Source organism: Ornithorhynchus anatinus, chromosome 1 (assembly GCF_004115215.2).
Source record: "Ornithorhynchus anatinus isolate Pmale09 chromosome 1, mOrnAna1.pri.v4, whole genome shotgun sequence".
NCBI classification, from domain to species: domain Eukaryota; kingdom Metazoa; phylum Chordata; class Mammalia; order Monotremata; family Ornithorhynchidae; genus Ornithorhynchus; species Ornithorhynchus anatinus.
Genome location: NC_041728.1, coordinates 102,047,790 through 102,191,968, shown reverse-complemented (window position 1 = coordinate 102,191,968; position 144,179 = coordinate 102,047,790). Strand labels below are relative to the sequence as shown.

At 45.5% G+C, this 144,179-nt stretch overlaps 2 protein-coding genes across 5 annotated transcripts; one reads left to right on the top strand and one right to left on the bottom strand.

Moving 5' to 3' along the window:
* The first annotated feature begins 37,990 nt into the window (after positions 1–37,990).
* Positions 37,991–81,447, top strand: GYG1 (glycogenin 1). 3 transcript variants are annotated; one of them, XM_029068262.2, is made up of 8 exons: positions 37,991–38,130; positions 42,062–42,197; positions 45,569–45,743; positions 46,531–46,693; positions 59,385–59,511; positions 71,692–71,911; positions 80,189–80,239; positions 80,527–81,447. In XM_029068262.2, exons 1-8 carry the CDS (start codon positions 38,124–38,126, stop codon positions 80,707–80,709), a joined length of 1,062 nt encoding a protein of 353 aa, XP_028924095.1. In that variant the 5' UTR covers positions 37,991–38,123; the 3' UTR covers positions 80,710–81,447. The 3 variants fall into 3 exon arrangements, with proteins under 3 accessions (XP_028924095.1, XP_039768447.1, XP_039768449.1); XM_039912513.1 differs by lacking the exon at positions 37,991–38,130 and adding an exon at positions 39,221–39,349; XM_039912515.1 differs by lacking the exons at positions 37,991–38,130; positions 80,189–80,239 and adding an exon at positions 39,221–39,349.
* A 5,278-nt stretch (positions 81,448–86,725) lies between these two features.
* Positions 86,726–142,990, bottom strand: HLTF (helicase like transcription factor). Of its 2 annotated transcripts, none has more exons than XM_029060669.1 (25): positions 142,796–142,990; positions 127,583–127,790; positions 125,863–126,029; positions 121,644–121,777; positions 121,005–121,102; positions 117,531–117,605; positions 117,157–117,348; positions 114,978–115,073; positions 113,211–113,286; positions 112,639–112,732; positions 110,000–110,079; positions 109,871–109,915; positions 108,975–109,061; positions 105,457–105,554; positions 103,970–104,113; positions 102,951–103,089; positions 101,912–102,047; positions 101,618–101,797; positions 98,955–99,076; positions 98,207–98,385; positions 94,025–94,150; positions 93,632–93,744; positions 92,266–92,446; positions 91,078–91,158; positions 86,726–89,413 (listed from the first exon to the last, which is right to left on the bottom strand). In XM_029060669.1, the coding sequence occupies exons 1-25, from the start codon at positions 142,813–142,815 to the stop codon at positions 89,261–89,263; spliced, it is 3,024 nt and encodes a 1,007-aa protein (XP_028916502.1). In that variant the 5' UTR covers positions 142,816–142,990; the 3' UTR covers positions 86,726–89,260. The 2 variants fall into 2 exon arrangements, with proteins under 2 accessions (XP_028916502.1, XP_028916510.1); XM_029060677.2 differs by having other exon boundaries at positions 112,639–112,729.
* Positions 142,991–144,179: the final 1,189 nt, after the last annotated feature.

The window sequence follows — 144,179 nt, the reverse complement described above, 5'->3', positions numbered from 1 at the left end:
GGCCTGCGGGACAGGAAGGATGGTCGTGCCATCCACGGTGATGGAGAAGTCTGGGAGCGGACCGGGCTTAGGAGGGAAGATGAGGAGCTCAGTCTTGCTCATGTTGAGTTTTAGGTGGCGGGCCGACATCCAGGTGGAGACGTCCAGGAGGCAGGAGGAGATGCGAGCCCGAAGGGAGGGGGAGAGGACAGGGGCGGAGATGTAGATCTGCGTGTCATCTGCGTAGAGATGGTAGTCAAAGCCGTGAGAGCGGATGAGTTCACCGAGGGAGTGAGTGTAAATGGAGAACAGAAGAGGGCCAAGAACTGACCCTTGAGGAACTCCAACAGTTAAAGGATGGGAGGGGGAGGAGGCTCCAGCGTAGGAGACCGAGAATGATCGGCCAGAGAGGTAAGAGGAGAACCAGGAGAGGACAGAGTCCGTGAAGCCAAGGTGAGATAAGGTATGGAGGAGGAGGGGATGGTCGACAGTGTCAAAGGCAGCAGAGAGGTCAAGGAGGATCAGAATGGAGTAGGAGCCATTGGATTTGGCAAGAAGGAGGTCATGGGTGACCTTAGAGAGAGCAGTCTCGGTAGAGTGGAGGGGACGGAAGCCAGATTGGAGGGGGTCTAGGAGAGAATGGGGTTAAGGAATTCTAGGCATCGATTGTAGACGACTCGTTCTAAGATTTTGGAAAGGAAGGGTAGTAGGGAGATAGGACGATAACTGGAGGGGAAGTGGGGTCAAGAGCGGGTTTTTTTAGGATGGGGGAGACGTGGGCGTGTTTGAAGGCAGAGGGGAAGGAGCCCTTGGAGATTGAGTGGTTAAAAATAGAAGTTAAGGAAGGGAGGAGGGCAGGGGCGATGGTTTTAAGAAGGTGAGAGGGAATGGGGTCCGAGGCGCAGGTGGAGGGGGTGGCACTTGCGAGGAGGGAGGAGATCTCCTCTGAGGATACTGCAGGGAAGGATGGGAAAGTAGGGGAGGGGGTTGTTGGGGGGGAGGGGAGAGGCGGAGGGGTGACTTTGGGGAGCTCAGACCTGATCGTGTTGATTTTCGTGAGGAAATAGGTGGCCAGATCATTAGGGGTGAGAGATGGGGGAGGGGGAGGAACAGGGGGCCTAAGGAGAGAGTTAAAGGTCCGGAACAATCGGCGGGGGTGACGGGCATGGGTGTCGATGAGGGAGGAGAAGAAGCTTTGCCTGGCGGAGGAGAGGGCAGAGTTAAGGCAGGAAAGGATAAATTTGAAGTGTGTGAGGTCGGCTTGGTGCTTGGACTTTCGCCAGCAGCGCTCAGCAGCTCGAGCATAGGAGCGTAGGAGGCGGACGGAGGAGGTGATCCAGGGCTGTGGGTTAGTGGCGCAAGAGCGGCGGAGGGAAAGGGGGGCGAGAGAGTCGAGATGAGTAGAGAGGGTGGAGTTGAGAGCGGAGACCTGATCGTCGAGAGTGGGAAGAGAGGACAGGGCGGCAAGGTGAGGCGAGATGCTATTGGAAAGACGGATGGGATCGAGAGAGCGGAGGTCTCTGTGGGGCAGTAGCGAAGATCTGCAGGGGGAGGGAGTGTGAGAGATGAGGCAGGTGAGAAGGTTATGGTCCGAGAGAGGGATTTCAGAGTTGGTGAGTGAGGAGATAGTGCAGCGGTAGGAGATGACAAGATCGAGGGTGTGACCGAGTCGGTGAGTGGGCGCGGTATGGTGGAGGAGGAGGTCGGCAGAGTCGAGGAGGGATAGCAGGCGGGCGGCAGAGGAGTCGTCGGGTACATCCGTATGGATGTTGAAGTCTCCAAGGATCAGAGTGGGCAGAGAGAAGGAGAGAAGGAAGGTGAGAAAGGGGTCAAGGTGGTTACTGCCATTACCAATACTATGACTTCTACGGCCATTATGACAGTGGGAGCTGGAGGAAAAATATAAAGTCAATTAGTAGCAGCAGGAGAAAGGAAAGATGAAATAAATTAATGAGCATGAGAACAGGGTATTTGATTTGGTATATGACTAAGTGTTAAGAGTAGCTTTTGAGATGACATGACTAGGAAATGAGTAATCGTTCATTCATTCAATCATATTTATTGAGCGCTTACTGTGTACAGAGCACTGTACTAAAAGCTTGGGCCACTACAATACATTAATAAATTGAAACATTCCTTGCTCAGAATGAGTTTACAGTCTAGAGGTAGGAAGAGGTGGCAGATTTTCAGGAAGGCTTTGCAGAGGTGGGGTAGTTACGGACTGGCTGGTTGGAACTGGAAGAGAATGACTTTAATTGAACTTTTTAGTTAAAAAACCTTATTCTGCAGTGGAGTGAGAATACTCCATATGCTAATGAAGGACATTAAATTTAGGGGTAGGAATCGGGTTGAATAAGTTCAATATGTACCCTGGTTAGTTACATAAGGAGTTACTAAATTCAGTAGGTGAAACAAGGATGAGGATTTCTGTCTACTTTCTGTAATTCTACCAGTGAGACAACCTCATTCAGAGGTGACTTGGGAAGCCTGAAGAAGTTTCATTAGACTGTTTCCTAAGGAGATCCTTGAAGATCTGAAATAGAAGAATGGTGAGCCCCAGGTGGGTCAGGGACCGTCTCCTATCGGACTTGTATCTACTCCAGTGCTTAGAACAGTGCTGGGCACATAGTAAGTGTTTAACAAATGCCATTAAAAAAAGGAGACTTCAATTCTGCCATTAGAAACTCATTCTTATCTTGAATTCCATATGATCTTGAAGAAAGTTACAGATGTGTGCATATGTTTGTAAGTTTACAAGAGCTGATAAAAATACATCCTGAAGCCATCTGATTTTGTCATTTGTAAGGGCAAAGGATCAGGTCAGAAAAGACTGTTGACTCCTTGCTTGTTCCAAAGAAATGTACTTTTAGCTTCTCAAATCAGCAGCTCGGGAAATGGGCCATTTTAAAACCTCTTCCAAAAGCCAAATGCATTCCCAAGTAACCCTAAGAGAGCCTGAGAAGGGGTTCTATTTATGGAACTTTTTTATATTAACAAAACATTTCCATATATTCTTTCTCACCACCACCTCTCCAGATGGTCAAAAGACAGACATGGCCGACTGGGGATGATCAACTCAGGATTTCTGTCAGTGGATTCTCTCTGGGGGAAGAGACAAGGGGTCCCTAGGGCAGAGCAAAATGGGGAAGGGCGAGAGTTAGCTCAGGGGTCCTATCTTCCAGCAGGGAAGAGTTCGGAGAGAGCAAAGGGACTTTACTCACAGTTGTTCAAGCGAACTGCTCTTCTGTACAGTGTTCTGCACACAGTAAGTGTTTAATAAATGCTATTATTGCTACTCTTCCTCCCTCTGTGGTCATCCATTGCTGTAGCTCTCCAGAGCCCAGATCTGCACAGGAAGGGGATCCTTAGGACACAGGGCTTGGGGCTGCCAAGGTCTCATTGGGTGGGGAGAGAGGACAACAGTAGTCTGGACTGAGGGGGTTGTTCCACCCTCTAAACACCCCCACCCCAGATTGATGAGGTCTCAGGTGAGTCTGTTCCTGATTAAAGAAGACCTGTGAATCTGTTCCTAAATCAGATAAATTTCTGCCTTTAGAACAGCTGTCCGGTGGGAGGAAATAGAAACCATTTATTAAAAAAAGAAGAGTTTTTCCTTTCAGAAAAACAACCAAAGATGTTCCTAACCTAGGATCACAGATGATATTTAGTACAGTCTGTCCAAATGGAATTTCCAAATATATGCAAAGTGCTTAATGCAGGCCAACATATTTGCTCTTTTAACTGGACTATTAAACCATTAACATTTAATGAAACCATTTTAACTTCATCAATAAAGTGTTTCTCTATCCACTCCTTAAAAGTAAAACAACATAAATTTAAAAGAAACAATACTTTTAACCTCCCTAGAGTGATTCTTCTGTAACAGGGTAAATCCTGGATTGGTTGTCTGCAGATTTCAGTTAACACTTGATTCTTAGAACCAAGATTGTTTCTAATTTTCCCATGTATTTTACTCTATTAAAATTGTCCAACTTTCAGTATGTGATTAAAATGATTCCCCTTTATGCTTAGTTTCTCTGGATGTGATGTGTATTGTAATGTTTTTATTTTTTGTGTGTGTGGGACTGTGCTCACGACTCCGTAGGGTTGTACTCTCCCAAGCACTTAGTACAGAGCTCAGTGCATAGAATTGGTTGATTGATAAGCATTAATTCTTTCACATGTATGGTGATAGAATCTCATCAAAATTCTAGAAAATCAGATTTTATTTTTCTCTTCATTCAAAATCAGTGGGAGAAAAATTGAGTTGCTAATTGTTCTGTCACCTTCTTCGTAAAGATTCATTCATTCATTCATTCAATAGTATTTACTGAGCGCTTACTATGTGCAGAGCACTGTACTAGTGCTTGGAATGTACAAATCAGTAACAGATAGAGACAGTCTCTGCCCTTTGACAGGCTTACAGTCTAATTGGGGGAGACAGACAGACAAGAACAATGGCAATAAATAGAATCAGGAAGATACACTTCCATGAGGTGGTTGGGAATGAAGGAAAATGCATGACGTCTAATGTTATCAACATTGTATCAGGTTCTCTAGAAAGAGGATCTCTTTTTATTTCTCTGGCAGTCTCACTAGCACACACATCTATATTTTTGTGCTCATTTGTCCGCTCTCTCATGGTTGATGCGCCCTTGAAGTAGTAACTGGCTTTATTTTAAGTGCCAACTGTGTTTGAAGCCCTATGCTTAAACATGCCCCATGGCCCCAATTTAAGAAGTAAGTGGAGCCAGGGGAATGGCAGTAATGATCATAATAGTAATGATGGTATTTGTTAAATGCTTACTATGTTCCAAACACTGTTCTAAGCGCTGATGTAGACACAAGGTAATCAGGTTGTCCCAAGTGGGGCTTATAGATTTAATCCCCATTTTCTAGATGAGGTAACCGAGGCACAGAGAAGTTAAGTGACTTGCCCAAAGTCACACAGCTGATAAGTGGTGGAGTAGGGATTAGAACCCATGATCTCTTATTCCCAAGCCTGTGCTCTTGCCACTGAGCCACACAGCTTCTCTAAAATGAAGGTCTTTGTTAAGTGCTTACTATGTGCCAAGCACCGTTTTAAGCGCTTGGGTAGATACAAGGTAGTCAGGTTGTCCCCCCTGGTGCTCAGAGTCTTAATCCCATTTTCCAGATGAGGGAACAGAGGCACAGAGAAGTTAAGTGATTTGATGTAGACAAATAGACACATAAGAAAAGATGAAACAATGAAAACACAAAACCTAAAAAACAAGGACATGGGTAAATATCCCAAATAAAAACTAAAAGAGCAATAGGGCAGTACTATGGCTAGAGGAGCTGAATTTTAGGTTCCTTGTGGCTCAGAGTACAACAGCCACAATCACTGTCACAATCACAACCACAGCAACAGCCTTCCCAAAATTCTCCTCATGTGAAGGCAGCATGCTGCTGCTGCAAGTCCATTCTTTGCACCATCCCCTCAAACCACACTCTTCTACAAGGGAATGTTACGTTTGAGCCTTCGGGATTATCTCGAGGCTTTTTCTTGTAATGCTCTCTTCTCAGTACCCATTTGATACTAGGACCCCCAAAATTATGTTGCTATGTGTTAATGTTTTTAAAAGTTACTATATACATTAGTGCTTTCATATACATGCAAGGAGAGTGTTTTGAAAATTTGACTCTGAAACTTTTCCCTGAACCCATAGACCCTGATCTTATTACATTCCCTCAGTTCAAGATTGTAATTTTAAAATATTATTTATTGTAAAACTATGTTTATCATATTATAGATTTCTTTTATAAATGTACCTAATACAGTACCCTTCCTGTCTTTCAGCAAAACAGTTCCCGATGTCATAGGAGATGGATGTCAATTATTCCATCTCAACACAGCTCGGTCGCTTTTAACTTTGACTCAATTTTTATCAAGAGCTTCCTTCAGCTCTTTACTTCCCTCCCTCATTATTTTAACGGTTCTGAATAGCCCATGTGACTGTATCGCTCCCAAGGCCAGCAGATTTCTGGGCTACCCTGAGCCAATAAAACACGCCAATATGTTGGTGACTTGGATGTAATGTAGGTGACTTGGATGTAACGTAGGGTGCAAATTATACTGGGACCTTATATTATCCATACAAAAGGTTTAAAAGGTTTTCATTTTTCATTTTCTTTTTTTTGAAAAACTACTGCCCCTCACCCGAAATGTCCTCGGATCAGGATCCTATAGGACGGTTAGGAGAGCTACCGATAAATCAATCACTCAATCAATTTTTGAACACTTACTGTGTGTAGAGCACTGAAATAAGTGCTTGGCCGATACCACTTCCTGAACCCAGTAAATGCAACATCTCAAAAATCCCTGGGTATGAGTATGATCTCCTGAAAGCTTGCTTAACAATCCAATGTTTGAATCCATTTTTTTTTTCACATGAAAGAGACCCATGGAGCAGCTGCAGGGATTTAAATACTTTTGAGAAATTCCAACATCTGAGGTAACTCCTGGGTCAATGTCGTTGAGATGCTCGACAAGGCAGTTGTACATGTACCACAGTTGGAAGTCACATTTTTAGAGACTTCAAAGCCAAAGGCAGTTAATTATCCAGCTTCTGGGAGAATCTTGGAATCCCTGTGACAGACAGCCTCGGGAGGAAAGAATGCATGGGTATTTCAACAGTTGAACATCAACTTCAGATGATGTGGTTGTCCTACATAGATCAATTGGGAAGAGTGTTCAGTCCCGGCTTGATTCAATTCAAATTTGCCTAAAAGTTTTTACCCAGATGGTTTCTCTTCATAAGCTCATTTCACAGCTCTCTTCACTCCTCCAGTCTCCCTTATCCAGCAGCCAAACTTTTAGAACAATTATTGGAGGTCTTACCCTTATCAATCAATCATATTTATGGAGCACTCACTCTGTACAGAGCACTGTACTAAGTGCTTGGGAGATTACAGTAAAACAGAATTGGTAGACATCTTCCCTGTCCACAATGAGCTTACAGTCTAGAGGGGAAGATGGGCATTAATATAAATAAATAAATTATGGCTATATACATAAATGTTGAGGGGCTGAGGGAGGGTGAATACTAAAGTACCCAAAAGGTAAATATCCAAATACATAGATGATACCTAATGTAGAGGGAGTTGGGAAAAAGAGGGCTTAATCAAAGAAGGCTTCTTGGAGGAGATGTGACTTAAAAAGGCTTTGAAGGTGGGGAGAGTTGTGGTCTGGTATATTTGGGTGGGAAGGGAATTCCATGCCAGAGGGAAGATGTGGAAAAATGTTTGGCAGTGAGATATCAAGGCACGGTGATGTTTCTATGTGAGCACTGATAGCTGCGTATTTCTCTTTGTCCTTGTCCATTTAGAGGGCTGTCTATTCTGGGAGTGTATCTATCAATCAATCAATCAATACTAATTCTTGAGCACTTATTATATGCAGAGCACTGTACTAAGTGTGTGGGAGAGTACAACAGAATTAATGGACATGTTCCCCTTCACCTCCCCTCAGCTAAGCCCCCTTTCTCTCTGCTCCTCCCCCTCTCCCTTCTCCTCCCCTCAGTACTGTGCTCATTTGTATATATTTTTATTACCCTATTTATTTTGTTAATGAGGTGTACATACCCTTGATTCTATTTATCGTGATTATGTTGTCTTGTTTTTGTCCGTCTGTCACCCCCGAATAAACTGTGAGCTTGTCATTGGGCAGGGATTGTCTCTATCTGTTGCCAAATTGTACATTCCAAGCGCTTAGTACAGTGCTCTGCACATAGTAAGCGCTCAATAAATACTATTGAATGAATGAATGAATGAATGAATGAATGAATGAATGAATGTTCCCTGCCCTTAATGAGTCCCTGGAAGCCTTGCATCTGAGGACTTTCCCCTGCATGCCGAATTGAGCCTTGAGTGACCTAGTGGAAAGAGTATGGATCTGGGAGGCAGAGGACCTGAGTTCTCATCCCAGCAGGGCCGCTTGTCTGCTGTTGGACCTTGAGCAAGTCACTTAACTTTCTGTGCCTCAATTTCCTCAACTGGAAAATGGGGTTACATCCTACTCCCTTCTACTTGAACTGTGAGTCTTATGTGAGACAGGGACTGAGCCCGCCCTGATAAACTTGTATCTACCCCAGCACTTAGAACAGTGTTTGACACTTAGTAAGCACTTAACAAATCCCATAAAAAAGGTTTTGCAAATAAAGGTTTCCAGATTCCTCCATTACTCATTCTATCAGCACACTTAAACAATAACAATAATAATAATATTAAGGGTATTTGTTTAGCACTTACTATGTGCCAAGCACTGTTCTAAGTGCTAAGGTAGATACAAAGTAATCAGGTTGTCCCATGTAGGGCTCACAGTCTTAATCTCCATTTTACAGATGAGGGAACTGAAGCACAGAGAAGTTAAGTGACTTGTCCAAGGTCACACAGCAGACAAGTGGCAGAGGAGGGATCCTCAGCATGGCTTAGTGGAAAGAGCAAGGGCTTGAGAGTCAGAGGTTGTGGGTTCTAATCCAGCTGTGTGATCTTGGGCAAGTCACTTCACTTCTCTGTGCCTTAGTTACTTCATCTGTTAAATGGGGATGAAAACTGTGAGCCTTATGTAGGACAACCTGATTACCTTGAGAAGCAGCGTGGCTCACTGGAAAGAGCACGGGCTTTGGAGTCAGAGGTCATGGGTTCAAACCCCGGCTCTGCCACTTGCCAGCTGTGTGACTTTGGGCAAGTTACTTAACTTCTCGGTGCCTCAGTTCCCTCATCTGTAAAATGGGGATTAAGACTGTGAGCCCCATGTGGGACAATCTGATTTCCCTGTGTCTACCCCAGTGCTTAGAACAGTGCTTGGCACATAGTAAGTGCTTAACAAATACCAACATTATTATTATTATTATTACCCCAGTGCTTAAAACAGTGTTTGGCACATAGTAAGTGCTTAACAAATACCAACATTATTAATATTATTGTTATCCTCACTCTTTAAAATATGTAAATACTAATCAGAAGGTCTACATTTCTTGATGACTTTTAGCTCAACTTCCTAACCGAACAGGATGGATGCACAGTTCTAATTTGTGGTGAGCCCACAACAAGCGGCCTTATTAGTGACTGTTCGTGATACCGTGAACAAGAAGAAGGAAGAGACTCGCAAAGGCACTGATGGGCTCTACCTGGGACAGGTGATTGCTGACCTTTGGGGGCGGAGCATGGAGGGAGATGTGGCCTTCTCTCCCTGTTCTACCTGGTAACAGGTCTAGACCAATCAATGACTGTCAAACAGAGCCCCAGCTGCGATGCCTAAGGCAGATTAAAAGCGGTCATTTTTTTTTTTTGAATCACAATGGAGCATGCAGTGGGCAGCAGGAGAACTGCACTTGGAAGCAGAAAGAAGATGCATTGGCAGAATGGGCTCCTTTGACCACAGACAGGTATTGAACCCTGAGTGGAGTGAGTGAGTGAGTGTGTATTTCCCTCCCTAGCACACTGGTAAAATTAAGTAAACTTTCCACAGTAACCTTGGTGATCAAAGGTGTGGTTTGGCCTTACTATACATCACCGAGGCTCCCCTGGTTGAGGAAGGTCCTGGTTGGTAGGAACCGGGGGCTTGTGACACAAGTAACTACAACCCAGGAGGGGCTGTGTCTGGTCTAGGGTAGCCATTGAGCACCTGGGTTCTAATTCTCTGCCCCTCTGCCATTTGCCTGTTGCGTGATCTTGGGCAAATCACTTAACTTCTATGAGTGCTATGTGGGACAGGAACTGTGACGAGTCTGATTACTTTGTATCTACTCAAGCATTTAATAGAGGGCTTGGTATAAGCTAAGCACTTTTTTTTGGTGGTATTTAAGTGCTTACTATGGACAAAGCACTGTTCTAAGTGCTAGGGGGATACAAGGTGATCAGGTTGTCCCATGTAGGGGTCACAGTTTTAATCCCCATTTTACAGATGAGGTAACTGAGGCACAGAGAAGTCAAGTGACTTGCCCAAAGTCATACAGTTGACAAGAGGCAGAGCTGGGATTAGAACCCATGATCTCTGACTCCCAAGCCTGGGCTCTTTCCACTGAGCCATGCTGCTTCTCTAACAATTAGTAGTAGTAGTACCTTCATGGTTCAAGACATTTCACTTCTCTGTGCCTCAGTTACCTCATCTATAAAATGGGCATTGAGTGAGTACCATGTGGGACAAGGACTGTGTCCAACTTGATTAGCTTGTATCTACCCTAGGGCTTAGAATAGTGCTTGACCCATATTTAGCACTTTAAAAGTACCATCATTATTAGTATTATTATCAGTAGTATGGTTGCCTCTGGGCACTCAGTATTTTTAGGTAAATGAACAGAGAGCTACCTGAACCTAGGGCATTTTCCATTATGACCTTGTCCTCCCTGTCCTTTTATCCAGAGCCTTTGTGCTTCCCCTCTAAAGTCTCTTTAAACACAGATACCACTTCCGAGACACAGAACTCAGTAGTAGGAGCTGAAATGGAAGGAAGTTGTGGACTGAAAATAAAACTGCTAGACATCGAGGCATCCGGTGCCATAAAGATGGATGGATGCCTATTCATCCATTCCAGGCTGCTGGTGAGTCTAGGTGACTTGTTCTAAAAAGAAGGATACTGAATGCCTGGTTGAGAGAGAAGAGAACTCACAGTTAAATGATAGGCCCTTTGGAGAGGGGCAATCTCCTCTAGACTGTAGTAATAATAATAACAGTGGTATGTGTTAGGCATTTACTATGTGTGTACTAGCACTTACTAATAAGTACGCTACACTGATCGCTGGGGTGGATACAAGCAAATCAAGCTGGAAACAGTCCCTGTTCCATGTGGGGCTCACAGTCTCAATCCCTACTTTACAGAGGAGATAACAAACACAGAGAGGTGAAGTGACTTGCCCGAGGCCACACAGCAGACAAGTAGTAGAGCCGGGATTAGAACCCATGACCTTCTGACTCCCAGGCCTGTGCTTTATCCACTATGCCATGCTGCTTCTGCTTGTGGACAGAGAACATGTCTATTAACTCTGTTACGCTGTACTCTCCCAAACACTTAGAGTGTTCTGCATATAATAAGGTCTCAATAAATACGATTGATCGATTGATGGAATCGCTTTAATCTCTGAGGAAAGGAGTCCCCAGAGAGCAAGTGGGAGAAGAAAAATGTTAATAAAAATGATTGATAATGTGGTGAATTTATTTGATTTTCTGTCAATCCCCAACGTTTTAAAATTATCCACATTTAAATATTCACTGTTCTTTTTGACTGTTAAAAATGAGAAGTAAACTTTTTAAGAACCTCAAGCAAAAATCCCCAGGCTTTTCTATGACCTTTTTCTGACTTAGGCTTTCCATCCCTCACTGGCATCAGTCGCGCATTGCTTCCGGTCATGGCTAGTATTCAAGATGATTTCTGACTTGATACCAGATGGCCAAATTTGCACTTCATCTAATGGTGAAGCTCAAATGCCACCACCCTCTTCCTATTCCTCAGACTCAATTAAACAGATATACTTTAAAGCTTCAATTTCTCCAAAATGGACAAAAGATGCCAAGGTTACATAGTGTGTTGCTTGAGTTATGTCAGAGAAAAAATTCCTGGGAATTTTTCAGTTCTTGTGAAACACGTCATTTTGTTGCCAGTCCAGAACTCACTGTCAGCTCTCAGTTTATAAATTTTGAAATTATGCTGAGTGGAGCAGGATTGTAGCATTCGGCTGGATCCCTTTAAAAGTAGAAGAAAAATCTGAATTGAAAACCCTCAATTTCCTTTATGTTCCAGCTTTAATAGTTGGGAACCCTGACTGAAGAAGGATGGGACAAAGACAGATTTTCTTCTACTTCCTAGACTGACCCAAATTGCTTTCTCCAACTATTTCTTCCCAGGTCCAAGAAACATGGGAACCACTTCCAACCAGGGTCCTGTACCTAGGGTTGGTGCCTAGCACCTCTGGCTTGGGTCCACTGCTCTCTGGGAAATTTTCCCTACCCAACTCACCATTTCTAAAACACATCCCTCCTTTCTTTCTGTCCTCACTCTTATTATAATAATAATAATACTAAAATCATATTTATTCAGTGCTTACCATGTGCAGAGCATTGTACTAAGCATTTGGGAGAGTACAATATAACAGTTGGTAGGCACATTCCCTGCCTACAATGAATTTACAATCTAGAGAAATGATGATAATGATAATATTTAAGTACTTACTAAGGACTAGGGTAAAGAGAAGACAACGGGGTTGGACACAGTCCCTGTCCCTTGTGGGGCTCACAGTCTAAGTAGAAGGGAGAAGAGGAATTGAATCCCTGGTGGAAAGAGCATGGGGAAAGGAGCCAGAGGTTGTAGGTTCTAATCCCAGCTCTACTACTTGTCAGCTGTGTGACTTTGGGCCAGTCACTTAATTTATTTGTGCCTCAGTTACCTCATCTGTAAAATGGACTGTAAGACTGTAAGCCCCACGTGGGACAACCTGAATACCTTGTATCTACCCCAGTGCTCAGAACAGTGTTTGGTATTTAGTAAGCACTTTACAAATACCATTATTATTGTTATTATATGAGGAATCTGAGCTACAGAGAAGCTAAGTGACTTATCCAAGGCCACACTCACAGAGCCAGTATTAGAACCCATTTCTCTGACTCCTAGCCCTGTGCTCTTTCTCCCACACCATGTTGCTTCCCTATGGCCAATGCAAGGTGGATTTATTAATAATAATGATAATCATTATGGTAGAGTTAAGTCCTTACTGTAGGCCAAGAACTGAGGTAGACACGAGATAAGTTCAAACATATTCCCTGTTCCATAGTCCAAGTAGGAGGGAGAACAGGTATTTCATCCCCATTTTACAGATGAGAAAACAGACCCAGAGAAGTTGTGACTTGTCCAATCTTATGCAGAAAATAATTGGCAGAGCTGGGAATAGAACCCAGGTCCTTTGATCCCATGCCTGTACCATTATCGCTAGGTCATGCTGTTCTACTGGAGAGTATTGAGCCTAGGCATCATGAGTCTACCATTGATTGAATCCTGTTTTCAAGCCCCAGAGCTGTCCCTTACCTGCTGTGTGATCTTAGACATGTCACTTAACCTCTCTGGGCTTCCATTCCTCATTGGCAAAATGGGGATAATACTAGTTTATCATATTAATAATAATAATGGTATTTTTAAGCTCTCTACTCTGTGCCAAGCATTGTACTAAGTGCTGGGGAAGATACAAGATAACCAGATCCCACACGGAGCTCAACCCTTTCAAGGTCGCATCTGGAGAGTTTTCCTTACTCTACCAGTCTTAACAATGGAGGAAGAGTCAAGCAGAGGAATATCCATTCCATTCCTAGCTTGGGCAGTGGATAGCAAGTGGAAGGCAATCTGCTACAAGTCAAAATTCACCTCTGCTGGGCAACAGAGTCACGGGACCGAGTTGAGGGCGAAGACTCAAGGTTACTGCGCCGAAGGAGGTGATGATAAACCTCTTGCATAGTTTTACCAAGAAAACTCTAAGAACACACTACCAGAACGATTGCAGTTGGAGTTGGGGCGCTCTGGAAAAGATGTGTCCATAAAGTTGCTATGGGTCAGAGACGACTCGACGGCATAAGACAAGTCAAGACATGGAACTCAGTGTTAGTAGGAGGGAAAACAGGTCTTGAAACCCTATTTTGCACGCAAGGGAACTGAGACACAGAGAAGCTAACTGATTTGTCCAAAGTCACACAGCAGGTACATATCACCTCCCCTGTTCTCTCTCCCTCCCTCCAGGCTCACATCTCCTCCTGCCTTCAGGACATCTCTACTTGGATGTCCTCCCACCACCTAAAACTAAACATGTCCAAGACAAAACTCCTTAACTTCCCTCCCAAACCCTGTCCTCTCCTGAGCTTTCCCATCACTGTGGACAACACAACCATCCTTCCCTTCTTACATCCTTAGTGTCATCCTTCACTCTGCTCTTTCATTCACCCCATATATCAATTCCAACACCATATCCTGCTGGTCTCACCTTCACGACATCGCCAAGATCTGCCCTTTCCTCTTCATTCAAACCTCTACCCCATTAGTACAATCACTCATCCTATCCCGACTGGATTACTGCATCAGCCTCCTTTCTGACCTCCCAACCTCCTGCCTCTCCCCACTTCCATCCATACTTTGCTCTGCTGCCCAGATAATCTTTCTACAGAAGCATTCAGGGCACGTCAATCCCCTCCTTAAAAATCTCCAGTGGTTGCCTATCAACCTTGTTATTAAACAAAAATTCACCACTATTGATTTCAAAGCTCTTCATCACCTTGTCCCTTCTTACCTCACCTCTCTCCTCTCCTACATCCCAGCCCGCACACTTCACTCCTCTGGTGCTAACCTACTCATGTGCCTCGATCTCACCTGTCCCACTGTCGACCCCAGGCCCCCGTCCTACCTCTGGCCTGGAACGCCCTCCCTCCTCAAATCTGCCAAATCCTCTTCCCCTCCTTCAAAGCCCTACTGATGGATCACCTCCTCCAAGTGGCCTTCCCAGGCTAAGCCCCCCTTTTCCTCAGCTCCTCCCACTTCTGTGTCACCTCAACTCATTCCCTTTGCTCTTCCCTCCTCCCTGCCCAACAGCATTTACATGTGTGTATAAATATCCATAACTCTATAATATATAAATATATATTAATAATATATATGTGTATATGTATCCATAATTCTATTTATATTGATGCCTGTTTGCTTGTTTTGATGTGTATATATCTATAATCCTATTTATACTGATGCCTGTTTGTTTTGATGTCTGTCTCCCCCTTCTAGTAGAAGTAGGCACTAGTACAGTGCTCTGCCCACAGGAAGTGCTCAATAAATACTATTGAATGAATGAATGACAGAGCAGGAATTAGTTCCCACGTCCTCTGACATCCAGGCCCAGGCTCTTTCCACTAGATACTGATTTCAGGGATGGTGTAAGAAGGGAAAAAATGATATAAATTGATTTGACAGCACTTTGAAAAATGAAGTGTAAGTTCAGCGTAGTGTTCATTGATCACAGCCTTCACTCTGAGCTGAAAACCTCACTAGCAATGGGGATCATTTAAACAAAAAGATAGGAGGTACACACAGAGGCACACAAACCCACAAAAACTCTCTAGATAGGGAGCAATTGGGGTGAACTTAAGCCTGATCCCTGCCGTTCCCCTCCCACTCCATCTTCTTCTGCTCCAGGCACCCGAGACTTAAACTGGCCCTGTCCTAGTCCTTTCTATTTTGGTAACCCCAGTTAGCTTAGCAAATATTTTCAGCATGGTGTGAGGGTTAGTGCCCCAAGATGTGATGTCTCTTAATGTCTATCTCCCCCTCTAGACTGTAAGCTTGTTGTGGACAGGGAATGTGCCTGTTAATTGTTGTACTCTCCCAAGCGCTTACTACAGTGCTTTGCATGCAGTAAGTGCTCAATAAATACAATTGACTAACTGAATGACTGTCTATAGCAGATCCTAATCTTGGAGGCACCTGAGAGCCTTCATTGCTTTGCATATCCTAGTGACCTTCGCCTTTTTAATTATTGTGATTTTTCTTAAGTGTTTACTATGTGCTAGGCACTGTACTAAGCACTAGTATAGATTCAAGACACAGTCCTTGTCCCACATGGGGCTTACAGACTTACTCTGTTTTAAAGATGAGGTAACTGAGGCACAGAGAATTGACTTCCCTAAAGTCACACAGCAGACAAACAGCAGGGCTTGGATTAGAACCCAGGTCCTCTGACTCCTAAGACCATGCTCTTTCCACTAGGCCATGCTGCTTCTCAACCTTAACCTCTGAGGGAGAGACTTCCCAGTGTGCGCACAATCCTATCTTCATTCATTTTGAAGAAAAGGGGACCCAGAGTCTGAGCATGTGGAGCTGGGTCACCTAGAGACCTGGCTAGGGACCAGAACAGTCAGCTGCTCACGTGCCAGGGGCTCCAATTAATCAATGGGATTTATTGAGCACTTATTCTATGCAGAGCACTGTACTAAGCACTTGGGAGAGTTCAGTACAACAAAATTAGAAGGTACATTCCCTGTCCATAATGTTTACAATCTAGAGGGGGAGACAGGCATTAATATAAGTAATTTATATTATAAATTCATTCAATCGTATTGAGCGCTTACTAGGTACAGAGCACTGTATAAATTATAATTAGAGCTTCCAAAGGCTAGGCTAAGTTCCTCCCTCTCTCCTATTTCTTTGTCTCTGAGGGCCTTGTTTCTTAGTGATCAGAGGCAGAACATAATTTTTCCATTTTTACCCTTAATGAAGCTCTCTGTTTACTTCCATCAGCAGCAGCGCTTTTGTATATTTATATGCCATTGAACATTCCATTATTACTTCCACTATTTGTAAATATTTATATATCTGTCTCCCTGTTAGTATGTAAAGCTCTTTGAGGTTAGGGAATGTGTCTAGTGATTCCCGTTGTATTTTTGTAAGTGCTTACTACAGTGAATCACCCCCCAGTGGGAGCTCAGAAAATATGCTTATGACTACTAATACCCCCCTCTCAGGTTCACAACTGGCTAGTTTCCAGTCCTCTACCAGTCTCGGCTATGGGAGAGAGAGTCAAGCAGAGGCCTGTCCATTCCATTCCTAGCTTGGGCAGTGGCTAGCGAGTGGCAGGCAATCTGCTACAAGTCAAAACTCACCTGTGCCGGGCAGCAGCGGCATGGGAGAGAGTCAAGGGTGGAAACTCCAATTTACTGTGTGGATGGAGGCAATGGTAAACCACCTCCGTATTTTTACCAAGAAAATTCTCTGGATCCACCACCAGAACGATTGCAGAAGGAGGTGGGGCGTTCTGGGAGAGATGTGTCCACGGAGTCTCTATGGGTCAGAGATAACTCAAGGATATGAGACAAGACAAGACTATTAAACTTTTACTCAAGTATTCATTCAATCGTACTTACTGAGCACTTATTATGTGCAGAGCACTGTACTAAGTGCTTGGAAAGTACAATTCGGCAACAGAGATAATCCCTACCCAACAACGGGCTCACAGTCTAGAAGGGGGAGACAGACAACAAAACAAAATAAGTAGCAAGGCATCAATAGCATCAAAATAGATAAATAGAATTTTAGATATATACACATCATTAATAAAATAAATAGAATAATAAATATGTACAAATATACACAAGTCTTCAAAAATCTCCAGTGGTTGCCTATCAACCTTTATATGAAGCAAAAAGTTCTCACTATTGGATTCAAAGCTCTCCATTACCTTGGCCCATCCTACCTCACCTCCCTTCTCTCCTTCTCCATCCCAGCCCGCACAAAGCAGCGTGGCTCATTGGAAAGAGCCCGGGCTTGGGAGTCAGAGGTCATGGGTTCGAATTCCGGCTCTTCCACTTGTCAGCTGTGTGACTATGGGCAAGTCACTTAACTTCTCTGTGCCTCAGTTACCTCATCTGAAAAATGGGGATTAACTGTGAGCCTCAAATGGGACAACCTGATTACCCTGTATCTACCCCAGCTCTTAGAACAGTGCTGTGCACATAGTAAGCACTTAAATACCAACATTATTATTATCATTAACTTCCTCACTGTGCTTCATTCTTGCCTGTCCCACCATTGACCCCTGGTCCACCTCCTACCTCTGGCCTGGAATGCCCTCCCTCCTCACATCTGCCAAACTAGCTCTTTCCCCCCTTCAAAGTCTTACTGAGAGCTCACCTCCTCCAGGAGACCTTCCCAGACTGAGCCTCCCTGTTCCTCTGATCCTCTTCCCCTCCCCATTGCCCCAACTCCCTCCCTCTGCTCTATCCTACTTTGCCTGTCTGTTGACATATGTATCATCTTCACAGAGTGTTAAGCTTGATTCCAGGCATTAGAAGACTAGAGAATCTATTTAGGCTAGACAATTGGTCAATCAATCAATTAATGGTATTTACTGAATACTTACTGTGTGCTCAGCAACATAAGCAATTGAGAGTACAATACCAGTGAGTAGGGAGAGACCATCCCAGCCCACGAGAAACTTATAAACTAATCATCCTTGTCACTGTAGTATTTAAGCGCTTATTATGTGCCAGGCACTGTACTAGGTGCTGGGATGAATACAAGCACTATTCTTAATCCCCATTTTACAGTTGAGATAACTGAGGCATAGAGAAGTGTAGTGACTTTTCCACGGTCACACGGCAGACAAGTGGCAGGGCCAGGATTAGAACCCATGACCTTCTGATTCCCAAGCCCGGGCACAATCCACTAGGCCATGCTGCTTCTAGAGACCAGACTAGTCTAGAGACTAGTGCTTGGGAATGTATAATCACAGATACAGAGTTATCCGAGGCCTCAACTGTCAAGCAGAAAGAATCAGAGCATTTTTTCAAGGAAAAATAAAGCATTCAAGTAAGTGCCCCCTCCCCCCTTGGCTGTGACTGAGGGTGGACCGGAACTTGACCTGGAAGCAGCCCTAATGGCTCTATTGTTTAGGGTTCAACTGGTACAAATGGGGAAGACTTTAGCTTTCAAATGGAGGTCGATTCTATTTTAATTGTCCTCTACTTAAACACTGAATGACCTACTGATGAAGTCTACTAAATGAAAACTGATTTACTCCCATTGTAAGTACAGAATTGATAACCAAGTTCAGAATTTTAAACTTCACACCACTGAAAAGTTGGAGGTGAGAAGTTTAAATATTGGATCATCTGGGAGGGACTTGGGGTAATAATTATGACGTTTATGAATTACTGTGTGCTAAGAAGTGGGTTTGGGCACAGCCTGTTCCATACAGGGCTCTCGACCTAAGAAAGAGGGAGACCAAGTATTTTATGCCCAGTTTAAAGATGAGGAAATCAATCAGTCCATGTTATTTATTGAGCATGTGTGTAAAGCACTGTTCTAAATGCTAGAAGAGTACAATATAACAGATTTGGTAGACAGGTTTCTTGCCCACAGTGAGATTACAGTATAGAGGGGGAGACAGACATTTATATTTAAATCAATACATTATGGAAATACCATCATTATTATATGTACATAACTGTGGGGCTGAGAGTGGATGAATAAAGGGTTCAAATCCAAATGCAAGAGTGACAGAAGGGAAAGGGAGTAAGGGAAATGAGGGCTTAGTTGGGAAAGCCTTCTTGGAGAAGATGAAGCAGTGTGGGTCAGTGGAAAGAGCACGAACTTGGGAGACAGAGATTATGGGTTCTAATCCTGGCTCTGCCACTTGTCAGCTGTGTGACTTTGGGAAAGTCACTTAACTTCTCTGTGCCTCAGCTACCTCATCTGTAAACTGGGGATTAAGATTGTGAGCCCCACATGGGACAACCTGATCACCTTGTATCCCTCCCAGTGCTTGGAACGGTGCTTCGCATACAGTAAGCATTTAACAAATGTCATCATCATTATTATTATTATTTTGTGCTTTTATTTAAGCTTGAAGGTGGGCAGAGTGATCATCTATAGATATGACAAGGAGGGAGTTCCAGGCCAGAGGCAGGAGTCCCACAGCTGCCAAGTGGCAGAGCTGGGATTCGAGCCAGTGACCTCTGACTCCCAAGCCCGAGCTCTTTCCACAGAGCCACACTGCTTCTCCGATGATCCGGAGATGATCCAGAAAGATAAAAAGATGAAGCGGGCAGCGGACTGAAGTCCGGACTGGAGTGGGGAGAGATGGGAGACGGGGAGATCAACGAGGAGGCTGATGGTGGGAGGGGAGAAGGGCTTGGATTAATGAGATAGCCGTTTGGAGAGGATTTTAGCGATGTGGCGAAGGTCATACCGATGGGATTTAGCGACAGATTGAATAGGTGGGTTGAGTGAGAGAGAGGAGTTAAGGAGCTCACCTCCTCCAAGAGGCCTTCCCAAACCGAGCTTCCCCTTTTCCCTCTGCTCCCTCTCTGCCCCCCCACTTCCCCTCAGCTAAGACCCATTTCCCCCACTTTCCCTCTGCTCCTCCCCCTCTCCCTTCCCCTCAGCACTGTGCTCGTCTGCTCATTTGTATATATTCTTATTACCCTATTTATTTTGTTAATGAGATGTACATCCCCTTGATTCTATTTATTGCTATTGTTTTTGTCTGTCTGTCTCCCCCGATTAGACTGTAAACCCGTCAATGGGCAGGGATTGTCTCTATCGGTTTCTGAATTGTACATTCCAGTGCTTAGTACAGTTCTCTGCACATATTAAATGCTCAGTAAATGCTATTGAATGAATTATGGGCAAGACGTTGGTGTCCTGGTACACGAAATCAAGGTACAGTGAGCAAGTTGGCTTTAAAGGAGCAAAAGATGCCCTCTAAATTGTAGTGAATCAGTGATGTAAGATAGGAGGGGACAAGCTGACTGAGTGCTTTAAAGCCAACGGTAACAAGTTTCTGTTTGATGTGGAGGTGGTTGGGCCACCCCTGGAAGGTTTTGAAGAGGGAGAAACTATTGCATCAGCATCCTATCTGATCTTCCAACCTCCTGTCTCTCCCTGCTTCACTCTGCTGCCTGGATTATCTTTCTACAGAAACATTCTGGGCATGTTAACCACCCCTCCCTCAAAAATCTCCAGGGGTTGCCTATCAACCTCTGTATCAAGCAAAAGCTCCTCACTATTGGCTTCAAAGCTCTCCATCACCCTGCCCCCTCCTACCTCACCTCCCTTCTCTCCTGCATACCAGGCCGCACACTCCACTCCTCTGGTACTAACTACACTGTGCCTCCTTCTCGCCTGTCCTGCCGTCAACTCCTGGCCCACATCATACCTCTGGCCTGGAATGCCCTCCCTCCTCAAATCCTCCAATCACTCTTCCCCCCTTCAAAGCCCTACTGAAAGCTCACCCCCTCCAGGAGGTCTTCCCAGACTGAGCCCCCCTTTTCCTCTGCTCCCCCTCCCCTCTCCTTCCCTCTGACTCACTCCCTTTGCTCTACCCCCCTCCCTACCCCACAGCACTTGGTAGATATGTATATATTTATAATTGTAATTCTATTTATTTTTATTAATTATGTGTATCTATAATTCTATTTATAATGATGCTACTGATACCTGGTTACTTGTTCTGATGTCTGTCTCCCCCCTTCTAGACTGTGAGCCCATTGTGGGCAGCGATTGTATTTGTCGCTGAATTGTAGTTCCCAAGTGCTTAGTCTAATGCTCTGAGCTCAGTAAGTGCTCAATAAATATGACTGAATGAATGGACTGAACAGTTTTGTGGAAAAATGATTCGGGCAGCAGAGTGGACTGGAATGGGGAGACAGAAGGCAGGAAGGTCAGCAAGGAGGCTGATGATGCAGTAATCAGGGTGTGATAGGATAAATGCTTGAAATAATATGATAGCATTTTGGATGGAGGGGAAAGGGTGAATTTTAGCGATATTGCGAAGGTTGAACCAATGGGATTTGGTGACAGATTGAATATGTGGGAATATGATTGAATATGCAGAATATGACGAAACTGAAATGCAAAGAGGTTAAGTGATTTTGCTCAAATCAGACAGCAGGACAGTGATGTGGCAGAGCTGGGAGTCTCCTGACTAGGAATCCCATGCTCTTTCCTTAGAACTTCAAAATTCAATAATAATGATGATTTGTGTTAAATGCTTATTATGTGCCAAGGACTGTAGTAGATGCAAGATAATTGTTAGACACCTCTGTCCCAGATGGTCTAAAGTAGGAGAGAAGTTAATTGACAGACCCAAGGTCACACAGCAGGCTAGTGGCAGAGTTGCAATTAGAACCTAGGTCTTCTGACTTTGGACTCCCAGATCCATGCTTCTACTTTTCCCAAAAAACCCAGGAAAAGGGCTGCCAAAATAAGATCCACTGAGAAAAATGTGACCTATAATATAAACATTTAATATATTTTAATAATTAACAATTTAATACATTCTATTTTTAAGACAATATATGGAAATAGTTTGACAAGTTAAAAATATTAAAATTCTTGAAACTGTAACATGATGTTAACTTAGTACACATTTCTTTCCTCCTTTGATTTCAAAGATCAAATATAAATCTTCTAAGAACCTTGGCAACTTTGCCTTTATGGTATGAGAAACTCTTTTAATTCCAGTCATTAGTTGGCTATATTATTGAAATGTGTTAAATGGCTTCAAGGAAATGTAAACTTGTGGATTCAGGGTATCTTGATTTGGAGGAAGCAAGAATTTAAATAATGTTTCAAAAAGGTTTAACACCTTAATATATCCACCTAATCAAGCTACTTAGGAACCGTCTGGAAATCAGTTCTGTAATTGGAATGAGAATAAATCACTTTTCATTTAGTTAATGGATTAAGCAAGTCATTCAGCTTTTGAGCAATGGACATTTTTTTTTAAAGCCAATAAACATTTGTAAGCTAAATTCTTTTTTTACCAGTCACCCTGAACAATGGAAGCCTTAACGATGTCCTCAGGACAATTATTACAGTTAAAGGCAAGGACTTAAGAGGCTGAGCCTCAATTTCTCATTCTGGAGGAGGGAAGGCCCTCTTCCCCTCTAGACTGTGAACTCATTATAGGCAAGGAATTCCCACAACTCTCTTATAGTGTACTCTTCCAAGTGCCTAGTACAGCACTCTGCCCATAGAAAGTGCTTAATAAATGGGATTGGTAGATTTATTCATTGATTCCCAAATGCCTCCCTGCCTTCCCCTATCCCTTCTCAGAGAAGCAGCATGGTCTAGTGGAAAGAGCACGGACTTGGGAGTCAGAGGACCTGAATTTTAATACTGACTCTGCCACTTGTCTGGTGTGTGACTTTGGACAAGTCACTTCACTTCTCCATGCCTCAGTGCCCTCATCTGCAAAATGGGGGTTAAATACCTGTGCTCTCTCCAATTTAGAATGGGAGCCTCATGTGGGACCTGATAATCTTATATCTACCCCAGCATTTACCATACAGTGTCTGGCACATAGTGAGTGCTTAACAAATATTATTATAATTATTATTATCTCATCCCACTAAAGGCCAGCAGCCACCCTGTTTCTACGGGTTATCCCTAGAGGAGGAGGAGAGAAGTTTCAAAGCTGATTGGGGTGTCCTTCACACCTTCCCCCACCCCCAAATCAGCCTCACCCCTCAGTGTTTGTCTCACTATGGGGAGGAGACTGCACATGTGTGGGAGGAAGGGATTGTCGATCTTTATTGGTGTATTGTACTTTCCCAAGTGCTTAGTATAGTGTTCTGCCCACAGTAAGTGCTTAATAAATATGGGTGAATGAATGAATGAGAATTGCATCCCAGCCCTTTAACACTTTAGCCTTTTGGGGGTCCGCTGGGGTGAGTGGGAAGTTGGCAGTCTTGCTGGGGTCAGGGTGTAAAATCCAGGGACCTCAGGACCCTGCCATAGATTGGATGGGGAGATCGGGGGTTGAGATGGGGGGCCCCAGGATAGTTCCCTGAAACAGAAGGCCTGCAGCTGTACTGGGCTCCCCCAAAACAGGAAAAAGAGCTCAGAGCACTCATGGAATCCTCCCTCTGCCTGCTCATCACCCCTGCAACACCAAAAGGGGGGGGGAGAGAGAGCGAGATGGGACTGGAGTTGGGTGGGCAGGCTGGCATCTAGGAGTGTGGGAGAGAGGTCCTGGGGTGGGAAGGGGGTGGAGGGGACAGAAAGGGGATGGAAAAGGGTTCTCATGTGGGACCTAGCCTAGCCCCACCTCCCAGTCTCTCTCTATGTCCCCAGTTCGCTAACATCTCCCCACCTCCCTACAGGAGCCCCACGGCTCACCCCGTGCAAACAGGGTTGGGGATTCCTTTTTTCCTCTTTTCCTTTTCTTCAACAACCTTCTGTGTCACCCTGACTTGTTCCCTTTATCCCCCCTCCCAGGCCCAGACACTTCTGTATAAATCTGTCATTTATATTAATGTCTGACTCCCCCTCTAGGCTTTGTTGTGGGCAGGGAAAGGATCTGTTGTATTGTTGTATTGTACTCTCCCAAAAGCTTAGTACAGTGTTCTGCACACAGTAAGCTCAATAAATACGATTGACTCCTGCCTGGCAGCCGACTTGCCTCTATGCAGAGACCCCTAAAATAAAGCCTCCTCCTGAAGAGCAGGCACTGGGAGATCTCACTGGCTTTTTCCTGCTTCCCCGGCTGGAAGCGGATCCCCTGGGAAATGTCTGACCAACATCCTGACTTGAAATTCACCTGACCTCCCCAACAGAGCACTCTCTGACCCTCCCCCCTCTCAACATCACCCCCCAAACCCAGCCCCGTCCCTCCACAGGTGGTCTTAGTCATACTCTGGGGAATGAAAGCCATGGAACCTGGGACACCCTCTTGGTAGAGAGAGAGGCAGGGAGGAGGTTGCTCCAGGACTCAGGCTTCCAGCTGCAAGGGAACTGTGGGGGACCGAGTGGTCTTGGGGGGACCTGGGGCAGAGAGGGGACCGGCACACGAACCCCTTTTGGGAGAGAATTTATCTGGCCCACAGATTCTCCCTCTAGCCTGGAACACTCTCCATCCTCCCCATCTGATAGACCACTCTCAGAGCCCTTTTAAAAGCACGTCTCTTCCAAGAGGCCTTCCCAACTAAGCCCACATTTCTCCTACTCCCTCTCTCTTCTGTGTCACCCTTGCAATCAATCAATCATATTTATTGAGTGCTTTCTGTGTGCAAGGAACTGTAATAAGTGCTTGGGAGAGGACAATATGACAGAATTGGTAGCCATCTTCCCTGCTCACAACGAGGTTACAGTCTACAAAGGGAGCAGACATTAATTTAAATAAAAAATTTTATGGATATGAACATAAGTGCTATAGGACTGAGGGAGGGGTGACTAAAGGGTGCAAATTAAGTGCCAGAGTGATGCAAAAAGGAGTAGAAGAGAAAATGAGGGCTTAGTCTGGGAAGGCCTCTTGGAAGAGCGTGGAAGAGATAAGATTTCAGAGGGGGGAGCATGACCAGTTACTCTTGGATTGTACCTTTTTAGCTGGTGATATTCATCCTCAGCTCCATAGCACTTATGTACAAATCTGTATTTTAATTAATGTCTGTCTCCCTCTCTGGACTGTAAGCTCTTTGTGGGGAGGGAACATGTCTACCAATTCCGTTGTACTCTCCCAACTGCTCAGTTCAGTGTTGTGCACACAGTAAGCACTCAATAATATCACTGACTGAGTGACTGACTGGAAGGGGGAAGAAAGGGAGAAACAGCATGGCCTAGTGAAAAGATCACGGGCTTGGGAGTCAGAGGATCTAGTTTCTAATCCGGATTCTGCCATTTACCTTCTGTGTGACCCTGGGCAAGTAGCTTAACTTCTGTGCCTCTGTTACCTCATATGTAAAATGAGAATTAAATCCTCCTCCCTCTAACTTTGACTCTGAGCCCCATGTGGGACAGGGACTGTGCCAATGTGATTAACTTGTTTCTACTTGATTCTACTTGTTTCTAGAACAGTGCTTGACACATAGTGAGCACTTAAATATTATTAGAAAAAGGGGAGAAAAAAAGAAGGGAATGGTGCTGGGAAGTGGGTCCACATTGTGCTGTCTTAAGATGCTCACAACCTGCCTTCTCCTCCAGCCTGCCCCCCCTATAGTTTCGGATCAGGGAATAATCCCTCTTTAATCTCAGCACTTAATACAGTTCTCTACACACAGTAAAAGCTTAATAAATACTATTACTGTTATTTTAAACTCTTCTGGAGGTTGTTCCACGTGTGACAGTTAGCCCCACATGATGAGGGTAAGCTTGTTATGGGCTGGAAATGTGTCCACTAACTCAGTCATAGTGTACTCTCCCAAGTGCTTAGTACAGAAATGAGAAGCAGCATGGCACAATGGAAAGAGCTTGGGCTTGGGAGTCAGAGGTCATGGGTTCTAATCCCGGCTATCCTGCTTGTCAGCTTTGTGGCCTTGGGCAAGTCACTTCACTTAGAGAAGCAGCATGGCTCAGTGAAAAGAGCGCAGGCTTGGGAGTCAGAGGTCACGGGTTCTAATTCCGTCTCTGCCGCTGGTCAGCTGTGTGACCTTGGGCAAGTCACTTAACTTCTCTGTGCCTCAGTTACCTCATCTGTCAAATGGGGATGAAAACTGCGAGCCCCACATGGGACAACCTGATTACCTTGTATCCCCCAGTGCTTAGAACAGTGCTTTGCAAATAGCGTTTAACAAATACCACAATTTTTTTTTTAATTCTCTGTGCCTCAGTTACCTCACCTGTAAAATGGGAGATGAAGACTGTGAGCCCTAGCCCTACGTGGGATAACCTGATTACCTTGTATCTACCCTAGTGCTTAGAACAGTGCTTGGCACATAGTAAGCGCTTAACAAATAACGTTATTATTATTACAGACCTTTGTGCACCAGTAAGTATTCAAAAATATCATTAATTGATTTGAGGAAGTTGATCAGATTGCTGTGTTACCACATCTGAATGGAGAAGCAGCATGGCTCAGTGGAAAAAGCACGAGTTTGGGAATCAAGGCCTTGGGTTCTAATCCCAGCTCTGCCACTTGTCAGCTGTGTGACTTTGGCAAGTCACTTAACTTCTCTGTGCCTCAGTTACCTCATCTGGAAAATGGGGATTGAGACTGTGAGCCCCACCTGGGACAACCTGATTACCTTGTATCTCCCCCAGCGCTTAGAACAGTGCTTGGCACATAGTAAGCGCTTAGCAAATGCCATCATCATCAACTATGTCCTTGCAAGCCTGTCATGTGGAGTATTAAGCCATCTTACTGTGTTCAGTCATCTTTTAAAACAACAAAACCTACAATTCCTTTGCGGTGTAAACATCTCCCCACAATTTTTACACTGCGAACACTATCTTTGCATAAGACCACTGACAGTGAAATTGGTTAGAACCAAAAGTGAAACTGGTCAATCATTCCTTGATAATCAATCAATCATTTTTATTGAGCTGTTACTATGTGTACAGCACTGTATTAAGCTCCTGGAAGAGCACAATAGACAATCATCCAGTGCCACGTGAGTGTAACATAGCCTTCCCTGACTAAGCCCTCAATTCCTTTTCTCCCACTCCCTTCTGCAGCTCTCTGATTTGCTCCCTTTATTTTCCATCCCCCTATCCTCAAACCCACATCACTTACATGTCTGTAATGTATTTATTGATATTAATGTCTGCCTCTCTGGACTATAAGCTTGTTATGGGAAGGTAATATGTCTATTGTACTGTACTCTCATACAGTACAGTATGTGCTCAGTAAATATGACTGGTGGATGGATTAATTTATTGATTGTGATGGTTAACAGAGCTCCCTTGTCCTCTATGTGACAGCGGATTCTCACTTTTACCACTTTGTAGAGCAGATGCCCAAGAGTTTCCCCAAGGTCCTACTGCCCTCCTATATACAACCAATCAATCAGTCAATGGCATTTATTCATTCAGTCGTATTTGAGTGCTTACTGTGTGCAGAGCACTGTACTGAGCATTTGGGAGAGTATGATATAACAAAATAATAGACACATTCCCTGCCTATAATGAGCTTACAGTCCAGAGAGGGAGACAGCCATTAATAACAATAAATAAATTACAGTTATGTACCTAACTGCTATGAGGCTGGAAATGGGGTTGGGGGGTGGGGGGGAATAAAGGGAGCACGTCAGGATGACGCAGAATGGAATTGGGGAAGAGGGAAGGAGGGCTTAGTCAGGGAAGGCCTCTTGGAGGAGATGTGCCTTCAATAAGCCTTTGAAGGGTCGGAGAGTAATTGTAAGCACTTACTGTGTGCAGGGCACTATACTAAGCACTCACGAGAGTACTATATACAGAGTTGGAAGCCACATTCCCTGCCTACAAAATAGGGACTTTTTTTGTGGGGAGGTGTCCAATCCTGCTGTCTTGAGATTGCCCTCAAAGTGTGTTACAACCACCCTATGACTCTCAGTTTAGGAACCATAACAATAATAATAATCAGTGACATTATTAATTGTATTTACTTAGCACTTACTATGTGCCAGCCACTGGGATAGATGCAGGATAATCAGGTCGGGCACAGTCCTTGTCACTGGCCAATCCCACTCCCTAAGAACTGGTGGCTGAGGGCAGAGGAATACAAAATTGCCATTTCGAGTTCTGCGGCTTCCACACACAGATTCTACAGACCCTTCTGGTTATAAACAGGTAGCCACTGTTTGTTTAGTGAAGGATATTAACAGTGACAGCATTTGTATAACAGATCTGAAACCAAACCCAGGAATAAACTGCCTAGCCCTGATCTGGAATTTATTCCTAATTTAACCCAGCGGTAACCACTCCATTGATACCCACTGCTTTACTTTTCTTTACAGATCTGGGGCCGCACGGTTCTCAGGTCTTCCCTGGCAGTTTATCTTGCTGGTCCTCAACTTTTCTGGGGAAGCTCAGATTCCCAGGTCCACTCCCTGCAGACCCTACAGGGAAGCTGCCCTCCAGGTCCATCCTACCCCTCACCAGCCCAGACTTTAGGGTGGCTCATGGCTCATGGATTCTATTCCTTGGCTAGTTCCACCTCCTCCTAGTGTAGAAGCAATGTGGCCTAGTGCAAAGAGAATGGGCCCCGGAGTCAGAAGGACCTGGGTTCATTCATTCAATAGTATTGAGTGCTTACTATGTGCAGAGCACTGTACTAAGCACTGGAATGTACAATTCGGCAACAGATAAAGACAATCCCTGCCCAATGATGGACTCACAGTCTAAATGGGGGAGACAGACAGCAAAGCAAAACAGAACAAAAAAAAAAAAACAAGACAACATCATCGAGATAAATAGAAAAATATGGAACGCTTCACGAATTCTAACCCTGGCTCTACCCCTGTCTGCTGTGTGACCTTGGGCAACTTCTCTGTACCTCAGATTCCTCATCACTATGGGCAGGGGATGTCCCTGTTTATTGTTATATTGTACTGTCCCAAGCACTTAGTACAGTGCTTTCCACACAGTAAGTGCTCAACAAATACAATTGAACTAATGAATGACTGAATGTAAAGTGGGGATTCAATACCTGTCCTCCCTCCTACTTTAGACTGTCAGCCCAAATTGGACCTGATTATCTTGTATCTACCTCAATGCTTACTACAGTGCTTGGCACATAGTAAGTGCTTAAACCACCATTATTAAAGTGCTTATTCCACCATTGTTATTATCATTATTATTCTTGTCCCAAAGATCCCTTGCAATTGCTTATGCTACAGCTGATATTCCAGGTGGATGATCAACAGCCATTGTCAATGATATTTCTTGCACGTTTACTGTGCGATGAGCGCTTGGTAGACACATTTCTTGTCCTCAATGAGCATTCCCTTTTTGGAAGGGGTATTAGAGTGAGCAATTCCTCGCTGCAGAAACTTTTTTTTATGGTATTTGACTAGCCCTTCCTATGTCTCAAGTACTTTTCGATTCAATTCAATGGGGAGACAGACATCAATACAGATAAACAGACATTGATAAAAGTAAATAAAATTACAGATATATACATAAGTGCTGTGAGGGTGAGAGAGGGGAGAAGACCAAAGGGAGCAAGTCAGGATGAGGCAGAAGGGAGTGGGAGATAAAAGTGGGGCTTAATCTGGGAAGTCCACATGGAGATGTGCCTTCAATTAGGCTTTGAAGGTGGGGAGAGTAACTGTCTGGTGGATTTGAGGAGGGAGTGCATTCCAGGCCAGAGGTAGGATGTGGGCCAAGGGTCGATGGCAGGACAAGGGAGATCGAGGCACACTGAGAAGGTTAGCACTAGAGGAGCAAAGTATGCGGTCTGGGTTGTAAAAGGAGAGAAGCAAGGTGAGGCAGAGCTTTAAAGTCAATAGTGAGGAGTTTCTGTTTGATACAGAGGTGGATAAGCAACCACTGGAGATTTTTGAGGAAGGGGATGACATGTCCTGAACATTTCTGTAGAAGGATGATCTGGGCAGCAGAGTGAAGAATGGCCTAGAGAGGGGAGAGACAGGAGGTTGGGAGGTCAACAAGGAGGCCGATGCAGTAATCCAGGTGGGATAGGATGAGTGATTGTATTACCAACGGATACAAGTAGGTTAATCTGTTCCTATCCCATATGGGGCTCACAATCTATGTAAGAGGGAGAACAGGTACTGAATCTCCATTTTGCAGTTGAGGAAACTGAAGTACAGAGAAGTTAAGTGACTAAGGTCGCACAACAGGCAAGTGGCAGAGCCAGGATTAGAACCTAGATCCTCTGACTCCCAGGCCTGTGCTTTATCCAGTAAGCCTCATTGCGCCCCCTCATCTTTGTGCAAAGGGAGGCTGGCTTGAACTGTCACAGCCTCCCCTCTGCTCTCCGAATAACCCCAGCCCACTATCGCAAACACGCACACCTGACCTCTGAACCTCCTATCTCTCATCTCTTCAGTCAGTCTGTCAATTGTATTTACTGAATGCTTACTGTGTGCCGAGCACTGTAATGAGCACTTGGGAGAATACAATATAAAAGTCACATTCCCTGCCCACAATGAGCTTACAGTCTAGAGGGGGGAGACAGACATTAATATATATAAAAAAATAGAGATATGTACATAAGTGCTATGGGGCTGGGAGAAGGGAAGTACAGAGGGAGCAAGTCAGGGGGGTGCAGAGTGAGAGAAAAGGAAAGAGGGTGCTTAGCAAAGACCTCCCAGAGGAGATGTGCCGGTTTTGAAGTAGGGGAGAGTAACTGTCAGATTTGAGGAGAGAGGACATTCCAGGCTAGAGGCAGGATGTGGGTTAGGGGGTCAGTGGCGATAGAGGAGACACTGAAGCATAGTGAGAAAGTTAGTAGAAGAGCAAAGTGTGAGGGCTAGGTTGTAGTAGGTGAACAGTGAGGTGCGGTAGGAGGGGGCAAGTTGATGGACTGCTTTAAAGCCAATCGTGAGAAGTTTTTGTTTGATGAGGAGGTGGATGGGCAATCACTGAAGTTTTCTTTGAGGAGTGAGGTGACAGATCCTGAACATTTTTGTAGAAAATGATCCGGGCAGCAGAATGAAGAACGGACTGGATAGGGCGAGGCAGGAGGCTGGGCGGTCAGCAAGGAGGCAGATGCAGTAATCCAGGTGGGACAGGATCAGTGATTATATTAACGTGGTAGCAGTTTGGATGGAGAGGAAAGGTTGGATTTTAGGGATGTTGTGAAGGTGGGAATGAGAGTATTTAGTGATGGATTGAATATGTGGATTGAATGAGAGAGAAAAGTCAAGGAAAATGCTAAGGTTATGGGCTTGTGAGACGGGAAGGGTGGTAGTGCCTTCTACAGTTATGGGAAATTCAGGGGGAGGACAGGGTTTGGGTGGGAAGATAAGGAGTTCAGTTTTGAACACGTTAAGCTTGAGGCGATGGAAGGACATCCAAGTAGAGATGACTTGAAGGCAAGAGGAAATGCGAGACTGCAGGGGTGGAAAGAGATCAAGGCGGGGGAGTAGAGTTGGGCATCATCTGCATAGAGGTGGTAGTTGAAATCATGGGAGCGAATGAGTTCTCCAAGGGAGTGGGTATAGATGGAGAATAGAAGGGGCCCCCCGAAGTGAACCTTGAGAGACCCCCACAGTTAGGGGGTGGGAGGCAGAGAAGGAGCCCCTGAAGGAGACTGAAAATGAATGGCTAGAGAGATGAGAACCAGGAGAGGACAGAGTCAGTGAAGCTAAGGTTGGATAACGTGTTGAGGAGAAGGGGATGGTGCACAGAGATTGAGGAGGATTTAGGATGGAGTAGAGGCCATTGAATTTGGCTAGAAGGAGATCATTGGTGACCTTTGAGAGGGCGGTTTCTGTGGAGTGAAAGGGATGGAAACCAGATTGGAGGGAATCAAGGAGAGAATTGGAGGAGAGAAATTTGCGACAGAGTGTAGATCAGTCACTCAAGGAGTTTGGAGAGGAATGGTAGGAGGCAGATGGGATGATAACAAAAGAGAGCTGTAGGGTCAAGTGAGGGTTTTTTTAGGATAGGGGAGACATGGACATGTTTGAAAGGAGTGGGGAAGAAGCCACTGGAGAGATAGCAGCTGAAGACAGATGTTAGGGATGGAAGAAGTGAGGGGGCAGAAGTTTTGATAAAGTGTGAAGGAATGGGGTTGGATGTGCAGGTGGGCCAAGGTCCGGGGGGGCGCTTTTGAGAGGAGTAAGGAGATCTCTAGAGATACTGCTGGGAAGAATGGGAGAGTTGAAGAGGGGGCCGGATGGGGGAGAGACTGGGGAGGGGCAGGGGCAATTTTAGGAAGCTTAAGCCTGATAGTGCCGCCCTTCTTAAAGTAGATGGCCAGGTCAATGTGGGCAAGAGATGGGGGAGAAGGGAGGCAGGGGTCTGAGAAGGGAATTAAATGTCTGAAGCAACTGGTGAGGGCATTAGGCATGGGTGTCGGTAAGAGTGGAGAAATAATTTTGCGAGCAGAGGAGAGGGCAGAGTTGAAGCATGTGAAGATAATCTTGAAGTGGACGAAGTCATCCTGATAATTAGATTTCTGCAGCAGCAATTTGTGGCTTGAGCACAAGAGCGAAGGAAGCAGACTGTGCAGGCCATCCAGGTCTGTTGATTAGTGGTACAAGATCAACGAAAGGATAGGGTAGTGTGTCAGTAGAGAGGAAGGTGTTGAGACTGACTATTTGATCATCAAGGAAGGGTAGTTTCAGTATGGAGGCTAAGTGGGGCATGATGAGTTGAGAAAATCGGATAGGGTCTAGAGATCAGAGGTCTCTGGGGGGAGTATAGAGCAGATTTATGGGGAGGAGATGTGTGGGAGAGGAGGTAAGTGAGGAGGTTGTAGTCAGAGGGATTTCAGCGTGGGTGAGGGTAGAGATTGTGCTGTGGTTAGAGATGATGAAGTCGAGTGTGTGTCCAAGTTGGAGGGAGAGAGGATGGGTGGAGCAGGAGGTCAGCAGAGTTGAGGAGTGATCACTTCTGCATCACCTTCAAGGCACTCAATCAGCCCTCCCTCTCCTATCTTACCTTACTGATCTCCTACTACAACCCAGCCCACACACTTCATTCCTTTAATGTCAACCTGTAAACTCATTGTGGGCAGAGAATGTGTCTGTATATTGTTACACCGTACTCTCCCAAGCTCTTAGTACAGCACTCTACACAGAGTAAGCGCTCAATAAATACAATTGAATGAATCTCATTTATCTTGCCACCGATCCCTTGTCCACATCCTCCTTAGCCTTTAACCCTACAGCGTTTATGTACATTTCCCTACACTCTGCTATTTCCTCTACTTGTACTTTAGGTTAATGTCTATCTCCAAAATTTATATTAATGTCTGTCCGTCCCCCCCACCCCCCGTCTAAACCATAAGTTCCTTTTGGGCAGGGAATGGGCCTACCAAATCTAGTGTGCATGGCTCAATGGAAAGAGCACGGGCTTGGGAGTCACAGTTCATGGATTCTAATCGTGGCTCTGCCGTTTGTCAGCTGTGTGACTTTGGGCAAGTCACTTAACTTCTCTGTGCCTGTTACCTCAACTGTAAAATGGGGATTAGGTCTGTGAGCTCCACGAAGGACAACCTGATCACCTTGTAAACTCCTCAGTGCTTAGAACAGTGCTTGGCACATAGTAAGCACTTAACAAATGCCATTATTATCATTATTTCAAGCGCTCAGTTACAGTGCTCTGCACATGTTGTGGGTTCAATAAGTGCCCAGCCCACTTACTTTGCTCCTCTAATGCCAGGCTACTGACTGTACCTCGATCTCATGTCTTTGCACTGACCCCTTGCCTCTGTCTTCCCTCTCGCCTGGAACTCCCTCACCCTTCATATCTGATAGACCTCCGCTCTCCCCACTTTCAAAGCTTTATTAAAATCACATCTCCTCCCACAGGCCTTCCCCGATTAAACCCTCATTTCTCCCACTACCTCTCACTTTTGCATCACCTATGTACTTGATATTCAGCCTGCCCAGACCCACAGCACTTATGTACATATCCACCATTTATTTATTTATATTAATGTCCTCAGGAGCGTAAGTTTGTGATAGGTAGGAACTGTGACTTGCAATTCTATTGTATTTGTCATATTTATCAAACCCTCCCAAGTTCTTAGTACAGGGCTCTGCTCATAGAAGCAGCGTGGCTCACTGGAAAGAGCACGGGCTTTGGAGTCAGAGGTCATGGGTTCTAACCCCAGCTCTGCCACTGGCCAGCTGTGTGACTTTGGGCAAGTCACTTAACTTCTCGGTGCCTCAGTTCCCTCATCTGTAAAATGGGGATTAAGACTGTGAGCCCCACGTGGGACAACCTGATTCCCCTGTGTCTACCCCAGCGCTTAGAACAGTGCTCGGCACATAGTAAGCACTTAACAAATACCAACATTATTATTAGAATATGTTCAATAAATGCCATTGGTTGAGTGAGAGGTCGGCAGAAGCCCTACTTGAATCCCCAGGATCTTCTTTGTTCAATTATGGAGCTATAGTGCCCCAGGCAGTGTGAGGGATGGTTGGCAGAAGCGGGGGAAGCCTGCACATGTTGTAAGGGGAACGACCTGTACTAGTTACAAATTATCTTTTTTTTTAACATTTGAAACTATTAAATGCCCATTTTGTTTCTTAACATGTAGTTTAAACCCAACAATGATGATGATGATGTTGGTATTTGTTAAGCGCTTATTATGGGCAGAGCACTGTTCTAAGCGCTGGGGGAGATACAGAGCAATCAGGTTGTCCCACGTGAGGCTCACAGTCTAAATCCCCATTTTACAGATGAGGGAACTGAGGCACAGAGAAATGAAGTGGCTTGCCCACTGTCACACAGCTGACAAGTGGCAGAGCCGGGATTCGAACCTGTGACCTCTGATTCCCAAGCCCATGCTCGTTCCACTGAGCCACGCTGATGATGAGACATTATTACACTGATATAAATTCACAGGCAGGGCTGAAGGGAAAACAGATTCTGAGGGTTTTGAGGGGTAAAAGGTTTGGGAGCTGTGTGTTATTTGGGAGGATGGAGCAGACTGGGTGGGCGGGGGGGGGCTCCCAGAGCACTGAATGAGGAACTTGCTTTGCACTCTGTATCATTGTTAATCGTCATGGTAATTGTTTTATTTTTAAAAATCTCATCCTAATTAACACGAACCTCTCCAAAAGGAGGGAAAAGGATCAGTAATGTGATGCAAATAAACCAACACACACAAAAACTTCAAATGATGTTATGGGCCGGAGTTCTGAGGCTCAGGAATTGCAGACTACTTAACCTGATTTCGGGTTGAGTAATGGCTTGTTATGGTCAGTCTATAGATGAATTTCCTGTAAACTTATTTCTGGGGGAGAGTCAGACTACTGAAATTAGTAGGAGTATTTACCACATGACCACTAGATGCAGTGCACTACTAAGATGTTGGGAAGTACAAACCAAGTGACGCATTACCAGCTCACAGGGAATTTACATTTTAATTGGGTTTAGAAGGAACCCAATTCAGCAAGGAAGCTGGAAGCAGTGTGGAAAGAACATGGGCCTGGGAGTCAAAGGACCTGGGTTCTAATCCTACTTCTGCCACTTGCCTGCTATGCAACCTTGGGCGAATCATTGAACTTCTCTGAACCTCACTTTCAACATCTGTAAAATGGGGATTCCAGACCTATTTTCCCTCCTATTTAGATTGTGAACCTCATAAGGGACAGGAACCATGTCTGATTATATCTTGTATCTACCCCAGTACTTAGTGCAGTGATAGACACATAGTAAGCACTTAACAAATACCATAATAATTTTAATTATCAAATGCAGGATATTTGTTGGGGGGAAATGAAGAAGGAGGGATAGGGATTTGAATTAAATACATTGTGAGTTGGAGGAAGTCCAACTAGACTCTAAGGAGCTGTAAGTCTCTCTAGGCTGTAAGCTCGTTGTGGGCAGGGATGTGTCTGTTTATTGTTATATTGCTCTCACCCAAGAGCTTACATGGGGTAGTGGATAGAGCACGGGCCTGGCAATCAGAAGGTCAGGGGTTCTAATCCCGGCTCTGCCATCTGTCTGCTGTGTGACCTTGGGCAAGTCACTTCACTTCTCTGTGCCTCAGTTACCTCATTTGTAAAATGGGGTTTGAGACTGTGAGCCTCATGTGGGACAGGGACTGTGTCCAACTCAAATTGCTGGCATCCACCCCAGCACTTAGTACAGTGCTCTGCACACAGTAAGTGCTCAGTAAATATAATTGAATGAGTGAAGGAAGGAAGGAAAGGGCAGAGGAGGCTAAATGTGTTTAAAGCCCAAGATGCGTCCACTTTGTCCCGTGGCTCAGTGGAAAGAGCACGGACTTTGGAGTCAGGGCTCATGAGTTCGAATCCCAGCTCTGCCACTTGTCGGCTGTGTGACTGTGGGCAAGTCACTTAACTTCTCTGTGCCTCAGTTCCCTCATCTGTAAAATGGGGATTAAGACTGTGAGCCCCACGTGGGACAACCTGATTCCCCTATGTCTACCCCAGCGCTTAGAACAGTGCTCGGCACATAGTAAGCACTTAACAAATACCAACATTATTATTATTATTGTCCAGGATTCTGAGGTCAAGAATTTTGTGAGGAATCAATCAATATCGATCATATCGTGGGCTTGCTGTGTGCAGAGCACTGTACTAATGCTTGGGAGTGTACAATAAGAGCACTGTACTAAGCACTTGGGAGTGTTCAATATAGCAGAGTCAGTAGACATGTTTCCTGTCCAAGATGAGCTTGCACTGTAAGGTCACTGTACTTTCCAAGCGCTTAGTACAGTGCTCTGCACACAGTAAGTGCTCAATAAATATGATTGAATAAATGAATTATAGGCAGGGAACGTGACCGCTACTTCTGTTGCATATTATTCCTCAAGTGTTTAGTACAGTGCTCTGCACATAGTAATTACGCAGTAAATCATCAATCAGTTGTATTTACTGAGTGCTTACTACGTGCAAAGCACTGTGACTACAATAGAATTGATTGCGTGCCATTGTAAATCCAGGAGTGTTGGAATGTGGGGGTGGGGCTGGCAGTATTGTTACACACAACACACACACACACACACACGTGTTTAGAGGAAGGTCCGGGCCAGAGCTGCAGGCCCAAGCCGAGGAAGAGCTGAGGGAAAGCTGGGGGTGTTCTTGGGTCCTCAGTGGCCTGGCCATCGCCAAGTGGAAGGAAGCAGGGGCTAATGATCTAAAGGAAATTTCTGTCCAGGGCAGCTTGGGCCACCCGTGGAGGAGGAGGAGAAGGGAGAACGAAGAAGAAAACCAAGAGAGAAAGAAGGAGAGGAGGAGGAGGAAGATACGGAGGAAGAGGAGAAGGAAAAGGAGAATGAAGGAGGAGAAGAGAAAGGAGAAGGAAAGAAGGGAGGGAGAAGGAAAGAAGCACGAAGGAGAAGGAAGGAGAAGAAGAAAGAGAAGGAAGGAGGACAAGAAAGAAAGAAGGAAAGGAGAAGAAAAAGGAGGAAGGGAGAAGGAAGAAGGAAAGGAGAAGAAAAAGGAGGAAGGGAGAAGGAAGAAGGAAAGGAGAAGAAAAAGGAGGAAGGGAGAAGGAAGAAGGAAAGGAGAAGAAAAAGGAGGAAGGGAGAAGGAAGAAGGAAAGGAGAAGAAAAAGAAGGAAGGAAGGAGGAGAGGAAGAAAGAAAAGGAAAGGAAAAAGAAGGAAAGAAGAAAGGAAGATGAAGGAAGAATAGGAGAAGGGAGAAGGAAGGAAGGGATAAGGAGAAAGAAGCATGAAGGAGGAAGGAGAAGAAGAAAGAAGAAAAAGAAGGAAGGGAGAAGGAAATGAGAAGAAAAAGAAGGAAGAAGGTGGAGGAGGAGAGGAAGAACAAGAAGAAAGAAAAGGAAAAATAAGGAAGAAGAAGAAAGGAAGATGAAGGAAGAATAGGAGAGGAGAAGGAGGAAGGAGAAGAGAAGAACAGGAAGGAGGAGGAGGAGGAGAAGAAGAACAATAAGGAGAGGGAGAAGAGAAGGAAGGAGGAGAAGAACAAGAAGGAGGTGGAAGGAAGGAGAAGGTAGAGGAAGGGAGGAGAAGAAGAGAAGGAGAAGGAAGGGAGGAGGAGAAGAGGAGGAAGGAAGGAGAAGGAGGGGAAGAAGAGGATGAGGGCGGGAGGGGGGGTAAGGGCGGCCCCCTGGGCGCGGGGGTGTGGGGTGTGGGGGCGGAGCAGGTCCGGGGGCGGTGCGGGGTTTGGGTTTGTGGTTTGGGGGCGGGCCCGGCGGGGCACATGACGGCGGGGCGGCTATAAGAGGACGCGGCGGCAGCGCGATCGCTCTCCCTCCCACGGCGGCTCGGCCCGGCCCTGCCCTGCCTTGCCCCCGCACTGCGGACCCCGCACCCCCGGACCCCCGCACACCATGACAGGTAGGTGGCCCGGCCCGGCCCGGCCCGCAGGGAGCCCGAGCTGGCCGGGGGTGCACGCACACAGACAGACAGAGACAGAGAGTTGTGCACAGGCCCCCTCCCCGGGCCTGCCTGCCTCCCTCCCTCCCTCCCTCTCTCTCCTTCCTCCCCTCCTGTCCCCGGGGCCCCGGCTCGGCCCTATTTTTAGTCGTGAGGGCCGGGCAGGAGTCCTGGCCGCCGGAGGGGAGCCCTGTCGCCCCGGCCCCCTCCCGCCCGGCCGTGGTGGGCAGCCAGGCTGCGGCCGGGGGGCGGCGGGGCCCACTAATCTCCCAGCCGGGCCCAGGGGCCCCCCAGGCCCCCGCGGACAGATCGCTAAGCTTGCCGTGGAAACAAACCCCTCCCACCACATCTTCCCTTCCCTTCCCTCGCCTTTCCCTCATCTGCCCCCATCTCCCCTTTCCCCCATCTCCACCATTCCCTTCATCCCTCCCATCCCCCCTTCCCCCATTTCCCCCATCCCCCCCTTCCCCCATTTCCCCCATCCCCCCTTCCCCCATCTCCCCCATTTCCCCCTTCCCCCATCTCCCCCATTTCCCCCTTCCCCCATCTCCCCCATTTCCCCCTTCCCCCATCTCCCCCTTCCTCCTTTCCCCCATCCCCCCTTTCTCCCCTTCCCCCATCTCCCCCATTTCCCCCTTCCTCCCCTTCCCCCCATCTCCCCCTTCCCCCCATCTCCCCCTTCCCCCCATCTCCCCCTTCCCCCCCATCTCCCCCTTCCCCCCCATCTCTCCCTTCCCCCCCATCTCCCCCTTCCCCCCCATCTCCCCCTTCCCCCCCATCTCCCCCTTCCCCCCATCGTCCCTCCTCCCCTCATCGTCCCTCCTCCCCTCATCGTCCCTCCTCCCCCCATCGTTCCTCCTCCCCCCATCGTCCCTCCTCCCCCCCATCGTCCCTCCTCCCCCCATCGTCCCTCTTCCCCCCCATCTTCCATCGTCCCCTTCGCCCCCATCTTCCATCGTCCCCTTCGCCCCCCCTCCACGATCCTCTTCCCCTTCCCCCATCCAAACCACTCGCCGGAGTCGCCCCCACCCCCCCTTGTCCTCCCTTTTTTCCAACGTTCCCTGATCCTCCCTGACCTTGATGGGCATCTTATCGCCCGACTACCCCCGGCTTCCAGAGGATTCCCTTGGACGGAGGAGCCTTGGGAAAACGCTCTCCCCATCCCCCCAGGTTGCATATGGTGAGGGATAGGGACTGATCTGGTCCTTCTCAGGAGATCCCTTGGGGTGGGCAAGTTTATCTGTGGGGGGTGGGGAGGGAGTGCTGGCCCGCGCTGAGGATATTCGAGGGTGAGGGGGAACAGGGTGTGCTTATCGGCTGGCATGATGGTAGGGGCCCCACTCCCTGCTACTAGCGGTCAGTCATGGGTTAGGGGTTCAGTCTCACCTCTCTGGTCAGCCTCTCCCCTGCCCTCCCTTCCCCCCCTTGCCATCAAGACTGGAGACGCTTGCCACAGCCCCATGAGACATGGTCCCGGATCCTATTTATGCAGCAACCACAGTGATTGCAGTCTCCTGATATCTACCTAAGCCGTTGCTTCTCTCCCTGCACCCACCCTCCAAAAAAAACCCCCCAGAAGATCAGGTAACTGTGCAATAGTGACCACTCTAAACTTATAGACAACAGCGTGGCTCAGTGGAAAGGGCCTGGGCTTCGGAATCAGAGGTCATGAGTTCGACTTCCGGCTCTGCCACTTGTCGGCTGTGTGACTGTGGGCAAGTCACTTCACTTTTCTGTGCTTCAGTTACCTCATCTGTAAAATGGGGATTAAGACTGTGAGCCCCACGTGGAACAACCTGATTACCCTGTATCTACCCCAGAGCTTAGAACAGTGCTCTGCACATAGTAAGCGCTTAACAAATACCAACATTATCATCAGAGGGTTTGGAATTGGGCCTAGAGGGGATGGACCGAAAGGGATTGTCGGGATGAGCGTGTCTTGTTTCCGATATTCTGGTGCACTCCAACCCAACTCAGGCAAACCTGTGCTGAAAGCTTCAGGTCTGGATAAAGGACTTGGGGCTGTGATCTCTCCAGTGCTTGGCACATAGTAAGCGCTTTACAAATACCATCATTATTATTATTATTGTTATTTCTCCAACTGTGTGGATTTGGGTAGATTGCTTATTGTTGTTTTGACTTTTCTTCTGGTTTCAGCCACTTTGTTGTTATTTTGTTACAGTTTATTATTATTGTTAAGCACAGGGGAGGATACAAGGTAATCAGGTCCGATACGGTCCCGCATGGGACTCACAGTGTAAGTAGGAGGGAAAATGGGCACTGAATTCCCATTTTACATATGAGGAAACCAAGACAGGGAGAAATTAAGTGACTCGCTCCAGGTTACACAGCAGGCAACTGGCAGAGGCGGAATTAGAACCCAACTCCTCTGACTCCCGGGCTCGTGCTCTTTCCACTAGGCCGTGCTGTTCTTCAGCATGAGAGAAATAGAATTTGCCACCTGACATCTTAATGAAATAACCAAGAATTCCTCTTGCAGGGTCAGCCTGTTTCATTTGGAAAATTAATAACCTGTGAGATAACAGAAGCTTAGTCAGTTGTTAACCTTCCCATCCAAATAGGGCCCTCTCCAGCCCATTCTTCCTTCCTCCTTCCTCATGATGTTTCCCTGCCACAGAACCCCCTCCCTCTCCAAATCCGACAGGCCCTTGCCCTCCTGGAAGCCCACCTCCTCCCTTCAAAATGCCTTCCCCAGTCAATCTCCCTGATCCCCGAGACGCATGAATCCATTATCCATCTCTAGCGCCTATGGACTTATCCTCAGGTTTTATGAAATTATGTGTATTGAAGTATGCTTGCCTTTATTTATTTTGATTACTTTGCATGAAAATACTTTTATTTATGCCTTCCCCATTAGTCTGGAAAAGCTCCATGTGGACAGGGTGTATATCATTTGCTTGTTTTAAAGTTTCCAAAGTGCTTATTTCATTACATCCGGTGGTTGCTCAGTGAATGCTATCACTACTACAGGGTGACTGGAAGGTTAGAACAAGGTGAGAGATTTGATTCCTCCTCTTCTCCCAAACCATCCTGAGGGCCCCTGGGCCCTTTCAACCAAGCGCTGTGTCACTATAGTGAAACAAGGGGTGCTGCAGGTCCATTTCTGCATTTGGTCCTTTGATCTTTCATGTAAAAATAATAGTGGCATTTATTAAGTAATAATAATGTTGGTATTTGTTAAGCGCTTACAATGTGCAGAGCACTGTTCTAAGTGCTGGGGTACATGCAGGGTAATCAGATTGGCCCACATGAGGCTCACAGTCTTTATCCCCATTTTACAGATGAAGTAACTGAGGCACAGAGAAGTTAAGTGACTTGCCCACAGTCACACAGCTGACAAGTGGCAGAGCCAGGATTCAAACCCATGATCTCTGACTCCAAAGCCCGTGCTCTTTCCACTGAGCCACGCTATATGCCAAGCACTTGACTAGCGTTGAGGTAGTTACAAAATAATCCCTCACACAGTCCCTGTACCTCATGGAGCTCACAGTCCAAGTAGAAGGAAGAATGGGTATTTAATTCTCATTTTGCAGATAAGGAAACTGAGTCACAGGTAAGTTAAGCGACTTGCCTAAGCATAGCAGGCAAGCGGCAGAGCCAGGATTAGAACCCAGGTCCTTTGATTCCCAAGCCTGTCCTCTTTCCACTAGGCCACACTGCTTCCCTTCCTCATTTCTGGAAAGAGGTGCTTTCATAAAAAACAGGGTAATATTAAAAATGAACAGAGTTACTTTCATCAGTCTTTAGCTATTCCCACTTCTCACAACAGGCATTTAAATGAAAGTGAATTATTGTGGGGTTTTTTTGGGGGTTTTTTGGGTAAATTTTTGGCCAAGATAAGGTAATCACCATAGTTTTCCTTTCCATTAAGACCATTCATTCGTGACGCTCACCACAAATGACACGTACGTGAAAGGGGCACTTGTGCTGGGCTCTTCACTGCAGCACCATAGAACAACAAAGAAGTTAACTGTGCTCATAACTCCTCAGGTCTCGGACTCAATGAGGTAAGGAATTTATTTGCCATTCCGGTACATTTGGGCCAAATATTTTTGCTTCATTTTGGCTTCAGTTTGAATTTTGGCCAGGCTCCTATCCCGCCGCACAAAGCTGTGGGTGGTACCCGTCGGTGTTGAGAAGGGCGAAGTTTACCAGAGAAAGGTTTTCGTGGCTGAGATTTTCTTAGTGAATAAAGTTGGTGAATTCCATTTTCGAGTGAGGGTGCGTCCAATTTGAAAGGCGCTCTTAATGTTTTTTGTTTCGTTTCCTTGGGCTTCAGCATTTGGCTCCTTCTTGGTGTAAGGTATCATTCTTGCATTCTAACTGGGAGAGGGGTCAGGGAGAGAGCCCTGTTGACAGGAGTATTTGTTCCTCCTGAAATGCTAAGCATAGCACCCGCTAATAAAACTTAACCGTTGTGAACACTTCTTTTAAAACAACCCCCTGTAGCTTCTCTTGCTGACCTAAATTTAACTTAAGTGGGACCTCTTTACCCAAGGCTTCAAAACTCTCTACTGGGTTTCTCCATCTTTAATGGGTATTGCCTCTTTTCACATAACACGGGCCTGGTAGTCGAAGGTCATGGATTCTAATCTTGTCTCTGCCAGTTGTCTCCTGTGTGACCCTGGGCAAGTCACTTCAGTTTTCTGTGCCTCACTTACCTCATCTGTAAAATGAGGATTGAGACTGTGAGTCCTGCTTGGGACAACCTGATTACGTTGTATCTACCCTTTGTGGGACAGAGACTGTGTCCAACCCAAATTGCTTGTATCCACCCCAGCGATTATAACAGTGCCTGGTGTATAGTAAGCACTTAACAAATACCATTATAATAATAATTCTGGCATTTAAGTGTGTACTGGGTGCCAAGCACTGTACCAAGCACTCAGGTGGATACAAGCAAATAGGGTTGGACACAGTCCCTGTCTCACATGGGGCTTACAGTCTCAATAAGAAACTGAACCAGTGAGGAGTCGAACCTGTAGTCTTCTAGTATGTAGTCGGACATGCTATCCATTGCATTCTTCACTCAATTGGTGGTATTTATTGAGCACTTACTGTGTGCAGAGCACTGTATTAAGCACTCGGGAAAGTAGAATATAGCAGAGTTGGGCCTCCCAAGTGCTTCTTCTAATTGTGCTTTTGTTTTGGATTCTCCCCTCTCTCACCACCTTACTCATGCTGTGTGACTTTGAGCAAGTCACTGAACTTCCCTGTGCCTCAGTTACCTCATCTGGAAAATGGGGATTAAGACTGTGAGCCCCATGTGGGACATCCTGATTACCTTGTATCTCCCCCCAGTGCTTAGAACAGTGCTTGGCACATAATAAGCGCTTAACAAATGCCATCATCAAATATGCCACCACCCCTAAACAAGCCTTCCCTGGTTAATTCTCATTATTGCAAATCCTATCAATCCAGCCACTACAGTTGCACAACTGTGTGTGTGTGTGTATTCAGCTATTTCATATGCTTCTACCAGTTACAGCCTTCTTCTGTTCCCTTTTTTTGTAAAGAATTTCTGTCTGCCTGTTTCCCCATTAAATTAACTACTCTGAGGGCAGGGTCCATTTACCTTGCATTTGCAGTGCTCTGCACACAGAAGGGCTTAATAAATAGCAATGATTTGACTAGTTTTCTTTTTTTTTGATGGTGTTAAAGCGCTTAATATAGTCCAGGTCCTGTACTAAGTGCTGGAGTAGGTACAAGCTAATCAAGTTGGCCACAGTCCATGCCCCACATGGGGTTCACAATCTTAACCCCCATTTTACAGATGAGGTAATTGAGGCACAGAAAGTGAAGTGACTTACCCAAGGTCCCGCAGCAGACAAGTGACAGAATGGGATTAGAAACCAGGCCCTTCTGACTCCCAAGCCTGTGCTTTCTCCACTAGATAACACTTCTTCAGAACTGTTTAATACCACTAGCCTGCACTTATTGTGATATTAAGGAAAAAAATTGAGGCATACAGGTAATCCTCTGTGCTGTTTTGCATATTTTTTGCCTTCATATTCCTTTCTTTAGACTGACATCCTCTGGGTGCAGCTCTTCAAGAGCATCTAGAATCTCCCCCATCTTGTCAGCTCCATGCCCAAGGCTAATTAAGGGAGTTTCCAGGGAGGCTGCTTTTTTTTTTATGGTATTTAAGTGCTTACTATATGCAAAGCACTGTTCTAAGCACTGGGGGGATACAAGGTGATCGGGTTGTCCCATGTGGGGTCACAGTCTTCATCCCCATTTTTACAGATGAGGTAACTGAGGCACAGAGAAGTTAAGTGACTTGCCCAAAGTCACAAAGCTGACAAACGGTGGAGCCGGAATTAGAACCTATGACCTCTGACTCCCAAGCCTGGGCTCTCTTCCACTGAGCCACGCTGCTGCTTTTGACATGGGGACCGGTAGTGAATGGCTATAGAAGCCAGTAGAGAAGCCCTTTTGGCTGTTTTTATTTATGTGGGGAATTGGGCAACTTTAACTTTAAGGGTTGACTTTAAAGTTGCTTTAGTGTGGGTGTTTGAATATGGTTTCCAGAACTTTGCTTTCTCCTTTCCTCAAGAACTTCCTTTTATATTCAGCTCTGAGGACTGATTTGTACAGGTTCAAGTTTTGGGGGTGAAGACCCACAACCCTGTCCTATAGAGCAAAAGAAATCAAAACTGGGCTTCTTGACTGATTAGTCCAGAAAATTTTCTCCAACTGGAATCACTCAATCATATTCATGCTTACTGTGTGCAGAGCAGTAGAGAGTATAATAGAGCAGAGTTGGGAGACACGGTCTGCCCACAACGAGCTTACAGTTTTAGAGGGGGAGACAGACATATAAATAAATTATGGATATTTATATAAATGCTGAAGGAGGCATTGATTAAGAGTGCAAGGGTAACATAGGGGGTGGGAGAAGCGGAAATGAGAGTTTAGTCGGGGAATTGGAATCCACTGATTTCTTGGTCACGTATGTGTGACCATATGTGGCGGGGTTGGGGGAAGAAATGGCTGCATGCTTTTATATTCCCCTCTCGTAAATGGGTGGAAAAAAGACAATTAAAGGCCAACCTGCCATCTTGGCTCCGGATTACCCATGTGCATTTTAGTAGCATCTGCTAAAATAATCCTTCCCCACAACTCTACATCAAGGAAATGAAATGATAGTTTGACTCATTGGGAAACCAAGAATGATCCCACTTGGTAAATACAAATTGTTAAGAGCAGTAACCGTTCTCTTGCTAGCTGCCCCGAGCTTTGCGAGGCCCCATGGGAAAATGTGTTCTAAACATTCATTCGAACCCCGAGAAAGAATTACCCTGAGTTACAGGGACGAGGTCAAGTGGTCTGTCTTGCTAAAGTGTCGAGCCTCAGTAACTGGACTCTGTTTCAACAGGAAAGTTTTAGAAAAGATCTATGATGAAGTCATTTTGGTAGATGTCTTGGACAGTGGGGATTCAGCCCATCTAGCCTTAATGAAAAGACCCGAGCTGGGCGTCACGTTAACAAAACTCCACTGCTGGTCCCTAACTCAGTATTCAAAATGTGTCTTCATGGATGCAGATACTCTGGTGAGTAGTGGGTGTGATGAGGGTGCGCAATATATCCACAGAAAGATGCTTGTTCTCCGGCTTGCTTGGGGAATGGGAGGTGCCGGGGAGTCAAACACCGGCTCATTAAGAGTCGGGACTGTGCCAGAGAACCGCTCCCAACAGAGGGCTTTGCACGGTCACACAGAGGGCCAGCAAGAGCTGAGGATTCAGAAATAAAGCCTCTACAGAGACTTGGTACGCAGACCAACTGGATTCAGCTCTCCCTGGGTGGGGCCCAGGCCCTAGAAACTTTCCCCACTCCACACCTTCGTGCCAAAAAGTGTCCAGATCAGATTAGCTAAGGCCCCCTCAGGGCTGCCCATGAAAGCCCTGCTCTGAGGCCCCTGGCTCCAGCAGGCCCCTGGAGAACTGCATTCATCTTGACTTTCCCCACCTCCTCCCTGCCCCGGAGAAGAGAGGACGGGACATCGTGGCCTGTACGGAGGTACGCCTCCCTGGAACTTTGTGGTCTCTCGAGCCCCAGATAACACAGCTTTCTCTGGCCTAATAACTGGGCCCTGTTACTCCTCAAACAGAGGAATGCTGCTAAGACCGACTGAAAACACATTACTCCTTCTTAAAATAGAAGGGGCAAAGAAGCCGGACAGAGGGGCCTCTCTGAGCTGTCACTTTTGGAGGTGCAAGCCCACCACAGACTCCACGGGGACGGTGGGGCGGGGAGGTGATTAAAAAAGATACATCAAGACGCGGCGCAGTGAAAACCTCGAGGACAGAGGAGTAATTTTTGGCCTTTCCGTCTAACCAGGTTTTGGCAAACATTGATGAAATTTTTGAGAGAGAAGAGTTGTCTGCTGCCCCAGATCCGGGCTGGCCTGACTGTTTCAATTCAGGAGTCTTTGTTTACCGGCCTTCCATTGAGACCTATAACCAGCTGCTGCAGCATGCTTCGGAGAAAGGCAGCTTTGATGGTATGTATCGGTTTCTGGTAAACTGTGGGAATAGTCGAGAAGCACTGGATGGAGTAGTGGATGGAGCACTGGCCTGGGAGTCAGAAGGACCTAAGTTCTATTCTGTGACCTTGGGCAAGACATTTCATGTCTTTCTGCCTGTTTCCTCATCTGTAAAATGGGGATGAAAACCGTGAGCGCCCATGTGGGACGTGGACTGTGTCCAACTTAATTAGCTTGTATCTACCTCAGGGCTTACTACAGTGCCTGGTATATAGTAGGTACTTAACAAATATACACTATAAACCCATCAATGGGCGGGATTGTCTCTATCTGTTGCCGAATTGTACATTCCAAGCGCTTAGTACAGTGGTCTGCACATAGTAAGCACTCAATAAATACTTTTGAATGAAATATCATAAAATAGTCCTTATAATTAAGTTGTTAATTATAACTTAATTGTTAATTGTTAATTATAACTTAATTAGAAGCAGTGTGGCTTAGTGGAAAGAGCATGGGTTTGGAAGTCAGAGGTCATGGGTTCTAATCCCAACTCCACCACTTGTCAGCTGTGTGACTCTGGTCAAGTCACTTAACTTCTCTGTGTGTCAGTTCTCATCTGTAAAATGGGGATTAAGACTGTGAGCCCTACGTGGGACAACCTGATTACCTTGTATCTACCCCAGTGCTTAGAACAGTGCTTGGCACATAGTAAGCGCTTAACAAACACCGTCATTATTAATTAAGTCCTTTAGAAACCTCCAGCAGATGTTGCTGCTTTGTGACGTGACCAAGTGGAAAGAGCACGGGCTTGGGAGTCAGAGGTCATGGGTTCTAATCCTGGCTCTACAACTTATCAGCTGTGACTTTGGGCAGATCACTTAACTTCTCTGTGCCTCAATTCCCTCATCTGGAAAATGGAGATTAAGACTGTGAGCCCCACGTGGGACAACCTGATTACCTTGTATCTACCCAGTGCTTAGAACAGTGCTTGGCACATAGTAAGCGCTTAACAAATACCAAAATTATTATATGCATGTGTTGTTTCAAATCCTCTTCATTTTGAACTCAGGTGGCATCCAAGGGGCAGGAGCTCCTGTAGGGCACTAGACTGGGGCCCGTGGGTAGTAGGGGATAGAAAAGACAAAGAAGTGGTAACAGTAGTAATTAGAGTGTTTATTAAGCACTTAATGTGTGTGCAGAGCACTGTTCTAAGTTTGAGGGGGTGGGGAAGGTGCAGGTGAAAATTAAACACAGTCCCTGTTTCTCAAGGGGCTCCCAGTCTATTTGCAACAGACATCTTAGGAAAGGTGAAAGAACAAAAAAATGGACAGCAATAAAGACAAGAAAAGGAATAGGATATTGTAGCTTTGAGTGCAGAATCTCTGGCATGTCTCCACCCACCCTACTGGAAGGAGTAGCGTGGTCTAGTGGATAGAGCACGGACCTGGTACTCAGAAGGACCTGCGTTCTAATCTCGGCTCCACCATTTGTCTGCTGTGGGACCTAGGGCAAGTCACCTCACTTCTGTGCCTGTTACACCGTCTGTAAAATAGGGATTAAGACTGTGAGCCCCGTGTGGGACATGGACTTTTCCAACTTGATTACCTTGTGTCTACCCAGTGCTTAGTACCGTGCCTGGCTCGTAGTAAGCACTTAACAAGTACCAGTAATAAAAGCACAAACGAAAGATTTCTCTGTACGGCAGTTTTCTCATCTGTAGAATAGGGATTCAGTATCTCATCTCCCTCCTACTTAGATGGTGAGCCTGAGATAGAAAGGGGACTGTGTCCATCCTGATTATATGAATCTGCACCAGCACTTAGAACAGTGCTAGACACATAAAAAGTGCTTAACAAATACTATTATTGCAAGTGTTGGGATGGGCAAGCTAGGGCCAGTATTAGGCCAAAGAGGAAATCTGGGTAAAATATGTCTGACTAGGGGGTGGGAAAGGGGAGAGGTGTTTAAGAAGCTGAACTACTTGTTGATATAGGAATTCCACTCTAGGGACCCTCTTACCTATGGAGGTACCAAATAGGAATTTTCCCTGATTGGTGGCTGTGAATGATGAGAAGCAGAATGGCTCAGTGGAAAGAGCACGGGCTTGGGAGTCAGAAGTCGTGAGTTCTAATCCTGGCTTTGCCACTTATCAGCTTTGTGACTTTGGGCAAGTCACTTAACTTCTCTGTGCCTCAGTTACCTCCTCTGTAAAATGGGGATTAAACATGAGCCTCATGGGGCTCAAATTTGTAAGCGCTCAAATTTGTCTGCTGCGTGAATTTGGTAAGTCACTTAAATTCTCTGTGCCTCAGTTACCTCATCTGTAAAATGGGGATTAAGACCGTGAGCCTCACGAGGGACAACCTAATTACCTTGTATCAACCCAGGGCTTAGAACAGTGCTTGGCACATACCAAACAAATACCAAGTTATTATTATTATTATCATAGCCCTGTCCACCCTAAGAAGATTTTGTTTGTGGGTGGTTTAGAGCCACAGGGTGCCATTGTTAATCCCTGGAAGGAGAGGGACCAGGCTGAATTTCCTCCTGTGTATTTTTTCCTAATCAGTCATATTTAGTGAGTGCTTACTGTGTGCAGAGTATTTACTGTAGTAGAGAAGCAGCATGGCTCAGTGGAAAGAGCCAGGGCTTGGAAGTCAAAGGTCATGGGTTTGAATCCTGGCTCTGCCACTTGTCAGCTGTGTGACTATGGGCAAGTCACTTCACTTCTCTGTGCCTCAGTTACCTCCTCTGTAAAATGGGGATTAAGCATGAGCCTCATGGGACAACCTGATTACTCTCTATCTACCCCAGTGCTTAGAATAGTGCTCTACATATAGTAAGCGCTTAACAAATACCAACATCATTATTACTATTATTATTATTACAGTACTCAACACATAGAAAGCATTTAATATTATTACTACTACCCTACTGACAGCTTTATTCCAGCTGTGGGACACCATAAGGACAGTTGTCATTGCCCCTAAATTCAAAAGGCTGCACCTAAAAGCTACTCATGGCTAGTAAAAACCCTTTTTATTTTTATTTTTTTTATCTCCAAGAGGAACTTGGTTAACGCTGTTGCAGAGGCACATTCTTTGAAACAAAAGAATGGTCAGTCAGCACGTTTTCACCAAGCATTTGGGATAGACCACTGTTAAGGGAATTCCAGAACTCTTCCAGTAGCACATGGTTATCTGGACTAAATGTGATGCAGTGTCAGAAGAGCAATTGTGCACATGTGCACAGGCTTGGTTGCGGCATGAATACTATAATGCTAGTTTTTCTTGTCATGGGGTCAGTCAAGAAGGTAACCTCAAGTTCTAGAAGAGCAGAATGCCCAGTGTAAAGTTCATTAAAATGTCAGAGGAAGGGAATTTTAAAACAGCAACTGTCAGAAAACACAACCCTCCTCAGTTTTCCCCCCTCCCCTTCGTTAAAACAGCAACTGTCAGAAAACACAACCCTCTTCAGTTTTCCCCCCTCCCCTTCGTTACGGCTTGTGAAAGAGTTCAAATCAAGGGCTTGCCTGGAGGAGAAGCCCTGCCTAGGGATTTGTAGAGAAAGGCCATCCTGAACTTCTAAATTTGGTCATCGTTCAGAATGAACACTTCAGTTCCATTCAGGCTTTGGAATTTTTTTTTTCCTTTATCAAAGTTTCATGGACAAGGATTATCAAGAGAATTTTTAAATAACTTTGTTTCTCTTCAGTGTGTGCTCTCTCTACTCCTAGTGCACAGTTAGAAGCAATCCCTTAAAAAGCAAGTGACTCATGCATACCAACCAGTGGCATCTGAAAAATTGTGTTTGGTTGGTTGCTTTAAAGCAACGTTGACTGGGACATTAGTAAGCATTTATTGTATATGGAACCCTCTTCTTTTTTTTTTTCCCCCCAAACTTGGTTTAGAACTTCCTTGGTTTAGAACTGCCAGTTTTCCTTTCCAAATAAAAGAGATGATTTTCTGATCATATAAACTTGAGTTTAACTGCTTCCAGTTCAGTTTGAGTACAGTACTTCTACTCTTCTTCAAACATCAAACTTCAAAGAAGTCAAGTTATATCCTTCAGATAACAGCGTGTCTTCTGATCACTTCTCAACAGTATTTGGTGTCACAGAAGTGAACAATGCAAAATTAGTAGATAGGCCAGCTTTATCCAAAAAAAAAAAAAAACCCCTAACTGATCTTATGGTGTCTGAATTAGCTTGCTGAATGAATTCCAGATATTTTTGTTGGTAGGAATTCTAGAAAATATTCCCACTTGCCTTTTTTCAAAACTAGTGAAATTTCCCCCTAACAATGCTAAGGATGGGATTCATTCAGCAATCACTGGGTGAGAAGCAGCATAGTCTAGTGGAAGGATCACAGGGCTGGGAGTCAAAGGACCTGTTTTCTAATCTTGGCACTGCTACTAGTCTGCTGAGACTTTGGGCAAGTCACTTAACTTCTCTGGGCCTCAGTTTCCTCATATGCAAAATGGGGACTGAATACCTACTCTCCCTCCTACTTTAAACTGTGAACCTCATGTGGGACCTGAATATCTCGTATCTACCCAGTACTTGGTACAGTGTTTGGTATACAGTAAGCACTTAAGAAATATTATAATTTTAATTATTATTACTATTATTATTTTAGGATGGATAGAAGCCCATCATCTTTTGCCTGGTAAAGCTTTTTTTCTGAAACAAATTAATTCATTCAATAGCATTTATTGAGCGCTTACTGTGTGCAGAGCACTGTACTAAGCGCTTGGAATGTACAAATCGGTAGTAGAGACAGTCCCTGAAATTAATCTTAGCTGTTCTCCCTATTCCAACCAATACCTTTCAAATCCATATTTACTAAGTAAAAAATGTTGGGTTTAACTGTCAAACCACTAAATGGTGTCCATATTCAAACACCTGTACATATGTAAAAAGACAGTGAGGCATTAGTTGTCCCTTGGCGTCAATCACTGCAGGTTTGCTACTCCTTAAACTGTCTGCTCAACCTCAAAATAAAACTATAAAAAGGACACATCTGGAAGAGCCTCTCTGATCAGCCACTAGGTCTTAGCAACTGTTTAGTATCACTATCTGATGGAATAAAGATTATTTTAAAGTGAACTATTTTCCTCCAAATATCTAGTAAGATAATATTGCTTGCTAATGTTCTTTTTACTTCCATGTAAACCAGTCAAGGTTTTCCTATTTCATATGCAGTGCCAAGAACTTGTGAAACAAGTTGGGTGTAATACTGACTCATTTCCCATTTGTGTAACCGTTTTTAGTCAATGATACAACTCTGACATTGCAGTAGAGAGGTTTGGTAAAAGTTTTTAATTTTCAAGCTAACCTTTGGACAGGTTTTAAGTATGCTTTTGATTCATTTAGGCCACAGCTGTAGGGTTTTTTTGTTTTTTATTTTCAATAAAGTGCAGTCATTAAACCAAGTATTGTAAAGACAAGCAGGTGTTATGGATGCTGAATTAGCATAGGTGGACTTGTACGTATTGAACCCATCACTTAAATCCTGGACATCTTTTTTTCCACTCACTTCTTCAAAAAAGTGAGCTATAAATACCTTACCTATTCCTGAAATTCCCACTTTGCCTGTAAGCTTGTTGTGGGCCGGAACTGCATCAACCACCTCTGTTATATTGTATTCTCCTGCATACTTAGTACAGTACTTTGAAGACAGTAAGCATTCAAAAAGTACAGTTGACTTATTTGACCTCTCCCCATCATTCAGGACATAATCAGTAGCTATATGGATATTTTCCTGTCACTCCAACACCATTTGTGTGTCAAAGCAGCATCTTCTTTCCAAGCTCAGACTTAGAGGCTGCAGCATCAACATGCAAACTATCTGCATCTATCTCTGCATCTCTCTCTTTTCTTTCTCTCTCTCACTCACTCTCTCTTTCTCTTTCCCCCCGCCCCAAAAGCCTCTGTTCAGTTTCATCCATTCCTCAAGCAAATGGAGTTAGACTGGTACTTGCTGACACTCCACAGGAATCAATGGTTAATAAAATCGGCCTGTGGCCACTTCTTTGCTACCAGATATGCTGTATGCTCCCACCTGTTTGCTTCGCTAGAGTAATGAAACTAACCTGCAGAGTGGTTTAGACAAAGTAGAAGGGTTCTCACTGTAAAATACAATCTAAACAAATAAAAATGGCGTAAGGGTGTGGCTTTTCTACCTTGCCCAGTGAACAGTTTAGCCACAGGCTACAAGTATCTCTCTTCCAGTATCTGTATTCACAATCAACATCAACTTGTCACCTTCTCAATTGCACATTTCCTTAGGCTGTGACCAATAGGTCTTCCAAGTCACTCTCTAGTGTGTAACTTCCTGACCGCATGAATGTTTCTTGGTGGCTGAGATGTCTGACCTTGTACAGCACTGGGCTCTGGGCAAAGTGTTGCTCCATTATCCATTCAACCTAAATAGGCAGACCCAATCACTCTGGCAAAAGCAAATTATTTTTTCCCATAGCCCTAAATCTAGCATCTAATCACACGAGCCCCATCTATGCTGTAGTTAGCCAATGTTACCTGAGGAGAAATTATTTAAACAGTCTTAATAGTCACATTTCATTCAAAGGCACAGAGCCATATAATTTTGAGCCCTCAGATTTAAATCTATTATTTATCTCTTTTTTTAAGGCTAATTTTATCAATAGTTACCTCCATTTGCTATTTAAGCATGTGATCAGGGGTCAGGGCTGGAGGGGAGAAGAAGGGTGATGTGAGCCAAATTTAGGCGAGCAGGCATCAGGCGTGAAGATCGCCCGGAATGAGAGTCTGGTGGCAGAGTTAGAGAAATGATTTTAGGGGCTTTATAGATTCCATTCCCTCGGATGGAAACACATCTCTTCTCATAACAAGTCTCTTCCGCCTAGAGCCATCTAAGCTCTTTGAAAACAGCTTAGTGCAGTGCTCTGCACACAGTAAGCACTTAGTAAATACGATTGAATGAATGAAAGTCAATCTTTTGTATTTCCTTAAAACCTTACTAAATGTTCTCATGAGTGGGAAACAAGGGTAGGGGTGCAGGGACAGAAAAGGGGCAAGGGATGTTTTATTCTTATTTTCCTAAAGCTTGAGCTTCTTTCATTAAGCTGACTAAGCACCCTATGCCCATGGTAACAAGACAGTGATGGCATTAGGCATGAACGTTATAGTTCATTCCACAGTGTCCAATCTCAGACTCTAGTGAATTGTCCCGCCCCATCCTTCATCAACTCCTGGTGTATATAGTTTCATTACCCTATTTATTTTATTAATGAAATGCACATCACCTTAATTCTATTTATTTGCTGTTGTTTTAATGAGATGTTCATCCCCTTGATTCTGTTTATTTCTATTTATTGCTATTGTTCTTGTCTGTCCGTCTCCCCTGATTAAACTGTAACCCCGTCAAAGGGCAGGGACTGTCTCCATCTGTTACCGATCTGTACATTCCAAGCGCTTAGTACCGTGCTCTGCACATAGTAAGCGCTCAATAAATACTATTGAATGAATGAATGAATAAAGCCTGCCAGGCGCTGGTGGTACAATATTCAAATCAGCCCCCACCTCAGGCTGAGGGCCATTCTTGCTGCACAATCTAGTACATTCATAAAAATGTAGCCAATGAAATGTTCAGTGTTGGATGAGCCTCACTGTCTGCTCTTTCTCTGGGTTTCTAATCCTTTATTAGCAGGGAGCCAGTCTTCCATTGGCGCCAGTGATTCCAAGTCCTCTGCCTGCCGCCCAGATAGAGGCCGATCCAAGCAGTCTACTGCCTGGAAGGAATACCAGAGAGAAGCCAACTTTCCTGTTCTAAATCTTTAAACCAAATGATTCTACACTTGCACCCAATTTGGGTTGATTTTGGGTTTTGAACCCATCAGAGTCTCCGTTTTGAAGTCCTTTCACCAGGTACAGGTGTCTTGCTACCATGGGTATAGGGTGCTCAGTCAGCTTAATCAAAGAAGCTCAAGCTTTAGGAAAACAAGAATGAAAGTTCCCTGGGGACCCCCTGCCCCTTTTCCCTCCCTGCACCCCTACCCTTGTTCCAACTCATGAGAGCATTTAGTAAGGCTTTAAGGAAATACAAAAGATTGGTTTTCATTCATTCAATCCTATTAATTGAGCGCTTACTGTGTGCAGAGCACTGCACTAAGCTGTTTTCAAAGAGCTTAGATGGCTCGAGGCGGAAGAAGCTTGTTAACTCTAGGCGAAAGAGGTTTGTTATGAGAAGAGATGTGTTTCCGCCCGAGGTATTGGAATCTTCTGGCCCTGACGGCCAACGTTCCACAAGATGAGGAGGGGAGAAACCCTTTGTCTGAAAGCAGAGATGACTGGGTTGTAACCAGATTCTAGCCGGCCAGACTGCAGCAGCTCTTCCCCCGCAGGGTGGGAAGCTCCTTAGACGCTTCTGGGTTTGGGAGAGGCAAAGTTGGAATGGCTGTTGGTGATTTCAATGTCATGGTCTCTCCTCAAGTTGGCTCTAGACAAAGCCTCTGAAGTTTAACTCAACCCTTTGCTAAACTTCACCAATGCCACTGAATTGCCCAGTGGGCCATTTTAAATTAGTCATTTCTGCTACCACACAGTAGTTATGTTTCTAAACTACTTTTATGGGAAAAAGGGCGGATCATAACCTTTGATTCACTGGCTTAGTGGGTAGATGGTTTGAAGATAACCCAGTCTATTATTTGGGCTGAACTGGGCCTTGGAGTTTGCAGTTGTATATATATGTACATTTCTGTTGTTCTATTTATTTTATTAGTGTGTGTAGATCTATAATTCTATTTATATCGATGTTACTGATGCCTGTCTACTTGTTTTGTTGTCTGTCACTCCCCTTCCCTTGTGAGCCTGTTGTTGGGTAGGGATTGTCTCTTTTGCCAAATTGTACTTTCCAATCGCTTAGTACAGTGCTCTGCGCACAGTAAGCGCTCAATAAATATGATTGAATTGAAGGCAGACACTAGCGATGCCACCGGAAATTGAAAAAAGCACACAGACAGCTGACACTAAATTAAATATTTACATGATGCACAGGCAAAGGAGCAAGTGAAGCTGATAGGTTAGGAGACACAGTGTCAGGAAAAACTCTCTGCGGAGCAAGATTTTGTAAGTAATATTTCTACCTCTCCAGTCTAGCTCTTCTTACCTTCACAACACTCAACCAAACACTTTCATAAGCTGTAAAGTCTAATTTTCTTTCAGAAATCAGTAGAATTAGCAGCCGTCACGCTTAGCACATAGGTACAATGAAAAGAATGCAGAGTTACATGAGAAGAGGGTAAGGCATCTGTGAGTCAACGCGATAATCCATCTCTGTTGAGAAGTAGTCTGGTCCTTCAATTTGTCAGAGGAGAAATAGGTCAGTTGAGTCATCATTCAAAGTGGAAAGTTACCCAGGGAGTAATTTGCGTGTCATTTCTGTCTGACATTTGCTGAATCGGGACAGTCCTGGCAAATACTGCAGGGTAGCCACAGTTGCCAGTCAACTGGCTCTACAATAGAAGATTGGGGGAAATGGCAACGGAGTGGGGGCTGGGGGAGGTTGCAGCACACCTGCGGTTTAGAGGAAAGTCCAACTAGGAGATGTTTAAATTCAGAGTCGCGAGTTCCCGTCCCTCCTCTCTTCTGCTCTTCCTCTTTGCAAAAGACACAGTCCTAATCTTTGGTGAGATTGGGGCAGGCAGTTATGCTACTAATTGGGAGAGCATTATGGTGTTAGTAATTCAAAGGACCTCATTTACCTCACCCCCTAAATAAAATGGAACTCTTTCTGTGAACATCTGAATAATAATAATAATGATGGTGGTATTTAGTAATAATAATAATAATGATATTTGTTAAGCGCTTACCATTTGCCAAGCACTGCTCTAAGCACTGGGGTAGATAAAAGGTAAATTAAGTTGGACCCAGTCCCTGTCCCTCATGGGGCTCACAGTCTTCATCCCCATTTTACAGATGAGGGAAATGAGGCACAGTGAAGTGACTTGCCCAAGGTCACGCAGCAGAAAAGTGGCAGAGCCGGGATCAGAACCCACGTCCTCTGATTCCCAAGCCCGTGCTTGTGCCACTAGGTCATGCTGCTTCTCTCAGCATTTAAGTACTTACTATGTGTCAGACACTGTTCTAAGCGCTGGGGTAGGTACAACCTAATCAATTTGAACACAGTCCAGAACAGTGAAGTAAATGTGCTATTCTGAGGTTACTGATGCATATGTAGATGGTCTTTTTATTTTTAAATATTTCATGGACTAATTAAACATTGTGGGCAGGAAACACATCAGCCAACTCTGTTGCACTGTATTCTCCCAAGCATTTAGTACAATGCTCTGCACGTAGTAAGCGCTCAGTAAATAACACTGAATGAATGAGTGAAGGGTTATTATAGCCCGTTCAACTTCTGGTGAAGAAAATGTTTTCCTTCCTGGAAGTGGCTGAGTAAACTTCGCCCATTGAGCATCATTTCTGTTAGAAAGGGAATGGGAAGTCTAGTTAATGCCTCCTTTGGAGAGGAGTGACCCTGTGCCCAGAGCAGCTCTGACCTCGGGGTCAGCGGCGCCTCTTGCCGGGATCCTGGTTTACCACATCCTCTGCTGTAGCCGGTTTGGGTAGGGGGATGAGCAAGAGATTACACAGGGAGGAGATGCTGCTGTTTGTTTCTGGGGGTGGAGGACTGTGGGGTTGGGGGGGGGAGGGGGGAGGGATGTGGTGAGGTATAGTGACGTGACCGGTTCTTCTCAGTTTAGGTAAACCAAAGGGAAAATCTACCTCTGTATCCCCAACTTGACTAGGCTCCTTTTGGGTAGAGATCGTGTCTATCACCTTTATTCTAAGTTTGTTTTGGGCAGGGGACATATCTACCAATTTTGTATTTTAGTCTCCCAAGCACTTAGTACACGGTAAGCAGCTTGGCTCAGTGGAAAGAGCCCGGGCTTGGGAGTCAGAGGTCATGGGTTCTAATTCCGGCTCTACCACTTGTCAGCTGTGTGACTTTGGGCAAGTCGCTTTACTTTTACCTTGGGCCTCAGTTCCCTCATCTGTAAAATGGGGATGAAGACTGTGAGCCCCATGAGGGACAACCTGATCACCTTGTATCCCCCCCAGCGCTTAGAACAGTGCTTAGCACATAGTAAGAGCTTAACAAATACCAACAAAAAAAAAGTAAGCTCTGTACACAGTGTCAATAAAGTAGAAGAAGCACCATGGTGAAGCATAAGCAGCAACAACATGGCCTAGTGAAAAGAGCACAGGCTTGGGAGTCAGAGGATCTGGGTTCTAATCCTGGATCTGCCACTTTCCTGCTATGTGACCTTGGGCAAATGACTTAACTGCTCTGTGCCTCAGTTCCCTCATCTGCAAAAATGGGGATTCGATCAATCATATTTATTGAGTGCTTACTATGTGTAGAGCACCGTACTAAGTTCTTGGGAGAGCATGTTGTAACAGATGTGAGAGACATGTTCCCTGCCCACACCAATACCTGTTTTCCATTTGACTTAGGCTGGGAGTCCCATCTGGACCCTGATTATCTGATTATGGAGAAAGTGTAGCTTAGTGGAAGGAGCACAGACCTTGGAGTCAGAGGAACCTGGTTTCTAATCCTGGTTCCTCCATGTGTCTGCTGTTTGACCTTGGGCAAGTCACTTCACTTCTATGCCTCAGTTGCTTCATCTGTAAAATGGGGATTAAGAGTATGAGCCCCATGTAGGACAAGTCCTATGTCCAAACTGATTACTTTGTATCTACCCCTTCACCTCCCCTCAGCTAAGCCCCCTTCCCCCAGCCTTTCCCTTCCTTCAGCACTGTGCTCATCTGCTCATTTGTATATATTTTTATTACCCTATTTATTTTGTTAATGAGATGTACATCCCCTTGATTCTATTTATTGCTATTGTTTTTGTCTGTCTGTATCCCCCGATTAGACTGTAAGCCCCTCAATGGGCAGGGATTGTCTCTATCTGTTGCCAAATTGTTCATTCCAAGCACTTAGTACAGTGCTCTGCACGTAGTAAGCACTCAATAAATACTACTGAATGAATGAATGAATACCCCAGTGTTTAGAACAGCTCTTGGCACAAAGTAAGTGTTGAAAAAATATCACGATTATAATTATAAACCATTGTGTAATTATTGTATTGTACAGTGCTTTGCCCACAGTAAGTGCTCAATAAGTACCACTGCTTGATCCTCACCTGTGGCAGAACAGAGACTAACTACCAGATTCCTCTGACAAGTGGACATTTACCCAGGTCTGCACTTTGGATCCTTCCCAGGATCACTCTCCCAAGCACTTAATACAATGCTTTGCACACAGTAAGTGCTAAATAAATACGATTGACTGACAGACTAACTGACTAGTCATTAGTGATGGAGCTCAGACTTAATGCAAGCATGGCTGGTTCCATCCAGCTGAGCAGCCTGAAGATGCCTAGAAGTCTCCATGGGCCACTGGCTGAGTAAACCAGGCAACTGTAGTGCGGTACCCGAGGCCTAGGGAAGAATGGAGGCCCACAGCCACCAGGGTTGCCTTTTCAGGTGAGGCACCCACAATCTGGTTGTCTCTGTTTCCCTAATTTGTGGTTTCCCCACCACCACCACCTCTGGTGTGAGAAATTGCTGTTGGTGTTTAAGGTAAAAGTGGAAAGACAAAGTATTGAGGGAGCTACCTGTCAGTGGTGATTGATTTTATTCCATTTCAAACTTGTCTTTCAGGTGGGGACCAGGGCTTATTAAACACTTTTTTCAGCAACTGGGCAACAACAGATATCAACAAGCACCTGCCATTTATTTACAACTTAAGCAGCATTTCTATATATTCTTACCTCCCGGCATTTAAAGCGTAAGTAACAGAGAAGTGTGTATGTTTGTCTGTGTGGATTTTGGGCATGTCTGGCTGTTTACTGAATTCCAAATCCATTCCTTTGTGGTATGTTGTGGGGGGACCTGAGAATGTTCCCCTTTCTGTCCTCAAGGGCCGGTCAGATTCTTTCCAAATATGCAAGAGGCTTAGCACTAATTTACACATCTGTAACTTATTTATATTAGTGTCTGTCTCCCCCTCTAGACTGTAAGCTCATTGTGGGCAGGGAATGTGTCTTTTATATTCTTCTTGAAGGCACATCTCCTCCAAGAGGCTTTCCCAAACTATTTATTTTATCTATTTATTCATTTATTTATATTGGTGCCTGTTTATTTGTATCGATATCTGTCTTCCCTCCTCTAGACTGTGAGCTCCTTGTGGGCAGGGATTGTCTCTCTTTATTGCTGTATGGTACTTTCCCAAACGCTTAGAACAGTGCTGTGCACACAGTAAGTGCTTAGTAAATGCAATTGAATGATTGAATGTTATATTATACTGCTCCAAGTGCTTAGTACAGTGCTCTGCATGCAGTAGGCACTCAATAAGCACTCAATAAATACGAATGACTGACTGACTCAAGAAGCGGCTTGGTTATTGGCCCGTGGACTCTGTATCAAGCCAAGTTGGTCCTCTGGGTGTCTAACAAGAGCTGCCATGTACGGGCCAACCAAGGGAGCAGGCCGGCTGGCGGGAGAGTGTCAGGTCTGGAGTTGTGCAGTTTCCCCGGTTGACACCGGAGATGAACTATCGCTCAAAGGGCAAGGCCCTTCCCTCACCTCCCTGGGCCAAGTTGGACTCACAGAGAGCAGAGTGGTGGATAGACTGGTTTTTACCCCCTGATACAGCAGTGGATAGACTGGTTTTTTGTGTTTTTTTTCCCCGATAAGTATGCTAACTTCCCTTGGGTGGAACAGCCTAAAGAACTTGTCCTTACATTCGGGTGGGGGAGGGGAGAGCTGGCTGTGCCTTTGCGTTTAGGCCCCAGGCCAGGGTGTCTCACTCTGTAGAGGAACTACCCTGCCGCTTTGAGTATTCAGTTGGGCCTCCTGTCCTGTGATTGAACCCTTTCCTGGAGGTCCCTGTGCCTGCCTGAGCCGGGTCTGAGGAAAAACCAGGGAAGGGACCTCCGGGGTCAGAGGGCTGAAGAACTTGGCATGCCGGGGCACTGGCCTGTGCCCACCTCCCTTCCTGTTAGGCAGAAATATACTTGTTTTTGCCTTAGCTCCTGTGGCTCAGGAGAAAGATACCCCAGCATTTCCCAGCCAAAATAATAGTAATAATATTTAATAATAATAATGATGGCATTTGTTAAGTGCTTATCATGTCCAAAGCACTGTTCTAAGCACTGGGGGGGATACAAGGTGATCAGGTTGTCTCACGTGGGGCTCACAGCCTTGATCCCCATTTTACAGATGAGGTAACTGAGGCACAGAGAAGTAAAGTGACTTGCCCAAAGTCACATAGGTGACAAGTGGTGGATCCAGGATTAGAACCCATGACCACTCACTCCAAGCCTGGGCTCTTTCCACTGAGCCACACTGCTTCTCTTGATAGCCATAAGTAGCTATCAATCAGTTGATTGTATTTATTGAATGCTTACTGCATGCCAAACATCGTAATAATAACAGTGGTATTTGTTAACAGTGCCATGCACTGTTCTAAGCACTGGAGTAGATACAAGGTAATCAGGTTGCCCCTCGTGGGGCTCACAGTCTTAATCCCCATTTTACAGGTGAGGGAACAGGCACAGAAAAGTTAAGTGATTTGCCCAAAGTCACACAGCTGACAGTCATACAGCCATACTAAGTGCTTGGAAGCATACAATACAGTGAAGTTGGTAACACAATACTTGTCCGGGAGGACCTCAAAGTCTAGAGGGGGTCACACACATTAATAAAAGTAAATAAATCACGGCTATGTACATGAGTGCTGGGGGAGCTAAGGGTGAGTGAACATAGCACTTAACAAATACCACAATTATTATTATTATTATCAGGTGATCATGAGTCACAGTGAGTAGGTAGGTTAGCTCAAAAGGAGGGAAGATTGTGAGCTGGCTCTAGTGGGAGAAGAGAGTGGATAAGCAAGAGGGATAGAGTTGAGAGACTGCCATAAATAATTATAATGTTGGTATTTAAGCGCTTACTATGTGCCAAGCACTGTTCTAAGCACTGGGGTAGATACAAGGTAATCAGGTTGTCCCTCATGGGGCTCATAGTCGTCATCCCCATTTTACAGACAAGGTAACTGAGGCACAGAGAAATTAAGTGACTTGCCCAAGGTCACACGGCTGACAAGCGATGGAGCTAGGATTAGAACCCTTGACCTCTGACTCCCAAGCCTGTGCTCTTTCCACTAAGCGACGCTTCTTCTAGCAGGTCAGAAGTGGCTAATCTTCACCCCCACAGGCTAACCACAGGACCAGGTTGCCAGCTCAGTGCCCTGCAGCTCCATCCTGGGAGGACATTCAGTAGTATTTATTGAGTGCTTACTATGTGCAGAGCACTGTACTAAGCGCTTGGAATGTACAAATCGGCAACAGATAGAGACAGTCCCTGCCCTTTGACAGGCTTAGAGTCTAATCGGGGGAGACGGACTGACAAGAACAATGGCAATAAATAGAGTCGAGGGAAAGACCATCTCATTAAAACAATAGCAAATAAATAGAATCAAGGTGATGTACATCTCATTAAACAAAATAAATAGGGTGATGAAGATATATACAGTTGAGCAGACGAGTACAGTGCTAAGGGGATGGGACGGGAGAGGGGGAAGAGCAGAGGGAAAGGGGGGAGAAGAGGGTTTAGCTGCGGAGAGGTGAAAGGGGGGTAGAGGGAGCAGAGGGACAAGGGGACCTCAGTCTGGGAAGCCCTCTTGGAGGAGGTGAGCTTTATTATTGGCGGATATTGGCGGAATGCCCTCTAGACTGTAAGCACTTTAATAATTATGGTATTTGTTAAGTGCTTACTATGTGCCAAGCACTGTTCTAAGCGCTGGAGCAAGCTCTTTGTGGGCAGGGAACATGTCTACTAACTCTTCCGAGCACTTAGTCCTGAGAACTGTAACCGCCCAATAAATAAATGAGAAGCAGCATGGCCTAGTGGATAGAGCACGGGCCTGGGAGTTCTGAAGGACCTGAGTTCTAATCCTGGGTCTGCCATATGTGACAATGGGCAAATCACGTAACTTCTCTGTGCCTCGGTTTGGTCATCTGTAAAATGGGGATTAAGACTGGGAGTCCCATGTGGTGATCTGTGTCCAACCTGATTATCTTGTCTCTGCCCCAGGGCCTAGCTGGCACATAGTAAGTGCTTAACAGAGAAACATAAAAAATAAAAAATACGATTGATTGATGTGTACAGGTCTCCAGCTGGGAGAGCAACACTGCCAGGGGAAACAGGGAATGCCAGGATCCCACTGTCCCCTGTTCTACCATGGAGATGCTGAAACAGTGGGGAAAATGTCCCAGAAACCCCTTTCAGGCTGAGCTGCAGCCTGGATATCACAGAGAAGGGTCAGTCAAAAACCCCAGTTAGGACCATTCATTCAATCGTATTTATTGAGCACTTACTGTGTGCAAAGTACTGTACTAAGCACTTGGGAGAGTACAATACAATAGACACATTTCCTGCCCACAATGAGCTCCCAGAATATGTTCAATATCTGTAATTAACCACGTCCCTGTAATGTGAGTCAGATGCAACATGAACATGAACTACTAATTGCAGCAGCATAACTAAAATGTGTACCAGAAATCCTAGGTCATCTCTTACCTCAACATTTCTCTAGCCTGAAAGCTAAAGATTTCTTTAGAAGCTAAATTTGCTTACCTTTCCCGGTAGAAGCCTTTCAGTATTGATTCCATGGGTTCTGGAATCTGGGGCTTTAGTATCTGTTCTTATGAAAACAAGTTGGAGAATCTAAATGTTAGAGTTCAGAATGTCTCAGCCCAGATTTATCTCATCTGAACCACATCAGATAAGGAGAGCTCGTTATTTTGCGTGTGTGAAAGCTAATAGGCCTTTTTAATTTGGAGCGTGTCCGAGGCCACAGAGATGCTAGGGAGGGAGAGAAGAGCTGGTGCCACTTAGGGGTGGGACAGTGAGGAGCTGGTCTACTACCCTCTCCCGAGCCCAGGGTTGGGGAGTAGGAAGGGGAGCCTGCACTAGGTGCCAGGAATCAAATTGGATACCACACCTCGCTCTGTCCCAGGATGCTGGGTCATCTTTGGCCACAGTAAAATGAACATTTTTATTATTGTGTATTGTTATTATTATCATGGTATTCGTTAAGCGCATACTATGTGCCAGGCACCAGGCCCTGTTCTAAGCTCTGGGGTGGATACGAGCAAATCAGGTTAGACATAGTTCCTGTTCAACATGGGGCTCACAGTCTCAATCCCCATTTTACAGATGAGGTAACAGGCCCAGAGAAGTGAAATCACACAGCAGACAAGTGGCAGAGCTAGGATTAGAACCCATGATTTTCTGACTCCCAAGCCCATGTTCTATCTACTACACAATGCTGTGTACAAACACAGAACTCTCTCTCTCTTTCTGAGATTCTCAGAAGAAAATGGGAAGCTTTTTTAATATACCAGAAGAATCCCATTTCATTCAACATGAGTTGTGGACTACATTATTTTAATCAAACACCTGTTTTTCTACCTGACCAACTTAGAATACCTTTGGGCTGCTATGTTGTGAAGCTGAAACGTCACACGTCTGCACTTTTGTCTCTTTCCTCTGTTGTCACTCTGGCCCCCCTTTGTTATAGTTATAAAATCAATAGTACTTATTGAGCACCTGTGCACACAGAGCCCAGTACCAAGCACTTGGGAGAGTACAGTGATGTTAGTAGGCATGATCTCCGCCTTCAAAGATGTTTACAGACTAGTAAGAGAATGAATTTTAAATACCTGTGAATTTTAGGGGCTTTTAATCCATTCTTGAGGTGGGGGAAGAGGTGGGTGTTTGTGTGTGATTGTGTGTTTACTAGAACCTGTCTTAATTTATCTTTGTATTGCTAAGGTGCCTTGAAAATAACGAATTTAACATTGTAAATTTGTCAAAAACTGTTATAAACATGACTGACTTCGGGGAAACCTCCTAATCTGTGTGGAGTTATCATAACTTGTTCTCTCCAAACATTGGTTTGTTTGTTTTTTAAATCACGGGACTAGGAAGTGATCTTCTCCAGATCTTAACTTCCAAGCCCTTCTTGGCAAGAAGAGGGGAACAGATAATGCCAGTATCAACTGACATTGTTTTGTGAGAAGCAGCATGGCCTAGTGGAAAGAGCATAGGCCTGGGAGTCAGAAGGATCTGGGTTCTAATCCTGACTCCACCACTTGATTACCGTGTGACCTTGGGCAAATCACTTAATCTCTCTGTGGCCCAGTTACTTCATTTTTAAAATGGGAATTAAGATCGTGAGCCCCATGTGGGACATGAACTGTCTAAGCTGATGAACAGCACTTAGTAGCATGCCTAACACGTAGTAAGCACTTAAAAATACTAAAAACGAAACAAAAAACAAAAAAACACAAAGGCAGTGTCCACATGTGTGTTGGAAGTTTTAAATATGGATGGAACATCAGCATATCTTCTTGACAGGCTTTCTCCCTGCAAGGCTCCTTCATTAAGATGGATGGAGGACTCTTAGCTGCCAGGACTCCTGGTCAATAGCTGGCAAATATTTCATATTCAGGCTCATCATAAGGCAGGGTGAGCACCCAATCTTACAGGATATAAAAGAAAAAAGCCTGCCTGAACTTCAATCTAATGTTTTCAAGCTTTTGGACTGAATTGCAACAAAAAGTACTGATTAAAAAAATCCCTTTCTGCGTTAGCTGACCGAGTCAGATTATTTTAGAACCATTGAGTCATGTGTGGGTTCCATACTATATTTTCATTCTGACATTAGATTTGGCTGCAACAGACCCAGCCAGAGCAGAGCGTCAGCAAGCGTGGTCTAGTCAAAAAAGCACAGGCCTGGGAGTCGGGGGAATCCGAGTTCTAATCTTGGTTCCACTTTTTGCCTGCTGGGTGATCTTATCATTATAATGATGATAATTCATGCAATCATCTGTAAAATGGGGATTCAGTACCTGTTTTCAGACAGTGAGCCCCATGTGGGACAAGGACTGTGTCTGACCTGATTATTTACTCTAGTGCTTAGTACTTGGCATAGTAAGATCTTAACAAATACCACAGTTGCTATTAAGTCCAGACTGAAAAGAGCCCTCCACAAGCCCAAGACAGTAGCTGAGCCCAATCCGGCCAGTACCAGACCAACCCCATTTTGGCCCTAGCCCAAAGAATTGGCATATATCCAATGCCCCAGGTTAGTTGAGAACTGCAGTCCCAGCAGTCTAGGAGGGATCACACTCAACTCTAGTTGTCCTGTGAATTATCTTGAACTTGAAGAGAGGGTGGCCTAGCTAGGTATGTTTCTGTATTATAGGGAAGACCATGTCCCTAGGATGCAAGGTGACTAGATAAAGCACAGTGAGAGAGCCCGGGAGAAACACAGGCTCTATTACCCCAATCCATCCCAGAACCATCTCCAGTCTTCAGGGAGTACCGGACCTCCTGAATGAGCACTGAACCTGATAAAGTGAGGAAGAGGGTCCACTTTCTGAGAGGCTTTACCTAAGTCCCGCTGGGGCATACAAGCAGGCCCAAGCCCGGCAGCACCCACTCCTCTAGTGCCCAAGCCCTTGTGTGTGTGTCTCTCTCTCTCTTTCCCTGATTGCCCTCCCACCCCCCACCATCTGCACCCACAGCAGCAAGTGAGGCAATGTCGATAAATGATGGAGAGAAGTCAAAGGAGTTAGCAGGGAAAAGTCCCAATTGGCAATGGGGAAAACAGCAGTGACTTCCCCAAACTCTGTATATTTAAAGCAGCGGGGTCTGATGACATCCAGCTGAGGGTATTTAAGGAATTGGCAGGTGTAACTGTAGAGCAGTGGTTATTAGTCTTGAGAACATGAGGGCAGGAGAAGTCCCCAAGGATTGAATCAGGATGAGTGTTCTCATCTCTGAAAGACCCTGAAAAAAGCAGCTCAGTTAGCAGTACATCATTGCCTGGGAATGATGGAACAGCGGAGTAATACCACCTGGGAGGGTAGAGAAATAGAGAAATATAAAGCAGCAACAGCATGACTCTGGGGAGAGCGGGTGGTGCCAGACCGGGGGAACTCCCTTCCAGGAAAGAGAGAGTCACAGCCGGGTGGGTGGGGAGAAGCGACAGGTGTCATTGACCCAGAGCATGGGGAGGATTTGATCCAGCCCCACATGGCGTCCTCGTGGACAAGCTGAGAGAGTCCAGCGGTGTCTGAACTGCTGCCGGGTAGGAGCACGACTGGTCTGAGGTTCACCGCTCCAAGAGAGTCGTCAGGGACCGGTGCGGCCTCGATGGTGAGGTGGGAGGATGTGTCGAGGCGGGGACCTCTCAGGAATCCGTCTCGGGACACCGGTGACCAGTTTGGACATTTCCGCGGACACTGTAGCAGGCCCTGTCTTGCCCAAAATACCTAAAGTGGGGGTGGCAGCAGTGGTGACCAGGGATGTCCATACCCAGCCCCAACTCAACTGGGCTGGATTGTGTCAGTCTGACCCAGTCTTCAGGCTTGAGAGCTGGGGCCTGGCCTTTACTGAAATCTCTTTGGTGGTGGAGTTTCCACGCAACAACCCCATCTGCCCCAAAGTCTTTAAGTGCTAGTCTTTTCCCACTCCTGTCCAGGGATTGACCTCTGGGAGAGCCTTTGCTGGGGAATTTCCACCTCTGGACCCCACTTCCCATCTTTGAGCCCTGGAGTGGGGTGGGGCAGGGCAGGACCCATTTTTGCACCCCAGGGAAGGTGCTGGGTGGTTGTGGGTGCCATCACCCCATCTCTGGGCTAGGGAAAAGAGAAGGGTGCACTCAGCTCACAGTCACACTCTCTTTAGTGGGAAGCAAAGCTGTCTGAGCCAGGTGTCAGGTCATTCATTTATTCACTTGTGTTTATTGAGCACTTACTGTGTGCAGAGCACTGTACTAAACTCTTGGGAGAGTACAATACAACAATAAACAGACATCCCTTGCCCACAACGAGTTTACAGTCTAGAGAGGGAGCTTAGAGTGTAGAGGGTGTCTACCTTGAGTGACCCAGCGGGCCAAGTATAGTCTGAGCCCACAATTGGACTGCTTCCGGCTATTCATTCATCTGCCAGGAGGCAGGGGAGTGGACTCGACGTCCTCCTGCGGCCCCGCCTCGCCCTAGGATTCCACCCTCCATGTTCCCAGCAGTTTTTTTGCTCTAATCAGTTCTGTATTCTCACCAAGATACTCACCCCTAAAGGCTGTTAGCTGATGGAGGAAATTTTAACTGATCTCTAAGTGACGTCAAGTTACCAGAGATTAGTGGAGCAGCTAACATAAGCATATTGCTGCTGGCTCCCATTCAAGCTCTGTCTTGTGATCTGGACATCTCATTTGAGATTCTGTCAGGTTCAAATTAGAATGGTTATTTTAAGAAACGTAGCAAGCCGGTGCAAATCCCCCATTGCTTGGTCAGAATGGAAACGAGTCAGTAATGCAAACGCCATTGTGATGAAGGCCCACTCCTTTCCCTCACCCGCGCCCCCTCCCCCCCCACACTTCTAATTGGGCTTCTCAGATCTTGTGGTGTGAGTCATTCGCTTTCCCTGTTAACCTTGCTTCCCAGTTGAGGTCAGTTGGACTCTCTTGCCTCCTGCTGCCAACATTTCCTCTTCCTTTCTAGTCACTAGCTGTTCCAGAAAGGGACCTCCTTCTGCCAAAACTGGGTCCCTTCCTTCCTTCGTGTGGTTTCCTGGCTTTTCATTGACGGTGGCCCAGGGCCGGAGCTCACCAACTCTCCTATATTCTACCAACTCTGCCAAGTCTACCAACTCTGTTATATTGTACTCTCTCAAGCACTTAGGACAGGACTCTGTAAACAGTTAAGTGCTCAGGCTTAGTGGAAGAAGACAGGCATGGGAGTCAGAGGACGGGGGTTCTAATCCTGGCTCCACCACTTATCTGCTGTGTGACCTTGGGCAAGACACTTAGCTTCTCTGTGCATTGATTAACTTGTCTGTAAAATGGGGATCAAGACTGTGAGCCCCTTGCAGGACAACCTGATTACCTTGTATCTACCCCAGCATTTAGAACAGTGTTTGGCACAGAGTAAGCGCTCAACACATACCATAATTATTATTGTTACCCCAGTACTTGAAACAGTGCTCGGCACATAGTAAGCGCTTAACAAATACCATAATTGTTGTTATTAATACATATGATTTATTGACTGATTAAACAAAAGGTTGGGGTGGGGATGGAGACCAAGTCATACCTCAGGTCCCGACACCATTCTGTAACTAAAGGATGGATTTTACTTAACATTCATTCATTGAGAGCACTGTACTTACGTCTTCAGACAAGGCAGATCACTGAAAGAGGGCTGAGAATCAAGATGCAGAATAACTGTCGGTCATGCTGATTTGGATTAATAAAAAGAAATACCCCCCAAGATCTGAATTAGAAACATTGTTGACTTCCGTTCCTACTTTGAAATTGGAACAAGGTAATACATGTTAGGTAGGGGAGACATGTAACAGCCTCCTCCCTGATCTCTCTTTAGCATCTCTTCTCTCCAGTTTACACTGACCATTTTTGTAGAACATCGCTCTGCATATGTCTCTCATCTCCTCAAAAACTTCACTTCCAGTGGTTGTCCGTTTGCCCCTGCATGAAGTAGAAACTCCTGGCCATTAGTTGTAAGGTACTCAGTGATTTCTTTCCCTCCTACTTATCTTGTTACTATATTCTCCCACACATCTCTCTTTTCCAAGCTTCCACTCTTCATTTCTCTGAAACCAACCTACTCTGCCTCTTTTTCATTGTTCTTACCATATCTCCTGCCTGGAACATTCCCCCTTCCCCTGACTTTCCATCCCAAAGATCACAGCTCGCATCATCAAGACCTTCTGAAGTCACATCTGTTCCAGAAGGCCTTCCATGAGTTATGTCCCCCCTGATCTCCCCACTTTATACCCCCAAACTCCCACATCAGGACTTCCCTGCCATTTCAGCACTTCAAATACTTGCAACCCATGTAGCACATATGTATCTGTAAACTGATACTTTCTTCTGATTATAATTTAGTGTCTGTCTCCTCTGCTGTCTGCCAAATTCTTGAGGTCAAGGATTACCTTTACACATTCTATTGAACACTCCCAATAACTTAATGTAATGCACTGCAACAGGCAGCACTCAAAAATAATGATTGATTGATTGATTGAAATAAACTCAGGTCACAATCAAAGGTCCATCACCCATCCATGTCACATACTAACATTACAACCTCGTTCTCCTCAGTAACTTGAAGTTAGTTTCCTGGGAGATGAGAAAGACGAGATGGCAATGCCTGCATCTTTACAGTGCATTTCCTTATGAACCCATTTCCATTCTTTCGTAAGGATCCTACGTGTAAACACAAATGGTAAAAAAAAAGTCAGAGGAAGTGAAGTAAACGTGTATCAGAGGGGCAACATCATTTACAGTAAGCATAGGTAATGAGTAGTTTTTTTTTAAAAGGCAGAATGCTCCTCAGTAGGTAAAAGTGCCTTTAAAGGCATTTGAGTTTAAGGTGAGAATTTTTGTAGATATTTATTATTCTATTTATTTTATTAACAATGTGTTTATATCTATAATTCTATTTATATTGATGCTATTAATGCCTATTTTCTTGCTTTGCTTTGTTTTGTTGTCTGACTCCCCCCTTCTAGACTGAGAGCTGGTTGTTGGGTAGAAATTGTCTCTATCTGTTGCTGAATTGTACTTTCCAAGCGCTTAGTAAAGTGCTCTGCACCCATTAAGCGCTCAGTAAATACGACTGAATGAATGAATGAATTTACAAATACCAGCACACACAGTGACCACTTCTCCAAATTTGCCCCAGTGCTTCCTCCTCTCCATTCCGGTGTTAAACATAGTAAGGCATGACATGGCGAAGAACATCGAAAGAGGAAAAAAAAGTCAGTGTTGGTATTGTGAGCTGTATTTTCAGGAGAAGTAGCGTGGTCTAGTGGAAGAAGCTTGGGCCTGGGAGGCAGAGGACCTGTGTCGCTTAAGTGCTCTATGCTTCCGTTTTCTCATCTGTAAAATGTAAATTAAACACCTCTTCGCCCTCCTACTTAGACTTTTAGCCACGTGCGTCTGAGCTGATGATTTTGTATCTATCCCAGATCTTAGTAGAGTGCTTGGCACATAGTAAGCACTTAGCAAGTGCCACTGTTACTATTATTATTATCCTTATTAAAATATCGCTATTATTATTACTGTGTACATGCGCTACTAAGAATCTTACATGGCTATGGCCTGGTCTCTCTCAAGGTCCGTGCTGCTGTACTTGATGAGCCAGGAAATGATACTAGAATTTTCTGCCTAGAGCCCAAGTCATTTTGATCTTGGTTCAACTTCTGCTTTTGATTAGGAAGCACTCTGATGTGCTGATTGCCTCGCTTTCCTTGTCAGTCTATCAGCCGGGATCTTTTGAGCATCACCTGGGACCCCTGCTGCTCAAAGTTGACATCAGCTGCCTGGGTAGCGAAATAGCACCAGCTATAAGGTTTGGACTTGTGGAAACACATGCTGTTCCCACTGATATGTACATTGTGGTTCTATTCCACTCCACCACCCGAGAGCGAGCTGCTGGATTGTCTCTCTCTGTTGACGAATTGTACTTTGCAAGCACTTTGTACTTTCCAAGCGCTCTGCCCACAGTAAGCGCTCAATAAATACGATTGAATGAATGAATGAATGAATGAACTGAGAGACAGAAGGCAGCGTGACCTAGTGGAAAAGAGCAAGGGCCTGAAAGTCAGAGGATTTGGTTTCTAATCTCGGCTCTGCCGCTTGTCTGCTGTGTGACCTTGGGCAAGTCATTTTTACTTCTCTATGCCTAAGTTTCCTCATCTCAAAAATGGGGATTAAGTCTGTGAGCCCTGTATGGGACGGGGACTGAGTCTAACCTAATTATCCAGTGTCTACCCCAGCACTTACTGCAGAGCTTGGCACACAATAAGTGCTTAACGAATACCGTTAAAGAAAAAGTCTCCCTCGGGCACTTACAGCTTGTGTGTTGTTCGACAGGTTTGGGGCAAACGCTAAAGTTGTGCATTTCCTGGGCCGGATCAAGCCGTGGAATTACACATATGACCCCAAGACGAAAAGCGTAAAAGACGAAATGCAGGACCCCACGATGATTCACCCCGAGTTCCTCAACTTGTGGTGGGACATTTTCACCACGCACATTCTGCCCTTGCTCCAGCAGTACGGGGTGGTCAAGGACAGCGTCACAGGCCTGAAGGCGGTAGGTGCCGTTTCTCCATTCAGGTAACGCGATGTTCTGTCTGGGTTGAGGGAAGCGTGAAGCCAAAATGGAAAAGAAACCAAGTGGGCCTGCTTGACCCCCACCCGCCCTAGAGCTGGGAGGGCAGAAATCGGAGTTGGATCCAAGAACATTGTGATTTGGGGAATATATAGGCCAGTAGCAGAAAGAAAGAAATAGGAGGGCTGTGTTCCAGGACAGAGAAAGACTCTGGACCCTTTGGTGTCCTATTAAAGATATTGAGGGGGCACTCTTTGCACACGCTTGTATAAACAATTCAGACTAATACAAGTAATAGTAGCTTCTGAAGTATAAAGTCGGCAGGGGGTGGTCTCTATGAAAACAAGTATTTGGAAGGATAGTATTTAGCTCAAATGACTGCAGTTCGCCTTAATTTGGTTACTGTAAGTCATTGTTATTGTAAATTGTAAATCAGTCCCTAGAAATCTGGACTTTGAGGTAAGTCAGACATGCTCACTACATCTTACTTCCTCGCTTTATTCTGCCAAAAGGCCACTGGTAGGTTTTACTTTAAAGAAGGTAACTTTTGATCTCCACTACGGCTAACAAAGTATCAGTTAACAAGCTCGGCAGGAGATTACCCAGAGGCAGCATTTAGAAAGGAGAAGCTAGAGTTCTTCTGTGGGTAGCTGCCCCGCGGTCAGATTGAAAGAGAAAAGAAAGGGAGGGCTGAAACTTAATATAAAAAACAAAAAAACAACTACCATCTTTCACTAATTCACCCAGGAACCCCCGACCCCTTTGACCCAAATTGGCAACTGCACAATACCCGGCTGTAAGGTTGTATTTCAAACCTTAGTCGTAGAGAGAAAGGAATCAACTTTCTCTACAGCCTGTGGGTTGGAGGTAGGAGCCTAGCAGAGTTCCGCAGAAGCTGCTCTTGGGCAAAGGGCACCAGATGAAACCTGTCCGAGGAATGCTGCCAGGCTATTGATGAGGACTTTTCAAGTTGTATCGGACTTTGGCTGCAAAACAATAGGAGAAATTTGTCACAGCTCAATTCTACACGTGCCGGAGGTCAGCGGGAGATCGATCGATCAATCGGTGGTGTCTATCAAGTGCTTCCTGTGTGCAGAGATCGCTGTACGAAGCACTTGGGAGAACACAGTACGATCCCTGCCCACAGTGAGCTTGCAGTCTAGAGGATTCAGCAGTTCTGTAAAAAGCTGCAGGGTTTTTCCTTGAGCAGAGACCCCACCGAGGCCATTAGGAATTTGGAGAGGTAGGGTGAGGGGAACTGGTTTCCAGTAGCAGTAAGATTGAAAAGGAGTGGGCAGGGATCGTGTGTGTCCGCCAACTCTGTTTTACCGTACTCTCCCAAGCGCTTAGTGCAGGTGGTTGGCATACAGTCATCACTCAGTAAATATCATTGATTAGTTGATTGAGTCGGGATTTGGGAACAAGAGTCAGAGCCACAGTGGGATCGCAGAGAGGTGGTAACTTTGGATTTAGGTGGAACAGAAATGAAAGATCAGTCGAGGGCGAGGTACGGTTGAAAAATCGGCTTGGGAGGATGAAGAGAGCCAATTGAGGACTAGCCGCCGAAGACAGTGGAACGTTTGGGTAGGGAGGGGCCGTGAAGAGACTCGAAGCGATTGTGAGGAGTTTTTGTTTCAGGCAGAGGGAGAGGGGGCTCCAGGGAAGGGTTTTGAGAAGAGGGGAGAGCTGTGGACTGAGGGTTGGCTTCAAGGTCGCGATGTGTGCAGTGGTGAATGGCATTGTAGCCAAGATTGGAGTGGGAGCGCTTGGAGGCAGGGAGGCCAGTGATGAGACTGAGTCAATCGTCTAGCTGTGGTATTATCGGAGCTTGTACCAAGGTGGGGGTTGTTTGGGTCGGGTGGAGGAAGGGGCAAATACAGGATATGAGTAGGAATAAAGGCAGGACTTGGCCATCGGATAACTGTAAGCTCGTTTTTGGCAGGAAACGCTTGTCTACCAACTCTGTTATATTGTGCTCTCCCAAGCACTTAGTACAGAGTAAGCACATAGTAAGCGCTCAGTAAATACCATTGATTGATTGACTGATTGAACGACAGCAAGAAGCAGCGTGCCCTAATGGAATGATCATGAGCTTGGGAGTCAAGAGAATTGGGTTTCTAATCCTGGCTCCCCCACTTGTCTGCTGTGTGACCTTGGGCAAGTCACGCGACTTCTCTATGCTGCAGTTACCACATCTGTAAAGCGAGGGTTGAGACTGGGAGACATGGACCTAATTAGCTGGTCTCTACCACAGCGCTTTGCACAGTGCCTGTCATGTGGAAAGCGCTTAACATATTAGGGGAAGCAACGTGGCTCAATGGAAAGAGCCCAGGCTTGGGAGTCAGAGGACATGGGTTCGAATCCCAGCTTTGCCACTTGTCAGCTGTGTGACTGTGGGCAAATCACTTAACTTCTCTGTGCCTCAGTTACCTCATCTGTAAAAGGGGGATTAACTGTGAGCCTCACGTGGGACAAGCTGATTACCCTGTATCTACCCCAGCGCTTAGAACAGTGCTCTGCACATCGTAAGTGCTTAAATACCAACATTATTATTATTATATACCATTGAAAAAAAACACTGAGGCCGATGCTGAAGTGATGGGCTTCGGGGAGGGAGGTGATGGTGGTGGTAGAGGCAGCCATGAGACAGGAAGGTTAAGTGGATGGAAACTCCTGTCCCTCCCCAGAGGCTAATAGTTTGAGCATTGGTTCATAACCTCTCTGAAAATCATATTCTTCTTTGAAAAACTGGCCCCCTTGGGCACATTACTTCAGTGAGTTATTTTTATTTATTGAGCGCTTACTGTGTGCAGAGAGCCCTTGGGGGGTTTACAATATCACAATAAAACAGACACATTCCCTGCCCACAATGAGTTTACCGTCTAGAGGGGAAGACAGACAGACATGAGTAGTCTAATCATGGCGGGGATTTGAAGGGTCATCAGAAGGAGCAGTTGCAGAATAATCTTAGAGAGGGAGTCTTTTGAACCATCTGGCACTCTTTCCTCTTCAATCAATCAGTCAGTCAGTCAGAGTACTGAGTACTTACTGTGTACAGAGAACGGTACTAAGTGCTTGGGAGAGTACCACAGAATCAGCCTGGCTTAGTGGAAAGAGCCTGGGCTTGGGAGTCAGAGGTCCTGGGTTCTAACCCCGGCTCCGCCACTTGTCAGCTGTGTGACCTTGGGCAAGTCACTTAACTTTTCTGGGCCTCAGTTACCTCATCTGTAAAATGGGGATGAAGACTGGGAGCCCCACGTGGGACAACCTGATTCCTTTGTACCTACCCCAGCGCTTAGAACAATGTTTGGCACATAGTAAGCGCTTAACAAATACCAGCATTATTATTAATCAGTAGACATGATCCCTGCCCACAAGAAGCTTACAGTCTTGTGGGTAAGGCAGACATTAAAATAAGCAAGATAATAATAATAATAATAATAATAATGGTATTTGTTAAGCGCTTACTATATGATAAGCGCTGTTATAAGTGCAGGATGGGGAAGCATCAGAGTATACGTGTCCATGTCCATAATTGACATTTATATTAATGCCTGCCTCCCCTTCTAGACTGTACGTTTACTGTGAGCAGGGAACGTATCTACCAACTCTGTTATATTGTTATCGTGTGCTCCTCCAACTGCTTAATACGGTACTCTGCACCCAGTAAGCGCTCAGTAGATACATTTGATTGGTTAATCGATCAGTAGAGTACATATTCATTAGTGCCGAGGAGCTGGGGGTGGGGTGAGCAAAATGCTTAGGAGGTGTAGACCCAAGTGGAGGGAGAATGGCTAATAATAATAATAATAATGATAGTATTTAAGTGCTTACTATGTGCAAAGCATTGTTTTAAGCACCGGGGAGATATAATGTAATCAGATTGTCCCACGTGGGGCTCACAGTTTTAATCCCCACTTTACAGATGAGGTAACTGAGGCACAGAGAAGTTAAGTGACTTACCCAAAGTGGCGGAACCAGGATTAGAACCCACGACCTCTGACTCCCAAGACCGTGCTCTTTCCACTAAGCCACGCTGCTTAGGAAAGCTCGTAGCCCTACTGTGATCTTCTTAGGTCTTTAAAATGGGAGAGTATTGATCTATCAGACCACCGAGCTCTCCACGAAATACAGTCGCTATAGGATTGAAGCCCCGCCACCGGGTGCTGTACAGACAGACAGGAGCCTCGTCCTCACCGTGGAAGCCCGGACCTTCGTCCGGAGCTAAGCCCGGCTGGGATCTACACTGGTGCAACTGCGGGGTGTCCCTTGGCATGACGAGGGGACCCCAAGATGCCAGGACGCCAAGATGGCAGCAGTGTAGCTGCGGTCACAAGAAAGGGGCCACTCGCCTGCCATTCTTCTTCTCCTCTGGGGCCAGACTGAAAAGAAAGTGGCTTGCATTCTAGCAAGAGGGATCTAGGATGAGTGGTAATAAGAACAGTCTGAAAATCAGGGTGATAGAGCTTTAGACCAGGTGCTTGGGGGAAAATAGGGGTATCTCCCTTCCTTTTAACAGTAAGGATTGCCAGCACAGGGGCAGAGGTGAAGACTCTGAAAGGGACCAACCAGAGCATCCACCCCTCCATTTATTCAATTATGTTTATTGAGTGCTTACTATGTGCAGAGCACTGTACTAAGGGCTTGGAATGTCCAATTCGGCAACAGAGCGACAATCCCTGCCCAACAATGGGCTCACAGTCCAAAAGGGGGAGACAGACAATAAAATAGATAAAACAAGTAGTCTGGTGTCAATACCATCAAGATAAATAGAATCATATAGACACATCATTAACAAAATAAATAGTCATAAATAATAGATATAAATATGCACAAGTGCTGTGGGGAGGGGAAAGGGGAAGAGTAGAGGGAGGGAATGGGGGAATGGAGAGGGGAGGAGGAGCAGAGGGAAAAGGAGGGCTCAGTCTGGGAAGGCCTCCTGTGTGTGCTCTCAGTAGGGCTTTAAAGAGGGGAAGAGAGTTGGTTTGGAGGATGTGAGGGAGGAGGGCATTCCAGGTCAGCGGAAGGACGTGGACTGGGAGTCGACGGCGGGAGAGGTGAGTACGAGGCCCAGTGAGGAGGTGAGTGGCAGAGGAGCGGAGTGTGCGGGCTGGGCTGCAGAAGGAGAGAAGGGAGGTGAGGTAGGAGGGGGCAAGGTGATGGAGAACTTTGAAGCCAAGAGTGAGGAGTTTCTGTTTCATGCAAAGGTTGATAGGCAACCACACTGGAGGTTTTTGAGGAGAGGAGTGATAGGCCCAGAGTGTTTCTGTGAAAAAAAATAATCTGGGCAGCGGAATAAAGAATAGTCTGGAGCAGGGAGAGACAGGAGGATGGGAGATCAGAAAGGCTGATGCAGTAATCCAGTCAGGATATGATGAAAGCTTGTACCAGCAAGATAGCAGTCTGAATGGAGAGGAAAGGGTGGATCTTGGCGATATTGTGAAGGTGAGATCTGCAGGTGTTGGTGACGGATTGGATGTGTGGGGTGAATGAGAGAGCAGAGTCAAGGATGGCACCAAGGTTGTGGGCCTGTGAGACGGAAAGGATGGTCGTGTCGTCCACAGTGATGGGGAAGTCAGGGAGAGGACAGGGTTTGGGAGGGAAGATAAGGAGCTCAGTCTTGGACTGGTTGAGTTTTAAGTGGCGGGCGGACATCCAGGAGCTGTTCTGAAGGCAGAAGGAGATCTGAGCCTGGAGGGAGGGGGAGAGAACAGGGGAGGAGATGTAGATTTGGGTGTCATCTGCGTAGAGATGATAGTTGAAGCCATGGGAGCGAATGAGTTCACCAAGGGAGAGAGTATAGATGGAGAACAGAAGGGGACCAAGAATTGACCCTTGAGGAACCCCTATAGTTAGGGGATGGGAACGGGAGGAGGAGCCCAAGAAGGAAACCAAGAATGAACAGCCAGAGAGATAAGAGGAGAACCGGGAGAGGACGGAGTCCGTGAAGCCAAGGTGAGATAAAGTGTGGAGGAGAAGGGGATGGTCAGCAGTGTCAAAGGCAGCTGAGAGGTCGAGGAGGATTAGGATCGAGTAGGAGCCATTGGATTTGGCAAGAAGGAAGTCATGGGTGACCTTTGAGAGGGTGGATTCGGTGGAGTGGAGGGGACGGAAGCCAGATTGGAGGGGGTCCAGGGGAGAGGTGGAGTTGAAGAATTCAAGGCAGTGAGTGTAGACGACTCGTTCTAGGAGCTTGGAAAGGAAGGGCAGGAGGGAGATAAGACGGTAACTGGAAGGGGAAGTGGGGTCAAGAGAGGGTTTCTTTAGGATGGGGGAGACACGGGCATGTTTGAAGGCAGAAGGGAAGAAGCCATTGGAGAGTGAGTGGCTCTAGACTGCAAGCTTGTCGTGACAGGGAATGTGCCTGGTTGTTGTTCCACTGTACTCTCCTAAGCGCTTAGTTCCGTGCCATGTACACAGCGCTCAATAAATCTGATTGAATGAATGAACTTCCTTGAGGTCCCTTCCAGTTCAAGGGATTAGGCAATATAATAAATTGTGAGGACTCTGTGTTCAGGCAACCACTATGTGGCCGTTGCTTTAATGGTTTTACGTTAGCAGGAGCTAAATGTGAAAATTCAGTATATTAAACCTTTCACGATGCTGAAATGACAAACTTCAAAGCATTCCTTTGTCTACAGTCTGCCCCTTGTGTTGGACTGTAGACTTTTGAGAGGCACTGTTTTCATATCCTGTATCCTGCCTGCATCATCAGGCCCAAGAAACCTGCTTGAGAATGAAACTTTCCCCAGCTACACTAACACACTCTTTCTGGCTTGCACAATTTTAATTTTCCTTGAGCACTTCTGGACAGAATAATAATAGCAGTAGTGGTAGTAATAATTATAGTAAAATAATAATAATAGCTCTTAAGCATTGTGGGTACTAAACAATGGAGTAGATAATCAGGGAAACAGCATGCCTGAGTGGAGAGCCCGGGAGTAAGAGGACCCGGGTTCCAATTCCCATTCTGCCACTTGCCTGCTGTGTGACCTTGGGCAGATTACCTAACTTCTCTGTTCTCGCCTCTGTAAATTGGAGATTAGGACTGAGAGCCCCATGTGGGACATGGACTGTGCACAACCTGATTAGCTTGTATATATCTCAGTGCTTTCTACAGTGCCTGGCACATAGTAAGTACTTAACAAATAGTATTTTTTAAAAAAAAGATTGGACTCAGTCCCTGTCCCACATGGGGCTCACAGTCTAATGGGGAGGGAGAACAGGTGTTGAATCCCCATTTTACAAATGAGGAAACAGAGGCCCAGAGAAGTTAAGTGACTTTGCCCAAGATCAAACAGCAGGCAAGTGGCGGAGGTGGGATTTGGAGCCCTGAGTCCCAGGAGAGTAGGCCACAAATGCAGTAAAACTAATTTCTGCTTGGGCTAAGGACAAAGGGGGAAAAAAATACACCCAGCAACTAAATGGGAAGACCAATCCAGTGATCTGGGCCCTGGGCTCCTCCCATTCCTCCATCTCCTCTTCTCTCCTCCTAACAGCTTCCTTTGGACCACTTTGTTGCTTGCTAGCTTCTCCTCCAGCATAGCACGGGAAGGGAGAAGAAGAGGTGAAACTCCAGCCCGGCTGTTCACAGCTTGGGAATGGCGCATGGCAAGTCCCGGTTAAGCGGAAGCCAGAGGGCCGATTTCCGTGACATTATCTTTTAATTTTATTTGCTCACAGCCCCGTTTCCACCGAGCACTGGCTGGACGGGAGTGAATTTAGAATCCCCTTCCCTGCGTTCACGTTGCCACTGCCGTTTCCACCTCATCCCGGCCTTCGAGACCTTCCACCATCTTGCTCAAACAGCTGCACCTCTGGTTTCGGAATAAGTCGGGGTCAACTAGAGAAATGGGATGATTCGCTTAGCTTCCTGCCACATTCGAGTCATTCCTATTGTGACTTCAGAATGTTAAATTGAGCCCAAGAAGGTTGGGAATGGAAGCCCCAAGCGCTAAGCGGTCACACCAAACTGACACATGTAGCAGACACCCACGAGGCTACTTGATGTCCCCTTCCCCCCCACAGACCTCCCAAACTGGCCTAGGCCAACTCATTTAGCCAGTAAGTGTTTCACTCTCTTAGTGTCATGGCAGGCCAGAACGGTGCAACTTTGAGGTTGGTTTCTAACCAGAGCTTAGTCTACGGAAAGTTTTGCCCTTGACGTTTTCAACTGTGCTACACCCACAGAGATCAGGGACTGACTTTGAGATCTGCTCTCTCTTACCCACCTTATGCTCTCTAATGAACTGTTTGCAGCTGTCGGACATGGTCTGTTCACTGGCTTTCTCTTGTGGCTTCTGTAGAGAGGTATGCAGAACTTAAACGTGACCTTAATTACTCTACTGCCGTTTCCACTAACTTCTAAAAACTGTTCATTTGTGCTGGGAAAGCCGGTTGACCCTTGCGGTTCATTTTGCTTTTCTTTTATTTTCCCCTTCGGGTTTTCCTCCTTTGCATGACCACCCCTAGGCCCCTGGTCCTCCCCCGGCCCTCCCCCCAGCCCCTTCCCTCTCGCCCTGCGGCCGACTCAGTTTGTTAAATCGGTGCAAGTGTCCGGCTCTCAAGCGCGATCCCCGGTTGCCCTCTCCTCCTAGGAACGAGTCACGGAAGCCATGTCGCATCTGTCCATCGGCCCCGTACCGGTCTCTCCGCCTCCCCCGCCGCCATTTGTATCCTCGGAAGAACGCAAGGAGAGGTGGGAGCAGGGGCAGGCCGACTACCTGGGAGCAGATTCCTTCGACAACATCAAGAGGAAACTGGACACTTACCTCCAGTAGACGCGCTGGCGTTTCCCCCACCCGGACGTCGGCGGTCCGGGGACTCGACGCGGATGTTTAGCGGCTAGGACAACGTTGAGTACGTTCCGTTACAATCGCTAGTGGCTTGACTAAAAACTATATCTCCCGAAGGTTTGGCGGAACTACAGGTGAGGACTGGGCCCCTCCCGAGAGGGCGGCATCCTTCTGTTGGACCAGTTATCTGATGAGTGTGGCTCCCTGTTCCTCCTCCTGTTTTCCACATTCAATAGCAAAGCTAAAATAGAGATCTACCTATCTAAATTAAGTGCTGATGTGTCTGTGATTGATTCTGACAGAGGAGAAGAGGTATCGGACTGCCTCACTCAAATGCTTCAACCTGTAGACCTGGCCTTCGACCTCCCTTTAAAGCGGGGAATGGCGTTATTACTTTGCTTGCTGAATCCTGCACCAGACCTACCGTTAAGGATTGACCAGGAGTGGCTCGGGTGGTTCTCGTTCTGCCTTTAGGCAGAGGCACCGGCACACACTCTCATCGCCTCGCAGATGCATCGGCCCATCGAGTTAACCCGCTGAGGCACTGCTTTGTTTCTGTCAATCCTGGTGATGGAATAGCTTCACTTGGCTTCGATGTACAGGTCAGATAGCACGCTAGGATGCTTTTGTTCAGTTCTGTAGATCCTGGGGAGGGTAGTGAGTTTTCTGAATGGTTCCCTGCCGGGGCACTGTGTAAGACAAATAAAAACTCCTGGTGAATTCTTGGTTGTCCTAGTGGAGAGTTTGTTTGTGACTCAAGAAAACTCATTTCATCTGGAGGAACAGCGGGGCCTAGCGGAAAGAACCCACACCTGGGAGTTAGAGGACCTGGGCTCTTATCCTGGCTCTGCCACGTGCTGCTGTATTCCTGATGAGGGGAACTGGGGGATTTAGTTTCAGGTGTAAGGTCTGACAGTTTCCATTATGTTAAATTGAACCGGATTAAAATTGGGAAAATAAGGGAACAAATCATGAAGAATCTGGGAGTAGAAGAAGAGTGGATCGACTAATCCCTTCTCGTAGGACAGGGAGCACGTCTATCAGCTGTTAGATTGTACTCTCCCAAGTGCTTAGTTCAGTGCTGGGCACAGTAAGTGCTCAAGAAGTATGATGGATTGATTGATTGACTAAACCTGGAAAAGTCCTGCCTAACTCTAGGCCAATATCTGCTCTGGTATCATACCGGTGGGCAGGCCGGTGTTTCTCAATCTGGTCTGAGGGTCGAAGGGGGTGCTAGGCCACACCCCCTGCCCCACTGTGCTCCCGGAGCTTTAAACCGACATGAGGGATTGCCCCTTCCCAAGTGGAAAAACCCTGCACGGTACTTTTTCGGTAGCTCTTTTTAGAGCGCGTCAATCCCCAGCAGTGAGGTACTGCCAGACAGCCAAGGCCGTATATGACCAAAGCAAAAGTTCCTCTCTTTTACCTCTTCAACCCAGTTGCCCTCTTTTTAGACCTTTGCAGGAGAAAGGACTAAGACCCTGCCTGGTTTCTAGTCTACAAAACAGTAGGGCCCCTCGACATGGAACTGGGGGCACCCATCCAGGCTGGCCTGGAGCAGAGGCTCATTTTAGGAGCCCAGGGTTTAACATTTGCATCACAGACCTGGTTGATGCCATAGAAAGCTCATCAAGTTTCTAGCTGCTCCCAAGCTGGAAGATTAGTTGGAAACACATTACCAAATCTGGAGGTAGTGTTTGTGTGCTCTGCTCCCTGAGGAGGAAAAAACAGATAAGTAGGAGTTGAAGGAGATGTTAAGCTGAATTAGGGGCAAAGATTGTTCTGCTGTCGTTAAAATAGCAAATCGGGGCTGGAATGCCTCAGTGATACTCACTAACCCCCTAATTATTCACATCTCAACCCCAGTGCTTTCCTAAAGCGGTCAGTGCCCCTCTGAGCATCACCTCTAGAGGAGATGGAATGTAGCCTAGTTGATGGAGCATGGGTTCTAAGCCACTTGTCTATGTGACATTGGCAAGTCACTTCACTTATCTGAGCCTCAGTTACCTCGCCTGTAAAATGGGGATTAAGACTGTGAGCACCATGTAGGACAGGGATTAGCTTGTAACTACCCCAGTACTTAATGCAGCGTGGCTCAGTGGAAAGAGCACGGGCTGGGGAGTCAGAGGTCATGGGTTCAAATCCCAGCTCAGCCGCTTGTCATCCTTGTGACTCTGGGCAAGTCACTTAACTTCTCTTTGCCTCAGTTACCTCATCTGCAAAATGGGGATTAAGACTGTGAGCCCCACATGGGACAACCTGATCCTCCCCAGTGCTTAGAACAGTGCTTTGTACATAGTAAGCGCTTAACAAATGCCATCTTAATTATTATACAGTGCCTGGCACAAACATGGTAGCTTAATGAATACCATTAAAAAAAAAAAGCCGGGAAGGACTCGGGAATAATAACGTGCAATAGGAAGTGCACTAGGATGAAAGGTTGGAATGAGACTGTAAGCTCCTTGCGGGCTGGGCGAGCATCAATGAATTCGACTGAGTGAGGGACTGACAGAGACTAGTGAAACGAATTGAGATATTACTCAGCCTTGCCATGCTTCCCGGGGGTGCCGTGACCCAGAGCGGGTACTCCTAGGCTGCCTCAAACCTGGGATGGCCCTGAGGTTCTGCCCTCACACAGGCACAACAGCCAGCAAGGATACCAGAAATGATAGACGCGGGCACACAGTGATCTGTGGGCATAGGTGCTAAAGTCGGCCCCGTGAGATTGGATTTCCAGGTTTGCGTGGCCTGGCGTATTCCACGAGGGGACTTGAAGAGGTCGTGCTACAAAAAGGACCGGGGGTTACGCTGCTCGGAGACCTGTTTTCCAAGGTCAGACCGGACCCAAACAACTGCCGTTAAAAAAAATGAATTCAATCTTTACCTAAAGCCCAAAGATGTCGTCCCAGCACTGAGCGGTAGTTGAGGCACAGTTAATCTGATCACGGTACATACTGTCGCCCTACTGCTCTACGGTTTCACTGCTGGCAGTTACTTTTATTGGCCCATAAACCTCACACAAAAGGATTAATAAGGCCTCTTGCCAACCAAGCGGCAGGAAAGCCCTCCGTTCATTCATTCTTTCACCAAAACGTTCTCTCAGCTGAATCTGGATTCTGTATATAGAAGCTCAGGAGGGAGAGCTATGAAAACAGATCCAAAAATGTCTCCCCAGACCATACCCGATCTGTAGCCCAAAGCAAACGTTGATTTACTATCAACTCACGGGTTATGTCATCGTCCTCAGGGCCAAGGCGGTGCTGAACCGCTCTTTATAAGGAGTGCGATTCCACTCTCTCAATTTTAATACTTCTTATTAAGCAGCCAGGCCAGAAAGCCATTATTTCACCTGTCCCCAGCACTGCATCTCTCTGGTGAGAATTCACAGCTGTTGCCTCAGTGGTTCATAAATGATGGGCAGTTCTATTTTTAGCATTTCTTCACAATTCCTATGGGACAAGGGCTTATTTAGGAGCCCAAATCCCTCAGCACTTTTACATTTCCTCCCGTTTAATGATTTATCACTGAGTGATAAGCAGCGTTGCCCTGTGGATAGCACATGGATCTCGGAGTCAGGATCTGGGTTCTAACACCAGTTCTGCCTAGTGTCTGCTGTGTGACCTCGAGCAAGTCACTTCTCTTCTCCGTATCTCAGTTACCTCATCTGTAAAATGGGAATTAAGACTGTGAGGCCCACGTAGGACATGCAGTCCTCTAGACTAAGCTTGTTGTGGGCAGGGAATGTGTGTGCTATATAGTACTCTGCCAAGTGCACACAATAAGTGCCCGATACAACTGACTGACAGGGATTGTGTCCAACCCAATTTGCTTGTGTCCCCACCTGCGCTTAAAACAGTGCCTGGCACAGTGTAAGCGCTTAACAAATACCACAATTATTATAATAATGATGGTATTTGTTAAGCGCTTACTATGCACCAACCACTGTTCTAAGCGCTGGGGTAGATACGAGGTCATCAGGTTGTCTCACACAGGCTCACAGTCTTAATCCCCATTTTACATGAGCTAAGGCCCAGAGAAGTCAAGTGACTTGCCCAAGGCCACACAGCATACAAGTGGCAGGGCCGGGATTAGAACCCATGACCTTCTAACCCCTGCCCGTGCTCTAGCCACTATACCATGCTGCTTCCAGTGCCAAAGAGTTGGTGGGACTAAGGCTATCGGACCAGGAGCTGCTGGATTAATCTAGTTGGGAGAGGTTTAAGGTGTTTCTCAGCACTCCCCCAATAAACCAAACCTGCCCAAGCTAATTACAGAAAACCTTTTCAAAGTATTCATGGAAAACAAAATTGCCTGAAGCCGGTGTCCCCCATGGGGTTCAGCGACCACCCAGCCCGGACACTTCTCTCCTCAAATGCCGACCTATACTCCGTACCTCGAGCTCACGTATCTCGCCACCGCCCGCTTGCCTATTTTCATTCATTGAATCTTATTTATTAAGAGCTTACTGTAATAATGTTGGTATTTGTGTGTGCAGAGCACTGTACTAAGCGCTTTGGTAAGTACAACAATAAAGAGTGACAATTCCTGCCCACAACAAGCTCAGTCTATCCCCTTGGGTCACTATCGTGTTAATACCCTGTCCCCTCTCGGGCTTTCCCGGCACCGTAGGCAGCAAAACCATCCTTCCCGTCTGGCATCATCCCTGACTCCCCCTCTCAATCAACCCACATAACCAATCCGTCACCAAATCCTGTCGGTCTCACCCTCACAAAGTCACTAAAATCCACCCTTTCCTCCATCTAAACCGTTACCATGTAGTACAGTCACTCATCTCGTCCCACCTGGATTACTGCATCAGCCTCCTTGCTGACCTCTCAACCTCCTGCCAATCATCACTCCGCTGCCCAGATTGGGCCCGGAATTCCCCTCCCCTTCGCATCTAACAGACCACCACCCTCCCCACCTTCAAGACTCATAAAATCACACCTCCTCCAAGAGGCCTTCTCTGACTGATCCCTCATTTCCCCTACCCATCCTCCCCTCACCATTCGTTGTGTCCCCCTCGAGCACTTTGGTACTTATGTAAATAGCCTTACAGTCTACTTCCCCTTATAGTAATAATTATTATGGTATTTGTTAAGTGCTTACTATGTGCCAGCACTAAGCACTGGGGTGGATACAAGCAAATCGGGTTGGACACAGTCCCTGGCTCACGTGGGGTTCCCAGTCTCCATCCCCATTTTACAGATGAGGTAACTGAGGCACAGAGAAGTAAAACGACTTGCCCAAGGTCACAGCAGATAAGTGGAGGAGCTGGGATTAGAACCCATGACCTTCTGACTCCCAGGCCTGTGCTCTAGCCACTCTTCCATGCTGCTTCTCATCTGCAATTAATTTTAATGGCTGTCCCCCTGGACCTGTGGACTGTGAGATCCTTGTGGGCAGGAATATTGTATTATATTGTACTTTCCCAAGTGCATAGCATAGTGCTCTGCACAAGAGTACGCACCTCTATAAATACCATTGATCGACTGGAAATCCCATTCAAAAAATCACTTCTCTTTAGGCCAATGGCCACACGGGCAGCTGGTTAAGTGTGAACTAAACCCATTCTTCGAGGCACTTTTTTTTAATTTGGGAAGAAATGAAAGACAGATCAATAATTTAGGGATGGCTATGAGGATTAATGAATAATAATGTTATAATGTTGGTATTTGTTAAGCGCTTACTATGTGCAGAGCACTGTTCTAAGCGCTGGGGTAGACATAGGGGAATCAGGTTGTCCCACATGGGCTCACAGTCTTAATCCCCATTTTACAGATGAGGTAACTGAGGCCCAGAGAAGTGAAGTGACTCGCCCACAGTCACACAGCTGACAAGTGGCAGAGCTGGGATTCGAACTCATGACCTCCGACTCCAAAGCCCATGCTCTTTCCACTGAGCCACGCTGCTTCTATGAAAGGTCTTCGAAATGTCTTAAAAATCCAAAGAGTATCACTAAAGTCACAGGCACCAAAGTAAAGCTTAGTGGAATGCTCACTTTTTTTTTAAATGAATTTTATTGACTTTCAATTATAACACAGAAATGCAGTCCGGGATACATATGAGTAGGGTACGGTATCTACCTTACGCAGCAAACCCTATTCATAGTAGGGGGGGTATTCAAACACCACAAACTGACTAGAAGCAATAGCATTATTAGGAAGCTTAAATTCCGGGATCCTTCCCCAAATTTCAAAGTGGCTCGCACATTAAAAAGAAGAGAATATACCGATTCCATATAACACTATTTAACAAAGCCTTAAAAAAAATAAGACCTATCTGGTCTTCCCATTTAGCCTTCACCCAAATGAACAATGCATTCCGACTGCAACTGAAATTGAAAAAGCAAGTATTTGGGAGAGGAACCAGTAACCCTAGACTTTGCTAGAAAACTGTCCTCCAGACAAAACAGTCCTTGTGTCGCCCTGGTATAGACCTGTGCTCTCTAACCCAGGGGTGTGGTTCTGCCTGTGGCCTCTTCTCTCCGTTCGGACCGCAGTCCCCGTGTCGGTGGGACCCGCGAGCCGCCTCCCCGAGAATCCTGCCCGCTTGGAGATTCTGTGTCGGGTCGCCACCCGATCTGGCCAAATCCAAACCAGATTTGGGAGGGCGGGGCCCAGAGCCAGACCATGGTCCAGTCCTGGGGCCGTGCCTGACCTGACTGCTGTGGGAGGGGGGGAGAGAGGGTTGGAAGGGCAGAAGTCCGTGTGGGTAGTGAGGGGCACGTCTCGCCGTTGGTCTGTGCTGGAAGGATAGAAAGTCCCCACGGGGCTATCCCGACTTCCTGCGCATGCACAGACTGACCCGCCCGAGTGGTGGGTAGTACAGATTTTAGGGCGTCCTTCCACTCCTTTACTCTCTCCGCCCACCCGCCATTTCTGCGCACCAGACAGGGCTGAGCGCCGTACAACTTTCACCTAACCTACTCGGGGGCTGAGTCAGGCCGGTTTTCCGTGCCTTCTGGTCATCCGACAATCACTGCAATACAATCTAAGGGGCTTTTTACATTTGTAACCAAAAAGCGGATTTAATTTTTTTTTTTTTAAACCACGACGACTGCATATTCTAAATTTCTGGAAGTCTTCCATTCTCTGAACTACTCTGCTTCATTAACACAATGACAATAACTATATAACCCGAATGCTGAAGATCAATTATGTTTTCTAAATCAACATTCATAAGGGGGCGACTGGAATCCTCGACTACGCGTAGTTGGCTCATTTTACAAGAAATAACGAAAACATGACCAACTGAAGGAAAGGGACACGTTCTATACTGCACGTTATTTTCAATTCTCAGCGATTGCGTTTCAGTGGGTCCGTGTCCATTTAGCTCTCGTAGTTCCAAAGCAAAACATGGTATTCTGGTCCCCGAGACGTGCCTGACACCAGAACGACTCAATGAATCATTTCTGACACGGTAAGCAGAATCAATTCTATATATAGTAGTCTTCTGAATTATAAAAGTTTATAAAGGCCTTTTCGAAAAACGTTTTGAGTGAAAATAGCTACTTACAGAAATGTATTTTTTTTAGCGATTCCACAATTTAACCAGTCAAATCGATTTGGGGCTGAAATGACTCTTCCTGCAGGCGTAACACCCTAGACAGCAAGACAATAGTTTAAACAGTGATTGGACTTCTACCTGACTAGGTTGGGGACTGTACTGCTAGAACACAGTTTCTAACTTTTCATCACTACCTACAGTTAACTTGCTGACCCAGGCCCGGGCCTATCACATACAATTGGTTCCGGAGGCATGGATGGCATTGTAACGGCCAATACAATCAACAGTCCTCTGCACTTTTTTGCTTAATGTCGACCTTGGGAATTGCACTTCGATACAGAGTCTAGATCCGTTCTTTCCAAACCGCAGTGACGCGAGAGCACAATCAATGTTGTCGACACCAGACGGCGCTTTGCTTTACCGAGATATATGGAACGCGTGACTTGGCTTAAAACTGAAAAGGTGTGCTCCGGGGGGATTAGTAAATTTAAGAATGCTTAGCCTAAGTTAGCTGAAAGCTCGATGCTAGATAAACTCTTACCTCCTCCCCACCCTGTTGCGAAAATGATTTTAGGTCACTGTACACAATGGAACTTATTGCTATTTGAACCTGTATTATCAGAAAGGGTACTCTGACGAGAAGGACGGAAGAGAATACGTGTCGGTACTTTGTCGCGGATACGGGACGGCGCTTTTCCTTTGGAAGACACGGGTTTCCGAAGTGCTTCCCGGCGTTTTTCATTCTGAGGCCTGGCTGAGAAGACTTAAGGGGCAGCCTGGGAGGCCCCGGTCTCGAGGAGGAGAAGAAAGGAGGGGAAAGGGATGGCTCCAGACAGCGCCCCGTGTCCTCGACGGGGCCTCAGAGTGAAGAACGACCCGGGTGTTTTGAAGGCGGCGCCCAGGCAGCCGGGGGGATCGACAGACACCGGCTGGCCGCCTGCCCGACCCCGGGTTGACTGCTGCAGGTTCCGACGGTCTCGTCCGGAGCATCGGCCTAGAAAACGTGCCTGGCCCGATGCCCTACAGGTTACAAGTCAATCAGAGTCTTGATTTCGTTCATCTTGGCTTGTTTCATCTCACCGGCGTTGGGCTTTTTTGTTCCAAAGGCTCCGGCGGCCAGCTCCCGCTTTTTGTTCTGAATCTTCAGCATATTTTCTTCCACAGAGTCCTTCACGATGAACTTTTGAAACACAACCGGTGAGTAGTTATTTGAAATGGTTTAAATCTACCCTATAACCCACTTGCCTTCGAGAAAATTAAGCGAAGGCAGGACACCGGCAAATGTGATATACTGCGATGTGCCGGGGAAGAACCGAGGGCGGTTATGGAGTTTGGCTGCCTCCCTTGATATCTGAGCAGCCTTCCCCCAGAACACGCTGCCTCCATGAATAAGGACCCCACTATCTTAGTGGGTGCCCAGTGGGAAAGAGACTGTCTTCTACGCCACGCTCACACCCGAGATAGGACGCCCCCCTCCACCGCAAATAAAAACAGCAAGCAAGTAGCCAAAAACCTAAAATTTCACTTTGTTCTCCAAATTAGCAATGCAATCAGAAGATTTAATAGGATATGATAATAATAATAATGTTTATATTTGTTAAGCGCTTACTATGTGCAGAGCACTGTTCTAAGCGCTGGGGTAGATACAGGGTAATCAGGTTGTCCCACATGAGGCTCAGTCTTAATCCCCATTTTACAGATGAGGGAACTGAGGCACAGAGAAGTTAAGTGACTTGCCCACAGTCACACAGCTGACAAATGGCAGAGCCGGGATTTGAACCCACGACCTCTGACTCCCAAGCCCGGGCTCTTTCCACTAAGCCATGCTGCATAAAGAAAAACACTTATTTGAGGAATTTTACTCTTATTATAGACATTCCTACTACGCCTAATTGTTGATATTCCTACAAAGCCTCGTGTAATCCAGCTTTTTCAATGGGAAAGATGGTGGGGAAAGATGATTCAAAAGTGCGTGTGCTGAAACAAACTCATTTTGTCTCTGTTACTTCATTTTCCACTCCCTTTGATTTTAGGGACTTAAAATTCTGGTTTCCTGAAACTGCTGGAAGTTAAAATGATACTTAAGCAATCTGGGCATATGTTTAACAGTTGAAAAGTAAACTTGCAGTAAATAGTTGTAATGAGCATGGCTAGTGCTCAAAGGTCGGGGGCTCTAATCCCGGCTCTGCATGTGTGTGCTGTGACACCTTGGGCAAGTCACTTAACTTCTCTGTGCCTCACTTACCTCATCTGTAAAATGGAGATTGAGTGTGCGCCTCATGAGCATCTCCAAGAGAACAAAATTTCATGATTTAAAAAGTACTTTCCAGTATTAAGAAGAACTATTATTACAACTTTTCAGTGAATTTGAAATAGCTGCAACGAGCTTCATTTCATAATGCTAAAGAAGGACTGACAAGACAATGATCACATAATCCAGCACTACTTGAAATAGCATTATCAGTAGAGTCATAATAATAATATTACTAATAATGATGGTATTTGTTAAGCACTTAATATGTGCAAAGCACTGTTCTAAGCGCTGAGGGGGGATACATGGGGATCAGGCTGTCCCATGTGGGGCGCTCAGTCTTCATCCCCATTTTACAGATGAGGGAACTAAGGCACAGAGGTGACTTGCCCAAAGTCACACAGCTGACAAGCAGCGGAGTCAGCATTAGAACCCAAGACCTCTGACTCCCAAGCCCGTGTTCTTTCCACTTAGCCATCCAGTTATAATTACTAGTTGCTGCACCCCTAGGAAAGCTGTAGGTGTTCTGCCTTGAACTTAAACCTCTTAAAAGAGGCATTAAACTCCGAGACCCAGCGGACGGTTTAACTCACCTTGGTGATGACAACTTCTTGCTTCTGACCCAACCTATGGCATCGGTCAAAGCACTGGTCCTCAGCAGCGGGATTCCAAGCCTGGCAAAAACAGATGTTGTCCTCCCTGAATGCCCTTTCATTATTTCAGCTTGGACAGACTCGAACTATTTATTGCCACTCTGACACGTGCACGATACCTACCATAGTCTGAGAAGTCACAGAGGAACTACATTACGGGAACTTACATTTCCAAGGGACCTACCAACTCTTTATTTTGCACGCATTGTTTCTTTCTTTTATTCACTTGGAAGGCCTCTTTAGGTCTGGAAACCACACTGCAATAGGCAATACCCTCCACCTATTTATCTACCTGCGGTCATCACCGGCAGTCTTTGCCAGAAAGTTCCAGGAGGGAAAAAAGAAGGGAAAAGAGCTAGCCCCCTTAACAAAATGAGAGGGGTGGAACCCGGTCTCTTTCTGGTCAGGCTGTCTGCTCTGCTATCCAGGCCTTACAAGGAGAGTCCAGAGGGCAACTGGGAGCAGCTGCTAGAGTGATCCGTGGTTCCTCTCTTCATTTCTGTTTCCCTGCTTTCTTTCATTCTTATTATCTTCCCATTTTTCTACTACTACTTTCTCTTTCATTTCCTCCCTTCCTTGGCCCCTTTCAAGGTCTCACTTGAACAAAACAAAAAAAAAGTTTGCTTTTTCTTTTTTAACCTGTGGTCTTCTGGATTTGCTACTGTATCTTTCTTTATATGACTGCATCTTGGGGGCTTGGCTTACACACAGATATCTGGCCGACTGTAAAACTCCAGTACAACTTCCTGGTGTCCTCATCTCTCCCCTCTGCAGCTCTTGGGGCACAAAAAAATAGAACTGATCAGGATAAATCCTGCTCAGGGTGAAGGTGAGCTTCCCATTACACAGCTTCAGGCATACAGCCCCAGTGTCCCCTTGCTCGTGAAATAGATGAACGGGAAGAGACTCTGGGGAAAACGTGCAGAGGGGCTAAGGGTATTTCTGCAAAGCGAACAGAGAGGGAGAAATAGTCTCCCTCCCCTCATATTGTGCTGCAGAGCTGGGCTTTGGGCAGTCCCAGGTAGGCGTTAAATAAATCCAACCCTCCCCCAACTCACTCTTTCTCTCTCTCTGCAGAGGGAATTTAAAGCCCTCTGGGACAGTCCAGCCACAGCAGAGTCTACTTACCGGATCCATTAAAAAGACTCGTGACGCGGCACTGAGATTCAAACCGACGCCTCCGGCTTTCAGGGACAGCAGCATTATAGTCGGCGATCCTGCTTCTGTGCTTTGGAAACACTGAATTGACTCAACTCTTTTCTTCTGGGGCATGGATCCATCCAAACGAGTGAACACAAATCCTGATTCTCTAAAAGGAAGAGAGAAAGACAGTTACAATAAGCACTAGTACATCCAACTGTCGAGGAGCTACATACTCCTCGAAAACATCCAATGGCGGGCCAATCATTTTCACATCCAAAGCGACGCCTCACCATTGACTTTAAGCGTGTAATCGGCTCTTCCCTGCCTATCTTTGTTAATCTCCCGCTAAAATCCAACCCACACACTTTGCTCTTCTAATGCCAACCTACTCACTGTACTTTGTTTCTCTCACCACTGACCCCAGCCGACATCTTTCCTTTAACCCCCTCCCATTCTACATCCACCGGTCTCTCCCATCTTTAAAGCTCAACTAAAATCGTATCTCCTCCAAGAAGCCTTCCTTGACTACCCTCTCATTGGTTTCCACTATTCTATGTACTTCAGTCTGTATTCTTTCAGTATTTTGATACTCACCCTCCCCCAACCCCCACGGCACTTATGTATATATCCTTCTATTCTGTTGTTTCCCCTATCTGTAATTTGGAATTTATTTTAATGTCACTCCCTCCGGCCCTAGATTGTAAGCTCCTTGAGAGCAGGGAGCATGCTTACCAATTCTATTGCACTGTACTCTCCCAAGTGCATAGTGGTAACAATAATAATGGAAATAATAATAATTGTGGTATTTGTTAAGAGCTTACTTATATGCCTCAGTACAGTGCTTTGCACCCAGTAAGTGCTCAGTAAATATAACCAAATGAACAGACGAGGTACTGTACTAAGCGCTGGGGTACACAAGCATCAGGTTCCACACGGGTTCACTGTCTAAGTAAGAGGGAGAACAGGCACTGCCTCTCCATTTTACAGATGATGCAACTGAGGCACAAAGAAGTTAAGTGACTTGACCAAGGTCACCCAGCCAGTACTCCCAGGCCTGTGCTAGTTCCACTAGGCCAAACTGCTTCTCAATGACTGTGAACACAGTCACCGCTCAATAAATACCAATGATTGATTGGAAATCCTGAACCGCAATAAATTCATTATTTAAAGCTATTTGTTTTGATTAAAAGTGATAGTATCGGTGTGAAGTTCTCTCTAAAAAAAACCAGACAGGAACAATTTACTTAACCAAGGAAACATGAAAAATAAAAGACATGCTAGTTTATATGCTTCCAAATGTACATAACATTGTTTTCATGTACTTAAGAGGATTAAATATTGTTCAACTTACTTCAGTGGTTTTTCTATTAGAGACAGGAACGTTGTGAACTGTGAGACGATTAAACTTTTGGTCTGAGGATTTTTCTTTCTTAAGTCAATCAAAGAATGCATTAGAGCATTTATCTAAAAAAAAATAAAATAACCCATCAATTTCATTCTTGAATCCTCTAAATAATTGTAAAAATTCTATTTACAGTACAACCAGCTTTCCTTAAGATGATTGTTTTTGCTTTTAAAATAGGACGTATTTTATATGGATAAAATGATTCTAGGTCCTGTGAGAAAAACAAATCCCAGAATTACTGACCTCTAAATTTCTATTTTTGAGGGGTCCACAGTGCAAAAGCCAGAAAAAGCCAAGGCTAACCCATTCCCAAATTTGAAGTATTAGACCTTCATTTACCTTTGAACTGGATATCCACTCCTGATCAGTTTTTTTCTCGGCACCAGGCTCTAACTCCTCTGGGGGACATTCTACCAAATTTTCAGCCCGCAAATCATTTCTGCAGAGGGGGCATTTGGCATTTGGCTGTAAAATAAAAGTGAACATAAATAAGATGACACAGCCCCTTCCTTTTATTAGAACTAAATTTTGGTAGTATGTTTTCCTTCTAGAAATAAGTGATAACCATTCTTATTGTACAGATTGATAGATTACCTCACATGGTCATTCAAAGAAAAGACTTCAGTCTCACAAACATTTTCCCAGCCTGCAAAATTTCTCACCATCTCTTCCCACATTTACCATTCCCACATAATGGATGTAAGCATCAGGGACATGAACAATTGTACTGTAACCACGCTAGGTCAACCTTCATTAAAATTCCTAACTCTCCAGAGCCCTATTTCTTTTTGGATGAAATCACTTGGTAGCCCATTGGATCATGAGCTTTTTGGGGCCCATGTATTGTATTTCGACTATATGTTTCCAAGTGTTTTGTACAAGTGTTCTGCATTCATTCTTTCAATAGTACTTACTGTGTGCAGAGCACTGTACCAAGCACTTACTGTGTGCAGAGCACTGTACCAAGTGCTTGGAAAGTACAATACAGCAAGAAACAGTCACATTCCCTACCCACAACAGGCTCACAGTCTAGAAGGGGGAGATAGACAACAAAACAAAACAAGTAGACAGGCATCAACTACACACGCAGAGTAGACACTCAACCACACTGACGATGATGCTATATATCTAAAACTATTAACTGTATTCTTAGGGCAGAGAAGGACCTCACTCCTCTTCATTATTTTCCAAAATCAGGATTTTGGAATAACTCTTCAAAACTTAGGGAGGAAGGAAATCCAAAATAAATATAAGTTAAATATAGAGTCAGACTAGTGGAATGCTAGTTGACCAGATATTAGTGATTCCAATCGACTAGGTATAAGAATCCAGCAGAAGCGTACGGGGAATTGCTTACTCAGAAGTTAACCCCACTACTGCAGCTTAATCCAGCACCCCAGGCTTTTAAGAAAAGCAAGAGGGTGGGGCTTTTCACACCTGCCAGAATAGGCATGTGCAGCCTATTTTGTTCAATTACCCAAATTTCCAAAACCCAAATGAACGCCAGTCTGTTAAATCCGGATAACTGACATTCTAGCGTACTCAACATACGGGAGTGTTTCTTGCTACAACTTCATATAAGCAGCACTGTTGAGAAAAGCTGAAGTAGCTGGCCAGTTCCTTCGTAGAAATACCTAGACTGTTAACTCCTTGCGGGCAGAGTGGGTGTCCACCAAATCTACTGTACTTTCACAGGTGCTAGGTAGAGAGTTCTGCATACAGCAAGCTCTCAATTAATAGCACAGACTGACGGGCTAAGCTTCTGGCCAGGAACACCCTTCTCTCCTCAAATCCAACAAACAATTACTCTTCCCAACTTCAAAGCCGTCCTGAACGTACATCTCCAAAAGGCCTTTCCAGATTAAGCCCCATTTTTCCTCATCTCCCCCCCACTTCTGGGTCACCCGACTTGCTCCCTTTGCTCTTCCCCATCCCAGCCTCCCAGCACTTATGTACGTACCTATGATTTTATTTATTTGTATTGATGTCTGTCTCCCCCACTCTAGACCGTAAGCCCGTTGCGGGCAGGGAATGTGACTGTTTCTTGCTGTACTGTCCTCTCCCAAGCGATTAGTACAGTGTTCTGCATACAGTAAGCACTCAATAAATATGACTGAACAAACGAATGAATGAGCCCAGTTGTTTTATAGAGAAGGAGACTGGGCATTGGTAAGTCAGTGGGGTTGTTCTCCCTCGCCCCAGGAGGTGGGGGAAGCAGAGCTTTCCTGCTCTGTTGAGGAAATGCTGATGAGAACCAGAGAGATGCATGTATGCTGAGTGCCCCAGCAGCAACCAGAAGGGCCTAGAGGGGCACACTAAAACAACTCGAGTACGCACTCTCCATCAGGCCAAAGAGAACGGTGAGTCCCAGGTACAGCAAGGAGAGCATCATCTGCTAGGTGCAGGGAGGCCATTTCCATTTTACCTTTTTTCAGATTTTAGGGGTGCAAAATGGACAAAGATTAATCATTTTCATACACTTGAATTTCAAGAAAATCTGCTCATCAATGATGTGCCTCTTACTTCTGTAATAATGACAGTTCCCTAGCACATTTCTGATGAATTTGCATGAGGCTCTGTGTCTAGTAGAGAACTCTGCACGTGTTCAAGCTGGATTTTTTCTGTCGTTCTCTTGACAGCAGGACGAAATGGGCAGGACAGAAAGATGGGCTCACACCGGTAAACGAGGGAGAAGGCAATGCAAATTTTCTGGTTTGATAAAATATTTATGAACCTAGAGATTTTCTGAACTTATACGCAAGGCTGTACTCAACATGTGAAAAACTGGTAAGCGGAGCTACTCGGAAACAGTGGCTTTGGCCTATTTGAGCAGTTAGTTCAGATTAGTTTCTTTCAACAACTCCCAGATGTTCTTCCTTTAACATCTGAACAAAAGTATACTTTAATGTGCAGTTCTACACCTGTCAGGATTCTTAACTGATTTCTGAACAGAGTGTTAAATGGAAGAACACTACTAAGTTTGGCTCCCACAGGAAATAACAGAGTGCATTATTAATAATAATAATAATACCGTTGGTATTTGTTAAGCGCTTACTATGTGCCAAGCACCGTTCTAAGTGCTGGGAAAGATACAAGGTAATCAGGTTGTCCCATGTAGGGCTCACAGTTCTTCATCCCCATTTTACAGATGAGGTAACTGAGGCACAGAGAAGTTAAGTAACCTGCCCAAGGTCACACAGCTGACAAGCGGTGGAGCCGGGAATAGATCCCATTACCTCTGACTCCCAAGCCCGTGCTCTTTCCACTAAGCCACTATGCTTCCATTCTCTAGGTCTGAAAAAGTGGCTAAAATGATAAAAATATATTAAATAGCAGTAACACCCAATAAAAGTCACATGACCAAGTACCAATATGTATGTACCAATTATAAAGGATATTATGATTTTTAATTATGTAAGCACCTAATTTTCAGTTACTATTCAGCCAAAAGGCACTTTGTGCTACCAGATTAGACATCTATCATTATCTGTGCTACAATGAAATGGGTTTTAATCACTCTATTCATCTCCATCTAAATAGACTACCGGGAGGGGAAGGGAGATGCTTAAGCTAAAAATCCGTTAGTGAGAGAGGCTTGTAATACATTCAAAATTAAAATTCAATAGTACTAGCACATAAGAGGATCCCTTCAATAATAAATATGCCCTTCAGAGGGGAGGAACAAGACTGAGTTTAGAAAAACAGATCACTTCCCAAAAATAATCTTACTAATAACCCTCTTCCTTTCCCCCTGACTTTTCCCATTTCTCCTTTTAGAATAGAGAGTGCTGTCCCCGCAAATTAAACTACTGTTACGGTTACGTTATTGAATGGTTGATGTTTTTAATTGCATTCTAGTCACTCTCTAACACAGTGCATCAGGAAAGAGAAGGCTCAGAACAGGCTTAACCTTTCAGAAACGAGGACAGAAGCAGCGTGGCCTAGTAGATAGCACACAGGCCTAGGAATCAGAAGGACCTGGATTCTAAACCCAGCACGCCACTTGGCTGCTGTGTGGCCTTGAGCAAGTCACCGCACTTCTCTGTGCCCCTGTTACCTCATCTGAAAATGGGAATTAAGATTGTGAGCCCCACTGTGGGACAGGGACTCCAACCTAACTAGCTTGAATCTACCACAGCGCATAGTACAGTGCCTGGCACACAGCAGCGTGGCTCAGTGGAACATGCACGGGCTTGGGAGTTAGAGGTCATGGGTTTGAATTCCAGCTCTGCCACTTGTCAGCTGTGTGACTGTGGGCAAGTCACTTAACTTCTCTGTGCCTCAGTTCCCTCATCTGTAAAATGGGGATTAAATGTGAGCCTCACATGGGACAACCTGATTACCCTGATTCTACACCAGCGCTTAGAACAGTGCTCTGCACATAGTAAGTGCTTAACATATACCAACATTATTATTATTAACAAATACCACAACTATTATTATTATTATTATTCTGCCTTCACACTATCACTAAGCTCCACTTTTCTATCAAGAATGATTTATAAGAGCAAAATAACTAACCTGCTCATTCTGAATTACTTGACAAATACACGGTTTACAAAATACATGTGCACAATGTGTTATCACTGGGATGTTTAGAGAATCCAAGCAAATTGCACATTCTTCATCTGAGCCAGAACTCAGTACCAACTTCATCTTATTTATCAACTTCTTGCGCAGTTCTTCTGGTGTATCATTGCCTACAGACACGTACAGAAAACGAAACTCATAAGGTAAAATGACTTTCTGAGAAGAAGCCCGCTCTAGGATCCCCAGAGTGGGTTATGGGGTAATGATTTTTATTGATAGTCTTAAATTCCTCACGGGTTTTTTCACTGTCTCTTTTATAAAGCAGAGAGCTTTAAGGGCCTGTCTCTTAGGTCTCTGTAAGTGCCCACGATGCTCAGATAATGTTCTGGACACCATGGAATTCACTAATAAGGTTGCTCCGGTGAAGCTGAAAGGAGCACGTGCCCTTAAACAAGGGCACTCTTCACTTTAGACAGAGTTGGCTTTCACTCTGACACAGACTGGGAACCAGGGTTTAAATCTGGAAATTGGAGAAACAGCAAGAATCCATCAATCATTCCATTAAACAAAACTGACAGCACTCTTTCATATTACTTTCAAAACTGATCTCTCTCCTCAGATCTGAGGGAAAGTGAAGTGAAACGCGAACGGAGCCAAAGATCACAAAACCCCAAAGTTACCAGGCTCTGTGTGGGGTCTAAAAACAGAATGAAAAATAACGCAGGAGGTATCCACTTACCTGATGGAGCACTGGAAGACGTGTTTGTAAAAAGATGAGGGTGACAACACAACTGCCTCAACCTAAGCAAAAGCCCCAGGACATCTGCATAATGAGCCAGCACTGTTCCTTCATTAAAATACCTGAAGAAATAATTAGGTGAAATAGGTTAAAAAAAATTACGGCAACACGAAATAAGGGAGTCACGTGCCTGACCTACGATGGCTTTAATAAAGAGTGCAGAGTTTAAATCATAAATACAGAAACTGAATTCAGTCGCTAAAACCACATGACAAACAAATCCCACGATATGACTAAAATATTTCTCTGGATGTTCATATTTGATGAGGAAATCTCAAGTGTAAATGGAAAAGGAAATGCAGAGGGTCCCTGGTATAATGGAACACTGGAAGTCCTGGACTCCCGTGCAGGATCCTGTGCAGATTCAAAAATCGACAAAACCATAGCCAGCAGGGAGTAGAGACTTTCCACTGAGTTCCTTGCTCTCCATCACCTCGGGCTCTGCCAGGCGCCCCTTTAAGTATTTTAAATGCTTAAGGATCCCATTGGTGCTTCTTCATTAGAAACAGAAAAATGGAATCCATTAGGGGACCAGGGATAGTGCAATCCTCCTTTGAGCGGGAAGCCATTGTACATTAAATAGTACAAGCAATACCTGACCCTGTATTTCACAAAGTGGAATATCCAAGAATTGAGATGCATTAACTTGCTAAGGTTTATCCACTTCAATAAAATCTATTATAAAAATAACTTCATTTACTCTGACGTTCGGCCCCAACAACAAGCTTAAGATGCCACAGGCTAGGATCCTATTGTCACCTACAATATAAGCGGCAGGACAACAGTACGGAGGGGTTCCGTGCTCCCCAAAATCCTCTCAATGGACAGAGAGTAGGCACATGACTCTGCTTCCTTCCCTGCCTGGGAAGACCTCATTTTGTTTGAATCTGTAGGAACTGGGATCCTAAGTCCCCAGGGATGGTCCAGTCTAGGGCAAGGTTCAGCCAGCAGGAGCAGCTAGTAAACTTTAGGTGGGGGGAAGATTTCAAAAGTCAAGGAAATGGTTGAAAATATGGGGTCCAAGTTAGACTTCGCTAAATCCCGACTAATCCCATAGCTAACTATGCTCTGTAGGCCATGGGATCTAAGTGTTGTGGACAGAATGTTAACAACTGTAAGGAGGTGGAAAGAGCACAGGTCTGGGAGTCAGATGACCTGCGTTCTGACCCAGGTTCTGCTACATATACGCTATGTGACCTTGGGCAGCTCATTTACTTCTCTGTGCCTCAGTTATCTCATCTGTAAAATGGGAATCAAGCCTGTGATTCCCCACATGGGATATGGACTGTGTCCAGCAGTGTGGTCTAGTGGAAAGAGCACGGGCCCAGGAGTCAGAGAGAGTGGGTTCTTATCCGTGCTCTGCCACATGTCTGCTGTGTGACCTTGGGCAAGTCTCTTCACTCTTCACTCTAGGCTTCAAGGCTCTACATCACCTTGCCCCTTCCTACCTCTCCTCCCTTCTCTCTTTCTACCGCCCACCCCGCACGCTCCGCTCCTCTGCCGCCCACCTCCTCACCGTCCCTCGGTCTCGCCTATCCCGCTGTCGACCCCCGGGCCACGTCCTCCCGCGGTCCCGGAACGCCCTCCCTCCTCACCTCCGCCAAACTGATTCTCTTCCCCTCTTCAAAACCCTACTTAAAACTCACCTCCTCCAAGAGGCCTTCCCAGAATGAGCTCCTCTTCTCCCTCTACTCCCTCTGCCACCCCCCTTTTACCTCTCCGCAGCTAAACCCTCTTTTTCCCCTTTTCCCTCTGCTCCTCCACCTCTCCCTTCCCATCCCCACAGCACTGTACTCGTCCGCTCAACTGTATATATTTCCGTTACCCTATTTATTTTGTTAATGAATTGTACATCGCCTTGATTCTATTTAGTTGCCATTGTTTTTACGAGATGTTCTTCCCCTTGACTCTATTTATTGCCATTGTTCTCGTCTATCTCCCCCGATTACACTGTAAGCCCGTCAAACGGCAGGGACCGTCTCTATCTGTTGCCGACTTGTTCATCCCAAGCTCTTAGTACAGTGCTCTGCACATAGTAAGCGCTCAATAAATACTATTGAATGAACTTCTCTATGCCTCAGTAATCTCATCTGTAAAATGGGGATTAAGACTGGGTGCCCCTGTGGGACAGGGACTGTGTCCAACCTGATTACCTTGTTTCTACCCCAGTGCTGAGAACAGTGTTTGACACAGAGTAAGTGCTTAACAAATAACAATAATTATTATTATTAAGATGATTATCTTTTATCTATCCCATACCCTAGTGCCATGCTTGGTATACTGTAAGGGCTTAACAAATACCATTTAAAAGAAAAAAAATAATAGTTACATATGAACCCAGTTTTATATCCTGATTTGATATACTCACAATGGCACTTCATGCATTTTTAATGCACTTTTAGTAAATAGTGGGAAAAAACAATGTAAAACGCCAACTGCATTTTGGTCGGTGCATTCTTTTGGATAGGAATGTGAGATGCCCTAATTTTTTTTTTTTTTGGTATGTGTGATTACTGCTGCATGGTTTGATCACTGGCTGTATAAACTCCAATGCACGGGAACAAAGTGAGTGCTGTTTCCTACAGAGCATTCTTTCTCCTTACCTGCCAATAGCAGCTCGGCCTTCGTTCTTCACAGACTGGTAAATTCGCCTTTCTTCATCTGTGAGGGTAATGTGCTGAATAAACACTTTACGCTCTGGTAATTCCAAAACGGGTTTCCCTTTAATTTTGCTTGTTTTTGTCCTTCTGAGGGTAATATTTTTAATTAGGGACTGCAAGCGCCTAGGAAAGAGAAGAAAAACAATTGTTTGAACAAAGAATTCCTTACTGTTGGGGACTAACGTGACCTAGTTACATACGGCACAACTCAGAACAGAGTAATGATACATTTTATACCTGAGCCCTCCTTGATCTCCCATTGTGACCGGGCGCTGGATTGTTCGATGCCACCATTCTCTGTCAGTGAAGGGTTTAAGTTTTAAGAAGGAAAGAAGAGACCACAAGTCCTTTAAAGAATTCTGAATTGGAGTACCTAAAACAAATCGGAAATTTCATTTTTACAAGTAAAACAAGAACACAAACACACATATGCCTGCATGAGAAAAACAAACCCCTCCGAAAAAACAAAAAACCCTCAGAAACCTAATTACATCCATTTTTCATCACAAATCGGTTAACTTCCAATTAACGGAAGAGAGGTAAATGAGACAAGTGAAATCCAGAATACTAAAATACTCTTTATAACCAAGAGATTTACGGCTTTTCCTGACAATCTTTGCCATTTTGCTAATAAGTAGAGAGATGGTCTAATTCAAATTTTGCCTCATTTGAGCCTTTCTGGTCCTACCTTATGGAAAAGAAGCCAGAGACCATTTAAAATGGTCAACGCGCTCCTGAGAAAAAGGACAAAAAATCAGAATGCAGGAAAATCCTCAAACTGGATAATAGGCTACTCTATTTTCTGGGCACCCAAACCCTCTAAATAATCCAGTGACTCAAGTGTAACGATATATCGTGGGCCTGGGGCATTGCATATTAGCTTCCACACTTACTGAACAAATTCTCGATTCTCCCATCTGCCCTCCCTTCTACGTAGCCTATGCACTTATTTGGATCTGTACCCTTCAAGGACTTGAAATTCACCTCACCCCAGCCCCACAGCATTTAAGCTGATATCCCCATAATCTCCCATTCCATCACCAGTACTATATTTTAATGCATGTCCCTCACCTTTATACAGTGGGCTCCTTGGGGGCAAGGAGCGTGTCCACCAACTCCACTGTAGTGTTCTCTCCCAAGAGCCTAGTACAGTGCTCTGCACACAGTTAAGTCCTCAATAAAATGCCACACCGACTGACTGATTGGAAGAGTTTTGTTAGCCAACCTAGAGAGATTCCCATTACTTTAAGATTTTCGAATGCCGGCGACCACGCACCAGTAAGAATCCATCTTCTTTCAGCTTCCAAATCTAGTGCCGCTTTAGTCTGTTGAGCATTTGGATTCCGAATTGTATGTCCTTCGTCCAGGATCACTCTCAACCACCTTATCTTATGCAGTGGACTGTCACCTCTACTCTGAAAGAGAATTATTTTTGAAACTGGGTTACAAATTAGTCAGCCAATCAAGCCGTGATTCTGTGTTTTGTTGTTCTGCACCAATAATGGCTCTTAACAGACATTACAAAAATTCCAAGATAAACAATATCTTCTATAAGACTCTCACTAGAAGGCTTAAGTCTAAGAGTAAACCAAGTGTACCATAATGGAATGTGCTAAGATCTCCTTCCCTTGTGACCGAGTTTTGTGATTTCTTTAAAGCAAGAGGTGGAATTCTGGCCAAAACACTGAGGTTGGGTTACTACAGTGTTGTGAAAAGGGGTCATGGAATTTTTAAACTTACATCTGGAATGGCAGGTTTAGATAGGCAATCAGTTTGTCTCCTGTGAAGGACAGATAAGAATTTGGGATTCTTGTTTCATTTTTCTAGTTGTCCATCGTTTCTTTAGCTATACATCTATGCCATGGAAAGTCAATTTCCCAATGTGTGATACTGTACAGAACATAATTTTTACACCTGTTACTCAAAAATATCAAGGCAGGATTCATTGGCTGAGCCAGTTGAGTCTTAAGTTCCCATGAGGATTTGGAAACTTTAAAATTCAGCATTAAAATTATAAATAGAAGGATCCCAAGGCCTTCTTCAACACCAGGACAATCTTTGCAAATGACCAGTGGGATTTTTACAAATTTAAGGAATATGTGGAATTCAGTTTTACTAACTTCATAATTTCAGGGTCTGAGAGGAAAATAAACAGTTATGGTAAAACTTGGCCTAGGTTAAAAGCCATATTAATCCATTCTCACCCCTTTCTTTCCATATATAAAATGTCAGCAAATCTGAATATTTTTTGAAAATCAGATATTTTTGATTTAAGGCAAGTTCACATCTACTTACTCCATAATCATAAGTCAAAACATTATAGGTCGTTAATACCACATCTTGTTTTGAAAGCACTGTGGGGTCTTTGCTGCGATCAGGTCCATAATAAACATAAAAATTCAAGTGCACATCTGATTTCAAATGCTGTCCGAACTGGTCCTAAAAGAAAAATGCAGCAGTGAAGACCAATAAGTACATTACCAAACTGCACATTATAAAATCCCAAATTGGGCACATAAGCTAACATAACAGAAAAATGCCACTAAAGCAGTAATAAATTAGACCCTACTGACCAGAGTTGATCCACCTACAAATGGACAACTGAATGAGCCTTTTCCAAATGCTTACCCTACTGAGGAGAAAAAGTGAAAGTGGGTTCTCAAAAACTTTTATGAAACTCTCTTTCAAAAAGCACTTATGGAAAAAGCCTAAAAAAAGGAAATCCTCAAAGGCAAAGGTTGGACATCTTCTACTTCACTATTCCACATATAGCCTAAAAACTATGTATCTTGGGAAGTAACTATACATTCTCTTGAATGACTGACGGCCAAGCTTATATACAGTCTTATAAAAGTTCATTTCCAAATACTGAAAAAGGTATTTACTAGAAAATAATCAAACAAAAACCCCTAAAAGATTCTAAACAAAGGACAAGAAATGATTTCAATTCTCTGGTAAATTTAAAAAATTGTGCCCCACTTGCTATAAGCAGCATGGTTCAGTGGAAAAGAGCCTGGGCTTCGGAGTCAGAGGTCATGAGTTCGACTCCCGGCTCTGCCACTTGTCAGCTGTGTGACTGTGGGCAAGTCATTTAACTTCTCTGTGCCTCAGTTCCCTCATCTGTAAAATGGGGATTAACTGTGAGCCTCACGTGGAGCAACCTGATTACCCTGTATCTCCCCCAGCGCTTAGAACAGTGCTCGGCACATAGTAAGCGCTTAACAAATACCAACATTATTATTATTATTAAACGGCATCGCACAGAAGCCCCAAGTTGGTTAACAATACTAATTATTCCCAGTTTTTTGGTTCTTGCAAAAATAGTGGGCCTCAAATTTTCAAAACCCAACTTTAATATTTATAAAGTCTATCTTTTAAAGCAAATATTAAATCACTGATCAAGCTGTGCTTTACCACAAGCCACAAAGCATGCTAGGGTATTCCACTGAATTGTGATTCCCAATTAAACTGGTTGGGAGGAGGGAGAAATTGACCGAATTTGCGCTACCTGAAAGATCCCCTTTATTTTAATACAACAGATACACATAATATTTACCAATCTCATCAAAAATGCATTTTTCTTTTTAAGTTCACTTTTTCTAAAGAAGTTATTGGTCTAAGACAAGTTTCTTTTAGCCAATTATTCACGTTCCTAAATTCTCTTCCTGGAACTCAATGGACAGTATATTTTCCATTGTATAACATGACGATACTATCCAAACTATATTTTATCTTTCAAAAACATTCGGTTGGCAGAAAGGAAACACGGTGTCCTGACTTACAATCCAGTTGCTTAACACGGAAAGAGGACAGATGATCAGGGTGGCTCTTGGTCTCTCTGCGGCATCAGTTTTCTTAGAGCACTGTACCATAGCTGCTCCTGAAAGAACCAATTCTTGTCCATTACTAGGTCATCTCAGAGCACCAAGTTAAAGATTCTGCTTTGAGTTATCGGTAGATAGTAGATCATTTTATAGTTGTTGGCTGGAGGTATACCAACTAATCAAGAGCATTTAAATGAGTGCGCACCGTGAGTGGTAGACACACTGTAATAAAGTGCTCGGGAAAGTACATTAGATTATGTAAGCATGGTCTTTGTCCCCTAGGAGTTTACAAGCAATGAGCTGGGCACGAAAACTGAGTGCCAGCTCACTAACTCCGGGGTGACCACGCTATGGCTTTAAAGAGAGGGTGGAGGCAATTAGCTACTTTCCCCAACCAGCGGCTGAGTCCACAGGATGTCAGCCAGCAGTAAGACCCCCTCCCCGGCCCCCAGAAAGACTTCCTTCCTGTCCCTCTTGGGGTTCAAAAATCTATCCAGTCACGGAATTTTGTTATGAATTACCTGGACTTAACTAGAGCAGACTAGCTGGGGGTATTTGGGGCCAGAGAGTGTCATTGAAGTAACCTAATGTCTTTTCACCAGGGCCGTTCCACCCAGGGAGATTGCTTAGGCAGATGTTTCCAGTGTGGCCCATCCAGGGCAGGTAACGTGGTCCTGCTAATTTGAGCTCAAGTCTCCCCTTGGCTGTGCCCTGATCAGGCCTGCAAGACGGCAGGCTGGCTCTGTCCTGGTCGGTCTCCTGCAGCAGCTGTGAGGAACTATTTGCATACACAAGGGACAAAATCTCCTCTAAAGTGACAGGAAATGTGAAGGCTTAAAAACAGGGCTGACTGAACCTTGAGGAGGAACATCACACCCAATGGGGAGAAATTCACTTTCTCCAGGCCTCCAGTCACCCGATGATATAAATCGCCAGACTCCTGCCTCCACAGAGTTGGGGGAAGAGGAGAAACAAAGAAGTAATGGTACTATTTACTAAGCACTTACTGTGGGCAGAACACTACGCTAAGCTTTGGGAAAGAACATACAGGTGGAAATTAGCCAGAGAGGGGGCAACGGGGAGTCAAAGAACGAGTGGGAGGCAGACAGAGATGTACGCACTGATGTGGGTTTTAATATATTCTCTATTTTAGAACAAAAGTTGCCCACAGTTTGAACCAATGGGGACTCAGAACTCAGTTATAGGAGCGATATTTTGCTTGGGGTCCCAAGTTATATGTAGCTGCTCTTTGCACCATTAGAATAACAGCTTGGATTAGTAAGTGTGTGTGTGTGTGTGTGTGTGTGTGTGTGTGTGTGTGTGTGTGTGTAGGAGTTTTTTTGGTGTGTGTGTATGAGTGAAGGCGGAGGTTTTTTTTGGGGGGGGGGGTACTCTGGATATGAAGAGGAGTTCCACGATAAGGAGTGGTGGGGAAGAGTTGAAAGATAAATCTTCAAGGCCACAATTCTATTCTAAGGGGAGAATGTCCTACTTTAGTATTCACCGCACTGTTAATCTATCACACCTTTAAACCTTTATCTAGAGAACATTTGCATTATTCATAAGTAGAGAGAGCTTCCCAGGAGAAAAGGTTACATAGAAATGTTAAAGGGCATCTTTTAAAAGTAAGTGGGAGATCATTTTTCTAAAAATAAGTAGACTAATCACTTTCCCATTTTAATCCCTGCCCACAATAAAACTTGCCATTTGTTACTGCCGCTCCTATTAAGTTTAAAATACTTTACTATGTTTCCTCATTAACCCTCATAACTTCTTTATGCCTATGTTAAAAGCCCATATGGTCAGCCTGCCCCCTACTTTAAAATTTTGAAAATGTAGCAAGGAGGTGCTGCCCCAGATAACCCACATTTATCCGGATGTGGGAATCAGGCTTCATCCAGGCCCCAGGCTAATTAGCCAGGTAGATATGCTACCTGTCACAACACTGTAATCACTGTACAGGAAACAACTGCAGCTAAATTTTATTTTCAATTTCAGAGTTCTTACTAAAGGAATTCTTTCTACTTCACTCTGCTGCCCAGATCATTTTTCTAGGAAACTTCAGCCCACGTCTCCATATTCCTCAAAACCACCAATTGTTGCCCGTCCATCTCTGCATTGAACAGAAACTTCGTACCATCGCTTCAAGGCACTCAATCAGGTCTCCCCCACCTATCTTACCTCCTCCTACCACTACTCAGCCTGCAAACTTCACTTCTCTCACAACAGCCTACTCACTGTACCACAATTTATCTCACCCCCAACCCCTTGCCCACATTTTTCCTTTAGCCTGGAACTCCTTCCCCCTTCTTATCTGACAGGCTACCACTTTCCCCACACTCAAAGCCCTCCTAAAAATCATATCTCCTCTAAGACGTCTTCCCTGACTAAACACTCATTTCCCCTTCTCCCCCTCCCATTTGTGTCACCTCTTCATTTTTGTTCAAAGTTTGTTTAAAGATCTGTACTCTTCAAATGCTCGATAATCGCCTCACCCCCTCAGCCCCATAGCACTTATGGACATATCCTTATACGCTTCCATTTCCCCTATCAGTATTTTAATGACTATCTTCCCCTCTAGACTGTATGCTGCTTATAGACAAGGATCGTGTCTACCAACTTTATTGTACTGTCCTCTTCCAAGGACTTAGTACAGCATTCTGCATACAGTAAGCACTCAATAAACACCACTGGGTGACTGAAGTGGCTGTGTGAACCACTATAAGACCAAACTGCAGCTTCAACATTTTCTCAGTTTCTCAGAATATCTCCAATTTCAGTTTTAAAAGGTTCTCTTCTCTCCTGCACCTGAGAGAGCTAACCATGTGACTCGTTAGCTGCGGCTGGGAGACGAAGCTTCTTCTCTACCCCTAGGATTCTCTGGAGTGGCCAAATTCAGGGCTGCTTGAGGGTGCATCAACCTGGAAGCAGGCTAAACGAAAGGTATGAAGTTTCTGGGGTGGCCCTGGAGAGCCAGGCGCCACACCTGGGGAATTATATTTGGGCAAGGTGGCTCCCTCCTTGGGCCCCCACCACCTATGCCCCTTTTGGGGTTCCACGGCTAAGACATAAGCACAAGGGACAAGGTTTTTTTTCACTTGTTCATTAGTACTTAGGAACTTGGGAGAGTACATTAAAACTAAAAGGCTCTCTGCTCTCAAGGGTTAGTTCACGTTCATGGGCCCGGAATGAGTCTGTTTATTGTTATACTCTCCCAAGCACTCGGTACAGTGCTCTGCACATAGTAAGCACTCAATAAATACGACTGAATTAATGAATGCACTGGGTAGAGAAAATCTCCCTCAATCCCAGCAGGGAAAGTAGTAGAGATGAATGGGATGTGTGGGTCAAGCCTAATATTCACCATCACAAAATGAGCTCCATCCTGGCTTCTCTTTTTCTCTCTTTTCTCTCTCCACTACCAGTTCTAGTTAGGCAATTCTATGAGTGAATAATATTAGCAATTTTTCACTGACCCTTTTTCATGGTTTTCTTTTTTACTGAAGGCACAGCTGGTGCAAGTGCTAATGCGAAGTCTGCATCCTCCTTGACTCTAGCAGACCCTGCTGACAATAAACCCATGATGAGACACAGACAAATCCATACATCCCTTGAATTGTTATGAATAAACTTGAAAGAGTTGACTTTGAATTTTTCTTCTACATGCTATTTATCACTTAATTTACATTCCTTAGCCAAAAAAGACATGCTTAGATTCTTTCTGGATGGCAAAAAATTGAAACTTGAGTTCTCTATATGTGTAAAGATCTGTTTTTCTGCTTAATTTGGTCCAGGCTATAATCAAATTTCACTTCCGCATTGAGAGCCCAGATTAGCACAAGGGGGCATCTCCATTTTTCAAGTGTAATTACTAGTTTATACTGTCATCACAATAACGCACTTATACCAATTTAATGTGTTCTATTCTCCCCTGGCAGCTTGAGCTAACAGAGTGCGTCCTCCCTCAACAGCTCCCCAATACATCTCTCTCTGATGGAAGGGAGCCTCTGAAAAGAAAGTGGAATGACAGAAACAATGTTAATGGTGAAAACTGTTCACTCCCAACTCAAACTTCTCCTTGAAACACTTGACAACAGCATATATCCAAAATGTAAGCTGGGAAGCGAGGGGTGTCGAGCAGCTGGTTTACAAAATTTGGCTCCCAACATCTGGGGATAAGAAGAAGAGGGAGCAGGAGGAGTCTACAGACTGAATTCAACCTATTCTCTTTCTCCCTGCCTCTTTTCTCTCTTTTTCTATCCAAGGAGGAGCAAAATTGGGCTCGGTATCATTATACCTGTAACGCATTTCCTAAGGATCATTTTTCAGGTGCATATTTCATGAGAAAGAATAGTGATGAGAAAGAACGTACTTTTATTCTTGCCTTTGGTCACTGCCTGCTCTTTTCCAGCTTTGGCTGCAGACAACCACACACGAAAATCATCAGAATGAGAAATTAGCTCTAAATTAAAACACTAAACCAAACTATATTTCATATTACCTTTTATTTTACGTGGCGGTTCACTTAACTCAGCTTCCTCTGAGTCACTGCTTTCAGTGTACTTGACTGTGGCTTTTCTTCTAAAAGAAGTACATGCAATCATTTTTCAAAAGGTCAAAATACAGAGACATTAAAATCATTTTCTTGTTAGGTTACTAGTTAGTAACCCACTGGGGTTATTAGGGAAGGAAGTTCCCTTCCTTTCCCCTGATATTTTTGTAATTCACCAGAAGTGAAAAATGGTAAAAAAAAGTCTTGATCTTTTTGAAAATGTTATACTACAAAATGGAATAAATCAAAGCTATTAGCACTGACCCAAAAAACCAACATGAAAAGGAGCAGTAAGAAATTGAGTTGAATGAATTCAACCCTGCCTTCTAGTACTTTTGATAAGAGCACCATTCATAAAATGAGTTGCAGGGTGTGGGGAGGAAATCAAGACTAGAAGTCTTACAAAATGACAATCTTTATTTACTAGCACACACGACCGATAGTATGCATCTGAAGGAAGAGTTGCAGCGTAGCAGGATGGCAGAACTTTTAAACTGACCCCACATTTCAGTGAGCATCTCGATACAGAATGTGCAAAATACTGCCATCTGAGACAGCATTTCTGAGTGCTGACTAGCTAGACGATCCCAGGTAGTGGCTAATAGGGTGGGCTGGGGCCCAGGGGTGCGTTCTACACATGAACTAATGCTCTAGCACAGCAACCTGCCCCAGTAGGGTCCTGCGGCCCAAATGACAATGAAAGAAACGGCAAAACTGCATCAGCCTTTCTTCTCTTCCAGCTGCCTCCCAACTCCCACAGTCGGGGAGGACAAATCAGCCGTTTCCCCTTAACCACCCACGATTACGGCGACACCCACAAAGCTAACCATATTATCCACGGAAACACTCTCGGTGCTGAGGGGATCGGAGCAGCAGAAGCAACCGGAGAAGTGAAAAATGGGCTGGAGCCCCGCCCACCAGTGCTAATTCTAATACTAGGCAAAAAAAAAAATAAACAAAAAAGCCAGTGCCAAGCACATTGCCTTGGGAAATTATAGGCCCGCCAGAGATGTTTTATTTTTTTAATGCGGACAGTTTTGCCAATTTCCTGCACCAGGATTTCCAGCCAACCAAAACTGATGGGGGCAGTGACTCCAATTCTCACCTATTGCTTCAGTCTAGTCACACCAAGGAAGGGGGGGTTTGGGGTCTCTTTGTGTGTGAGGGTGTGTGTGTGTGTATTTCTATCTTTGAATCCCTATTTTCACTACCGTTTTGCCCCATCTCTCCTGTTTATCTCTTTCTGTAACATACACTCCCTCCCTTTTTCTTTTGTCTGCACGAAGCTCAAGCCTAATTCCAGTGTGGCTTCCTTACATTACTCACACCTTTCCCTCCATCTAGAATGCTCCCCCCCACTTAATGGTTACTAAACCACATCTCTCCCCTCCTTCGAAGCTGTCCCCCGAAGACACCTGCCTCCAGAAGGGGTTCTTTGGTTTGTCCCTTCATTTTCTGGTCACCCATCCAGCTTCTAGATCACCTTAGCACTCTCATGCACTTGTAAATTTATTTTGCTACTACTGATTTGTTGATCCACTTGCTTTTCTTATTCACAGCTGCTCACACTTTCGTGGAGTGCTCCATATTGTTGTTGTGTCTATTCCCTTCTGCTGGAAACACTATTTCCCCAGAACTTAGAGCCCAGCAGTGTCATGGTAATATCCTCATTCTTCTCTTTGCCCAGTATCTATAGTGTTCCAATTCCACTTTTTCAACATTTATAGAAACCTGGTTGTTCCTTTCTTATCACCACCTGAGTGAATCCCTCTCTTTGACGATGTCTTATTTCAGTTATACTGAGCCAGGCAACTTCCACGCCTGATTTTATATTTTGTACAGTGTCGAGAATATTTTTAAGTCAATGATGCTTGATATTTTTCTAATAATACTCTGCACATTTTGTAAACTGCACTCAAAGTGTATCTGAACAGCTGTGATTACGCTTTGATCCTTAGTCAAAAGACTCAAACAGTTCCTGAAGAGGCAAAGGCGGCAAATAAAAAAAAGGACCATTTCCACAAAGTGACATGCAAGAAAGACACCAACATTCACCTGACAACTTAGAGATTTTCATCTACAGATATGTTTATTGATATACTAAACACTGAGTTTCCTGAAATTTTATATTTTTCTTCTTCCTTCTACCCCTCCCCAATTTCTGTCCATTTCAAAATATAAAGGAATTTATAAATGTCCCAGATGTGATTTATCAAACTATCAAAAACAGGTCCTCCTGTTTATATTGCTTTGAAATTGATCAACTGTCCATTATGTCATCATTATTTCTAATCACCTAAAATAAGTCACAATGGGGAAATGGTGTGGTGGCGAAAGAGGGGGAGATCCTCTCTGTCACTTTATTGCCTCTCTCATCTAAGGTTATGAAAGGGGCAACAAATAAACAGTACTATTTTTAAAGCAGCCTGGATTTTCCAAATGCTTCAGAAGCACTAGTTAATCCACACCATTTGCTTTTATAATAAATCAACATTACTATCTTCATTCTCCATAGATGGAAATCAAGGCAAAACCCCTGTCCTCTAGGTCATTCTACTTCCCCCAAAACAAGTTCCTAAAATGTTTACCTTTTAGGGCGGGAACTGGAGAATTCTGCCCCGAGCAGCTTATTTTTCCCCTTGCCATCTGAAACACTGGGCTCTCCGCTCTGACTGGCCTCTTCTGGTAAAGACAGACAAGAGTTCTGTTTTTCCAACTCTTTGGAAAAATCAGCCGGCCACCACCAGCCCCAACCCCACTGTTGAGAACTTGTGAGAAGAAAATGTCCTACACCAGAGGAGTTTTGAAGAGAACGTTCATCCGGCACACCTTACCCGCGAGTCCCAAAATCATGGTTCTGTGGCCAAGCCTGCCATCCTACACACAGATGCCTGGTGGAAAAACTACTTCTCTCCCTTGTCACTTAAATCACAGACGGGCACTTTGGCATCCTTCCAACCTATAGCCCAATCCCCTCTCTGGCAGAATAAATTAGGCTTAGACAATATAAAGAGGATTACAAGATGACGATTCTTAGAATTCTACATTCTACACCCCAAAAACCAGCTATTAAGAAAATACTTTTCACTGTTCTACTAGAGAGATGCCTTCGTGTGTAAAACTCTGGAAGATATGTGTCAAATCAAAACTGCATTTTTACCTTTGCAGACTTCATCTAATTTTTCACAGGAAATGTTGTCACCAGGTTTTACAGAATTGCTGGCATCATTACATTCCTGAAGGAAAAGAAAATGGTGTTGGGTTAAAGAATTTTAAAATGCAGTCTACTTCAGATTCCTAATTATGTACAAATTAAGCCTCTACAAAATCTGTTAATATTCCTCTTTTCCTACCCACCAATAACAAAGGGGAAAAATAAAAGATTAAAGGTAATGGGACGAGGAAAACATAAATGACCTTTTTCCCTTTTAAGAAAGGTGCATGTCCTAGTGGATAAAGCAAAGGCCTGGGAGCCAGAGGCACTAGATTCTAATCCCAGCTCCACCATCAGCCTGCTGTGTGACCTTAAGCAAATCACTTGACTTTTCCACGCCTCAGTTTTCTCAACAGCAAAATGATGATTTAGTACCTGTTCTTCCTATTACTTAGACTGTGAGCCCCTTGGGGGACAGGGACGGTATCCAGCCAGACTAACATGTATCTAACAAACGCTTAGAACAGTGCTTAACATCTAGTAGGCATGACGTTTAATACCATGAAAGAAAAATATAGGAATATCAAGGTAACATTAAGGGAAAATGATGCACCTTCTAGCCTTATGATTCTAGCAGTCAATCTGTTATCCACTTCATATTATTTGAGCCTATAATCTTTTCTGTTCCTTCAATATTCTACGTTTTTATAAAACATTTGAACACTTGAAATAGTCTATTAGTGTACATCACTGCCTTTGGAAAATTAATGTTATGAGAGGGGCTATTATTCTTATTTAGGATGAATGTGCAAAATACTAGCTTTCACAAGTATACAGATATGTTCCATCATCCAATTAGGGCTGTACACCCTAATTTTCCTTTGATGCATTTGCTTATTTGATAGCTGAAGTCCATTACAGTTTTTCTTTCAACTCTGCTGCACTCTCCCAAGTACTTAGTACAGGACGCTGCAGAGAGTAAATGCTCAATAAATAGTACCTGATTGATACAAGATGATCAGGCCAGAGGCAGTCCCAGACCTACAAAAAGCTTATAGTCTAAGAAGGAGGGAGAAGGGGCATTTTATCCCCAATTTACCTGTTAGGGAACGGAGGCATGAAGTGACTTGCCCAAGGTCAGACAGCAGGGAAAGGCAGGTTTCATGACTACCAATCCTGTGCTCTTTTTCCTAGGCCATGGCGCCTCATAAGAGTTCTGAGATTCAACTAATTCATTCAATTGTATTTATTGAGCACTTACTGTGTGCAGAGCACTGTACTAAGCGCCTGGAAAGTACAAATCGGCATCAGATAGAGACAATCCCTACCCAACAACGGGCTCACAGTCTAGAAGATGGGCTCACAGTTGATTGCATAAGACACCCAAGTTATCATATCATAACCTACAAAAATATGGGAAGAAATGCTTTCTTTTCGGTACCTCATTATTGGCAAACATAACTTACTCAAAGGATTTAAAAAACTGCATATTATTCATCCAAGAAAGAGAAAGATTTGTTATAAGGTAGTCTCTTTAGCCTAATCAGACATTGCCACTGACAAAACAGATTCTGGCCACCTCTTTCAGATCTTTTTATATCTCCTGGAGACTTAAAATGGGAAATGTATTATACTCACTCAAGTGCTTAGTACAGGGCTTTGCACACAGAAAGCACTCAATACTACTGACTGAATGAATTGTACTTGACTGTAAGGCCAACACTATCCAGTTTACCTTTAAATTACAATTGTTTCCATTACTAAACAATCTACCTTTTGCAACTGATCAGTTTCAATTTTCTCAACAGGAAGAGGTCTGCCATCATAGAAGTTAGTAAGAATCACTGCAATAGCTGCAAGAGTCTTGCCCTGGGGAAAAAAAAAACAGTTTATACAGTTAGAAACCAAAAATACATTACAGTGGAGAATGTAGGATCTCCTGTAGAGATCTAGGATTCATAATAAAGTGGGCTACTCTCTGCTAGGAATGGTTAGGGAATAGTCAGTCCTGCCAGGAAAGACCAGGATAGGCTCAGTGATCACTTAGGGCTCTATCAGCCTTATGAAACTAAGATTTTGCAGGCATATTGAACACGTTACATAAAATGTGCATTCAAATTACGCTAATCTCTGCAGTCTTGTGTTCATTTTGGATCAGTTTTCTATGAATCTCAGAGAAAGGCTCCACAGTAATCTAATCTAAAAACAATCATTTTAATTAGGCTATTTCTATTTTCGGACACTACACTTCAGGCTTCAAATTTTAGTTATGATTTATTATTATATGTGATGTATACATTTCCTACTTCCCTGCAATTACGAATTACAGTAGAGGCTATTAAAGTTCCGATTTTCTATTGCTAAGACACTCCCCACTATAAATTTGCTTGAGACCCCCAAAATTTAAAAGTATATCTTGCCTAGAAAATCTTAGGTTTGTATATGAGGACAAATAAAGGGGGTATAAAAGAAGTTTACCAATATTTTTACTTCATTAGTTTCATGATCAGCAAGGAAAAGGGATTGGAAATCAAAAGCATTTCATTCTGGATAAAGTATCAATCAATCAATGGTATTTAATGAACAATTACTTTTGCAGAGCACCGTACTAAGCATTTGGGAGAATACAACGCAACAGAGTTAGCAGCCACATTCCCTGTCTACAGAGTGAGTGGCTTGAGAGGGTGAGTGACGAACACATAAGGATGAAAATAAAAACTAAAAGGACAAGGATGACAAACTTAAAAAGAGCAGTAAAGGCATTTTAACTAGAAAGGCCAGATTTCAGGCTCATTTGTACCTATTTTACATTTCCCATTACTTAAGCACTAACTCACATGTAGGTTCCCCTCTCCCTTCTTCATACTACCCGTAATATATTGTAGAGCCCGTCTCCTCCACCAAATTGTAACTCCTTAAGAGTCGAAATGAGGTCAACCAATCCCATTATACTTTCCTACAGGCCCAGCAGAGCGCTCCGCACACAGTAGGTGCCCACTCAATACTACTCATTGACTGATTGACTGAAAGAAGACAGTGATAAGAAAAGATGCTCATAAAATATAGTGCTCTGCACACCATAAGGCCTTACTTAGTAGATACTATTATGACTCAGGAAGGTCCTTATCCTCATGAAAATCATTTGTAGAGGGTTCAGTTTGGTTGGACCTGACAAATGTTGGAGATCATCAACAATCATGAGCTCTGTGCCATGTACCTTCTCCATCTCGTGACCATCAGTTCCGCTGGCCCCCACACTTAGGAAAGGGAGGAGGAAGCCAAGAGGGTCACTCAGGTTGCCCTTGCCCGAAGATGTAGCGGAACTAATTGGGGAGAGGGACTGGGGAGGAACTATAAGGGCCAGGTTGAGGGAAGAATTAGACCCTCAGACATCTTGAAGCTAGGGGCATGAGCTATGGGGCTATGTGACTCCGAACATGGGGAAAGCTCTTGCTGAGGACCCTGGATGATTTACAACAAATAGAGGAAAATCTTTTTTTCTTTCTTTTTAAAGATCTGTACATTTAAGAGACATCAAGGAAGAGGACGCATTGCCTTTCATTCTGAGGTATCAAAGAAAATACAGGAAGATGGCTTAGTGACTTGCCAGTGTTACTGATCCAAATGATATATAGTAAAAAAGTCCTAATCGTTTGAGTTTCAGTTAAACTGAAAAATACCCAGAAAAGTTTCAAATAGAAGAAATCTTGTTTTATGTCATAAAGCCTCTTCATGCCCAGGCAAAGACAAAATGTTCTGTTTCCCCAAATTGCATCAACACTTACACATTAATAATGCCTCTCTCTGGCGATCACCTATGATTGATAAAAGCGTCTTATGCTACGTAAGTGATGTATACTCTCCTTTTCCTTTTTATGTTGCAACTTTCACCCGCTGCTCACCCAATAAATATAAACCATTGAAAAACCCCAGGGGGTGGAAACACAATTACCAAACCCATATCATCAGCTAGAATTCCTCCAAGCACATTTTCCGGTGGCTCCTTTTCAGAAAAATTGGTAATTGTATTGTAGTAGGAGTTATTCCTCTGTTCCCAGAAGGGGGGCAGCTCCTTGCTGTTTTCCCGTGAAACCATCCAAGCCAATGCCTGCTTCTGATGGGGGAGCAAAGGTGTTCCAATTGCCTGTAAGTTAAAGAATAGGCCATGAGGAGATTTCCATCAATCCTTTCCCTTCTCAGAAGGAAGGCAAGGAGGAGCGAAAAGTGACCACCACAAAAAACACAAGGCGTTAAAAAGGGTATCCTCGAACGTCAGAGCTTTGCATTTATTCGTCTAAGCGGTTGCAAGTACTATGTGCTCAATACCTCAGCGGGCTCCATCTCACGAGTTTTATCATCTTCTTTCAAGTCTTCAAACAATTTGTCAAACTCTGTTTTCAGCTACAAAAATCAAACACAAGAGATGACCTGAGTAAGTTTCTCATTAGATAAATTATAATGATATTTGGCCCCGGGGTTCAAATCGCTGGGCCATATTCGAAGACCTGCTCTGGAAGGATAATCAAAGAAGCAACTTTCTGTTCAACCCAACGCACCACTCAATTTGTGGCTCAAACCACAGGTGGCCCAGTGGAATTACTCTTTTAGCCTGATTTTGCCATGAAAATATTCTTGCTGGGAGAACACCACTTTCAGAAGAGTATCAGGCTTCGGACTCCTGGAGTCTTAGCCATCTGTAGTAGGCCTAGACCCCAAGACACTTTAGCTAGTGCAGGGTCAATGCCATCCGGATTTCAAGGGTGGAAGAGCAGTGGGTAGGAAAAGTATTAGTAATAGTAATATTTAGCACACTCCTGCCGGGTGCAGTGACCCTTACTAAGTGACTGAGAAGCATAATACAAGCAAACAGCTCCTGTGGGCAGGGAATGTGTCAACACACTCCTGGGGGAGACGAATGTTACTCACAGAGTAATCCAAATCAGCCACAGAACATGTAACTGAGTAAACATATATAATTAAGTGCCCGGGATGCACAGAAGTAGGTACATAAGTGCTAAAGATGGCTGATGGAGTTCTATGATTTGGGATGCTAGGAATTAATTGGGGAAGGCACGTTAGGGGAGTTGGGTTTACTGGACGGCTTCGAATGGGGGGAGAGCCGGATTATGTCTGATGTGGGAAGGGAGGGAGTTCCAGGTCAAGGGAACAGCATGAGCAAAGGGGTGGAGGCAAGAGAGGAGGGAGAGAGAGAGAGAGAGAGAGAGAGAGAGGTACAGCCAGGTTGGCTGGGAGGAACGAAAAGAGTGGTTTGGGAAGTAGGGGGTGAAGGGAGCAGATATGTACAATGAGGAGTTGGTGAAACCCTTTAAAGCCAAATGTGAAGAGTTTTGGCTTGCTGTAGAGGGAACCAGTGGAGGGTTTTAAGGAGTGGAAAGATGCATCTGGAGTAATGCTTCCAGAAGACAATCTGTGCGGCAGGAGAAGAGCTAGGAGAGGGAAAGAGGCTGAAGACAGGGAGATCAGTGAGGAAGATGATACCATAACGTAGCCATACTATGACTACAGCTTATATCAAAGTGTAGCTGTTTGGATGGGCAGGAAGGGGCTATTTTGGTAGTAGATCAAATGAAAGCTCTCTACTGAGAGTTCACCTCCTCCAAGTGGCTTTCCCAGACTGAGCCCCCACTTTTTCCCTCTGTTCCCCCTCCACCCTCTGCTCCTCCCCAACCCCCTTCCCCTCCCCTCAGCTGAGCCCCCTTTCCCTCTGCTCCCCCTCCCCTCCCCACCCTCTGCTCCTCCCCTTACCCCTCCGCCTTGTGCTCATTTGTATATATTATTTATTACCCTATTTATTCTGTTAATGAGGTGTACATCCCCTTGATTCTATTTATCGTGAAAATGTTGTCTTGATTTTGTTTTGTTCTGTTCTGCTCTGCTGTCTGTCTCCCCTGATTAGACTGTGACCCCGTCATTGGGCAGGGATCGTCTCTATCTGTTGCCCAATTGTACATTCCAAGTGCTTAGAACAGTGCTCTGCACATAGTAAGCGCTCAATAAACACTACTGAATGAATGAATGAAAGGATTTAAAGACAGTGAAGAATCCAGGTTAACACCAAGGTTGCGGGGTTCTGGGACAGGGAGAGTGGTGGTGTTATTGACTGAAAAGGAAAAGTTACAAGGAGGAGTAGATTTGGGAGGGAAGAGGAGTCGTTTGGTTTTAGACAAAAGTACCAAGAGGATAACCAATCAGAGAGGCCATGAAGGCAAAAGAAGATGTGAGTCTGTGTATTAGCTGAGACAAAGACCAGAGAAGTCGATATTTGGGAATTGTCTACGTAGAGATAGATAACAGCTGAAGCCACGTGCATGAGACAGTGCATGTAGAGAAAGAGCTGGGGACTCAGACATCAGAAGCTGAAGGATGAACGACGGAATAGAAGCCGGGGATGAACTGTAGAGGTAGAAGAGAGATGGGGGAGAACCAGATTAATATGGTGTCAGCAAAATCGAGGCCTAAAAATGTCTCAAGGAAGAGGGAGTGGTCCACAATGACAAACATAGTCGCCTAGCCACAGAAGATTAGGACAGAGTAGAGCCCACTGAATGTGGCTATAAGGAGACCTTGGTGATCTTAAAAAATGCAAACTCAGTACAGTGAAGGGGTAAAAATCCTAATTTTAGCGGCTCAAAAAGAGAGTTGTTGGAGAGGAAGTGAAAGCAGTGAGTGTAAAGACTCATTCTAAGAGTCTGGCTGAGGGAAAAGTGGCAATAACTGGAGAGGTTGTGGGATCAAGAAGGGCTTTTCAAGTATGGGTGAGACCTGACCGTATTTGAAGGCCAAAAGGAAGGAGGCGGCAGAGTGAGGGGTTGAAGACAACAATGAGGGAGGGGAAAAGAGTGGGAGCCAATTTTTTTTTTTAAGAGGTGAGGAGCCAGGGTCAATGGGACCGAGAGACTACAGAATAGGCAAGCGTCCTTCTCTTCAGAAACAGGAGAAGGGGAGTGCCAGGAGTGGGGAGGAGATGATATTCTCTGCAAGTTCTCTCTTGAGAGCATTAACTTTGCCAACCAAGTAGCTGGCAAGGTTGTCTTGGGCTAGGTGGAGGCGAAGTAATGGGGACTTCAAGAAAGAATCAAAAGTTTGGGAAAACTGAGAGGGCTTGTGGGCCTGGGACCTGATGTGGTAACTGCCCTAGACCCTGCACTTTAGGGATCCCTACTCTCCCACTGAAGTTGCAGAACTGTTGGATCAGAAGCAGTCTGCCTCCAGACCAGACCGGCAGCTCTCAGCCTCGGCCTCAAGTAGGGGATGGGGTGGAGGAAACTACTGGTTCTGTTCCTTAAACCCTAAAACTCAGCTCTCTCTTCCGCATGACAAAACCGAAGGCCCAGACCCAGGGGAAACTAGTAGAGAAAGGAGGGGGAGGAGAAACACAGACAGCACCTGGGCAGAGCTTGATCTGAGAACAGGATAAGCCCTGAAGACATTTGGATACAGAAACCAAAGCGATCATCAGGCAAGGCCTATTTAGCCATTTTTGGAGAATTGGGAATGTTAATCTGCAATGAGGAAGTTTTTTTTATTGGATGCTCTTCATGTATATGACAAACCATGAACACCCACATACCCAGGGCCCTGGAGTTACCAGTACTTTAGAAAAATTTTGGACCAGTTAAGAACTGAGCTCAATACCAATGATGGAAAAATTTCTCCAGACCTCCTATGGTACATGAGGGAAATCATTTTGTGAATAAAAATAAAATAAATTACTGCAAGGACTGACCGACTCAACTTTCAAGAGGAAAAAAACTAAGAGAGAGAAAGAAAACAGTCAACCTGTTCAGTTGTCATTTGCACAGCAGCATGAATTGGTGCGCTATAGCTTGGTCCAGCTCTCTCTGAATTCCAACTACTTTCAAAACTGAATCCTGAACCTAGATTTCATAAGAAAGGGAAAGGATAAAAATCACCAAATGGCAATGAATCTTTCCACCAAATCTAATCAAGCACAAAATCTTCATTTACCTGATAAACACCACATCTTCAAGGTATATTTACAATTCATACCGGAGCTTAACCCTAAGCCTTTCTTTCTTACCTAGAATGTGGGATCTCAAAATCTTTTCAAGTTACACAGGCAAAATTCCAAGCAAACAACTCTCTTTTTGATCCCCCAAAGGCTGGTGCTGCTTACTTAAGTTCAGCAAAGAGGAGATTTACGTTTCACACATATCCTTAGGGAGAAGTCCAATACCAAAGCCCAGAGCTTAAACAGAGAACCATTAGCATGATCTCTAACCTGACTAGCCTGTCACAGTAGTACAGAAAGGCCAAAAATATTGATTACTCTGGAAGAAATGGTGGTTTACGAAAGAGTCACACTTTGTGCACTCTCCCTGAAAAATTTGGCCCGGGTAGCAGAAAACAAAAAAGTTACTTCATTTCAATTACAAAATACAGAAGTCTCGAACTTACTTTTTGGAGGAGGACCCAATTTAAATCCATGTTTCTTCAACTGATCCAAAACGGCTTGTCTATTTTCTTCTTTTCCCCAAAAACTCATTTGGACAGGAATAGTAAAAGAATTGTTTGCTCCATAAGGGACAACCCTATATAAGAAGATAAAAGAGTTGTTCATGTTGTGCTTTTCCATCATACTTTCCCAAGAGAACCCACGTGGGAGCACTGTGGACACAGTGGCCCCTCAAGGTACGCCCCAAATTCTAGGCAGACACGGGTCAGATGGCAGAAGGGAGAGAACGGTGATTTTCTGAAAAGTATGGGATGCGGGCTCAGAAATCTCTGTACCCTTCCTAGGTACACAATTCCCAGCAACCTACAGGAATGAGAAACTTGCCTTCCTCTCTCCCCTGCATTGCTCCCCTCACCAGCAGAAAGGGGGATGGGCCTAATTTTATTTTCACAAACCCAAATGTGACCTTCTTTAGGGAGCTAGGTTTGAGGCCAAAGGTCTTGCACGTATGGAGATGTCACAGGGGAGGGAGGAGATGGACACGGTCACCAAACCCCAGTGCATCAGTTGCCAAACTCACAAGCTTTCATCCAATAAGGACGCCATATATTACCTCTCAGTGCCACCAGTGCAAGCAAGAAAGATTGTGGCAAACAGGGTTCAACTCTAACAAAACTACCAGTTTCCCTGGATCGAAACCACGGCCTGGACCGTTACAATTCTTAAGAAACAAGATAGGCTGGAATTTTTCTTCCCCATTCAGCCAGGGGTCTGTCTATGGTAGATACAATTTAAGGAAGGCATTCAATTATGCAGGGGAGCAAAGTGATGATATTCTATTATCATTCTCTGATTTTCCACTTTATCTTCCAAGGGCTACGACAGGCAGAACCAAATACACGCAGTCCCCGGCTACCATAAACATTCTAGCCAGGCTTAATGCTTCTTTGTATAATATGAGTGAAGCACAGTACTAAGAATGGGGAAAAGAGAGACTCCAAGACAAAAAGAGCATGGTGAACACAAGGACGTGAGAGAATGACCAGGTCTAGTGAACACATCTATCCTGTGTTTTTCAGCTGATCTGGTAGAGCACTTTTATGTACATATCCATAATTTTATTTATTTAATGTCCGTCTCCCCATCTAGACTGTAAGCTTGTTGGGTGTAGGGAATGTGTAATATTGTTATGATGTAACAATAATAATAATTATTATTATTATGGTATTTGTTAAGCAGTTACTATGTGTCGGGCACTGTACTAAGGCGCTGGGGTGGATACTAGCAAATCAGATTGGACACAGCCTCATGGGGGTCCCAGTCTCAACCCCCATTTTATGGATGAGGTAACTGAGGCACAGAGAAGTGAAGTGACTTGCCCAAGGTCACACAGCAGAGAAGCAGGGGACCCAAAGTTAGCTACTCACCCAAGTGCTTAGTACAATCCTCTGCACATGGTAAGCGCTCAATACGACTGACTGAATGGCTACACCCTTGGTCAAATCTCTCAATCGCTCCATAAATACGACTGACTGATGGACATGGGCTGAACTACGGCTTCAAGAATCAAGATGCCCTGTACCCAAACCAGAAGCCAAACTTCAGGAAGCCCTTCTGGCTCATCACTTCCCTTGGTATTCTGTCCTCTAGAACTTTCCCACCAGCTCGAGCATCGACAGGCTGGCTTCCCACACTGCCCGTAGGCACCAGGTGATGTCTCCTATAGAGGGAGGACTCTCCTGGTCACAGAGGCTTTCCAATAGTACCTATGAACCTTCCCAGTTGTCTGGAACTTCAAGACCTCTGAAACGACCCAACTACTGACATGGAACACCGTCCCTCTGACTCGTTCGAGTCTTGCAAATCTGCTCTAGGCAAAGTAGTGGGAGGTGACCCACCTAGACAAGGCCGAGGACATGGCACCCACCAGCACGGTGGAAGGGACGACGACTCTGCCAACTCTGTTATACTGTACTCTCCCAAGTGCTCAATACCGTGCTCTGCACACAATAAACGTTCAATAACCACCATTAATTGACTTCTCAGGCACCTGTGCTGCCTAAGAAACAGAAATATCCCACTTCCTTTGCAACCGCTGAGAAATGGGCTACCTCTCACTTGTAATTGTTGCGTATTCTCCCCTGTTCATTAGCTAAGATTCCAGCCAATCAATCAATGTATTTACTGTGTGTACAGCACTGTATTAAGCAGTTGGGAGAGTACAAGAGAGTTGACAGACTGTAGCCTATAGCATTCAAGTAGTCATCAATTTTGCTTGCATAGAATTTTTTGGTTCAACTAAAGAAGGTAGATGACCAGAAGCAGTGAAAATATAATATGTATCAAAACAGGGATGAACGAAAAAAATCAAAAGAGAATTGACAGACTGTAGTCTGTCGCTAGACTGTATGCTCACTGTGGGAATGGAACTCTGTTGGTAGTTCATTACGGGCAGGGACTGTGTCTGTTGTACTGCACTCTCCCAAGCACCTTGTACAGTGCTCTGCACACAGCGCTCAATAAATACCACTGATTGAGACGATCTCTGACCACAAGGAGCCTACAGTCTAGGTAACTCACAGTAGAGTAGGGCAAGAGCCCAAAGTAACCAGTCCAGAGGCTACACTTCGTTGCATGGATTAAATAACCTGGATTAAGCAAAAGGTACAGTGTGGTGCTGAGAAACACAAAGATTCTCCAATGTGTCCAGATTAGTGGCTATTAGATATACACGAGCATCTTATTGTTGTTGCTTTGCCCCTGTGCACCAGTAAGAACCAGCAGCATCATTCTTCTTGCTTCACAGACAGAAGCCCAAGTGTAGGCACACATCGACCATAAACAGGTGAGGAGGGCTATTCACCAAAAACCGGAACATTTCATTTGGAACTTTGGAGATTTCATTCATTCACTCAATAGTATTTATTGAGTGCTTACTATGTGCACAGCACTGTACTAAGCGCTTGGAATGAACAAGTCGGCAACAGATAGACACAGTCCCTGCCCTTTGATGGGCTTACAGTCTAATTGGGGGAGACAGACAGACAAGAACAATTGCAATAAATAGAGTCGAGGGGAAGAACATCTCGTAAGAACAATGGCAACTAAATAGAATCAAGGCGATGTACATTTCATTAACAACATAAATAGGGTAATGAAAATATATACAGTTGAGCAGACGAGTAAAGTGCCGAGGGGATGGGAAGGGAGAGGGGGAGGAGCAGAGGGAGATGGGGGGAAAAGAGGGTTAAGCTGCGTAGAGGTGAAGGGGGGGCGGTAGAGGGAGTAGTGGGAGAAGGGGAGCTCAGTCTGGGAAGGCCTCTTGGAGGAGGTGAGTTTTAAGTAGGGTTTTAAAGAAGGGAAGAGAATCAGTTTGGCGGAGGTGAGGAGGGAGGGCGTTCCGGGACCGCGGGAGGACATGGCCCGGGGGTCGACGGTGGGACAGGCGAGACCGTGGGACGGCGAGGAGGTGGGCGGCAGAGGAGCGGAGCGTGCGGGGTGGGCGGTAGAAAGCGAGAAGGGAGAAGAGGTAGGAAGGGGCAAGGGGATGTAGAGCCTCGAAGCCTAGAGTGAGGAGTTTTTGTTTGGAGCGGAGGTCGATAGGCAACCACTGGAGGTGTTTAAGAAGGGCAGTGACATGCCCAGAGCATTTCTGCAGGAAGATGAGCCGGGAGGCAGAGTGAAGAATAGACTGGAGCGGGGCGAGAGAGGAGAAAGGGAGATCAGAGAGAAGAGAGATTTCTGCTTTTAACCCCTGAAGAACATGATGCACAACTGACTACCTTCCCACTGAGTGTGGCCAATTTTTGAAATGGGCAGCTTAGCAACTAATGAAACCTAAATGAATGTTCAGAATAACATTTTATAAAGTGCTATTCAAAATATTAAAGATACAAGTATGTAAACATAGGATGCACATATATTCTGGCACGACGCCAACAACATTCTACGGCGATAAGTCTCAAAACAAGTCCCCAAGGGCTGGCCATTCTTATTTTACAAAATAGAGGGAAATGCATTGACTTGTCTCGACACCAGGGAGAAAACCAACGGGAACTAAGCTCTTTCTAAATCGTGATCAGGTACCAAATACATAAAACTCACCAAGAGCTCAGAAGTACGGAACAGCGCTGACGGTTCCCTCTCGACATGCCTTTAGCTACACAGGAACAAGTGACGTGGGGAGTAAACTTTTTAAAAACAAGTATTACAATTTCTTACCCTTCCACCTGGGCCAGTTTGTTGTCCATGATGTACGCCAGAGGTGCTGCAAGTTCTTTCTTAATATGGCCCACTTGGTTTCCATTCACATTGTTTACCTTCACTGCATTCTTATCGTATGGATTATTGGGCTCTCTCTGAAGTGCGACCATTTCATTATTGTTAACCTAATAAAAATGATATGAAGGCACAGATGTCAAATATTTGCTTCATTAAAAAACTCCACCGAGGCTTAAAAGAGGAACTGAATAGGAACTCACACTGTGATTCCCACGTGGGACAGGGCCTGATCCGACCTGCCTGACCAGACTCTAGACTGTGAGTTTGTTATGGGCCGGGACTGTGTCCGTTGTCGTACTACTGTACTCTCCCAAGTGCTTAGTACAGTGCTTTGCACACAGTAAGCGCTCACTAAATATGATTGAATGAATGAACTAGTATCTGCCCTAGTGCTTGAATGACACACAGTAAGCACTTAAATACTCTATAAAAACACCCCCAAAACTGCTACTGATAAATGATCGCTCAAATATGCACTTTTTCTTAGAGTACAGACTACAGTGGTCCTAAAATGGTGGTGGTCCTAAAATGGTCCTAAGTGGTGAAGCAGCGTGGCGCAGTGGAAAGAGCACGGGCTTTGGAGTCAGGGCTCATGAGTTCGAATCCCAGCTCTGCCACTTGTCAGCTGTGTGACTGTGGGCAAGTCACAACTTCTCTGTGCCTCAGTTCCCTCATCTGTAAAATGGGGATTAAGACTGTGAGCCCCATGTGGGACAACCTGATTCCCGTGTCTACCCCAGCGCTTAGAACAGTGCTCTGCACATAGTAAGCGCTTAACAAATACCAACATTATTATTAAAATTAGGAGTTTTATTTGCTTGTTCCCTGAGTTGGCTTAATTTATTTTAACCTTTCAGCGCGTAAAGTCATGATAATATTGTTGGCCGCTCTAAAATAGGAAGGCACTGATGTCTCCCTCTTCATCTTGTGTTTGTATCCTACCTTTAATACTCTCTCTAAACTCTTCAAAAGTATAAGATATACACATACCAATATTCAACGTGATGCATTTTCAGTTTCAAGTAGTCCTGCTTTAGTGACTGAAAACCAGACTTTGTGTTATTTTGTTTTGTTAAGATTTATCATTAGCCTTTACTACTAGTAGTAGTAAAAATAATAATAATGGGATTTGTTAAGCACTTACAATGTGCCAAGCACTGTGGTGGACAAAGCAAATTGGGTTGGACACAATCCCTGTCCCACGTGGGGCTCAAAGTCTCAATCTCCGCTTTACAGATGAGGTAACTGAGGCACACAGAAATGAAGTGACTTGCCCAAGGTCACCCAGCAGACAAGTAGCAGAGCTGGGATTAGAACCCATGACCTTCTGACTCCCAGGCCCGGGCTCTATCCACTATGCCATGTTGCTTTCGTTGAACTGACTCCGCAAAGCAGTTCAGAATTATCTGCACGCATGCCTTTCGACAGTCTCCCACAATGAGCAATCCACGAATGACTGTCCCTATAACTTCTGAGGACTCTTGACGCCTCCGAGTTGGAAGGAGGAGGGGATAAAAATTCGGATGCAAGTCAAGTTGGACCGTCAATTTTTTTTAGATTTCATTTTTTGGAATATTTTGAAATCCTTCTCCTATCTTGCACAGCTGGATAACATAATCCAAATGATCACATATCATCTCAGTGTCCACAGTCTACTTACCACCCCTGAGTAATAGCGCAATCCAACTACAAAGCCTCGCAAAGTTCCAAATAGAACTGAATCTATATCTTCATCTCCTGTTATAAAGTCATCTGGAGGCATGATGTCTTCGGGATCAAAAGTAGAAAACAAATTTGGATAGGAATAGTGGGAAAAGCTTCCATGTACTCCATACTGCACGGACTGCAGATACTTCCAAAGAGAATCTCTAGAACAAAATAAAAGATGTAATAAACCATTACCTTTCGTAAAACACACAAGGTATTTCCACTTAACACCTCTCGGGTCATATGACTATTAATTAAGCCAATTTAAGGAATTTAAAATTAATAATAATAATGTTGGTATTTGTTAAGCACTTACTATGTGCAGAGCACTTTTCTGAGCGCTGGGGTAGATACAGGGTAATCAGGTTGTCCCACGTGAGGCTCACAGTTAATCCCCATTTTACAGATGAGGTCACTGAGGCACAGAGAAGTGAAATGACATGCCCACAGTCACACAGCTGACAAGTGGAAGAGCCGGTATTTGAACCCATGACCTGTGACTCCCAAGCCCGGGCTCTTTCCACGGAGCCACACTGCTTCTCAGAAACAAAATACACTCTTTCAACATTTGCAGTGATCACCCTCTAATACACTGAGAGGGAACAGGTGAATCCGCATGCAAGCTGAAGTATGAAGGAATTACTGAACGAACCTGTCATCGCCCTGTAACAGAATATCCACCCCCCAAAGAAAGCAAGGTAAAACCACAGAGCGTTCCCTCCCTCCGTCCGTCCCACATTTTCCTCCAGCATCTCATCTGTCATACCCAGAGCCTGGAAAGCTGCACTCCCACACAGGACCAAGGGGCCCATGCAGCTATGCAAGAGATGGGGAACTTCAGGACTTCACCGGAGCCACCCCTCCCACCCCATCTCTGTTCGATTATCAGCACACTCCCTTCACGTACTCTCCTGAGTGCTTAGTATAGTGCTTTGCACACAGTGGGAGCTCGATAAACACGACTGAATGAATGAATCCAGTCACTGCTTTGGCTTGCGGTCACCAAGGTCTGACTCACTCTACAATAATAATAATAATAATGGTATTTGTTCAGCACTTACTATGTGCCAGGCACTGTACTAAGCGCTGGGGTAGATACTAGGTAATCAGGTTCATTCATTCATTCAATAGTATTTATTGAGCGCTTACTATGTGCGGAGCGCTGTACTAAGCGCTTAGAATGTACAAATCGGTAACAGATACGGTCCCTGCCCCACATGGAGCTCACAATCTTAATTCCCGATTTACAGATGAGGTCACTGAGGCACAGAAAAGGGAAGTGACTTGCCCAAAGTCACAGAGCGGCCAAGTGGCGGAGCCGGCATTAGAATCCAGCTCCAGAAGACACCGTCTCCACGGCTGCTCTGACCAGAAGGGGATTCTACTTCTGATTCATGGGCAAAGGAGGAGGTGGTGTTCTCCTCTTGTCCCTAGGTGCCACTTTCACGGGCTCCTACCCCAATCCCTCACCTTCTCTTCATGTGAATCCTTGGAATGGCTGCCTCTACCATCCATTTGGATTATTGCTGCAGTCACCCCCTGATCCCATCTCCCAGTTTCGGAGCGGTCAACCTGGATAAATTTTTCACCTTCCTTCTCTCTTTCACAAATCTTTGAGGACTTCCGTGTCCACGTGGAAGCTCAGGATGACCCCTCTCCTCCCCACCCGCCAAGTCACCTGCTTCCTTTCACTCCTCATCTCAACTGATCTCCTGCTCCTCCCCACCTCGCCTACTCATCAACTTGGACACATACAGGTTCTCATCATTATTGGTCACTGGACAATTTCTAACCTCCCAACTCTGAAATGCCCCTCTCTGAGCGCAACCTCCAAGCCGGCCTTCTCTCCGACAACTTCCCCACTGCAAAAGCAATCAAATAATATTATTTATAGAACCCTTATTGTGAACAGAGCACTGAACTTAGCATTTGGGAGAGTATAATACAACAGAGTCGGTAGACATATTCCCTGCCCACAAAGAGCAAATGACTCCTTTCCTCTTCAGAGACCTTTAATCCCCAGACTCCCTCCATTTATCCCCGGCCATCGTGCGGCTCTGAGGCTCCCTACGCAAACCCCTCAATCTTGATGCACAGATCCATTCCCTCAACACCACCCTCTCTGCCAAACTAAACTCCCTCCTTCTCCCCCCTCTGTCGACACATATCGCTAATCCCCAGTCCTGGATTACCGCCATGATTCCCTTCCCTCCGCTCTACAACTGTGCTGGAGTCGTTGGGGGAAATCCAAGCACTAGGTTGCCTTTGGCCGCTTCAGTCCACCCTAATGTGCTGTGACTGCCCTCTTCTCTAACACTCGGCAACAAACACTCAGTTTCCTCTCTCGACTCCCACGCCTACTGCCCGCACCAATTATTTCAGACCTATAACTCCTCCCAGAGACTCTCATCCTCCTCCATCTTCCTCCTCCATCTCTTGTCCCGGACGACGATACTACTTTTGTTGGCAAAATTAAAGCCTCTGTGCGTGTACCGAGTCTCCCCCTCAACTGACATCATGGTCACGCCTTCTCTCATCGTGATCGCCCACAGTAAGCGCTTAATAGATACGACTGAATGACTCTCTCAAAATGAATTTTTTTAATATTTGTCAATTACTACATGCCAGGTTCTGTACTAAGCGCTGGGGTAGATAAAAACTCATCAGGTTGGACAAAGTCCATATCCCACATGGGGCTCACAAAGTTAATCACCATTTTACAGATGAGGCCAAGGAGATACAGAGAAGTAAAGTGACCTGCCCAAGGTCACACAGCAGGGCAAGTGGCAGAGCCAGAAACCAGGTCCTCTGACTCCCAGGCCCGTGCTCTTTCCACTAGGCTACGCTGCTTCTCGATTATAGACCATAAAAGCAGACCGGTTCCTGTCTCGTGAGACTCACAGGGTATGGGGGAGGGAGGAACTAATACTGAATCCCCATTTTACAGATGAGGAACTGAGAACCAAGGACTTAAAAGACTTGCACAAAGACATACGGCAGGCAAGTGGTGGAGCCAGAATTAGAACCCTGGTCTTCTGACTCCCCAGGCCTGTGCTATTTCCACTAGACCATACTGAGAATTGCCACAAGCTTTGAAAATCTACTCTATCGTCAACTCTTCCCACTTTCAAAAAACACTTGCATCCACTCTTCTTCCTTCCCAGACTGCCATCTTTAATCACCCACTTGGAAAGAACATGGGCTTGAGAGTCAGAGGTCATGGGTTCAAGTCCCGGATCTACCATCTGTCAGCTGTGTAACTGTGGACAATCACTTAACTTCTGTGCCTCAGTTACCTCACCTGTAAAATGGGGATTAAAACTGTAGCCTCATGTGGGACAACCTGATTACTCTGTATCTACCCCAGCACTTAGAACAGTGCTGTGCACACAGTAAGCGCTTAAAAATGCCAACATTATTATTATTACTGGCTCTTTTCCCCTTCCCCCTTCAAACACACCCATGTTTCCCCAGTCCTAAAAGAGAAAAATCTTCTCTAGATCCCATTGCATTGGCCAGCTACTGCCCCAACTCCCTCCCATTCCTGCCCACATTCCCCAGTCTGGTTTCTGCCCTCTTCACCCTAGTTAATCAATTTATCTATTGAGTGATTACTCTGTGAAGAGCACTGTACTTTAGCACTTAGCATTTACTCAATATATCTATTGAGTGATTACTCTGGGAAAAGCACTGTACTTAGCATTTGAGAGAGTACAAGAGGGAGGTAAGAGCCCAACCCTGAAGAGCTTAAGATTTATTTATATTGGTGCCTGTTTATTTGTATGGATGTCTGTCTCCCCTCCTCTAGACTGTGAGCTCCTTGTGGACAGGGATTGTCTCTCTTTATATTGCTGTATTGTACTTTCCCAAGCGCTTAGAACAGTGCTCTGCACACAGTAAATGCTTAATAAATGCAACTGAATATAGTGGAAGACCTTATGATTTCAGACCGCGCTCCCCAGTGTCACTGATGAATTCCTTTTGCCAAATCTAATGAACTCCACTCTAGTTGTAAAGACATCAGCATTCATTTACGCAGTGCACTGTACTAGATGCTTGGAATTGATCTAGCGGATAGAGCTCCGGCCTGGGTTCTAATCCCGCTCAGCCACCACAAGTCTGCTGGGTGACCTTGGGCAAGTCACTTAATTTTTCTGCTCCTCAGTTACCTTATCTGTAAAATGGGAATGAAGACTGAGCCCTACGTGGGACAGGGACTGTGGCCAACTTGACTAGTGTATATCTATCCCAGTGCTTAGCATATTGCCTGGCACACAGTAAGTCCTTAGCAAATGCCATAAAAAAAATAATCACAAAGAAGCAACACCACCCCCGCCAACAAGGAGCTTACATTCCAATGGGGAGACAAAAGAATTTACAGTAGCTGTAATTTACAATTGCATATACGATTGAATAAACATAAACATCGAAAGGAGAGTGCCTAGGATAGGTTCTTATGGCATTGGGTGCTAGGAAACTGAGAACGGTTTGTTGCAGGAGGTTGGATTTTAGCAGAGCTTTGACTGTGTGGAGAGTTGTAGTCTGTCAGATTAGGGAAGGGAGGGTAGTCTAAATCAGGGAATAGTGTGAAGTCTAAGTCAGGGGAATAGTGTGACAGTGGGGAAGAGTGAGGAAAGTTAATTTGGAAGGAAAGGAGAAAGCGAGTGGGGGAGGAGCAGAGAGCAGATAGGTATGACAGGTTGAGTTGGTGGGGATCTTTGAAGCCAACTGTGAGGGTTTTTGTTTTTTTTAAATGTGCAGACACATGGAGCCAGGAAAGGGATTTGAGGAGAGAAAAAATGAGGGCCGACAGCAAATTCCAACTGGTGGGTTCTTCGCATCTCCTGTATCTGTCCCCTTCCTCACCACCCAAACTGCTAATACTCTGCTCATATCACCGTTAGGTTATTATAACCAGCTCCCTGCTGGTCCCTCTGACTTCAGCCAGAAGGCTGCTATAATAATAAATAATAATAATAATAATGGCATTTGCTAAGCGCTATGTGCCAAGCACTGTTCTAAGAGCTGGGGTAGATACAAGGTCATCAGGTTGTCCCACGTGGGGCTCACAGTCTTCATCCCCATTTTCCAGATGAGGTTCCTGAGGCCCAGAGAAGTGAAGTGACTCGCCCACAGTCACCCAGCTGACAAGTGGCAGAGCCGGGATTCAAACTCATGACTTCTGACTCCCAAGCCCGGGCTCTTTCCACTGAGCCACGCTGTACCCTTGAAGCACCGGATACTCACCCCACCCACATCCCCACGGCACTTATGGACATAAGCTTACATTATGCCATTTTCCTGATCTATAATTTACTTTGGCTCCCTCCATTAGACTGTAAGCAGGGATTGTGCCTATCGACTCTACTGAATTGTATTGTTCTTTCCCAACTGTCTAGTACAGTGTCCTGAATACAGTAAGTGTTCAGTGAATACCACTGGTCGATTGACTGACTGAATGAACAGGATTAGGGAGATGGGAGATACCTGGAGGACTGTGGGATTGAGAGAGGGATTTTTCGAAATGGGGCCGAAGGGAAGAAGCCATCAGAGTGAGAAGGTGAAAACAGTACTGAAGGAGAGGTAAATATGAACACTTGATTTTAGTTAGCAAGAGGAGATGGGGCAGAGGTTTAGGTAAAGGATTTGGATTTTTGAGTATGGATCGCTTGAGAAACAAGTGGGAAGCAGAAGAATGAAGGAGCAACAGCAGATTATTAAAGGGGTGATCGGGCAACTGCTCCAATCCTCAACATTTTGCCCGCCTTCAATACTATGGGCTACTCCCTTCTCCTGGAAACACATACATAATAACCAGGCTTTAGCGGCTCTCTCCATCCATCACTTTTGCCATCTCTTCCTCATCTCCCATCCTGAATTATGGGTGTCCCTCAAGGTTTTGTTCCGAGTCCCCTTTTCTTCTCACACGAAACTCATCTACTAGAGCCCATCCACTCCCGAGGCTTCAATAATAATAATAATGATGGCATTTGTTAAGCACTTACTATGTGCCTAGCACTGTTCTATTTCTGGGGTAGTTACAAGATAATCAGGTTGTCCCACGTGGGGCTCATAGTCTTTATCTCCATTTTACAGTTGAGGGAACTGAGGCCCAGCGAAGTTATGTACATGCCCAAGGTCACACAGCAGACAAGTGGCGGAGCCGGGATTAGAAACCAGGTCCTCTGACTCCTGAGCCCGTGCTCTTTCCACTGAGCCACGCTGCTTCTCTTACTAGCTCTCTGCGCAAGACTCCCAAATCTAATTCACTAGCCCTGACCTCTCTCCTTTGCAACTTCGCATTTTCTCCTGGCACTATTTATCCAATCCCTTCCTCCAACCCGCCACTGCCCAAATGCTCTTCTATGCCATCTCATTACTTAGGTATTCACAACTTCCCATAGCACTTGGTACATATTTTACATACCCCATTCCTTAAATACTAATTCACGACTTAAATACTAATTCATGAATATTTCAAGTTTTCCTTTGTCCTCCTAAGGGTAATGTGTTTTAGTGCTGGTTTCCTCGGCTAGACTGTAAGCTCATTAATTCATTCATTCAATCGTATTTATTGAGCACTTACTACGTGCAGAGCACTGTACTAAGTGCTTGGAATATACAACTCAGCAACAGATAGAGACGATCCCTGCCCAACAACGGGCTCACAGTCTAAACTGGGGAGACAGACAACAAAACAAAACAAAACAAAACAAAACAAAACAGGGTCAGTGGCAAAAAGAGAACCACATGGCCTAGTGGAAAGGGCAAGGGCCTGGGAGTAAGAAGGACGTGGGTTCTAATCCTGGCTCCACCACTTATCTGCTCTGTGACCTTGGGCAAGTCACTTAACGTCTGTGCTTCAATTACCTCATCTGTAAATGGGATTTAAGTCTGTAAACCCCACGTGGGAAAGGAACTGTAGATACCAGATTAGCTGCTAACTACCCCAGTACTTAGTACAGTGCCTGGTAAATTTTAGGCACTTCACAAATACCATTATAAAACCTAAGTCTGTTGTGCTCTCCCAAGTACTTAGTACACTCCTCTACCTATAGAAGGCACTCAGTAAATACTATGGATTGAAATATTAATCCCGGATATCCCCAGATTTCCAATTGCCCTTTCAAGATGAGACAGGTAAGTAACATTTTCAATTCAAATCTTAGATATATGTAGGAACAGCCCCACAAGGAATGAACAATCTATGATCTCTCAAGTTTCCATTCAGGTAGAAATTCAATGGAGGCACTTTAGAGTCTTTGGACTTGAAATTAACAGTCTGAGGCGAAACACAAACCCTTTGAAATCTCACCGAAATTACACAACTTGGATTGCTAAAAAAAAACCAAAACCTTTAATAATTCAAAAACATGTGCAGCCTGAACAGGCTTTAGAAAATTCACTGCCTCCATCTGCTCTACCAATTCTTTCTAGACCCCCTGGATTTTGAGTTTGCCCTTTTCCCTCTACCAAAAAGCTCACTATGGTTTGTTAATATGACTCCCTTCTGGCAAAATTGAATAATCTCTACAAAATCCTATTCCTCCTCAGCCTCTTGGCTGCCTTAGAGACAGCAGCCATCCCCTCAGAATCTCTCTGGCTGTAGTTCTAATAATAATAATAACTGTAGTAGTTGCTAAGCGCTTACTTTCTGCCGAGCATTATACCCAGCTCTAAGGTTGACACAGTATATGGAGATCGGGTGCAATCCCTGTCTGTCTCACAGTCTATTATTATAATATCTGTTAATCACTTACTATGTGTCAAGCACTGGGATAGATACAAGATAATTGGGTCAGACCCAGTCCCTGTCCCACATGGGGCTCCCAGCCTAAGTAGAGGGAAGAACAGGCACTGAATCCTCATTTTACAGATGAGGAAACTGAGGCACAGAGAAGTTAAATGACTTGTCCAAAGTCACCCAGCAGGCAGGTGGCAGACACGGAATTAGAACCCAGGTCCTGACTCCAGGACCTGTGCTCTCTGCACTAGGCCACGCTTCTAGCCGCACGGAACTCTCCTGGTTCTCTTCTTGGCTCTCCTACCACTCCTTCTTGGCTTCCATTACCGCCTGGTCTTCCGCTCACGGTAGTTGCGGCGACAGTATTTACTAAGTGCTTACTGTAAGCAGATCCTGTATTAGGGTTTAAAAAAAAAAATCCAGAGGCGAAACTGATTTAAGGAATTACAGGCCTACCCCAGATTATGTCACGGGGCACATTTCCTCCTAAATTTACATGTGATAAATCGGGATCTCTTCCGGCATTTCCAAAAAGATTGAAATTCCTTTTCATGCTGTATGTCCTGTAAGGTTAATACCCCTCCACCATTGTTTTTTCTTGGTTAAAGTAATTCGAAGCATAGCATCGACCCGAACATTTTTCCATCACAAACTCCATAGAGAGATCCACTCAAAGACATGGCATGTAATATAGCGTAAAACACCTAGCAAATCAAGGAGCGGTTCAGCAGACTAACTTTAAGCTAACGGCCCCTGCCTGGCAAACGGTCTAGTGGGGAAGTATCTGCAGGCTAGGTTAGTGGTTCGGCCTTCCCCCTTGCCCTCCCCTCGTGCGGGAACTCTGGGAGGGTGGATGGGAACGACAGCCTTCCCACGGAGAGGACCATCTGGATCCGTTTCCCTCCTTGAGTCCATGACCTGGGCCAGCCCCTTTGGCAAGACCTTTCTAAGCCTCTGCTGCCTCTCCACCCTCTCCTATTGCTTTTTTTTTTTTTTGCTTTTTTGGATCTGCTCACATTCCTTAGGTGCAGAATTGGGCTGTGTGGTGCCTTTAATTCTAGCCACTACGACAACTGTCCTCTTATTCCCCAACTCCTACCATTTCCCATGTGCTGGCTTGTACGCTGCTTTCCCACGAATAAAGGAGGAGAAACAGAGCAGGGACCCACAGCACCCCTTACCCTAAGCTGCTGTTGTCCCTCTTCTTCCCCCCTCCCCTCCCTACACTGTCTTTGTCTCTAAGCAACACCGGCCAGAGTGGTCTCAACTCCCACCTGTATGCGGATGATACCCATATCTCCATCTCCAGCCCCGATCTCTCTCCCTCTCTGCAATCTCCCGTCTCCTCCTGCCTTCAGGATATCTCTACCTGGATGTCCTCCCATCACCTCAAGCTTACCATGTCCAAAACAACCCTCATCTTCCCACCCAAACCTCGTCCTTCCCCTGACTTTCCCATCACTGTCGACGGCACCACCATCCCTCCTGTCTCACCAGCCTAGAACCTTGGCGTTGTCCTTGACTCCTCTCTGTCATCCAACCCACATATTTAATCCATCACTGAGTCGTGTCGGTTCCATCTTCACAACGATGCTAAAATCTGCCCTTCCCCTCTATCCAAACTGCTACCAGTTATCCACTGCTACCGCTTATCCTACCCCACCTGGATTACGGCTTCGGCCTCCTTGCTGACCTTCCAGCTCCCGTCTCTCCCCACTCCAGGCCATACTTCACTCTGCTGCCCGGATCATTTTTCTACAGAAACGTTCTGTAAAACATGTCACGTGGCCATGTCACAACGCCCCCCGCCGAAGAGCCTGGAGAGAGGTTTCTCATCCACTTGGGCATCAAACAAAAACTCCTCACCATTGGCTTTGAAACACTCCATCACTTTGCCCCCTCCTACCTCACCTTGCTTCTCTCCTTCTACAAACCAGCCGTACGCTTCGCTCTTCTGGTGCTAACCTCCTCATTGGGCCTCCATTTCGCCTGTCCCACTTGGCCCTCGTCCTACCTCTGGCCTGCAACGTCCTCCCTCCTCACATCTGCCAATTACTCTCCCCCACTTCAAGGTCTTACTGAAGGCCCATCTCCTCCAAGAGGTCTTCCCAGACTAAGCCCCACTTTTCCTCATCTCCCACTCCCTTCCGAGTCACCCTGACTTGCTCCCTTTGCTCTTCCCCCCTCTCCCAGCTCCACAGCACTTATGCATACATCTGTAATTTTATTTAATTGTATTGATGCCTCTATTTGTATTGATGTCTGTCTCCCTTGCTCTAGGCCTGAGCCCTTTGTGGGCAGGGACTCACTCTTTACTGCTGTACTGTTCTTTCCCAAGTGCTTAGTACAGAGATCTGCACGCAGTAAGTGCTTAATAAATTTGACTGAATGAATGAATATAATGCAATTGAATAAAAACGTTTCATGGAAAAACATCTTAACTCTTTGTGATTTAAGTAACATGGTATTTTCCCTGTTTTAACCAATTTCACTTACATACTTATATCCATCCTCAGCTCCTATGAACATGTTTACTCAATTGCCCAGTCAATTATTTATTTTGATGACTGTATTTGTAAATAGGTCTGTGTCTGTTTCCCCTGTAAGAGTGTAAGGTTCTTGAGGACAAGCAACTTTCCATTACTCTGCATTTCCCAAGCACCTACGACACCAATCCACACAAAGCGGGCACTCAGTAAATGCTATTTCTACCTACTACCGCTATTTTGTTGTAATGAGCACCTAAAATGTAGCCTATAAATTCTGCTATACTGTGGTATTATACTCTCCCAAGCGCTTAGTACTGTGGTCTGCACACAGTAATCGCTCAATACAACTGACTGAATGACTAACTGGCAGCCTTCTTGGATGCATGAAGGAATCCCAAGCATCATGGCAAAACAAAACTGCTCCAGGCCATTCTCTAGTTGATTGTTGCACAAGTAGGGGTGTCCTATAGTTTTTGTTCTATGAAGAAAACCCCCCACATCAAACTGTGATGCTAAGAGGGATTACGATCTACAAGGACATACCAAATCCTATGCGGCGTGGCTTCGGGGCAAGTGCACAGACCAGGGAGTCCAGGGGACCTGGTTTCTAATCCGGGCTCGACCACTTGCCCGCTGGGCGACCTTGGGCCGGTCACTTCCCTATGCCTTAGTTTCTTCATCTGCAAAATGGAGACTCAATTCCTGTTTACTCCGACGGCGAGCCCCATGTGGGACAGGGACTGTGTCCAACCTTATTACCTTGGATCTACCTCCGTCATTTGGTACGGTGCTTGGCCCACGGTGAGTGGTTAAAAAATGTTACAGCTACTATCAAGAAGGATAACTATTGAGCCAAATACTTATCCTCTCCCTCCTCGCTAATCTCCTTGCCTTCTGTCTCTCCCCGCTCCAGTCCATATTTCACTCTGTTGCCCGGAATATTTTTTCTAAAAAAAAAAAACCACCTCATTCTACATCTCCCCTCTTCTCAAAACCCTCCTATGGTTCCACCCATCCACCAGTGCCATCAAACTCCTGAGCATCTGCTTTAAGACACTCAAGCAGCTCTCCCTCTCCTACCTTACCTCCATCTCCTAAAACCAAGCCAGATCCCACACTTTGCTCCTCTAACACCAACTTACTCACTGTACCTCGGTCTCCCCTATCTTGCCGCTGACCCCTAGCCCACATCCCCCCTCTGGCCTGGCTATCCTTCCCCACTCATGAGACGGACCACCGCTCTCCCCATCTTCAAAACCCTCCTAAAAATCCCCTCTCCTCCAAGAGGTCTTCCCCGACTAAGCTCTCATTTCCCCTACTGGCCCTCCCCTCTGTGTAGCCTATGAACTCAGTTCTATAGCCCTTTAGCATATAATAATAATGTTATTTGTTAAGCGCTTACTATGTGCAGAGCACTGTTCTAAGCGCTGGGGTAGATACAGGGTCATCAGATTGTCCCACGTGAGGCTCACAGTCTTCATCCCCATTTTACAGATGAGGGAACTGAGGCACAGAGAAGTGAATAATAAGAATGTTGGTATTTGTTAAGCGCTTACTATGTGCAGAGCCTTGTTCTAAGCGCTGGGGCAGATACAGGGTAATCAGATTGTCCCACATGAGGCTCACAGTCTTCATCCCCATTTTACAGATGAGGGAACTGAGGCACAGAAGTGAATAATAATAATAATAATAATGTTGGTATTTGTTAAGCGCTTACTATGTGCAGAGCACTGTTCTAAGCTCTGGGGTAGACACAGGGTAATCAGGTTGTCCCACGTGAGGCTCACAGTTCATCCCCATTTTACAGATGAGGGAACTGAGGCACCGAGAAGTGAAGTGACTTGCCCACCGTCACACAGTTGACAAGTGGCCGAGCCTGGATTCGAACCCATGACCTCTGACTCCCAAGCCCGGGCTCTTTCCACTGAGCCACGCTGCTTCTCTCGCTCACCTTACCCTCTGCATTAATATTCATATTCCTATAATCTGCCATTTCCCCTTTCTGCAATTTATTTTCATGCCTGTTGGCCCCTTCTGGCCTGTGAGCTCAGGGAAGGTATTTACCAACTCTGTTGCACTGTACTCTCCCAAGTGCTCAGAGGCACAGTGCTCTGTACACAATGAGTGTTCAATAAGAACCACTGATTGATTAACTCCTCTATTAGATTCGATTCTATTTCATCCATTAGAGAGGCAATGTGGTCTCGTGGAGAGAGCACGGGCCAGGGAGTCGGAAGATCCTAGTTTCTAATCCCGGCTGTCATATAACAGCCATGTGAAGCAGCGTGGCTCAGTGGAAAGAGCACGGGCTTTGGAGCCAGAGGTCATGAGTTCGAATCCCAGCTCTGCCACTTGTCAGCTGTGTGACTGTGGGCAAGTCACTTAACTTCTCTGCGCCTCAGTTCCCTCATCTGTAAAATGGGGATTAAGACTGTGAGCCCCACGTGGGACAACCTGATTCCCCTGTGTCTACCCCAGCGCTTAGAACAGTGCTCTGCACATAGTAAGCGCTTAACAAATACCAACATTATTATTATTATTATTATAACAGTAATAATAATAACAACAGTAGAGAAGCAGCTTGGCTTAGTGAATAACGGCGCGGGCTTGGGAGTCAGACGACGTGGGTTCTAATCCCAGCTCTGCCACTCGTCTGCTGTGTGACCTTGGGCCAGCCACTTAACTTCTCTGTGCCTCAGTTACCTCATCTGTAAAATGGGGATTAAGACTGTGAGCCCCACGTGATTACCTTGGATCTACCCCAGTGCTTAAAACAGCACTTGACACATACTAAGCCCTTAACAAATACCATTATCACACTTACTATCTGTCAAACACTGTTCTAAGCCCTGGGGTAGGGACAAGGTAATCAGGATGGACACAGTCCCTGTCCCACATGGGACTCACACTCCTAATCCCTATTTTACAGGTAAGGCAACTGAGGCACAGAGAAGTGAAATGACTTGCCCGGGGTCACACAGCAGACAAGCGGCAGAGCCGAGATTAGAATTAGGGAAGCAGCGTGGCTCAGTGGAAAGAGCCCGGGCTTCGGAGTCAGAGGTCATGGGTTCGACTCCCAGCTCTGCCACTTGTCAGCTGTGTGACTGTGGGCGAGTCACTTCACTTCTCTGGGCCTCAGTTCCCTCATCTGTCAAATGGGGATTAACTGTGAGCCTCACGGGGGATGACCTGATGACCCTGTATCTCCCCCTGCGCTTACAACAGTGCTCTGCACATAGTAAGCGCTTAACAAATCCCAACATTATTATTATTATTATTATTAACCCAGGTTCTCTTGACTCCCAGGCCCGTGCTCTATCCATTAGGCCATGCTGCTGGGTGACCTCGGGGAAATCACTTCACTTCGGGGCCTCAGTGACCACATCTGTCTAGTGGAGATTAAGACTGTGATCCTCATGTAGGACAGGAGCAGCGTCCAATAGCTTGCATCTACCCCCTGCGCTTAGTACAGTGCCTGACACAAAGTGAATGCATAACAAATGTCATTAAAAACCAAAAAAGAGTCAAACCTAATCATCATCGCAGCCAACCCCTAAGGTCCTAAGGCCCTCTGGGTGCCAGACACGGTCACCTTTTGCAAGGTCTGTGCCCGAGGGTCACGCCAGGTTCCATCATCCAGGCCCCTTCCACCTCTGCCCTCGGCCTGGCACCAGGGACGCTGAACCTCCTGATCTGCAGTCAAATGCTCCACCACTAAGCTATACCCCCTTCGTGGAAAACTGTTGGTCAAAGATTCTATGTTCTCTGGGAATGGGAGAGGCCCAGGGCGGTGGTAGGGTTTGGCATCCTGGTCTCCTGACCGGGGATGGGGCGGGGTGGGAAGGGGGATGGGAAGGGAAGGGGGAATGGGATGGGTTGTGGGGGCGGGGGGGTGGGATGGGTAGGGGGAATGGAAAAGGGGAAGAGGATGGGCAAGGGGAATGGGATGGGTAAGGGGAATGGGATGAGTAAGGGGAATGGGATGAGTAAGGGGGATGGGTTGGGTAAGGGGATGTGTTCGGAAGGAGGATGGCATGGGTAGGGGGATGGGTAAGGGGATGGGAGGGGTAAGGGGATGGGATGGGTAAGGGGATGGGATGGGGATGGGTAGGCGGAAAGAATGGGTAGGAGGATGGGATGGGTAGGGGGATAGGATGGATTCGGGGGGGATAGGGTGGATGGGGGGATGGGATGGATGGGGGGGTGGGATGGATTGGGGGGGTGGGATGGATGGGGGGGTGGGATGGATTGGGGGGGTGGGATGGATTGGGGGGAATGGGATGGATTGGGGGGGATGGGATGGATTGGGGGGGATGGAGAGGAGATGGGGAGATGGATGGGGGGGATGGGATGGATGGGGGGGATGGGATGGATGGGGGGGATGGAGAGGGGATGGGGAGATGGGATGGATGGGATGGATTGGGGGGTTGGGAGGGATGGAGGGATGGAGAGGGGATGGGGAGATGGGATGGATGGGATGGATTGGGGGGGATGGGATGGATTGGGGGGATGGGATGGATGGGGGGATGGGATGGATAGGGGGGATGGAATGGGTGGGGGGTTGTGGGATGGGTAGAGGAATGGGATGGATGGGGGGTTGGGGGATGGATGGGGAGATGGGATGGATGGGGGGATGGGGGATGGATGGGGGGATGGGGGATGGATGGGGAGATGGGATGGATGAGGGGACGCGCTGAAGGCTCCAGGGTAGGGGTGAGGAGGCAGGCGGGGAGGTGCGGTGCGGGGCGGCGGGCGGAGGCTTGGCCCGGCCCTGTCCTGTCCTGTCCTGTCCTGTCCTGTCCTGGCGGCCCCGCCCCCGGCTGTTGCGGCGGGCCGGGTTGGCGTAGCGGCCGCACGTGTGATAAACAGAGCGCGGCGTGTGGCGGCGGCCCGCGGCCCGCCACCCGGACCCGGCCCCGGCCCCGGCCCTCACCTCATGAACATCCAGGACATGGCGTCCGGGGGGGCGGGGGGGGCCCGGGGCCCGGCGCTTCGGCCTCCTCTCCGGAAGGGCCCCGTCCGCCCCAAACGACGGCGGCAAGGGCGGAGCGAGGAGCGGCCCCGCCCGGGAAACTGAGGCCGCTCGGCTCGTCCGTCCGTCCGTCCGTCCGTCCGTCCGTCGGTCGGTCCTCCTCGTCCTCCTCCTTCTCCTCAGCCGCCGCGGCCCCGCCCCCCCCGCTCCGGAGTGACAGCCGCGCCCACCAATGGGGAGCCAGCGCGCCCCGGGGCTCGACCAATGGCGGCGCTCCCTGCCGGGGGCCGGACGCCTCGCGCTCCCATTCAAAGACCCGCCAGCGCCGCCGCCTCCCTCCATCCGGGGACTTTCCACCCCCCCCCCCCCACCCTCCCTCTGAGGCGACGGGAGGGGAGGCCTGAGGCCGAGCGCACCAAGCAGGGGCGGGGCGGGAAGGGACCCGGCTCCCTCGTCGTCTTCCATTCATTCACCCCGAGCGCCTGCTATGTGCTAAGCGCTTCCAATATACAGTTCAGAAACATCCAGTCCCTGCCCAACAACGGGCCCACAGCCGAAAAGCTACAGAACAAGTAGACGGGCATCAGGAGCAGCAAAATAAAATTGAATCATAGGTTCATTCATTCAACATTCAATCACATTTATTGAGCACCTGCTAGGTGAAGAGCCCTACACTAAGCGCTTCCAATATACAGTTCAGAAACATCCAGTCCCTGCCCAACAACGGGCCCACAGCCGAAAAGCTACACAACTACAAGGACAGCTACACAGAACAAGTAGACGGGCATCAGGAGCAGCAAAATTGAATCATAGGTTCATTCATTCAATCACATTTATTGAGCACCTGCTAGGTGAAGAGCCCTACACTAAGCTCTTCCAATATACAGTTCAGAAACATCCAGTCCCTGCCCAACAACGGGCCCACAGCCGAAAAGCTACACAACTACAAGGACAGCTACACAGAACAAGTAGACGGGCATCAGGAGCAGCAAAATAGAATCATAGGTTCATTCATTCAACATTCAATCACATTTATTGAGCACCTGCTAGGTGAAGAGCCCTACACTAAGCGCTTCGCATATACAGTTCAGAAACATCCAGTCCCTGCCCAACAACGGGCCCACAGCCGAAAAGCTACACAACTACAAGGACAGCTACACAGAACAAATAGACGGGCATCGGGAGCAGCAAAATAAAATTGAATCATAGGTTCATTCATTCAACATTCAATCACATTTATTGAGCACCTGCTAGGTGAAGAGCCCTACACTAAGCGCTTCGAATATACAGTTCAGAAACATCCAGTCCCTGCCCAACAACGGGCCCACAGCCGAAAAGCTACACA

Excerpts from the sequence above, each read along its gene's own strand:
- GYG1 (XM_039912513.1), top strand. The coding sequence starts at position 39,250 with ATGGGCATCTTATCGCCCGACTACCCCCGGCTTCCAGAGGATTCCCTT. Across the intron at positions 42,198-45,568 it reads CAGGTCTCGGACTCAATGAG|GAAAGTTTTAGAAAAGATCT; the intron begins GTAAGGAATTTA and ends CTGTTTCAACAG. Across the intron at positions 80,240-80,526 it reads CTTGTGGCTTCTGTAGAGAG|GAACGAGTCACGGAAGCCAT; the intron begins GTATGCAGAACT and ends CTCTCCTCCTAG.
- HLTF (XM_029060669.1), bottom strand. The coding sequence starts at position 142,815 with ATGTCCTGGATGTTCATGAG. Across the intron at positions 105,555-108,974 it reads AAAGAAAACCATGAAAAAGG|GAGCAGCTATGGTACAGTGC; the intron begins GTCAGTGAAAAA and ends TGGTTCTTTCAG. Across the intron at positions 89,414-91,077 it reads AAGAAGTTGTCATCACCAAG|TTCATCGTGAAGGACTCTGT; the intron begins GTGAGTTAAACC and ends GTGTTTCAAAAG.